The following is a 108,138-nucleotide window of genomic DNA, read 5'->3' on the forward strand; positions in this document are numbered from 1 at the left end:
CTGGGTGAACTTGAACATTTGCTATGCTGTAAACCTATGCTGGTCATTGCAGTTTGTCACACCTACACCCTGCCATGATGATCCCTCCACAATTGATGCTGAGTTCGTGAAATGATTCATTACTTTATCTTGCAGATATATTCAATACTGATGTTACATCCATTGTCATGGAAAAGCACAAGGTGACCATGATGCCTGATAATTGAAAGGGGAAAAGCAATGTCCTAAAAGATAATACAATGTTTGACCTTAAGTCCAGGTAGAACAGCTTCAAGAACATTCGGTTGGAGAAGCTCAACAAATTATATTTAATAAAGCTCACATAACGTTCAGGGCGTTCTGGAAACAGCCATTAAATAGGACAAAGTCTTTGTTATTTTCAAATTCATGCAGGCTTACGCTACAAAGAACAGAACGAGTTTATGTCTCCCTGTGGGATTTTATCTTGAGAGGTAACGAGAGGAAAAGAATAATGAACCTCTGCTGTAGCATAATTATACTGAAGGGGTAGGACACGACCAGTGAAGGGCATCATTCAGCACCAGCTCTCGTCTGTCCTCAAACGTGTCTTGTGACTCTAAGGTTTGGCAGTTAACATTCTGCTGAAAAAGTGAAGATCAGACAGTATCTTTCAACTACCATCTTGTGGATAATGAAAAAAGTGGAGAAAAAAATTTATACTGTTATGCAACTGAAAAATTACTAAAAAACAGAAAAACCACAAAAAAGCTTAAGAATGGAGAAATGTAGATTTCACTCAAGGGGCTTTAACTTAGCAAACCCATAATATTGTAGCAAATCTAATAGGCCAGTTTCCTAGACAGGATTTGAATTGGACCAGAAGCCAATTATATTGACGATAGCTCTAGAAAATAGCTTGCTTGATTTAATTCAACAGCATTATATCCAAATCAGTTCTCCCTCATGAGGATAATATGATACACTAGCATCATCCCAAGGACTGAGTTTGCTCATGTAAATTGAAATTAGTCACACATCCCGTAATACTGCTTAAAATATAACAGTAAACAATGGGAAATTACAAGGTCTAATGGGTCATCGGTGGGTAATGTGGAATCTGGAGTTTTGATTTAAGCCTGGCAGTCTTACATTTTTCAGAACTTGGTTCAAGTAATGTAACAGAATTTTGGACATTTTGTGGATCACATCTGATAAAGCTATAGAAGTTTGTTTGACTGAAAAGACAGAGAGGATCATAATTTAACCTTGTCTGTCTAGGAAACTGTCACTTACTCACAAAAATGTAGCCTAAAGTTTACAATCAGTAAACATAATAAAGTAGTGTCTGGCTTTTGTTAGAGCACTGACATGTCACACTCTTCTCCTCAATATTAAAATATTAAATGGGTATTATGATATTGCATGACAAGACAGGAACGTAAAATAGTATAACAGCTGTATAGAAGCAAAATATCTGTAGCAAGTACTGAGAACTTAGCACCAAAATGTTCACACCGACAGCATTTTGATAGTGATGTAAATTAACAGAAGCTGCTTGTGTCGTGCTTTGTTGTTACTCTGTGGAGTTTTGAGGATGAAGCGCACAAAATCTGTATCTGTGCCTGACAGTGTGTTGCATTACAGGGACTGTTCACGTGTTTGGGAGGATTGCCTTACCCTGCAAAAGCAAGCAATCCCTTCAGTCCACCTAAACAACACATGTTTTGTCTTTCATTCTGATATTTTACAAGGAAATTGTTTGTGTGTATTGAAATCTTTGATTGTACTTTCACTTTCCATCCTTTTTTTTAAGAATACACTGTAGATTTGCCATACATAACAACAAATGAGATCAAGTATAGCACATGCGGAGCGAGGGTGCTGTGTGAAATATTAATTTACAGTAGGACAGTTATTATGAAACAAAAGACCTCACTATGATTCAAATACACTAAATAGTTAAATAAAGATAACATATAAACCATATATAGAAAATATTTAAAAGGGCCACTCTAAATTTAAAAAAAAGTATTTTTGTGAGAAAAACAGTTATAGAAAGCAAAATATAGACCATAAATATAACTGTCTCAGAAATGTCTTTATGTGGACTGAGAGTCAATCTGCGCAGTAATTTTTAACTAAATTTTTCCTCTAATAAATTAAAAGAAACAATTAAGCATTAATTTTGATATATCGCTATTTTTAATTTATTGTATTTCATAAAAGTTGGCCATAATAAAAATAAAAACATTTCACAGTCCTCCATATTCAGTTTGGAAAATATATAAAAAGATAAACTGTGCAAACAGAATTTCATGAGGATTTCATGACTATCAATGCTGGAATATTTTATTTTAGATACTAATATGGAAATATTGGTGAATTTTGTGTTTGGTTTGTCATCTGCCATCCACTTTAGAAGGCAACACCTTGTAAAAAAGATATTCAAGAGGCAAAACACAGATTTGTCATTGTAAAAGTGAATTATTTGTCCTTCAATTGTAAATGCCTGTGTTGCTGTTTATTGGATTATAACTTTGGGAAATGTCTATGCCCTTGAATAAAGATTGTATTTAAATCTGAAATCAGTAACTGCGATATTGTGAAATTCAGACTACACAAAAGACATCATCATCCTATGTCAGAAGGAATACACATAGTGTCAACACTAACAGAAAAGTACTCTGTCCTTTTCTTTAAATGTGCTTCTCATTGAAAATACTAAGGTGTTACGGTCAACAGCCCCAGGATGCCAAGAATTTTGTGAAATTCTATATACTATACAATAATCTTATACATGCGATGTAATTCTAGATCTATATGGCTTTCATGGATAGTCTGGTGCCTCAGAAGAAGTTTAGGGTTAGGCTTAGAATACGACCATCATACATTGTCAGCACCGGCAAGATGTGAGCATTGCAGCTGGTCCTGTTTTGAAGTCACTCAGAGTCACTTAAAATAGATTGGATGAATATTACACACACACACACACACACACACACACACACACACACACACACACACACACACACACACACACACACACACACACACAAAATGAACACATATAAAATACATCCCAAGCAATATTTATTGTTGACACACGCATGTGAATTTCCAAATTAGAAATAAAAATAATAGTGCACATGTATTAAGCGTGTTAAGTTAAGCGGGTTAAATGTGAATTTCAGTAATGATTGAGGGACAATGAGCTGTGTGCTGGCCCTGGTGTGATACCCCTCATTCTACATCTATCAGTGCACCTGACAGCTCTCTGCTAGTTGAAGCTCTATGCTGCTGGAGGGCACATATAACTTAATGAGAGTCTCACTGGTTCCCTCTCATCTCGCTGCTGTTTAGAAATGAAAATGCATGAGACACATGATTAAGAAGTGAATATCAAACTAAATAATTCGGAACTTCTCATTTTAACCACCAGATGTCCTCGTAATTTTGTAAATACTTAAATGAGCTTTAAGTCGTGCGGGCAGCCATGACCTCTGAATCTGATCTTCTAGTGATGGCAGCTCATTGCAGGAAATCAAGACTTCACCCTATCCAACAAGCAGATGTGATTTTGAGTTTCCATGATAGGGATCACAAAGACTACCGTTCCTCCATCTTTTAGATGTCACGAAGTATAAATAGATCAGAACTGACAGCTTATTTCCAAATGTGGAAAATTTTCTGCTTTTTAATCTTAGTTGGAGGATTCAAATGCTCAGGTGGAATTTTTTCTATAGTTATGACATGGTGCCTTGGGGACAAATAAAATTATGATCCTGGAATGAATATTGACTTACAGCTGTTTAGATCTCTTCCTCTCTCAATGAAACAAATCAAGATCCACATAGAATCTGGGTCTACTCCAAGGTTTCTACTTATTGAAAAGCTGTTTTTCCTAGCAGCTGACACCAAGCCCATCTCATGAGACTCAACCTTATTGAAAAAGCCTTGAGATAACATTATTTGGTATGATACAATCTTAACAGACCTATAACGTGTTTAAAATACTACTATACTATATGAAAAATGAAAAAAATGCATGAAATACCTCAATTCAAAATCGAAACCTTTCAGGAATAAAATTAACTAATTTTTATAGCATCAAGTGGTGTCAAATGTTCCAGTGAGGTTCTCTTATCAGGTATTCCTCAAGGAGTAGGGGGGGAGGGGTTGAATCTTGGTGCTGATCCCCTGGAATATTAGTGTCTCTGCAATGCTGCTGCTCCTCCGCTGGTTCTGGCAGACACATTTAACAGCACTATGATCCTGTGGTGTCTTATCTCTCCTCAAACAACCCTAATCCTCCGCAGACAAATGTTACTCCACACACACACACACACACACACACACACACACACACACACACACACACACACACACACACACACACACACACACACACACACACACACACACACACACACACACACACACACACACACACACTGTAGCACTCCACACAGATTTTAGATTGCACACCTGCAAATTCCCTGATGTCATGCAGAGTGGTATTCCTTCGAAGGCTGACACAAAAGGTCTAGTCGTAACATTCCTCCTGATATATTTTTATTTGCCAAGGGAGATAATTAATTCAGGCTAGCCAGGCAATCATGTGTGCAGTATGCTTATATGTAATAAGTTATTTGAAGTCTAAAGAAAGGTTCAAAGAAGGTCTCCACTGGATATCAAGAGAAAAGTCAAAAGCACCACATCAGACATGTTTCCTCCTGCCACGTCTTGAGATTTCTACTCTAAAACAATGGAAAGTCACTTGCAGGCTACAGATAGAAACACCTGTTGTGTGCAGGTGCATCCTGTGTTGTGGCATCAGCTCAGTTAGGCACCTATGAAGTTGGCCTCTACTCTCTAGCAAATTTGATGAGGCCAGGGTGATGAGAGGCCAACGCAGCAAGTTCTTTGTGGCTTCAGGGGCCTCTGTCAGAGGGAGCTGAGATAACACCGGACAGCTCGACCCTGAGGAATGCAACTGGGACAGTGCTTGGTCCTGAGCCAGAGTCTCCACTGAGCTTTTTAACAGAATCAGTCACAGAATCATCCCCGTCAGCTTCAAAACCAAGTAACTGTTCACCAATCAGAATAAACTAAGTGATTGAGTGACTCATCCACAGGTTTACCCCACTGTAGTGCCACACAACTTTTTGAGGGTCCCCACAATGATTCATAGCACTGTTGTTTTCAAGTAGAGAGTAAAATACAGAAAGTCCAGGTCTTTGTTTAAAAGTAAAAATACATCATTTCGTTTTCTATGAATATATGACTCAATTATTTGTGGTGGGGTGGCTATGGTCACACATATTGTAGCAGCGACACCAATACCAATCCTTTCAGCTTTAGCTAGAATAACATTATTCTTCTCTTTTTGTCATTTTCATGTTCCTTCTTCATCCACAGCTACATCACCTTAAATGGTAATAATAATTAAATTTAACTTAAATTAAAGTTTATTGAAAGGTCATTAAAGAGAAATTTATGCAGAAGTACTCACACAAAATAATTATTTCAGCAACAGCCTCAGATTTCCCCTTGTCTTTATATTCATCATCCGTCTGACGGAATGTCTTTGCTTCCACTAAATAAATAATTATTTTGTAACGACCAAGAAAACTGAACATCTTATTTGGGAATTAACTCTCTTGTTGATAGATGATGAATGGGCAAGTCATAGTGAGTGGGAGATTCTGCAGAAAGAGCAGACTAGAGCATATGGTTGGGGCCAGCCAACAACATAGTTTGATGTCCTATGCTCATTTTGGGACTTAAATGAAAACAGATCCTTTTTCCTCACAGAGCCGTCTTTAAAGAAGTCATTATTGTGGTGGAGCATGTCCACATGAGTCCTCTGTTTATTCACTCAGTTCGGCAAGCACACAAACTGTGGTTCCCTCAGTCAATCCAGAACACGCACATACATCCCTGGCTATTTCTGCAACAAACCAAATGACTTACATACCTCCTTAGAAGTGTGTAGTCTACCAAATCTCAAAAAATGAGAATGGTGGAAAAATCTGAGGCTTAGATTTTCAGCTCAAGTTCATGATTTTGTTAAATATGCTCTGAAGAAACCAGGGTGTCTGCAATGGAAGTGATCTTCGTGTGCATGTGTTTACACATCATTTATCAACTCTTCTGGTATTCTCTGTCTGTGCAAAGTCTGTTCGAGCCTGAAGATTTTATTTTTTCTTGGCAGTTTGTCTTATGTGTTGAAAGGGAGACTAACTGTTCCAAACTTGGCCAATGATGTAGAAACTTTTACCTTACATAGAAATATCCTGCCAACTTGATTTTTGTTGCCCCACAGCAAGGATAGGACTGACTCTTGAAGGTAAAGAGCTTTCTAAACAAACAAAAAGTACATTCTGAAGTGTGCCTGGAATCGCTAGACCCACAACCTGAAAAATTGGTCTACCTTGAACAAAACTCTTAGAATATTCCAATATGCTGGAAGTGGAATTTGATGTAGCAAAGAAAAGAAGCTACTGTAAATAGTCATTTCTTTGGAATTTATGTGATTTTAATGTCACATTCAAGGATCATTTCAAGAGAATAGTCAAGATGAGATCAAGTCTTTCATACAGATTCAGATATAAAAATGAGAAGCTTTTCTGTATTCCTGTGCTTTTTTACAGGGTTTGCTTTGGCATTTGAAAAGCATACAGAAAACCAAATTTCACAGTCAGGCCAGGGACCCTCACCCCAATACTAACCTCAGAAAATTAGGCATAACTAAGTTAGGCATAACACTCTTAACTATTACTACCACAAATATACAAGCAAATCAAAGTCATATCATTTTATCCAATGTTGACAGCAATGATGGATCAATTAAAGCACAACTGTGACTGAAGACTTCCCAAAAGGTGAAGACCTCAGCCGATCAAAAATAGTTTTGTCTGTATCTAATCAAAGAATTCTCGCCATTGCGACCAGGATGACATTCAAGATGACATTTTGAACAGAGCTCTTTAGTCCTATTGTTATTTATTCCTTGTTACCGCTGCCCTTTTCAAAGGCAAGAAACTAGCAGCCAAAGCCATAGTCCTTCAGAACAGCAGCCATGCCACCCTAAGTCAGTATTAATTGAATCTGAAGGACCACCACCCTAGCATTTATGTCTGAAAGGCCCGTATATTCTTCTTTCGCCATCCTGCAAAGGCTAATATATTCTGGTGAGAAGCCCTTTTCTTAACCCCTGAATGATTGTGGTCAAAGTAATCTTCAGTTCATTACCTAATACAGTTCTCCACGAGCGAGGCGTCCAGGGGTCAAGTGGTCACTTGCAAAGTGAAAGTGTTCACAGCTCTCTCTTTGAAGTCTGTGCCAGCCACTAACTAACAAAGACAACTGTATCCATGGCCACCAGTAGAGAAAGAGAGAGAATGTGACCGATAGCAACCGATAAAATCTTCCAGTTCACTTCAAGGTCAGTAGACTTTTTAAACTTCCTGAACATTCTCTGCTGGACCTTTTTGAGAAAATGATGTTAGGATTCACAAAGGACACTTTGGCCCCTGAAACAAACTTCAATACAATCTGCTTCCTCTGTTACTCCCTCAGTGCTTTTGTACCAATTTGCAAATATTTCATAGAATGTATGTGGGTGTTGCTTTTCGGTGCCAACTATTCGATTTCCTTGGAAGATATCCAGTCAGTTTTCATAAAGGACACTGTGCCAAAATTCATTCCATGCATTAAATGGTAGGGACTGTGCATAGAATGTAAATATAAGAAAAGAAAGCTTAAAAAAAATAATTAGTAGTTTATTAAAGAGGTCAAAGTTCACTGGGTGGGAGGCAACCCAGTGGTAACTGTGTACAACTCTGTTTCTCTAAACTAGACTCTTAGACAGAGGTTGTGGGAAAGGATAGCAGGAGATCTCCCAAAAGAGAATAAGGGTGAGAAATGACAAACCTAAATGGAGCCTCTGTGGTCAAAGGGCCTGTGGGTGCAGTACACAAGGGCAGCATAAACCAGCCTGTCTTTCATGCACTGAAACTTTCACATAAATCACATCAGCTTTCTCCGACAAAGCCTCTGTCAGACCAAACACCACCAACACGCAGTTCTCCAGCAGCAGATCAGCAGCGTTGTGTACAACACATAGCACTGCTGATGTGTTAAAGTGTGTGTTCCTGGGGGGGGCGGGGGTAGAGGGTCAGTGATGGGTGGTTGGCATTTTCAACTGTTTTTTTCCTAGACAGGAGCAGCTGTTAAAATATTACCCCATCTGCCCAAGTACATAATGTTTCTCAATCGGCTCAGCTGTCTCGTGTTGTTGTTTCACTGTCACCTGTGATCTGCCATTAACTCCTAGAGTCCATTTAGGTGAAACATGATCCGAGCAGGTGAGAACATTATGTGCCCATCCAACCTCTGACAACAAGTTAAGCTGTTGCTTGGCTTAGGGTTGATGTCTCTCATCTATAATTGCCACCACATCTAAGGTGAATAACTTTGAAATAAGTAAATGGTTCTCCATGAGATAAAGACAATTTAAAGGTCCCATTTTAACTCTTCTTAATTAATTTCACACAGCTGCCAGATGTCCAACTACATTATATAATAATAATAAATGTATTGCCCCAAACTGATCAGTGGTCCTTTATCTCAGCCACTAAAAATCACTTTAAATCATCTCTACTAAAAACAGGCTGTTTGTCTGGGCTGGCCATTAAATGTTAATGAGTTCCCTCTGTCAACACCTGTTACACACCCCCGTTGATGTGGTGCACATACACACATACACACACACACACCACTGTGCATATGCACTTATAGGTCAGCTCCAGTTCTTATAATGTTAGTAACTTTGTTATTATGAATTTCTCTCTTATTTCTTAAACACCAGATCAACTGATCAAACTGAGACAAACCGGAAAACATTGTAGATGATTTGTAGAAAAAAAGACAGTGTTTGCAAATGGGAAAAAAATCAGTGGAGGAGAACATGCAAACTTCGCACAGAGCAGAACGTGAACCAGGAACCACTGTGCTGTGCAGCGACAGCGCTACCTACTGTACTGCCGTGCCACCCCGTGAAAAATTAAACAGGAGATTTTTAGACTCTTAGACATTTTTTATACTTTATTGTCTAAAGTTGGAAGGGTTAGGGAGGACCACTACATATATATACAGACCTGGAAAAAAATGTGTATTTCATAGGACGACCCCTTTAAATCACAATCCAAGCCTTAACTAGCTTTTAGGGCCACTTAAATACAGTAGCACCTAAAAAAAAAAAAAGAAGGAAAAAAAATTCCTTTTGATTATGAAGAGATCTGTAGATATTTCTTTTGTTTCAAAAAAATGGAGATGCCACTGAAGGACTATACAAATAAATTAATAGTGTCACTCAAAAGCAAATCAAGTCCTAAACACATCTAGTCCTCTACACATTGCCTGGCTTTAGCCAAAATCCTCCATTCAGCCTCTTTAGCCAGCTCAAAGCCTGATGGATGTCGTCGTTGAGGCTCTGGGACCACCGTGACAGCTACCAACACTCACAGTCTGCTCTCATCAGCTCCCACAAAGCTAGTAAACTCTGTGGCCATTGTGGGTTAGCTCTGCACTGTGTTTTTGTGTCATGTGGACATCATGCGGTGCGCTTTTCAAAAGAACCTGCCATCCTGTATTGCAGCAGAACAGTAGCTCAGCACCCCCCTCCTCTCCTCGCAAAGGATCCAGGAGCTAATGCTCGGTAATTTGAGGGTACATTCGGTCTGGATGAAAAGAAGGGTAAGCTGTGAGTTTGCATTCCAGCTTGCAGTAAGGTGACATCTCACACTTATGTCATCTTGTTTAATGAAGATGTGTTACTGCAAAGACGGCTTGATTTGAGAATGCAACACCATATGTACAAAAAAATTTTCACAAACAAATTTGTTGCCTATATCCTGAGGAAAATCCTGGTCACAATAAATCACTTTCTAAATTACACATCCAGACTAAACAATTGCAGTTTCTCTATTAAATGAACAGAAAGAAGCACAGCTGATCAGTCATCACTTGCTGAAACATTAAGTGAAGCCTGGCCTGCCTCGACCCCAGAGAAGTTTGTGAGCACTCATCTCCTTCAGATACACGATATTAAAACTGGCCTCCTGATGAGCATCCATGAAATAGGTCCACATACAGTACATGCAAGAACTGCCTCTCTGGTTCTAATCAGAGTTGCGTTGCTTGTTTGGCAAGCACCAAGCGCTGAGGACCTGGCCCACCAGTATGAAACTCAATCCAGATGCCTGATATTCTGCAACACCAACATTGTCTCATCCTATATTCACCACTGCCTTCTGCAGAAAACATGGTAAACTTTTTGAGTGCAAGCAGAGCAATTTGTCATGAACACAATTTGTGACAATTCATTTAAATCATCGAGGAAAATTGTACAAAAACACCAGCATGAATCTATTTGGCTCAATAAAGAGAGATATGGTAATATCTTAGTAATTTGTTGTATAAATGGAGAATTTTAAAAGCCTCAATGTGTTCTTTTGTTTATGGTCATTCTGTCGTCTTTCCACATTGGAGAAGAAATTGTGTGCTTCTGATCTATCTTGGCTGTCTGGACACTGCTTCATGTCTTCCAAGATCTGTATTTTACATATTTTATGAAAATCCATGTAGAATTTTGTCATCCTGAGTTACACTGAGATTTTTTTAAATTTACTTTTGAGAGAGGGCTTTTCCCAAATTCAAGGATAGAGGCAATCTTTTTCTCCATTTGCCAAGGAGTTGTCACCAAGGCATCATCACTAATGTTCATTGATTTACTTGCCTGTTAGCAGTTATACTCAAAAACTGCTTGATTTTTTTAGAAAAGGTAATAGCAGGGCTGAGTATCTGTTAAGAACAACTCGATTTATTTGTATCTGCTTATTTGTTGTTGTTTTTTAGTAACTATCCAATTTCTGTGGAAAAATTAACACTTTTTTTTTTAACTTTCTTGTAACAGTGGCTATGGACAGGTAATAAGGTTAATAAGGTGAACTGGGCTTTCAGTTTAATTTAATAAGAGACTACTGGGGCTCTGTGGATGTCCTTCTAGTTTGATATTCTGTCACCAGAAACACAAAATTTGCATCATCCTAAACCCGGACAAGTTTTGTTTTCCACTTTGACTCCTTTGCCACTTCTGTGCAAGGATATGACCCCGACCTTATGCAGAGAATACCACACAAATAATCAATGCGTGAGCAGGCAAACTTGAGAAGATCGAGTCCATTCACCCTCACACACACACACACACACACACACACACACACACACACACACACACACACACACACACACACACACACACACACACACACACACACACACACACACACACACACACACACACACAGACACACACACACACTGTAGCTCTCCACACTCACACACTTTTCACTTGAATCCCAGAAACACCCCATGGTTCTTACACAACAGTAAAATCCAGCTGCTTTCCCCACAATGCACTGCTCTCTTTGAAGTGAGGAGCATTGGGTTTGTGTGTGTCTGTATGTGTGTGTGTGTGTGTGTGTGTGTGTGTGTGTGTGTGTGTGTGTGTGTGTGTGTGTGTGTGTGTGTGTGTATTGTGAATAAGAGAGAGCGAGGGAGAATAAAGAGAGCGAGAGCGAGAACCCTGCTTTGATGTATTATAATAATAATAATAATAATAATAATAATAATAATAATAATAATAATAATAATAATAATAATAATAATAAGCTATGCAATTGCAAAATTATCTGTTATAAACAATAATAATAATAATAATGGATTACATTTATGTAGCGCTTTCTGAACATTCAAAGTCGCTTTACATTGGATCCATTATTCATTCACTCCTCATTCATACTTGGTGATGGTAAACTACATGTGTATGTTGTGCAGTTTCTGAATTGCCATGCAGGATCAAGAGTCAAATATCAAGTCACACCAAAAGAAAACCAGTAAACAAGCTTTTAGACACAATGAAGTATTATTAATCGTCAGCCTAATTTTGGAACAAACAAATGACTGCATAATGACATCAGATAAGAATGGGCTGGAAACACGTATACATGGTTACTTAATTTGTCACTCAACCCCGGTAGTACAATACTGTAGCCGGAAAAATCGTTTTATAGAATCCGAACAGAAATAAACTAATAACTATTGGTTTTAAGAATATTGCAATGAGTTGCAAATATGGCAAAAAAATATGTTTTGGCTAACAGACAGTTTTTTAGAAGCAATATAGATCATTTCCTGTCTATTCAAATGTGAATTAAAATGTAACTGAACATGCCAAAGAAAAGGCCAAACAATTTTACATTTTTGTATTGCTTGCTGGACACTTTCCACACCCTGCAGCAACATTTCATAAAAATGTGTCCCATAGTATTGCTGGACAAACAAAAGAACATATTGAAGAGAATCCTGGATTCATCCTGTCTGGGTCTTCACCAAAATTTAATAGTCTTTCCAAGCCCATGCCATAGTCTTCTACCAAGTTTTGAGGAAATTTGTCAGTTAAGTTCTGTGGCACCAGGTAGTAAAAAGACACAGATGAAACCATAACATCAATGACAGAAGTAATCGTCCTTTTTTTCTCCAAACGGTTTTATTTGTGAAACATAATTGCTCTGCATCCAGGTGCAAGAAGTCAGAAATACCCCATAGACTTACTTACTGACCATGTGTGTCCGAGTAAAGACAATTAACCTCTTATACTGTAAGAGTATTAGAGGTTACCTGTCAGCTGTACCTGTAAGTCTTATACTCATAAGACTTTTAGGTTCTGCTGAATGAAAAATCTAAATTTATTGAGCACCTGAAATTTTATTGTGTTGCAATGCATTCTAACTATATGGGGGATTTTTTCAATTCTGATCCAGTTAAGAACAAGTGACGAAAGGCATCTCCAACTAATAAACAGCATGCATTTTGCATTCCCTCTGGAACAGGGGCCTCAGATATGGAGGGCAGACAAAAGCTGCCTTGTGCTGCAGCAGAGGAATGCTCATAGAAGTCCATGCCTGCTCTCTGGACTTGCTCTTATCTGATTGAAAGCACACGGAGGTCCATGCATTTATTCAAGCTGTTTTATACAAGCTGGTTAACCCTGTGGGCTGGCTGTCCTGCACATCTGCAGCAGAGTAACTCAAATTCAAGATGTGACCAAGACAAACCCAGGGGTTTGTAGTAATGATTTCTCACAGCTTTGTGTTTCTGGACACAAAGCTGCAAGAGGCAAACTCTTTATTTGCATTACAGTCATGTGCTTTCTTGGGTGTGAATGAAATGTGGCTGATGTAAGAAAAACTGTGTAATGACACCCTTGTGGTTCAGTGAACCTACCCAAGGTCTTCCATGTGTTGGCTATAAACATGGAGTCCCACCTCTACATGACCTCACAGTGCTCACATAACATATCCCTCTACCAACTTAAATACACAAATAAGGTGAATGTGATGAACATGAGAGAATGTGTTACGCTCCAACGATGTCCTGATTCCAGTTCTGTGGGTAAAAGGCAGCGGATATCTCCAACAGTCTGCCGTCTGCTTAAATTCTGTGTGGTGAATGCAGACCTCCAATAAAACAAGGTTTTCAGACAAGGGTGGCCACCTCAACTCTACCTCCACACAAACCTCCCACATTGCATTAAAAAAGCTAATAAATAGGGCTGCTGGCAATCCGAGAGTGGGAAATGTCTAGGGAGTAGAGCAAAAATGGTGATATGATGGAAGCAGGAAGACATGGCTCAGTGATTTATCAAACAATTTACTCTAATCAGTTTTCACATCCCACAAAGGGGGATGTATTCTAAATGTCAGTGTTTGTGTGTTTGTCCGTGCGTCCATCCATTAGTTCACCAAATATCTTTGCAACCGTTGCAGATAGAAAGATGAAACAAAAAGCACATTACTTGGGCGGCAATGGGAATGAAAATGAGATGATGACCTTGACCTTGCAAAAAATAGGTCAAGGTCAAATTTCAACTTTTTTACACTCAGGAACTGGATAAAGACAGAAAGACGGGGGAGAAGACCAGTGTGAGTAAGACCATAGATCAAAGCTAGTGCTTTGATCTACCTATGCTTTGATTTACCCTGGCCTATGAAAGTAGGTCAGGGTAAAATTTTGAATTCACGGGTGTTGCGGGATGTTGCAGTCTCTGACTGCCTTGGTTCTTGTCAATATTGCATTTTGTCAGCAGGATGTGGAAATTCAAGGGGAAATGTTAGAGATGTAATAGGAAAGTTGGTGCCCACATTTCTGGTAAGGGGAGGCCTTGAACAAAACACCAAACATAAGAACAATAGAGGAGGAGGGCTTTGGAAAGGATAGGGGCCCAGAATGGGGAAGCTGAAAAGGCCCATAGTGTACAAGAACACAAAGAGGGGGAGGCACATGGCGCCATGCTGACAGCACTGTTCTGAAAACAGCACAACAAACGTGTTTTGCCAACATCTTCCGAAAGTTCAAGATCAGCTGCTCATTTCTGTAATACAGACTTATTGCAACAACAAATTCAAGATCAAAAGGGAATATTTATTTATTTTTATTTTTTTCAAGTTTGTTAACAGTTTCTTTATAGTTAGTAACTAAGTAAGGTGATGAGTACAAGTCTTCTGTAGGGGAGCGTGGAAGGTATGGGAGTTGGTGTGCTATGGAAAAAGGTGCTAGGCAAGCAGTTCTAGAGAAAGCAAAGCTGACTTGACTGACTGGAGAGTTGTTGACGAGGATGGCTAAGTCTCACCTGATGAGGAGCAGAGTGAAGTAGGCAGACAAATTCGTCAAGGTGGTGGTGAACATGAGAGACAGGGAGTCACAAGGTTAAGTAAATCCTAAGCAAACACTAGTACAGATGCAAATTGAAAGTTGGCTGAGTTGCAGCTACCGCACTGGCAGACAGGACTATCTGGAAAAGAATGTAGGGCAGAGTCCTGCTGTACATGTATTAAGAGCTGGATAGAAGATGGACTTCAGATGTGCAGATGAGCTTTCAACATCATTACTACTCTACATATGAATGTAATACTCCCTAAGATTTACCAGAAACATTAACAGGACTTGAAAAAAACATGATCAAATAAAATACAGGTAAAGGGCGTTTCGAGTTGAGTTGTTCTCGATTATACATCGATTTAAAAACAAAAACTACACAGAAACCTGACAATCCAGATTAGTCATTGGACTCATAAAATCACTGAGAAAACCATTAAAAACACATAGTTTCATATACATGTAAATGTCATGTATATGATGTCAGTCATTGTCAGTGAGAGGCGCAGTTGTTATCAGAAAGATTGTCACTACCACTTTCATTAATAGACTTTGATTTATTATCCAAGGTATGAACAGAAACTAACGTCAGTATCATCTGCCACAAATACTGTGGTTCAAGATTCTGTAAAGGTTAGTAATTGCGATCCGAAAGGAATGGTGTTAGGTGAAGGGAGGATCAAACAAAAACAGTACAAACAATGTAAGATTTCCATGAAAGCTCACACAGTTTGAATAGCAAATAGAGTTGTTTGATAAGTATCCACATGGCTCCAGTGCTATTCTGCTGTCTCTTTCTCACCTGGAAACTCTGAAATAGTATGCAATTATGCACAGAATGAAAGCAGAAGACAGAATGCCAGCTCCATCCAAATTTGTATCAGTATGTCTCTTTAACTTAAAGCATAAACAAGCCTTTATGCTTCCTCTATGTAGGGAATTTGACGGCTCCATTCATAACTAGCCTTGCTGTAAACACTTCAGTAGGAGGTTGTGGTAATACATCTAGTAAACACATTACAATAGCAGCAGACAGAAAAGAGTAAGAAATAATGAGGGCAAAAGACCTGCATTAAAGAGCTGCAAGTTGGAATCGAACACAGGCCACCGCAAGGTAAAAAGTACCCAAATACATTTTTAACATAGATGTGGATAGGCCTTGAGATAGGATTCTGACAGATGAACCACAAGATCAAGAGCTTTATTGTTGATTGAGTCATTCATTCATCTTGTAAACCCACTTCATCTGCTTTCGTGGGTTGCGGGATGCTGGAGTCTATCCGAGCTGACTGGATGGGTGAGGCAGACAACACTCCAGGAACCAGTGCATCACGGAGCCATACATATAGACATAAAGATGCATGCATCCGCTCACACCTAAGGTAAATTCGGAACTGGCTAATTAATCTGATGCACATGTTTTTGGAGGTGGAAGGAAGCCAGAGAACCCGGAAAGAACCCACGTAGACATAGAGAGAGCATGCAAACTCTGCACAGAGCGAGAGTCAAATCTGGAACTGCTTTGCTGTGCAGCAACAGCGCTACCCACTGCGCCAGCGTGCTGCCTGATTGAGTCAGCTACCCCTCTAAAATTGTTTTCACAATGACACAAACTTTGTTTCACTATAACGTTTCGTCCCTGCAGAACAGAGTAACGTGTCAGTTGTGAGTGATGATGGTAGCCCACACTGCCAGTTCCCTTTTCCATTTAGCTATGATGTGTTACTTTGCCCAGACATCCATCAATGTGTCAGTAAACATGACATCAACAGATTACTATTGTGGTCAAGATGATGATTCATCTCTCAAACTTCTGCATGACTATAAGCTCTACTCTTTTTAACTTCACTACTTTAAATAGGTAGTATGACCACAGAGACATTGTGACCATGAGAGATTTTTTAATTTCAGCCCTTCGTATACTAAAATGGTCTTCAGTTTTATTCTGTACTGAGAGATTTCTTGTGGCCAGTCAACCATATAATTTGTATTAGAGCAAGAACAACGGACTTCATGCACATGCGTAGTTTCAAACTCTTAACTCTGCACTGTTGCACAGCATAGCCCCAGAGGGAGAAATGTCACGCATTGAACTTAGGAGGAACTTTGAAGCAGGGAAATGGATTACAACTAAGTAGGTTTATAGAAATACAGTGACTGCACACTGCATTTTTTCTAACTTTGGGAGTTTTAGAAAGGTAGATCAGGATATGGAGAATTAAAAATTCTGAATACATTATTCAGAATTAAAAACATCTGTCATGAAGATTAATTGGCATTGTGGTTTTATAAAGTACTATTAATGCTTTTTTAGGCAAGATAGATAGCAAAAAAGATTGTCAGACTGAAATTAATTGGCCTGGGCAGAGCAATCTCCAATCATATTGCAAAAAGTTATTTTAATTGTGATATGAGGTTTTTTTATTTTTATTTTTCAATGAAAAAATGATAATGATGATGATGAATTTGCCATAGGCTGTACTGAATATGTGTTCCTATGCAGCTAGAGAATATGATTGCTAGCATGAGACATCTATGATATAGCACCATGACGCTTCAGTGGAAAGGCCATTGTAAAAAATAAATTATAGCTCCTGCAATTTGAATATGGCTGTTGGGTTTTTAATAATATTTCCATGAATTGTTCAGTTGTCAGAAAAAGTTAAAAGGGAAGGAGCCACAAACACTATAGGGGTTTAAGTAGACAAAGGACAAGGTATTAATTTCAAAATTTCACAGTCAGAGAGGTTTATGACTTTATACCATGGTAACATACTGTATAATAAGAAATAATAACACATGTCTAAAAGGTCACCCACCTATGTCAATTCACCCTGCTTCACCACAACAGCTGCAAAGGTATTTATTGGACACCTGCTAGTCTGTTAGAAGCCAGTATTTTGCTTAGTCTTGATATATTAGCTATAGTACATTTGAGGGTGTTTTATCTGACAGATTTTATGTCTACCAGTGCTGACAGAGAATGATTAAGTACAATAGTTGATATAATTTGTTCAAGCCACTTTGGCACACTTTTTTGAGGTCCTTTTGATGTGTTTTCCAGCGAAAAATCACGACCCGAGTTGTTGCTATTTGAATACTCTTAAGCCAACTTGTACCTTATGTGACTGTGGAACATGTGGTCCTATCCCTGTGGCTTTATTCTCTACAAATGGCTGGTTGAAGCTAGATCCCCTGCTGGCTGCCATTTGGTACACCACAAGTGTGCAGAAAGACAAATCTCTTAGAAATTGTGGTTTTCTTTCAGATCTGGTGGTGAACCTACAACATGAACCATAACCACAACAGGAACGTATGAAGCATTTGATCACAAAACTTGTATTTCATATGTTGTACAACAATGCAAAGTTGTTGCCTAAGAAAAATCCACACTGGCTGATCAAAAGGAACAAGACCACAATAAAAAGCACTTACATTAGATGTCAGCGTCAGAAATCATTTTTGAAGCAATAAGAACCAGGAGGATCACTATACTCTCTTGGAGAGTGTGGGAATTCCAATTTTTTTACTCACTAACACTGAAAACACATGTCTGGAAAAAAAATTTTCTGCCAGGTTTATGAAGTACATAAAGGAAAGAGTGAAACTGTTGGACCAGCTACGAAATACGACAATTGAACCAGAATGCAAAAATCTCTATTGAACTTTCAGTCTATAGTACAACCCTCATCTATTGACAGAAAGGCCAGTGGATGAGCTTCCTCAATAGGGTGACTGAGATAATGTGAGGAACTCTGACATCTGGAAAAAGCTTGGCACGGAGCTTCTGTTCTGTCCTGTTGAAAGGAGTCAGTTTTGATGTGTATAATCCTAGACGATACCCAAAACTCGATGAAGGGATTACATATCTCATCTAGCCTGGGAACACATCAGGATGCTCCAAGACAAGCTGGAAAGTGATTGATGGTGAGTGGGATTTCTGGAATATCCTGCATAGACTGTTACCAATTTGATCCAAGAATGGATAAATGGAAGATGGATGAATGGATGGATGGATGTGTGTGCCCTTTAACTATGAGGTAACAATTGCATATTGCCTCCTCTTTAACATATACCATGAATTCAAAAACCATCCATTTTTAGCCCAGCGAAAGCACCAATAAATTATCTGACCCATACCCTCTTGCATTAACGAAGAAATATTTTACAAGGATTAAGTAAAAAATACGTGATTATGTAAACAATATATAAAGTGTTCATTAGTCAGCTTTACAGTAGATAGACATGGTAGCTCTTTCTGCTGTCTCCGTTCTCTTAGAACACTTTTAATTTTGCATCATATTTATTATACATGACATTAACCTAACTCCCACCAAGCATGCCCAAAATGCTAAACTGTGCATTTGATGCAAATCTTTTAAAACGTGCTACCGTCACTTTCTATGGGTCCATTATCTGAAAAGAACATTTGTTAAAGGAAGGCCTTTCAAAGGGGTGTAGGCAACAGACAAGTTGGTATCAGTTGCAGTGTTATCTGATGAAGGGGCCCTGAAGTCATCTCAACAGGCCCGGTAATGCCTGAAGAAACTCATGGGAGCTGTAGGAGAAAAACAAGGAAGGTGGGGGTGATCTACCCCATTAAATTTTGGAACAGGAGTATGAGAACGTCCACTGTCAATGGCTGCCATCAACACTCCCTTGCCATCCACATCTGTGATGACAAAGTATAGAGCTGTGAATGCAGAACACACACAAAGACACAGGTCAAAGACTGGGAGGCACTGGAAAGATTTATAATGCAATACATATAACACTGACTCATCAATGTTAGTGAGTCACTGAATGTGAGTAAGGAAGAAATTTGAAAGAGCTTTTAGAAACTGGTGAAGTATAAATTTTCTAACTCACAAGAATAACTCACTATGAAATGCTTATACTTGTAGGGGACTCAAGATTCTCTCAAGTTGAGTTTTTTCATTTCATTTAGTGGAACTCCAACACATCAACGTCAAACTTCTCATGACATTCACCCAGATTCCAAAGTGTAAAATCTAAATCACTACAAAGGTCATGTGGGTCTATCAACCTGAAGATATATGTCCTGTTTATTGCCCATAAAATCATTAGCATTTCGTCCCTTCCTGTCATCCATTCCCTTGTTTAAACATTCACACCACTTCAGCTCTTCATACTCAGGGAAACTGGTCTGATTCACAGTGAAAAGCTCAAACAAGACAAAGTCCATGTGCAGATCAACAACCATAAACAGCTTAGTTCATGGGCTCTTTGTTGTCCATTCAAAGAGTTCCTGAATTCCTTTCTCCCAAACAATGCCGTTTTTGTGTGTTTCTGATCCATCCATGGTTGTATGGATGGATGCATGGATGGATGAATGGACGGATGGAACCATCTGTGGACAGCTACGTCTGTAGACTTTTTCTTGTCCACAGACGGTTTTCTGCTTTAAAGATTACTGGTGTTACTGGACCCTATCACAGGTGTACACGGGCGAGAGGTGGGCTACACTCTTGACGCGATGCCAGCGCGGTGCGGAGTCTCTTGAAAGACAAATTGCCACTCATGCATACACTTACACCTACGGTCGATTTAAATTGATCAATTGTATGTTTTTGGAGGTGGGAGGAAACCGGAGAACCCAGAAAGAAACTCACGCAGACACAGGGAGAGCATACAAACTCCACATAGAAACAACTCAAATCTAGAGCCATCTTGCTGTAAGACAACAGTACTACCCACTACGCAATCGTGTTTTCAATTCTGATATTCAGATGTAAAATCCTTGACTTCTCTCAGGCATCATACATGCACAATGGAAAGACCTTAACACAAAATCTTGTTGTAGATCAACTAGGCATATATATGGCAGCAGGGCGTTTACCACACTCAATGAGGTTTCTTTGATTTTTTTTTTAGTTTAATAAATTAAAAACAAAATTGGCATACCTCTTTCAACTGTCTCCGGAGAAAGAACACTGGGGAAAAAAATTGTCAAGTTAGAGTCAATTCATCAGCATTACAGCCCATGAAGCAGAAAATGGGTGCAATCATGAGTGTAAATTCATATCACTGTGGGGGGGTGGGGGCATCAGTTACAGCATCATTGCACACAGAGAATAGTACAAATGTACATACACTCTGAAAAATGATTCAAGGACCTAGTAAATGTGACAGTAATTTATAGTTATGCATGCTCAATAAAAATTCTGAATGTCATCATGATGAGTATTTGATTTGACTACATCAAAATTAATTAGTAAAACTCCAAGAGGAATATTTTTGTGAAATAGAAACATGTAAATTAAGTTTACTTACTTAAAATAAAGTATTATTTGACTCACAGATTACATGGTTTAAATATTTGTAATAATAAGTGTATGTTTCACCAACCTTTTTGAGAATATATTAACAAATATCAGTTAGTTTTAATAAGTGCAATTATTAAACAAGTCAACTCAATTTTATTGGAGACGTAACTAACAACTTAAAAACATCAAGTAAACAGAAGGGAACCGATTCCGGCTCTTTAGGATTTAGGGGCGCTTGTCACTCACTCTGGCTGATGTCTTGAAGACAGATCGCCCAGCCATCAGTGGTTCAAATCCTGCTCCCGCCAGGATATCCCTCGGAATGTGAGCTGATGGTGGGAGGTGTCAGCTCACCTCCCAGCCACTGCCAAGGCACCCTTGAGCAAGGTGCCATCCCCCCTTGTTTTGGTGTGTTGTTTTGATTTTGATTTTTTTCCCCTTAAGTGTATTAATAGGCTTTGGGGCTTACTTCATATACCATATCCGTTATCATGATGAGTGGAGCTGAAAATCATCAGCTGACCGGAGGTTGTTTGTTGTACTGGATTACAGCCAGGGGCTTTTCTTTATGGTTCAACTACCCTTACAGACTAAACAACCTCCTTTTTCACATAAAACAACACACACCGTGCAGCAAAGATAGTTCATAGTGGAATCCATTATACTAGTGTAAAATATGAAATACTGTACAGGCACACACGCGCGCGCGCGCACACACACACACACACACACACACACACACACACACACACACACACACACACATAAATACAGGCAGTAGTTGTAGTGGATGGTAGACCACAGGCTGTAGGCAGACAGCCAGAGAGTCAAAATGAGGCCCAAAGTGACCACTCTGAAATGAATGCTTTAGGGAAAAGCCAAACCACGACATCAAACACACAGACACACACAGAGAGTGAGAGGAAAAGGACACAGCTAGTAATGTTGTGTGTGAACTAAGGCCTCTAGGATAAAAGGCTTGGATGGACAGTATTTTCTCCCAACCACCCCTCTTTCCAATTTATTGGGAAAGTCTTTGAGGAAAAGCGGTTTAAGGGAAAGGAGATGAGAGTGCAGCCTAAGCCTAAAACAAAACTCTGGTCACCAAAAGAATGAAAGCAAACAGCTTTGAACTCGTTTTCTTTCACCTTTGCCAAGGAGGTCAAGTGATCAGTTCCGTTTGTCAGCCTGTCTGTCTATTTGCAGGATTTCATAACAGAGCTGGGTCCATTATATTTCTGGAACTGATTAGGACAAAATAAACAGGATTTTTTAAAATTCCTTTAAGATTGCACTAAATGGCATTTTTGTCATTACAGTGTACATTACTGTACAAATTTCTATGTAATCAGTGGATGAGTAGGCATTGTCCAGATGAGTGAATTTTCCAAGATTTTTTTTATACAGTATACGTATTTCAAGAAGCACAATGGCAGAAATAATAAATAGTGTTATGCAGATAATAGATAAAATTATAACTAATATTATTATTATTATTATTATTAGTATTTCCATAAAGCAATATATTATATTATTGTGTTAATAAGACTCAAAGACTAAGTCTTCCAAAAATAATCCAAAAAATTATTTACATTTCTCATACCATAAATGTGAGATTATTGTTATTGATGTATGAAAATGATGAATGAAAACGATTAATGGCTCCCAGTTATGGCATGAAGTATTGGAATTATGCTGGTTTCCAGCACTTGCAAAGCCCATAATAACTATAACTGAGTGTTTTTAGATATTTCTCTGAGAAAGTATGCTGGGATATTTTTTCCATGAGACATTTATCGTCTGACATATTTTTATTTTCTGTAAATAGAAACTGTCACCAGCCAACAGTGAAGCTGCTGTGGAGCTTGAAATATGACCGTGGTCCCTGAAACCTAACTTGACAACTCCACCTGTACAGAAAATGTTGGCTGTGAACGGTATCAGCAGCTTCAATGTGTTTTTTGTTTGTTTGTTTTGTTTTGTTTTTTGTTTGTGTTTTTTTGGTATTTACCCAGGAAATTACGTACATTCAAAGACTATTTGCTGACAAATGCATAAAGGTGTTTGAGTCCATAAATCCTGACCAACTGAAGCCATTCTAACAAAGGCAACACTTTTAGATGACACAGCGTACCTTCTCTTCCATAATCCTTCAGGGAGAGTCATGTTTCACTGAAACCTTTCATGTTCTTCCAAAACTTTCTGAGGTCCCGCTGTCCACTCTCTGAGAGGTCAGTGGGGGGGGAAAGGTGGTTCAGGGTTGGAGCCAAAGCCAGAGACAGGCCAGGGGCTAAAGTATTATGAAACACACAGCTGTGTGTGGACACCCTCCCACTGTTCTTGCCGATTCACCACAACAGGCAACTAATCCTTCTTAGATGTGCTCACCAGGGCCAGACGGTGCCCATCCAGTGGTGGTGCCGCATCTGGTGGAACCAAACAGCGGAATAATATTGGCTTATAGCCACAACAAAATGGAGCAGAGGTTCCATGACGTGGGAGTCCAGGGGGGCCCCCTCAGGATTTCCTGCTGCTTACCACACCTACATCCCATTGAGAGTAAGAAATCATGTAAACAGGAAAAATGTCTTGAGCTCATATGAACTTCAAACACATTTTGGGTTGTTTTTTCTACTAAGTATAACTGTGTCCATGTTATTTTTATTATTTCATTATAACAAATAGTGAACAAAAGAGTTTCACAAAAAGAACAAGATTATTACATAACAAAGGTAATTAAACTAATACCTTGACTAGATTAGGCACAAGAGGATTTGGCCTGTCCAGGCTCAGCAACTCAAACAAAACTTAATAGCTGAATAGCACCATAACATTTGAATGTTTCTATAGGTTCCATACATTCATGAATCGTCTTTTCGTATCTCATAAATATTTGCTCACTGCACTACTTTTATTAGTGACAATGTTTCATAAATTAGATTGTATATTTCTTTCTTGCAACAGCAGTGACATGTACATATGTACTTTAAGAATACAATGAACAATACAATACAATTCTTTCAGTATGTTAATTTACACGTTTTGGGGATTTTTTCCACACTATTATCATGTATCTCTGTAAAAGCATCAACAAGATAATTCTTTAAATTTCCTTATAGACAATAAAAGAGGTAGAACTTGACTGTGATATCTCCACCAGGAGTATAATTACAGTGATGTTCATTTTGGCTGTGACAGACTAAGAATGTTTTCTGGAGGCTTTCTTGATGATGGTTGCCCAATTTTCTGGATTGTTTGAACACCAAATGGTTCATGCAAACTGACCTGCTCTAGACTCATACTCTGTGACAAAAGGCAACAGAAAAATATCCCTTGAGAGAAAGAGAAACTCCAAGGAACGTGCCGTAAGACTACTGTTAAAGCAGACAGCTGAGGTGGATGTTATTGAAAAGGATACATTACAAGGTTGACCTGAGGTCAGAGCTCATTCCTTTGCTGAGGACAGGTTAAAAGTGGGACTGCAGATAGAAATATCTGCCTGCTTGCTTTTTATCCATCCACTTGAGCACCACCATAGGCACATACAGTAGCTTTTACATTTTACATGCTTGCAGCCAAAACATCAACACCCCTTACTTAAGGAAAAGTTATAGAGCTATGCCGGCTTTTATAAAGCTATGTAGACCCATTGAGGAGACCGTACTTTTATCTACATGTTGATGTAGGCAGACTCAGGGTCGGTTATGATTTATTGATTGATGTGATAACGCTCAACAGTGAACAAGTTAGCAATAAAGATATTTTCAAAGTACTAAACCTTCGTTTAAAGTTTGGTGACAAAACGTCAAAAAACTGACTCAGAATAATATGAATGAAATATTAGAAATTCACATGAAAAATACAGAAATACATCATTGCTATAGTAGCGACAGCCCCTTTTAAAAGAGTAATTTTTCTTTACAAAAAAAACTTTGAATACAGTGAACCAAAAGAAGTCATAACTGAAACACAAGAAACACCACAGGGAAGAGTACCAGCTCTAATCTTCTGAATGTTATTGATTTATAGAATAGACATGCACAAGCTCACTCAGTGGGAAATGATTAAAATCCACTTAACATTGTTCTTTAATACAACATTTCTTGCGTCTCAGAGGTCCAAAATCATCCTACAATTCACTCATGTTTATTCAAGACTAGCATACATAGCTCTAGTGTAGTAGTAAATTTATTTTTTGCCATCTTCTAAAAAGTTCACTGCTTAGGATAAAGCAGTAATCAGTACTGCCTGTGACATTACTGAGCTTTAAAATCCCAAAGGTTAATGAATCTTTTAGGAGGGGAGTGGGATAAACATCTTTCCAAAGAATTATTTGTCCCAGCAGGGAAACACGCTGAGACACCATCTGAGCAGACAGGCTTATGGGGTGTTACATTAATCCAGACCGCGCTGGTGTCTCATTCTTTCTCTGCAGCAACATCATCTTCTGTATGTATGTTCACACATCAAGTTAAGTGTTCAAACATTTTATTGCTTTTTTATGTTAGTACACATGGCCATTACACACATCAACTCCCTCCACAAGCACTTGCATGGAGTGTATAATAAGTGGTAATAAAAATGCATCTTGCTACACAGGAAGCCTTTTTTCCAGGAACCTGTATGACAGGATGTCAGATCTCAGTGTGGTGCTGAATCAGTTATAGTGCCTGGAAAAACAAAAACAAGCTGCAGCATTCATCTTGATGTTTACGTTCTGAACTTGTTTTGCATAAAGAGCCAGAATTATCCAAGCACTCCTGCAGTACATACCACATTTATTTGTTTTTAGTGGCGTGGGTGTGTGTGACACATAATGGATTATTTTTTAAGTGATTAGGAGTAGCTTTTCCACCCTCATTTAGCCACTTCCTCCATGCATTCTGAAAAAGAGGAGACGTCCCAGCCACTGGACGCTGGTGCCGGGTCTACGACACACCATAATCTCCACCACAGACTTAATGAGCTTAATGTGCACTCCGAGGCCTCTGAGCTTAAAGGCATGTACACAGCATGCAACTGCTGTGTTGTACTGTTTGCCTCTGTATAATTCTCCACATAAAAAAGATGTAGAATTTGGGCACTGAAGTGTATCTGCTGTTGTAATATAATGATGATATCTATGGCATCATGTTGCAATTCAGAAGCACATCTTGTGTAGGTGGTAGCTCTTCATGAGAATAGGCACGACCATAATGTAATGAAATATTTCAGACTTTCATTGTGCCAACAGACACTGTGGTATAATCATCATCATTAGATTCACATTACGTGTCTATGGCCATCTGGTGCCAAAGTGACTGTAAACAGCTGACATGGATCCAGGGCTGACTGAGGCTGAGCAAAGACACCCATTTGAAAGCAAGCCATATGTCGTCATGAAGCCTGAAGTCTTTAGGGGAAAGCAAATGAAGACCGGAGCCTTACAGCGGTGCTGAGGCTTCCAAGAATAGGAACAGATTTCAAAGCTTGATTGGGGCTAAACTGTGATTTAGTCCTCTCTACCCTGAACACTAACACTCTCCTGTTTGCGGCTGCTGATAATGACAATAACAGGAACTGCCAAACAAAACAGCATTGGTCAACATTTATTCTCTATTTTGATGTACAGTACTTTTCATTAACAAAAACAACTTCATATTCACTCTTTGCTGCACACAAATATCTAATAAATGTTTAAAAAAAATTTGAGTAAAAACAAAGCGTTCTATTCCTCCCGGTTTCACATTACATCAATTTGATTATATGTCTGGATTCATCTTAGAATAATGTCCTAATTTGACTCATGTGATGTGTGACCATGAGCCATCTGCATGGACAACATCACACAAGAAAAACAACAAGCAATATTAAATGGTTATTTTGTTTGTAGCTTTAAGCAACTGAATCAACTGAAAATCTTGCAGTATTAGTCATAAAGTAAACTTTAGCATGTGTGAGAACACATGCAGTAAAATTTATCTGACCAATGTCATGGAGCTCAAAATAATATATTGTATGTGAATATTTGTACTGATACTCAACCTTCAAACACAAGTGGCAGACTGACACTGTAAGTGATGAGGAGGTTGCTATGGTTAAGGTATTTATTACAGATTTCAGCAAATTTGTTATCTTCTCCTCAAAATTTATCATTGTTATAACATACAAAATATAATGTATACTGTGAATTTTTTCATTAGTATGATCAAGTTACAAATCCTTTTAGGAGATGAATGGCTGCTTTGTGTTCTACTATCAATATGGAAAATTCTGACTGATCTGATAAGAAAACACAGTCAACAGTATAATCACAGGAACAGCTATAATCTCTGTCACCAAGGTGATGCTTTTGCAAAAATCAGGAACCTGTGAGTGTTATTCCACCGACGTGCTTCAATTAGTCAGATAGCAAAGATAAAAGACAGAAATCAAGGCTTCCTGGAGAGGAAAGAGACAGATTTTCCATCTGGTTGTCAAACGGCAGTTCTTTGTTTCTGTTTTGTCTGACTTGAATCTGCAGTCTAGAAGCTACAAAACTGCTATCCTGTGTTTATCCTGGTGGACAGTCAAAGCCTTGCAAATAAATCCACAGTTTTAACTTGCAGACAATTACAGGCACATCTTCATCATAATTGCATTCCATTTTCTATACCCCCTTCTTCCTCCGTCTCGGTCATGGGGTGGTGGAGCCTATCCCAGCTGATTGGGGGCATGAGGCAGGGCACACTCCGGACGTGACACCTGTGCACCATGGCACATTTCTCAAATATAAGATCAGCGTAATATGGTGTTCTTCTTTCAAAGCAGAGAACAGCATGCTCTTACACACACTCAACAAAGATAACTAAGCTGTACATTCTGTGCATTGTAGAGGTCTTTTATTATTGTATTTTATTTTTATTGTTTGTCTCAAACTAATTTGTTAGTTGCTAGAAATGAAGTGGCGTGGAGACATTCCTTTAGACTTTAATGAAATGTGTGCTCCTAGGTTCTTCTAACACTGCAGACCTTCAAGTCTCACTCCGGAGCTTTGTTGCAGTATCCGTCTTTCCCCTCTGGTGCAGAGCAGGAAATTAAGGGATGAATCCCCTCGCAGTGAAGCACTGATTGAGACCTGATGTTACTATGCTGCATGTGCAGTGTTGTCTTAGGCCCGTGGAGAGAGTTAGTCAATTATTTTAAATGAGCTAAGGTTTTGTAGTGACAATCGCTTTAAAAGTCAACATGACATTTCGGCTATGTGCAGTCGCTGCATGAATCATCGGCAATCTCTAAAAGTTAATACTGTACTGGAAAGATTATCACTATGGGGCCTTGAAATAATTGCAGTTGTGGATCATATAATACCTCCCTTTGTTTACAAAGCACAGATTGGAGGCTTTGTAATAAAAACAGCTGACGTATCTACATTGACGTACCCAAATTTGAGTCATTGTAAATGGACTATCAGAGAAGTCAATGAAAGTAATTGAAGTTCAAACAAAGAGGAGACTGTACTGTATACTGTATATCCGCTTCAATAATTTCTACTACAATTCTTAATCTTAATGGCAAACTTCAATTGATTTTTCATTACAAAAAGAAACAACAACACAGACATGTGGAATTCCGTATTCATTGTAGTACTTCATGATATATTATTGATCCCACAGTTACTCTGCCTTTGAGATTTCAAACATACATTTCAAACACATTCTTTCATCCTGAGAGAAAGGGACTTTGTTTGCCCTCCCATAAAATGAACTAAATTGCAAGTAACACCCACCGCTCCAGTGAAGCTTTGTCTGAGGCAGTAGCTTATTTTCCTAAGAATGGCATTAAATATCTTATCTGCTCTGATTGTGAAACTCAGTGACCTTTAACTCCAGATGACTTCCTTGGAACATATTTCACGTCTCACAGGATCCCACGGACTATACAATTTATAATGTTTCAATACAAGACTGTTTTCCATCTTTTCTGATGTTACATCTTGTAGACATAACTTGGTTGGTGAGTTTTGATTGCTCATAATGGCCATCTGAGATATGCAAAGCAGATCCCCTTACTTTGATCTCTTCTGCGCCGAGTTAAGAACAACTATTTATCATTTGGAATAGTGTGTCAATAGTGCCGTCATTGTCAATAGTTGAGTCATTGATTAAAACCTGACTTTCCGTTATGGAAAATTTTAATCCATTCACTGGGACAGGAAATTGCATGATTCCCAGATTTATGGGCAAAGACAGTGCGCTTTTTGTTTTGTTTGTTTGTTTGTTTGTTTTTTTGTTTGTTTGTTTTTGTTTAAATACTGCGGACTGCGGGTTTTGAACGTGTTGCGTCAATGCGTACGCGTTCACCTCTGGTCTCCCTCGCGCCCCACCTTCTTCCTCTCGCTCCAATCAGAGCAGAGACAGCTATTCGGCCTCGCGACCGTAGAGAACAGAGTGAGTAGACGGTGGGGGAGGGTCACGTGTGTACACACTGTAGGACAGAGCAGCGCTCCAGCAGTAGTAAAGTTTAACGGACGGCCCCCTTTTCAGAGCTAGCCTCGTCTCAAAAGTTGAGAACTGAAGTCAGGCTCTACCAACATGCAATTTAACGGTTCTTTTCGTTGTGTTTAGGCTTTAGTGACGCGAGAGAGCCGAAGTTCGTCTCTAGGATGTCTGTTTATCAAAAGGAACGATTCCGAAATGCCAGTGGAAATGCTACAATCAAACCCTATGCCTCCTTAGGTTTGTCACAGACCTAAATCTATATGTTTCTGGTAAGTTTGGCTCTCTGTTATGCTATTCCCAGTAACGCATGAGATGTGTTTACACTTGAATTTCCTGCTTCAAATAATTTATAATTCACAGTTGAAAATGTGAATGTGTAGCTGTGTCAACGATAGCCACAGCGATAGTAGTTAATGGCAGAGCCGTGACAGCTATCCACGCTTAGTCAAGTGTGATGGGGACGCCAGTGTCCTCAATAGTAAATAGAGATGGCGACAGACTGGTTTTGTTCATTTGTAATGGCTCCACAGTTTAACGATGGGTTTCTATTTGCAAAATTGCACCTGAAGATGTTTCTCACGGGATCATTTTTCTTAAGAACTGTCAGAGGGATTCTATCTTAATCAAAAGCTTCTGTGGTTAAAAGCTCATTCACTTGACAAACAAACAAGCAATTTAAAATCTGTGGTAAACTGCTGTATATGAGAGTAAAAGCTTATGTCCTCGTTTGGACTTCTGCCGTATGGAAGTGCAGCCGATGAGATGTCATGTGGGTTTGTCAGTTTACCCTTGTTTCTAAATGGTATACTAGGTCATTAACTATTTTACCCACATTTTACCCCTTGTTTTTTTAAATAGTAAAACTTCATTTTTACTAAGCCAATTATTTTAAATTCACACTTTCATAATAGATTTTAACAGATGTTCCCAGTTACTAAATCATGGAATTATGGGTAAAGCCACCACCTGACCATATTACACATCTAACAATAGGCTGGGTGAATACGACTCTCTGGCAAAGTCGTTCAGCTCAAATAAGCCTTATTGTACACAGAGGTGTTTTAGATTTATAGTTTTTGCCCTTAACTTCATCCATGTGACCAGAGGGTATGCAGGGATGGTGCTATGGCTTAATGACAGTAAGCCTGCTTTGTGCTGACCATGGAGCTCTGATTTTGTTGATTCCGGTGACAGTTAAACATGTGACCTGCGGGCGTAAAGGATGCTGTTAAAGACCTGTGTTTGATCCGACATGCGTACACATCAGGTTCTCTGGAAGAAATACTGTTTTTAATGAGCATAATCTGACATTGAGTACTGTACATTCTATGCAGCAGTTAGTCAGTCAGTCACCTTCAGATTACCACCGCTATATCCAGCCTATCTCGGCGGCATATGGCGATTAGTCAGTATATATGTCAATATTTTGGTTTTTGTAGTTTTTATCTGGTTTTTCAGTCAACCCTTGCAGAATTCTGTATGTAAACTTTACAAGTCCATTCAAAAACAAGTTATCTTGCCTGTAAAAGTCCACTCAAAAACAAGCTATCTTGCTTGTAAAAAATTCCGCCTCTCTGACTTAATTCCGAAGGGACTGATAATGATTTGGGAAAAATGTTATGAATGACGTAACCCCCTTCCACAGAAATTGAGTTAATGGCAAATATTTTAATCACCTCTTACAGCTCAGTAGATTTTAATTTACAAAATTGTATGCAGTATTAGTAAGTACCTGAAGCCAGGTTCCCCATTAATACTCCTGAGTCAATGAGTTGCTTTCCAAGAGTAGCAGGACACTTGCAAACACACTGTAAGGGAACCAGAAAAGATGCTGGACTTTATTAAATTAACAAGTACAGATTCATGGACTCTCATGCTGTAAATATTTTGGTAGTTTTATGGGCACTCACTTTTAATTATACAGCGTTGAGTAGCAGAAAAGTTTGAGTGTGAAATATTGTTTTTTTGTAACTCATTCCTGAATTTCTGTTGCTGCTTCACTGCACTCTGCTGGAGACACAAGTAGCATGTCATTTGACATCACTCTTTCTACATTCTGAGAAGAGCCTGCAAATTCCAGTAAGGATATATGAGGGGTGTGGGCCTAGTATGTCACACTATTCCCATCAGCCTTTGAGATTAGCTTCAAAACACAAGGTCGTCAAGCACGTGGGCGTCACTCTTACAGGATCATGTTTGGTGGGACCAAAGCAAAAGCCCCCCCACCCCTGGGGGAATATTTAATGTAACCACATGAAGTAAGGCTAAAAGTTCAGATGAGGTTTAACCACTTGTCAGACTGCAGTTAAAATCATGCAGTGAAGAACTAAATAAATATAAGGCCAATCCTTATTTGACATGTATTTAATACAAATACTCCTTATGAAGAAGAGCCATTTATAGGCACTATTAGATTTCTATTTACACTTTTGTCTTAAAGCTTTAGTAATGGCTAGGTGTTTTAATTAACCTGCTGCTGGGGATGTTTTTCCAAGTTATAAAATCCAGTTTTATTTGTGGTCCTTGCATATGAAACACATTGCATTCATCAAGTTTTCCCTCTCCTTTTTAATATAACATAGTCAAAATGTCCCCACAGTGTTGTTATGGTGTTAAGCTTTGACACAGAATGATCAGTTGTGTTCTAGTCATTATATGCTCATTAAAAAATAAACACTCAGAGAGTAAGTCTGTTGTGCTAAATGTAATAATTTACTTAAAGAAGAATAATCGAAAACTGATTATTCATTTAAAAAAAACTTCTATCAAGCGAAGTAAGTGAAAACGATGTTAAATACTGAATTAATTTATGGATGACATTTCTATTTCATCCAGCTATTTTTATATGGATGAGTTAAAGCTATTTTACTCACTATCTAAAATGATTGCAATCAGATGATTATGTAATAAGAACCTGCTTTTACAGGAAGGGAATTCGTGAATCCTACTATGGCAGTGTTGTGACCTGCCCCGATCTGCCTCTGATCTGCGTGTTTTTCCTATATGTAGCACTAATATACACAGATGAAACATAAGTGGTTACTTTTTTCAACCCTGGCCTGAACTCCAGTCCCTGGTCTTTGTCCTCAGTTACTCTGACTCACACTGATACGCACAGATTACTTTGGTAAAGGAAGTTATTGCCAGTAATGCAGTCATTGAATGACCAGCCAACTGGCAATGTCATCAACATTAGATGTTTACAATCATATTAAGGTTATTGGCTGACACTTGTGCCCAAAATGAATGGATCGATAAATGGATCAATTCCCATCTACATGTCTTAGAACCTACGAGCAAAATACTGAACTAGAATTTGCGCTCATGGCACTCTAAAGGTTCATTAAATGCAGAACAAGAGTTTTACCCATGGGGGCAGTACTAATATAATACAAAGAATCAGTCAATAAGAAAAAGTATTTGAAATGGTGCGTTTTGGAAGCTTGGTGGCCAAGCGACAAGTTGAATGGATCTACAGCACTACATAGGTCATTCCACCACCAAGGTTCAAATTCAAATTTCATTGTTATCTATCATTTCACAGGGAGTTCAGAGTAGACTTCTCATTTTTAGAGTACTGGATCAGTGGAGAGGTGGGAAGAGAATAGAATCTAATAAATTAGCGGTATTTTTTAACTGCAAGAAAAATTTCCAGAGACAACAGAATAGCAATTTTACATTTCTGTGAGGGGCTACAAAAATCTTATTTCCAGGAAAAGCTAAATCAGAGGCACATTAGATTTGCATATGTGCCACATTAAACACACAATGCTGAAAGTTGTGAATTTTCTTCCAATTACGATACCAGCATGATCAACAGAAATGTCAGTTTTTATTTTTTTTAAAAACCATATACAGTAGTCAAACGTCAACAAGTTTATAACACATCAAAGTTCATACAGATACATTTTTATGACTTTTTATAAGTTGCCTGCCCTGTCATTATTTTGATTACTGAAATAATGTGGGGACAGAGGGGTGGGGTGGGAATCCCAAATAATCAGGCTCACCATTTGAAATGAAATGAAAGGAATTGAAATCAACTTTAATGATCCGAGGAGGGAAATTATTTGTTCACTCTAGTATTAGTCAATCTGTTAGTCGTGTGTGTGTGTGTGTGTGTGTGTGTGTGTGTGTGTGTGTGTGTGTGTGTGTGTGTGTGTGTGTGTGTGTGTGCGTGTGCGTGTGCGTGTGCATGTGCTTTTTGAATCACATGGGCTTTGAACCAGCTACCCTTTGGTCTACAGCCCAAGACTGGAATTTATCTTGAGTTCATAAATTATGAAAGTCATAGAGATAGATTTGTTGTCAAATGTTTCATTGTTAAGCCATTTCCAAAGCTAAGGCTCTATACAGAGCAGTGGTATTAGAAGTTTCAGCCAGTAGCTAACTAGTACACCTCAAACCCATAACCCATGAAATGTTGGTGCACGGCAGTTATCATGAGCTACAAAGTGAGCCAATGTGGTAATGAAAGGGTAGCTAAAATGTCAGTATACTGCAGGTGCCAATGAATAAGGACAGCCAGACAGTGTTCCCTTTAATTATCACCAACTTCTCTAGGTTGTGAGATGTGTGAGGTCATCAAACAACTTTAAATTTATATTCAGCAAAGTGCATACAATCTATAGTAGAGTATAATAGATAATTATGTGCTTTTGCCAAGGTCTGTTTTAGTAAATCAGTCACCTAGCACCTTTTGCAAGCGAACCATGTTTACAAGGCATCTGATCAGTGCTGCTGTCAGTGTAAAGACAGGTTTTGTGTTATAAGTAACTCAACACTGTCTTCCTCCCAATCCAGTTCCAGTCCAGTTCTGAGCCCCAGCCTGCAGTATAGTGTCATTACAGCCAATTGGATTAGTATGGAGGAGGGACTCAGCCCCCATGTGTGTACTGTATGTGTGTCTGTGTCTGAAGCTTAAGGCCAGAGCAGCCCCTCTGTAGTGGTGTTACATAAGTGAAAGGAAGAATGTTTCCCTTTTACTGGCATCATTAGTCATCCTCCCAAAAACAAAACTCCCTCTCTGCGTTTTGTTCCACAATATTATCAAGCTAGAGGTTTCCAGATACTTCTGCTTCGGGAGCAAAGCCAAACATGTGGAAACATGGCAGCCAAATTACCACAGCAGAAACACAATGCAGTGAACTCATCATTGCTGTCCTGTGATGGCCTTGTGATCTTTTTTTTATTCAACCAAAACTATTTTAATCATTTATTTAAAACGATCCATGTTAATTATTTAAGACAGCATTAAATAAACCCTTTGAAACAAACACTCTTGAAATGTGACTGGTCATTTGCTCTGAAGCTGCCCTGAAACTCCAGCCCCTGGTCTTTGTCCTCATTGACCCTTTGCAAGGCTCTGACTCACATATCTCTCTTCATAAATCTACCCCTCACCACCTTCCAAACCCCCCATCAGCTTGATGGTAACCTGAACAGTAGTTTCAGGAGCTGCAGTTGACTCATAGCACCAGTTTGTAAAAAGTAAGGAAAGGCAAGTGTTTTTCTTTATCTACTACCCGCCTCATGACTGAGGCAAACAGGTAAAAATCAATACAGGAAAAGCTTGTTGACACATCAAATGTTCAATGAATTAACCCTACCCAGGAGAAGTAGCAGTACTTCTTAGGTCTTGAAGCTGAGCCAGCAAATGTTGGCAAGGAGCCGATGGCATGTAGTGAAGCGAAATTAATATTGTTATCTTGGGTGTAACAGCTGCACCAGGGTTTGCATGTTTTTACCTCCAACTCACACAGAAACCAAAAAGAGAACAGTTTGTCATGGAGAAATTCCACTTAACATGTAATTCTGTTTTTTTATGTTGAAACTTAACACTCAGACTTATTGCCATCATTCTGTCAGCTCTGGTGTGATGTTTAATCATTTCTTCAATAAAATACATCAGCATGGAAATGATAGACTAGTATGGTGACCATACTAGTCACCATACTATTTTCCTGCGGTAAATAGGAAATCTTAGACCATACTATGGTCTAGGATTTCCTATTTTTATTTTATCTATATTGTCACTGGCTGCAGGGAAGAACAGCTGCTTTCACATAAAAACATGCATAATGCACAATATGTATTTCTCAACTTTCCACTTGGTCATCAAGTGTGTGAGGTGGGGTACGATCATAAACAAGATAGTCAATATATATGGCACAATTTAACTGTGCTTTAGAGATTTTGGAAATTGATATAGAATTACATCTATTTATAAGTATTAGCCAGCTGTAATTCTGGTATGTGATACCAATAATTCTGCAATATGAACCAATAAAACATTGTCACTGTGGTATCTAATTTTTTTCTCTCCAATTTTATTCCTGCAGCTGACTTGTTGAGACACTCACCCGGTGTCACAGCCCAGCAATGTGGATCTGTGTTGTTTACAATGAGACGGACAGCAGCGTGGACTTCAGGCTCTGCCAGGAATATGGCCTCATCCTCTCAGTTTTGTCACTCATCTACCTCCTGGTGTGCTTCCCTTTGGGGTTGTGCTACAATGTGCTGCTGGTTGTGGTCAACCTCTCCAACAAGGTGTCAATGACCATGCCGGATGTTTATTTCGTCAACATGGCCATTGCAGGTCTTGTGCTCAACCTGGTGGCACCTGTGGAGCTACTGAGCTCCACCTTCACTCGCTGGCATGTTTGGGAATACAACAATGAGGTCTACATCACCCTCCTCATTCTCTTTAACATATCCTCGCTGGTCATCATGTATTCCACCACGTTGCTCAGTCTGGACTACTACATAGAGCGTGCGCTGCCTCGTACATACATGTCAAGCGTGTATAACACCAAACATGTATGTGGGTTCATCTGGGGAGGAGCTGTTCTCACCAGCTTCTCCTCACTGCTCTTCTATGTGTGCAATCACATCTCCACTAAGATGGTTGAGTGCTCCAAAATGCAGAACAAGGAGGCAGCAGACGCCATCATGATGTTCATCGGCTACGTGGTTCCAGCTGTGGCTGTTCTTTATGCCTTTGTGCTCATTTTGCGCATCAGGAAGGAGTCTACACCTCTGGATCAGGACTCTGCACGCCTGGACCCTTCTATTCACAGACTGTTGCTAGCCTCAGTCTGTGTGCAGTTTGTCCTGTGGACCCCTTACTACATGATTTTGTTGGTGCACACTGTCGCTGGTGCACCAGGGTACATTAGCAATATGCATTACTTACCCACCTATTACTTTCTAAGATGCGTGTCTAAATTGTTGGCTTTCTCAAGCAGCTTTGCAATGCCTCTTATGTATAGACAAATGAACAAAAACTTCTCCAACAAGCTTCAACGGCTGCTCAGGAGGCTGCACTGCAGAGAACAGTCCTGCCCTCATGAACACTCAACAGTGCAGCAAGTAGTGACGTGAGATCTTCCCCCAAGAGATTACAAATGCCCCTCCCGCACCCTGTTTCCACTTCTTGCCTAGCTGACACTTAATCCCCCGTCCCCTACAGAGCCATATCTAACTGGGCTCCCTCACTGCTCTGGACTGTATTAAGAGCGACACAGCTAACTGTGGAATTTCCTGTCACCTTCCAGAACTCCATTGGATCTATCCAATTCTCTAGTGAGAGGACAAACCAAGCAAAAACCACTAAGTGCTGTTATTTCTGGTCACCCTGTGAAGTTCTCCTCTAAGATACTTAGCCTTCTATTTTGAGGTCGGTAAATTGGCACCATAAGCTGATAACTACCAAACACTTTGCCATTGTTTTCTCTGAGTTTCACACAAAAGACAAACACAGCAAACAACAGTATCCTGTTATCAAGACACGTCTAAGCATGACACCATTGCAGTGGGTGTAGCCTCTTTGATACAGGGGTGTTATGAATGTTCTGATGACAGTGTGCAAGTCTGACCAATGCATGAATGCCTAGAGATCACTGTGGAACCACATTGTGCTACTAGATATAATTTAAGCCACAAGAAGGAGATTATATTGATAAAAACTGGAAAACTGAGATTTTCACATACATATGGCCTCTTTCAGCTTCATCTAACTTCAAAATGTATTTGTTTTTTGCATGACAGTACTAACCTGTAACCAGAGTTAAGGTACTGGTATGAAGCTATATTGCCATTGCTTTGTTTTTACAGATGCAGTTCTATAGTTTTGATACACTCAAAGGCATGAATCTGTTTTTTCATATTTTAGTTCCACAAAATATATCATAATACATAGAATAAAACATACACCCACGCTACTGTCTACACAGCTAAGTGGACATGAAATGTTTATATAAAGCTTGTATTCAGGTTCAAACCAGTATACCTCTTGTGATTTCTCTTGAAATCACATTGTGTTAAACATAAGCGGTTCAAATCAACTCATTCAAAATGTGCTCATTAATTCAACTAGAGAGTCTCAGCCAAGCATATGATTTTGTTAAGCTATGTTTTGTCTCTGTGGAGAATATGCATACAGGGCTTTACACAGGCTCAGTGAAGGCCCTACAGGGCAGCAGAGAGGGCCCGAGGAGGCGTCATGTACATTCACTGAATGAAGTGAACACACACAAACACAAAGGTGTTGTGAGGTTCCATGCAGTAGGAATATAAAGCCTTTGAACTGTGTTGCTCCAGAGGCATTATAAAAAACATTATCAAAGTATAGAAGGCTCGCCAAAGCACATGCAAATAATGTGTTTGTCTAGAGTTGGAACTGTCATGCTGCTCAAATGCATTAGGATAAGCTGCATATTACTGGCAAAGATGCTTTGCTCTCTGTCTGCCACGTAGTGAAATGAGTTGTAATACTGATACACCATGATTATAACATTTAAAAAAAACTTGTTTTTGCATGAGGTCTGACACACCACCACAATATGTTAGTGTAGTAGTCATTTTGAATGAGAAGGTCAGTATAAAAATTTTCCTGTGAACAGATACACCAGCGGGGTGGGGTATGCACATCATTTTGTTACTCGACAGGCACTTTTCACAATAGAGTTGAAATTCAATTCCCATTCACAGTAAACAATTTAGTTTTAGTAATGACTTGCTAAAATGTTCACTTTTTAACAGGGTTGTTTGGCTTTCACTGTAAAATTCAAAGGATAGAAATGTGCACAGCTTTGACATTTATAAATAGGATTATTAACTTATACACGCTAACTGTATTTTAAAAAAGACCTTGCAGCTGGGGATTGTATTTGTCTTCAAATGAACTATGAACCAGTGTTTTTATCTGTCACTGCATCACCCCACCCTCTTCATGCGTATTAGTATTCCATCAGTGGAAAATACAGTACTGTTTATTTTCAGCTTAGGCTGCATGTTTACATTTTGTCTCACAGTATGAGCTGTCCATAAAACAGGGACATATGACATAGTTAATCATTATTCGAAATCAAAGTCCAAATCCTTACTGTTCGTTTGAGTTTGAAAAGCAAATAATAGTGCATGTTGAACTGATAAAAGCTTTTAGCAGTCTAATGATGCAAATGTAAGTCACCTTTATTAAGGTTGTGCTCACTGTCAGCTTGAAATGTACTTTCAGAGATTGCAGTTGCATCTAAATCAAGACTCCAACATCTTTTTAATCAATAAGACAGTGAAATTATAGCTGTGTAATGCCAGTGCTAAGATTATGTCACAATTGAAAATTTAAATGTATCTTTTTTTTAACAGGACATCTGATTTACTTACTTTTAGAAGATGTTATAGATATTACTTCAAACTACACACTGAAAAGTGAACAGAAAAGCTTGTTTTAATTTTTGGAGGAAGATTTCAGGCCCAATGGGGAATACAGTACCAAGATGATATACAGTAACTGCAACCAGGAACCCAGAGCAATGTAAGAGGGAGTCTGGGCTCCTGGGGTCTGAGTGGGGTTTACAGCAGGGTCAGGCTTTGGGGTACAAAAGCCAAGCCTCCAAGAAAACCTCATCAGTACTGTATTACCTGTCATCAGCCTGGCCCACATTGGTCTCAGAGGCTATTATCGTTCCCTGTCCAGTCGTGGTAACTGCTGAGCCTGGTTTGCTTGGCTGCTCACTTGGCACCAGTTCTGTAACCCATTCCAGCTCTGTTCCTCGCCAGCATTCCACAGTGGGTTTCCTCAAACTGGGCCTGAAAAACCTCTTCCTCCTGGTGGTCTGAAAGTCATATTGTAGTGGTCAAAACACCAATACTTACCTGGTGCTCCCATTTTGAGCTGAGTGAACTGTAAGAAAATGATATACGTAGCTGGTTGCACAGCTAATGGAGGTGATTGGTTAGTAGTAGCTACAGCAAGCTGCTGCTGGTAGTTACTTTAAAAATAGTTAATAACCAGGAAACTCCATTTCTCACTAAGATCTAAGTTAGAGAAGCTAGAGAAACTAAGAGTGAAATCTTTAAAATATTTCTCCATTAAATATCATCCAGTTTAAAAAAAATAAAATAAACACTCCATAAAGTAGATCATCTGCTTTAGAGAAGTAAACAATTCTTGCATTTGACATTTATGTTTCCATTTCAGCAGAGGATGTGCCTCCTGCAGAGATCCACCATGGGTGGATATCTGAATTTGGTTGTAATCACACAAAGGTTTCCCTATTATCACTAAATCTAATTAGTTGTCCAAAGTATTTGCCTTGACTTTTAACCCAATTTCATTGAAAGGCTTTAAGTAATATTTGGAAAATCTTCCTCTGTGAGAGACAAAACGAGTCAATAATGGCCAATCATCACAATTTGAAGACACACACAAGCAAAACGAGCTTGAAAACATTTGACTCAAAATCACACCCAACAGATTTCAGCTCAAGTTTGAGTTTATTTTCGTATTCCAGAGGGGCCGAAATCACATGCCGGAGAAAAGTTATTTCGACTGACGCAGAAACAGATGTAAAAACATCCCTGAATTTGTCACATTGAATGTATGCAGATGCATTTTAGCTAATTTAACAGCAAAACCTCAGGAGTGCAGATGAATCCATTTTTTTATGTGATGCCTTTGTGACTGTGTATTCAAGTGTATGTGTATAGTGTATGTGTATATATTGTATTTGAGAGTTTTACAGAAAAATACCATGCTCTTTCAAAAATACAGTATTATTTTTCTGAGAGATATATTTAGATTCTGTAAGTAATCTACTCTATTGTCATTCTGAGTCAAAGACTTCTAAAAACAATAAAGAAACATTGATCTCCCCAAACAAACAAAGTTTGGCTATACTTACGTCAATGGTAGAATGTGTTGAAAAATGTGCATTGTGGCCTGTTGTTGAAAGGCTTTTCAGTAAATTAATACCAAATGTCTATTTGAGCATCACCTTAACCAAACATGACACATTTCGGGGGAGATTTTTGAACTGGTGCGTATTTCTAAAAAATGTATGCTGATTTGGAAAAACACCATATTCCCACTTCTCTCTTTTATTTGAAAAGGCCTGGGTGTTTGCTTCAAGTTCTGCTTTTCCCCTAAAATGTACATGAAAATAACGCGCTGTTAATTGTAGCTCTGCTTCCCTTCATTCCTGTGATCAGGTCAGGATGATGGGCAGGTTGTGGAGGTTCCTTTCTCCTTTTGCTCACCACACTGCTAACAGTAGATTTCTCGTGGTGAGACCTTTTAACCACGCCGCTCAGTCTGGGGAAAATAGCAACATTCCAGGCATTCAGGGAGTTGTTGTGTCTTTTGTGGGTCTGACAGTTCTATACTGCTGCCATTCTGGGTGAAAACAATGTTGTGTAGGCTACATCTGATAACAACTCTGCACACTGACAGCTGTGAACGTGCCTGAATGTAGCTGGGGAAAAAAATAGTTTCGCTGCAGGAAGTGAAGACTATTGCAGTGATGGATCACTGTTACAAAGTTACAATTAGAAAACTATAAAACTGATGTAAAGCACCGTATTGTAGGGAAGTGTACCCATAAGCTCTTGTTACCACTGCTGTGTATATTTTTCAGTCACGCCCAGACACAGTAACAACAGAGAATTGTGTTACAAAGTTACAATTAAAAACTGTCAAACTGATGTAAAGCAACATATTGTAGGGAAGCGTACCCATAAGCTCTTGTTACTACTGCTGTGTTTATTTTTCAGTCACGCCCAGACACAGTAACAACAGTGAATTGCACAATAGTATATGTATTTACAACATCTGCAGCACCAAAATACAGCACAAACGTAAGGCTTTTGATGGGAGAAGGGGGGAGGTCTTGAATTATGTGTGCTACATCTGGAAATGATATGATAATGGAATGAATTGGATACAGTTCCCATTTTCCCTTCAGAGGACTGGATTTTCCTGGAGCTTTCACTTAATTCTGTTCACTCACGTCAGCATGAAAAACATAAGTCGTCAGACAGCGTAGTGACCATCAAGACATACCAGGAAGCTAATGATGCAACAGGATGTCAATTCATCAGAAGTGGGTTGTAAACGTAAAAAAGTATGACATCAGTGTGTGAATGCATTGGCTATGCTGTAATATGCATGGATATGTACTGTATATACAGTATACAGTAATAGGTAAATTATTGACAAATCCCTTAATGTAATGTAAATTGTTTTTTTTAATTTCTACTTCCACCTTTTAATGCACCGACACCGCGTCAAGTTCCTCGTGTGGCAACAAACTATTTTCTGATTCTGATTCTGACAAAACAATCATTAATTGATATACTGTACATTTTCTATTAATACTCCTCATGGATATGTTCAATTTTTGGATGCCATGATGGTGGCCCACTCTTCTGTCAGCTGCCTTGGGTTGCTGCTGTGTCTGGAGGATGTGGATGTTGGGCTCACTCAGTCCACCCCACTGTTTTCTATGACATTTGGGTCAGAGTTCACTGCTGGCCATTCCAGCACTGTCTCCAGCATGCCAATGGCACAGTCCCTGTCATGTTATCACAGCCGTGGTTGCAGATGCTATTTCCGTGTCTTTCTATGTAGGTGGGTTTTGGATCCAATGGATGAAGGCATTATGACTATTTCTCCAAGGTTACTGACAAAAATAAATTGAGAAAAAATTGTTCAGTTTTTAATGTCTAAGCTGCATGAACTGCAGTCAGACCAAACGTATTGAGCTCAGCTTCCGTCAAACATACAGCAACGCAGATCAGACCACCTATGCAGACAGCATTTGGTTTGTGGCTTCACATGTTTTATCTGACTGTCAGCCAGATTCCAAATACACACACCCCAACACCACAGTTGTTTTTGTTAATGTGAGTCAAATTGGGCTGAAGAATGTAAAGACGAGAACAAGACGAGACAGGTTACAAGTATTTTAGGAAAGTTTCTCACACTGAATGACTATCAGAAAAAAAGCAATGAAATAAAATCCCGGATCCTTGACTCAATGGGTGAGGGCACACTGGAAGTAGAGCAGAAGAGGTGATTGAAAGCATGAATCATGATTATACATTATTTTCACGTGTGACGAATGTAATGCTCCTACCATATGAATCATAGCACATAGAGCAGAGGCTCCAAGGAACCCACCACATCCTTTCAGCTCTGGGGAGACGAGTGGACCAGGGCAGATGTTTTAAAAACAATCTACCCTTCCTCTCTGGCCACTCTTGGTCTTTGCGTTTCCTCTTTAGAAACCTGAGCAGAGAATTAAAAAAACACACTCTAACAATAAAATCTCAACATCAGCTAAATATCAAACATTATCCTTCAAGGAGTGCTGAGGAGGTGAACTGTGCATGAAGTTCCATTCAAAGGTTGCGGTTGTGGCTGTGGGAGATGTTAGATGGAGCCAGAAGCACAACAGACTGGTAAGTGGAGGCAGATGAGGGAGTTGTACTCTCCCTCCTGTAGACCTCCCAATTTCATTCCTCCAACCACAAGCAGTTAAACCCCACAACTTCCCATTAACAACACTGTTGTCTTTTTTATTGGATGTCACTGGTTGGGAAGCATTGTTTGTCTTTTTGTGCATGTAAAAGTAAACAAATATAATGTTTGCCAATGAGAGTTGTGGGAGTTCCAATGTGGTCACATGTTTGCTTAATTGTTTGTTTTTCTATAAATGAAATCAGAATTTAGATTTATATTTTTTATATTTTTTTGTGGATTGGACTTATGGACAAAAAAGAGTGGTTTAATATTCAACTGAATCCAGGAATAAATATGTATTCTGGATCACTTTTTCAGTTTTTTCAATATTTTGCAAAATTATAAAATATGATATAATAAAAGGAAATTCAGAACAGAGCCAATTCATTATGTTCCACCACTCTTCACATTTGGATCCAGACAAGGCTCATAATTGGAATTGATTTAATTACATGCATGGAAAGAGGCAACATGCTTCTATTGACATGACCTTCTATAGAGCAGGGCACTGTTCTCTAATAAAAATGTGTTTTCTCAGTTTTATGAGAACTGAGAAGTCCATGTGTCTAAATAACAAGATGTACAACTTTTATTTTTTGCACATCCTATTTTAAATTTAAATGGATGTGTATATGAAGCTCCCCCCTGAACTCCCAACATCGTGTTGGAGGAGTTTGAGTGCCCGAATGATCCTGGGAGCTATGTTGTCAGGGTCTTTATGGCAAAAAGGCCCTAGGTGACGGGACAGACTAAGAACAGTTCAAAAATTCCCTTTCATGACCGAAAGGACAAGATCCTGGGTACAAGCGGCTGAAATGAATTTCCTCCGTAGAGTGGCTGGGTGCACCCTCAGAGACAGGGTGAGGAGCTCAGTCACAAGGACTTCGGAGTAGAGCTGCTGCTCCTCCACGTACAGCAGGACCAGCTGAGGTGGCTTGGGCATCTGTTTCAGATGCCTCCCAGACACCTCCCTGGGGAAGTGTTCCGGACATGTCCTACTATGTCTCTCAGCTGGCCTGGGAACACTTTGGAATTCTCTCCTGAAGAGGTATATAAGGTGTCTGGGGCTCGAGATTAAACGTTTGAAGATGGATGGAAGAATGGATATGAAGTACTGTATATGTTTATCATTAAAGGGACATTTCATCTTGCAGCCCATTGCTACACAATCAATTCCAATTTTTTAAATTACAAAATTCCAGTTGATGCTTTCCTGATTACCTTCATAAACCATGATCACATGAACATTTTTTCTAATGTAGCTAACCTTGTCATGTACTACCGTTCTCGCCGAGACAAAGAGGATTCATTGTTTATGTCAGTGGGCCACCTAGTGGAAGTACAGAGGTAGCGCATTGCAAATGCATCCACTAAGAAATGTCTCACAAAGTGCCAAAGGACAAAATGGAAAGCAAAAAAACAAACAGAAAAAATATTCATTCTAATTGTTTTCTCAATTAATTTGTTTTTAAAATATTTTTCTAACCATTTTTTATAACAGAAAAACAAGAAAAAGAACAAGAAGAATGAATGAATGATTGAAAGAATAAATGAATGAATGAATGAGAGCAATTAATCAATGTTGCCTGCTCTTCTTGAGGGTTGAGTGTGAGGGATACATACTGCATTAACATTTCTGTCATTTCAGATCATCGCAATTCAGAAAAAATATGCACACATTTGCAGATCTTCCTGTCTTCCTCCCATCTTTGCTCATTTCTCTGACAGTGCGCGGCACCTTTCACTGCTGACCTCCCACCTCACCCTTATCTGTGTGAAGTCATGCAAACTGAATAGCTGAGATTTCAGGTAGCTGAGACAAAATTGTTGCAATCTGGTTTGCTATATGACCTCTCAGACTGTCAACTCCCTACTCCCAGATACTATATTGACTCTTCTGGCTCCTTCAGACCATGACTGCTTCTCTCCGGAGCTGTATCCTGACTACTAAAACAAGCTTTTCCATGACATGGGGCTATGTGCCATCTGCACTGAAATCTGCAAAAGGTGCTTCGTTTTTTCCAGGATGAAGCCAGAGCTCGAGCCACCTGTCAAATACTGCCTTTGTGTTTTCATGGCTGAACATATAAATTGTCCCTGATTTTGTTTCCAGGCAGATCCTTGTCACTGAGTCCCTCTGCAAACAACTTTTTGAGTCCTTCCTGCATTCCCTCCTTGTCTTTTTCCCATCTCATGCCCTTGTCCTTACTATTTTAAATCGATAAATGTAAGATTTTTTTCCTCTCTGTCTGTGAGACAGTGGAATTACTAAGATGCAACGAACCCCCAACACAGCTGGACAGCAACACCCAACTTCTAAGCATTAACCCTGTGGGAAGAGATTTCCTTGACCTAGTTCATCTGCTTTAGAGCAGTAAACAATTCCTGCTTTTTGGAACACCAAAACATCTTAAACCAACCTAATTAGACTGTTAACAGACTCATAAAAGGCCACATGACCAGCAGCAGAGCCAACAGTAGTATTGTGCAGATTAAGCAGGCTGCCTAATTTGGTGCATTGGATATAAACAGAATCAGGGGAAATATGTTGTGTCACTGACATGGCCTTATCTCCCCTGTGGTAGCTCGCAGGCATCACTTCATTTATCAATTCAATCTCTACAGAAGCTGGAGGGATGGATGTTGACGTTGCCGTGACCTGTACTGTCTTTAAATTCCTGATGATGGCATCCAGTCCACTGACTGCCTTATGTTGTTTGCATCAAATGTGAAGCCCTGGCACTGGTGCACAGTGCTACCATAGGAGCTGTATCACCATACCTCCAGGCAATGATCCTGCCTTGGCCTTGACTTCTCATTCCATGTAGTAAGTGACTCTTTCACCTTGTGAAGACCGTAAAGTTGCATTCTATCTTTGGGGTGGAGACTAAAAGTAGTGCGTTTCCCCTTGGATTTCCCTTTAATTCTTAATTGGATTTTTATTTGTTGTGATTTCTCCTGCTCTCTAATAATTTGTTTTTTTAATATCTGACAATTGTTGAAAGATTGCTTGAGGTAATTTAAAACAATGTGTAGTATGATGTTCTATCAAAAATACTATATACTGTACCTCTGCTGGAGCAGATGGTTATTATATGTCTACTCTGTGGCATACACTTGTACTTAATGCATCCCATAGCCAACACCAAATAGGTCTCCACATTCATATCATAGACACATAGATTAGTTTAAATTACATTATGTTACTCTCCCCCCGGAGGAGTCTGTTCTCTGTCCCCCTTACTAATAGTGAAGGCTCACAGTTGTTTTAAGCCTTATCTGAATATGATTTTAGTATTTAGACTGAACATTAAACAGGCCGGTGTCAATGTCTTTTTTCATATAAAGAAATCAATAATTGCACAGATCAGATGGCAAAACAAAGTCATATCGATGGAAAAACAAAGGAAGGTCGTGTGCAGTGTGTGTACAAGGCTCTTAAGAATAAGAGCTCAACAACCCAGGTGAGCAAATATTGTAAAAAAATATATATATAAATGGTCTCCATGACAACACAAGCCGCTCAAGGCAAACTCTGTCCCAACTTCCCTTTGTCTTAAAATCACCTCAAAAGCTGTTTAGCCACTAGATCGAATAGAAGAGGCTCAGCGGACACCTGGAATCACAAAGTGGACAAGCAAGGAAAGAGGCAGAGCAAAGGGAAGCTGATGAAGCATGGTGACAAACAATGGATGACATATCATCTCTTGCCTCTCTATATCTCCCACCCTTCTCTCCAGTCCAGACAGGGGTGGGTCAAACAGCAGGTGGTGCAGAAGAGAAGTCCGGACATGGGATTTATAATCTCTGTATCTCTGCACCAGAGAAGCATGGGGAAACATCACACTCCAATTTTTGAAAAGTAAGTTCTGCTTTTGGTTTGTTCATTTTTGTTTGTAGTTATGGGTATATTATAATGCTTGATGTGTTTTATGCCCACTTCAAGTAATATCTTAAAAAACAAGAAAATTATATTCCTTCATTTGCAGTTATTATGGTGTCTTCTAGATTTCACTGCAGATGGATGCATTCCTATATATTGACCCCCATTTTAATCCAGTTGTACAGTGACTTGCATATTATGTCATCAACTTTCTTCTGCTTCTTGTGTAGAATTGTTAATGAGACTTTCACTTTTACAAATTTCAGGTCTTTCTAATTTGTGTCAAAAACTATGCAGATCATGACGAAGTCAGAAAAGCAAAAACTGTCCCTTCATGGCATCACCAAAAACAAAAAAAAACTCAGGGGTCAAATACCTAATAGGTTAAAATAAATTGCTTGGTAACAAGATTGTTTTTTAGATTTATTTTTGTGACAGGAAAGTCTACCTATAGGTGTGCATTCTTTATACTGCATGTAGTTAATTATTGCTGTGGAGATCTCTCTCACTGAGAATGAATTAAAATGAAGACGGTTTACTCTGGTTTAAAGTAAACTCAAATTTTTCAAAGGTCATGGCAACATACGGAAGAAAAAGAATTGTTAAAAAATCTATATTTTGTGCAATATAAAGTGCATTCTAAACTGAATGTGTTCATGTTGACTTGCCAAGTTAAAACTGAGTGGGTCACACAGAGGCTTGCTAAATTTTAATGAAAAATATGTTTTGAACTCAGCAATTAATAGTCATCAAGCCTTGCCAAACAAGTGAGCTTGGATTGGTTGAGGATTTCTAAGGAGGATTTCAATGCATCTGTTTAAGTCTGAAGCTTGAATGTTAATGTGTGTTCTAAATTGTCTGTCAACCATTTTAGAACCTTTCAAACTACTCTCACTAAAGTTAACTGAATGTTCATGCTCGATTGTGAGCTTAAGAATTTTAATGAGTAATGAGTTAAGCAAACATCAATACATGTATTTGAGTTTTTTCTGCACAAAGGATTGCCCACATTAATATTTTTATGTCCCGTTTTCTTTCTCTCTCTTCTCTAAAGCTCAGGTGTCAAGGCAGTAAAAGAAAAAGCTCACTGAATAAAGATGCACGTAGACTTGAGGAGACAAAGCAGTCGTGAAATCAAATTAGTCATAAAGGGACAAAGAAGTCTGCCTCTAATCTCAGGACCACAGTTTGGACCGTCTGGATGATGTGAGTCATCGGGTTACAAAGACAAAAGACAATTTCAAGACATGGAGGAGCTATCCATCGTGTCAGGATTGTATCGGCAGATGAATTTTGCCGTTAACATGAGCTCAAACAAACTGTAACCCAACATAGCATAAATGATTTACCCCTTCAAAAGACTTAATTGGGCGCCAATGACAACTAATGATGTAACAACTACAGGTAACTTACATATGGCCTATGATTCAAAACAGTCCAACTACAGTCATTATGGAAGCGCAGACAACCTCTCTGGTCTGGATATATGCTAACACTACAGAACAAATGAACACCTCACATGAGTACAACGCAACATATTTGATTGAAGGCTCAGACAAACACCAATCTTACATCATTGGGCTCTTCCTGTCTTGTCTGTACACCATTCTTCTCTTTCCCATTGGATTTATTGGCAACATCTTAATCCTGGTGGTGAACCTGAACCACAGAGACAAGATGACTATTCCTGACCTTTACTTTGTTAATCTGGCTGTCGCTGACCTCATCCTTGTGGCGGATTCCCTCATCGAGGTCTTCAACCTGAATGAGAAGTATTACGACTACGCCGTCCTTTGCACTTTCATGTCACTTTTCCTGCAGGTCAATATGTACAGCAGCATCTTCTTCCTCACATGGATGAGCTTTGACCGATATGTTGCCTTGGCTAGCTCTGTGAGTAGCAGCCCACTGAGGACTATGCAGCTTGCGAAGCTGAGCTGTGGCCTCATTTGGATGGCCTCCATCCTGGCCACACTTCTACCTTTCACCATCGTGCAAACCCAGCACAGGGGGGAGGTGCATTTCTGCTTCGCCAATGTCTTTGAGATCCAGTGGCTCGAGGTAACCATTGGCTTTTTAGTGCCTTTCTCCATCATTGGTTTATGCTACTCTTTGATTGGGAGAATCCTCATGAGGTCCCAGAAGCACCGCGGACTGTGGCCTCGGCGGCAGAAGGCCCTGCGCATGATCGTTGTAGTGGTTCTAGTGTTCTTCATCTGCTGGCTGCCGGAGAACGTCTTCATCAGCATCCAGCTGCTACAGGGCACAGCTGATCCATCCCAGAGGACTATTACCACCCTGTGGCATGATTACCCGCTCACAGGCCACATTGTTAACCTGGCAGCTTTCTCCAACAGCTGCCTAAACCCCATTATCTACAGCTTTCTAGGAGAAACTTTCAGGGACAAGCTGCGTCTCTTCATTAAGCAGAAGGCCAGCTGGTCAGTAGTGAACCGTTTCTGCCACCATGGACTCGATCTACACCTTCCTGTCAGGAGTGAAGTCTCAGAGGTGTAACTGTTAAGCAAAGGGACAAATGTTATAAGACAGTATGCATGGCAATGTTACAAATTCTCTGTATCACAGTGTAATATTCTCAGTCGTGAAATAATACCTCATCTTTGCATGTCGCTTAGCACCGCCTCATAGTTATATCAGTTTGTCACTCTGAACAAAACTGAAACGCCAATAATACACTTAAAAAGAAGCCTGAAAATTACGCAATCTGTGCAATCCTTGAAATATTTACTATGCACAAACAGTGCTTGTAGCTATTTTTGCATCCATCTGCAAGTGGGATTGTTTTCCAAGTGATATTTGGTGTGTTATGCCTTCAAAAGCTGAATGGAAAAGCAGGCAACAGCAAATTACATGATAGTAGAGAATAAAATGTTTGCATCTACCTTAGAATACAGCCTAAGGGAAAAGATAACTAATGTGTGATTGACTCTCAGAAGAGAACAGCTTCAGTGTAAAACAGACAACAATAAAACATTCATATTGTGTAACCTATAAAACAACCCTTCCAGGGAATTCTCTTGGTATGTGGAACAACCTGTAGAAATAGCAATGGCTGCTTCGCAGCCAAAACCTACGTGAGGGAAATGCTGTGTCACATCAAATCCAGTCATGTCATCTTTTTCTTACAGAAGAGAGGGCTTATTTCCATTAAAACCACGTGCACCTTCACTTGTTTAATATCAAAAGACAAAGATGAACTTGAAGAAATCTGCTAAATGTCCACAAGCCACATCGACACCACTCGGATAATCCATTAATAAATGACTGCTATTTTCTGTCTCACAACAGGGAGGCAAAAAACAATTTAAGACACACAAGTTGCAGTAACTTGCTTTCTGTATCCCTGTCTAATATAATGCTGCATCCCTTGCTTTGTGCATTTCAGCTAACATTCCCCTACTGTTGAGAGAATGTGGACTTATGTATAATCAGGAATCTGAAAATGTCAACAAATGTTCACAAAATTTGTTTTACACTGTAAGAATAAAGAAAATGTTATACTTTTTCCAAGGTGGAATTCATGAATAAATTCTTTAACAGGAAAGGCTTTCCTCAACTTCATGGAGACAAAAACGGAAACATAAATCAATCTAGATTAATTTTTATCAAAACAAAACATGTTGCTACAAAAACTGAGCTAATTTCTATTGTGGTAAATGTAGGAATCAGTCAGTGTTCAGTTTTAGGATGGCTGAGTTATTGCCCCACATGTCAGTTCTTGTTATCATGATGACAGAAAGAGGCAAGTGTTGTTTTGCCAGCAAGAAATGAGACCAAGTAAACACATCATGTTGGAGATGTGATGCTGCTTCAATCTCTTCTATCTACCTGTCTTTAACATATATTACACTGAAAAACAGTGGCAGTCTGAAATGTAAGTGTAGTAAACCTTTCTTATAAAATAATTACACCACAGATTTTTTTTATTGATGGGCACAGAACCTCGAGTCAAACATCGGACATTTGATACAATGTTTTAAACTGAACAAAGATGCTCATTAGCACATTGTTTTCAGGTTAATGATATGCAGATTATCTGGATGCACAAGAGCAGTTTTAAGATTTTATATTATATGCCATCATTGAGGTGTTGATGATGTCATATATGTTTTTGCGTCTTCTAATCGTAGAGAATAAGTTCTAATTTCTTTCTCTGTCCTGTAATACCGCACTGTTTTCTTAGATTCAGTCTTTTTACAGGTATCTGTATGATAAGATGGCATATAAAAGGTTATAGAATATTCCCTTTATTATTTAGAATTTGAATGCAAACATAACTGCACACAACAAGTGGCTCTGTGCATTAGGAATATGGGTGCACAGCAACTTAACAAAGGGTTTGTGCGGGATATCCTATCACATCTATATTGAGGATTGCGCTTAAAAATATTACGTTTGTGTATCTCGCTAACTTCGGGCTTGAGCTTACATGAGATAGCCGGAGATAATGGCGTGACTGGGAAATGCAGGAGCCCAAACCGCAAACTGTTTTCCCAGCTGTAACAGTCCCAGCAGCCTGGGAAAGGAGCACTGAGAATTGTTTGAGGGATTGTTTATTAGAGGCTTGCAAAAACGCAAAATGTTTTGTGGTAAGTGATATATTTGTGCATGTTTCCAATGCACTATTTTATCACACATCCAAAATATGCAATGAAGTATTCTGTACATTCTACTTTTCGGAAAATTGATTTTACAATCTTGAAAAAGACAGGTTTGAATATGCCTTATGTATTGCATTCTGCATAAGGATTTAGGCATGCATGTAAACCACCCATGGCTCCATCAGGGACACAGAGACAATAAGTGCAGGGTTGCTGATGAGTAAAATGCAAAAAGAGTGTGAAGTTCAGTATACGTCGAACTTCACAGCGTTATACAAAAAACAGCTACACATCGGAGTTGTGTTCATGAGAGAAGCAAAGATCATGTTTAAATCACACTTACACACTTCCAACTTGTATGCAAACACACACATCGGGGGTGCTGAGAGAAGAGGCCAGCAGTGAACTGTGTGTACAGCTGAAACTACTGAATAAGGTTAAAAGTTTGTGATAACTGACGTCATAGAAAGGAAAAAGGGTATGACTTTCCCCTTACTTATATTCAGTACTTCCTCTGGATGAAACTGGACTAAATAACAACTTTTGCAGCAAAAACATGTTTAGTAAAGTCAATAAAGTCAGTCGATTCCAAATTGAAGCAACACCATTAAAATTACAATTCAGTCCAGAGCTTTTGTCATGGATTATATTTTACTACTTGAACATGTTCAATAAATTAGGTCTTTAAATGATATCATTTTAACTCAGTTTCCAATTTTTTTGTTGATTGATACAGGTTTTAACCTTTGATGACATCACAGACAAAAGTTGAAGGTATGTAAGTCTACAGAAAATGCATATACAGTACTGTATTTTACATTGTAAAATTTAGGAATTTTTTTAGTTTCTTAAAAATTAAGCAAAATTTTATTCTACATAAAAAAATTTTCTTATGTAAATAACGCATTGGTCATTGTCCAACTCCAAGCTGGGGGGGGGGGGTATATCAAAGCAATTACAACTGAATAGTCCAGAGTTTATGCATAATTATTAGGCAGTGCACTTGGCGGACCTCAGCAACTGAATAAGGAATTACACTTTAATTGCATTAGTAAATTAAAATTTCCCTTACAGGGAAAAAGAGCTGAATAGAGCAGATTAGCTTCCCAGATACGGAAAGAAAGACAAAGGTCTGGTGTTTGAAAAAGTAATAAAGAGACAGAGCTCATCAAACTAATTACTGCCATATATATATATATAGCTAGGCATTCAAATGATATTTAGAGTTCCAAACTAAATTTAAGATTTAACTAGAACATTCACATAGCAGAATAAGGAGGACTGCTCAATTTAAAATTCTCAAAATTAGATTGTATTGTATTGTATTGTATTTCTTCCATTTTCAGTTATGTTTTATCAATATAAAACTTTTTTAAAATGTTGCTATACTTCTTTGTCTATATGCTGCATGAATTATGTATTATATTGAACAAACAGATGTAGAACACCAAGTCAAAAGAAAAGAAGATGCCTATAATGCAGTATTTTTAGTAAGGTAGTCTCACAGGGAGAATAATTATGCTACAATGTTTTTCCCATATCCCCCTCCACACATACATCACCTTTGTTGGAACTGTAATTTTTAAGAGGCAAGTTGTACAAAACTAAATGCAAAACAAAACCAGACTATGCATTAATAATTTAGTATCTAAAATGTACAAAAAGTATACTTCTGGGGAAATCAGTAACTTTTGTTTGTGTTCTTAATTCACATTGTTGTTTTTTTGTGAGACCCTATTTTATGTTCGTTCTTAATTCAAGCGATAACTGTGAAGCACTTATAGAAAAATGTATCATAAGAGAGTTGTTCACAGTTGCCAATTGTTTCTGGAGAAAATAATTTAAGCATGACTTGAAGAAACTGACAAATTATTATTAAAACGCTTAATGGGGGCGTGGAATTTCTGGAAATTTGCCTGCGAAACGCAGAGGTTAGAGAATTTTCAAATCTATAGTTAAAAACATTAATAAACATTAGATGGAGTAATGTGTGTATAAACATTGACGAGACAATACAACAATAAACCACAAGACAGTCGCTCCCAAAAGTGCTGCACATCGCTGTCTGCTCTTCGCAGCGTCCCCTGCTTTGCAGTGCACTGGTGTGCAGGCGAAAGATCCCCGCGCATGCGCAGTTCATTGTTTTGACTGAAAATGCCGTCGGTTTCGAAAACGGCGGCCAATGCGTCCCCTCAAACCGAGAAACCTACCCACTATACGTGAGTAAACCTGCTTTAAGGAAACAATGGTGTGGCTCGTTTCCGAAAATGTTATTTTCACGTGCACTTGTGCGTATTTGCATTTCTTGCATTCCTCAACTCCAGTGTTAGTTTAAAAACATGGTGCTTTTCCTGGCTTTGTGACTACCTAACGTTACATAGCAAGCGGGACTGCACGCTAGCGACACCAATGCTAATGTAAGAAATGCGGACATGTTAATTCACTTAAGTGGAAAGCTAATCGTTGACGGAATCTTTCATAGTTGTTTTAGTGACTTGGGGGCTTGTTTTATATAATCTGTAATATGCTAAACCGTCAACTTGGTCTGCTAAATGATTAGCCTGGAACTCGCTAACCAGTCTGCTTGTAAATATCTCGGCCTTTATGAGTTCCCTCATACTACGCACATTTATCGACGTACGCTCCGCTATTTCAGCCCAGTGCTACGTCAAAATACATACGTAGTTGCTCTCTGAATAGAGAGCTAATGTGAGTGACCCATAAATGCATACTAGGCTACATCACTTTAGCACAACGTGAAATTCTGCTGTCTTTGAACTTCTTCCTTTTATACGACTGATTAATAAGTTATTTGTCATTTAACTTTCGCTTCCCGATACGTTGTTTTCTTGTTATTTCAGATACCTAAAGGAGTTCAGGACAGAGCAGTGCCCGTTGTTCCTCCAGCACAAGTGTACGCAGCACAGACCCTTTACGTGCTTTAATTGGCATTTTCTCAACCAGCGGCGAAGGCGACCCATAAGAAGAAGAGACGGAACTTTTAACTACAGCCCCGACGTGTACTGCACGAAATATGACGAGACCACAGGCATCTGTCCAGATGGAGACGAGTAAGTCCCCCAAATGCTACGTCTTTGAAGTATTGCAGTACCGATTAATAAGTTTTTTTTGCCGTTTTATTGAATGGTCCTGAATGGGTGGATAGACATCCTCATGCGAAATAATTGTGTTGATATGCGTTCTCTGCTGAATTTTATTCTAAACTGTATAATACGTTTCACAACTGCTAAATCACATTGATTAAATAGGAGCAGCTATGCTTCCTAATTGTTATGCAAGATCATGTTTGAAAGCATGTTATTATGTTGACGGACATAAAGATTGATACTCTTGTAAAGGACAAAATGTTCTGTGTTTAATGGCATATGAATACATCAACTCATGAACTGCACTTATATGAACTGTCACTGTGATCATAAAAGATCATTTGTTGCAGGAGTTGCTTAATTAGAAATGACTTCCAAGAGGCAACTGACTTTTGTAATCTAAAATTTGCAACACTGTAAAGAATACAGTGAAGATCAGATTGATAGTGTGCATTTTTTGAAAATGAAGAGGAGTCCAAAGTGAAGAACATGATTCTGTATTTTCTTCATTTTATTTATTCATGCAGAAAAATGAAATTTGATGGTTTATTATCAGTTTTAGTTTTTTGCTATCTCCTGTCTGATCTTACAGATACAATATTTTAAAAAAACTAATTTAGTTGATTGTATTGTCTGTATTCTCTAAACCAAGTCCAACATTTCTGATTGAATTCACCCCTTATGTAGATCTTTATGTTTGAGGTGAAGTGGCTTGACAGGCCCTTTATTGCATTCTAAACACTAATCCTACTCTTACTTTCTTGTAATGGCATTATACCATTTTGTGCATCAAGCTTTTTAACCAAGCTTAATATGTTCATTTATCATTTCCCTACAATGACATTCAATTTTTGTGTATACATCCGGCTAACACCTGTTGTCCCCACTTTTGGGAGAAATTACAGTACAAAGGTTTTACGAGAGACTTGTGGTTCAAGGTTGTCAGACGTGTTTTATTCTTAAATATTGACTTAACTGTCTAGTTACATTATGTATGCAAATTTTCAACAGGAGTGGTAGTGGTTAAATTTGCAAAGTAAATAAATAGAATCCTCTTTAGTGGTGTAGGAATAAAGAATGCCCGTCCTTAATGGAGCATGTAGAGATCAAGTGAAATTGTTGAAGTAATGGTAAATGCATGACTGTAGTCCTTATAATTCCACCTCATGCGATGGCTGCTATTTTTGCATGACCTTATGTGTTGCTATAGCAACTGTTGCTACTCAAGAAAAGTAAAATTGCTTCATTCACTTGTCTTACTGGCCATATGCTTCTTGTGAAATTGCTGGTGTTTCAGCCCTGCATTCACAATAGAGTGTTTTTCTTGATTGCGCATGTGATAAGTTCTTCATTAAAGTACTATTTACTGTATATTCTTTGTGGCCTTGTAAAGAGTCATTTAGACCATGTTTTAGATGATAGCAGAGTGCAGTGTTCATTCTTTAATCAAATGAAACACTTCAGATATACACAGACATCTTGGTTTAGTATACTACAGTTCTTTCTAGAACATCACATGCAATCACAAATTTTAAAAAAAATTTGTGCTGGAGGGGGTAGATTTTGGTTTGTCCTGCATTATTTTACTGTCATGCTAAATCATGGTTTGTTTGTTTTTAGATCAGCTGATTATGATTTGTCTATCTCTTCCTTGCCTCCTTAGCTGCCCCTATTTACACCGAACCACTGGTGACACAGAGCGCAAGTACCATCTACGCTATTACAAAACTGGCACTTGTATCCATGAGACAGATGCTCGAGGGCATTGTGTGAAGAATGGCCTCCACTGTGCTTTCGCTCACGGACCACATGATCTCCGACCTCCCGTCTATGATATCAGGTGACATTTAAAGCAAATAATGGTCTCTCTCATCCTTGCCACACTTCAAGCTCACGAGTGTCACAGAGTACCCAAACAAGAAGCCAATGTAGTTCAGTACATGACTTGTCTGTGAAACAAAAACAATAGCCACATAAAGGTGTTGTGTAGAGTTGTGAGTTAAAGGATAACCCCTGTGTTTTTTACATCTGCTCTCGGGCTGATACATCTATGACTATTATACAGTTATACAGTTATTATACAGTTATTATACAGATTATACAGTTAAATAATGAATTAATATTTGATTGTTATATTTTAAGTGAGAGGCAAAGGATGCTGTAATTTAACAGTATATTTGATCAAATAAGACAACAAGTATGTTTCACGTATGTCATCACTTTTAATTTTTTTTTTTTTTTTGGAAAACATAAGATGTTTGTATTTTGAGGGATTGAATATTCAAAAAAAATAATTTTACCTTAATAGAGAGATCCAAGCACAAGAGGCTCTTCAAAATGGACAGCTGGGATCTGGAGAGGGTATTCCTGATCTGCAGCCAGGTGTGTTAGCTAGCCAAGCAATGATTGAGAAAACTCTGACAGAAGACCCACGATGGCAAGGTGAGCAAGCCCCATCTTGATGATAATTGACTCTGGCAATACTAAAAAACACTGTTTGATTATGTGCAAAATAAAATGAAAACTCACCCCAGCGTTATTATTTTCAGATACAAACTTTGTTTTAGCAAACTATAAAACAGATCAGTGTACCAAGCCCCCAAGACTATGCAGACAGGGCTACGCTTGCCCCCATTACCACAACAGTAGAGATCGAAGACGAAACCCGAGAAAGTTCAAATATAGGTAAGCTATAACTCATTTCAAGTTAAACTATTTAGTGATTGAAAGTTGTTTGATTGCAATAGGTGAAAGTTTCTGACATCTGAATGCAGGTCAACTCCATGCCCTAATGTTAAACATGGTGATGAATGGGGTGAGCCCTCAAAGTGTGACAGCGGAGACAGTTGCCAGTATTGTCACTCTCGAACTGAACAGCAGTTTCACCCAGAAGTGAGTTGGAGGTTCTTTTTGTTGTTGTTTTTTTATTAGTATCAGGTGATGAATAAACTGCTCAGGTTTGGTCAAGGTATTATTATTATCACTGCTCTGTTTTGATGTATTTTCCTTTTTTAATAACCTCTGTTACACTGCTTGAATGTGTCATGTTTGCTTCTATTTGCTTCTATATTTAAGTTCAAGATGTTATATTCTTGAGCTTTTTATTGTTTTGTCAGTGACATTGTAGCTTTGGTGATGCAACGCGATGGCCTATTATCATTTTGTAACAGAAGTTGTTAGTTTATTTTGACTTACAATGTATTTCTGTTTGCCTAAAAGATCTACAAATCTACCAAATGCAACGATATGCGACAAACTGGATACTGTCCCAGAGGACCGTTTTGTGCATTTGCACATGTAGAAAGTAAGTCAAAGTTTGTTTAAACAGTTTCACTACTCAAGTAGATTATGAATCTAGTTCATTCATAACTGTTTTTGAATTATTGTTTTTGTGCACTGCTAAATTTCTCAGCAATGTACAAACAAGCACAGCGAATGTTAATGTCAATCTGTTTTTTAATCACTGTACCAAGTTTTGATACTTATTTTAATCCTTTCAGGAATTCCCTCTACAGACGAGACCATGAGCTCATTGTTAACAGTGATTCAGTCAAGTTCACAGTCCCAGCTGGGCTCCCAGCAGTATTCAGAGTGTCCAGTTAGTGAATGGAACAGTGGAGGAAACTCTACCAGCAACGCAACCAGTAGCAATGGACAAGTAGGAAGTTTACTTTTTCTTTTTGTTGTATCAGTCTGTTCGTAGGAAATTGATTTGAACAGAATACAAAAAAAAGGCAAAAATTTTATGGATACAAGCTTTCTAAGAGATTATTCAAATTAAAATTATTATCACACCTCCTGGATGATCTGATCACAGGTGGAAATGCCAAGTCCAACCGTTCACATCCAGCATTATCATGTGTCATAGTTAAATTATATTTTGATCTCAGTTCCCTGCCAATAAATCAGCAAGAAAAGTAATTTAATTCCATAATTTACAAATAATGTAGAATTTAAAAAGTTACTGCTGTGTCAACAACTCATGTCTATTTTAGAAGTGTGGGAGTAGTCTGGGTATTAGTTCAGTGGTGAAATCAGCTTTATCAGGTAGCATATTGAAATTCCTTCTGCTAACTGACAGGTAAGAGAGCCCAATCATACACTTTGCATTCTAGTACACCAAAGGGACATTATGGCATGTGTAGGACGTTATGCAAGTTATTGTTAGGACATTTTAGTGTTTTAAGACCAGATGAGTAGATGGTCTTTCATTTGCATTCACACTGCTGAAAAAACTTCATCTCAGAAACATGTATTCAGTGCATGTCAGGTGCATCATGCCTGTGCTTAGCTCTGTCCAATGGGATCAGATCACTCAGGACACACGATGACGGTCTGACACTTCAAACCAAAATTCAGTCAATACAAACTTTTCAGTTTGTTGTTCATAATACTCTCATTTTTCTGTTGGAATTTTTATCTTTTTTTTCTTTTTGTTTTGTTTTTTCACATTGACTTGTCATTATCACTATTTTATTTTTATTTTTCATATTTCAGTGTGACATTGTTTTTATAGAAGAGAGACAAGTTGGTAATTCTTAAAAGCTGTAGGTTTGCGCCTGTTCAAAATTCTGTCAAGGAACGACCACTTATTTGTCATTCCAAATATTGTTATTTATTTGATAAATTTTGGACATCATTTTATTAAGATCATGTCCGCTTCTCTTCTCAGGTATCATGTTCTAATAGCTCAACTGTAACTCCAAGCTCAGGAAGCGACAGTTTGTTATCCCCAGTGGGATCCATCAACAGGCCCAAATCCTTACCTAATAGTAGTTTATGTTCAGAGTCCACCACATCCAGTGTCTCTCCTCTGATGTCTAAGTATCCTAGAGCTCCGGGCTTTGAACGTGAGGATCAGGTACACAGTCCAATTTCTTAAACTTCAAGAACAGTATAAATCAAAGAAAACTTAGGACATCAGCGCTTAATATGTCACTGTTTTCAGTTTGAATCACCATTTTATTTCTTTTCACCTATTATTTGCCATACCACTTTCATTTTAATATTTTTCGCCTGAATTGCACTGGTTTTAAGTCTCAGCTTTCTGTACAATGACTATAAAGTGAATCTAAAGCACCAACCAATTTGATTCCTGATTTTGTGTAATCAAAGCACATTTTCCATAATTCTTAGGCTCATTCAAAGATTGAGCATCAATCTTAAAACACCTAAAATCATCATTTAACACAGCTTCCCTAACAGGACACTGTAATACACACCTCAGTGGCACATGGTAAATTGCTATGCATTTTCTCTTTTGTTCAGTTGAAAAAGTAGAAGGACAACATTTGTTTCACCTTGTGAACCTATTGCACTTAACGTTGTAATTCCAAAAGAATACCGCCCACTAAATAAATTGCCCATCTCTGTCATCACACCAATGCTTTTGAAACTGTCTTCAAGCAGAAAGTGGTAGACAGAGTAGAAGTGTATAATCGATTCACACTTTTTTATTTTCTGGTGGAATAAATTACCACATTAATCTCAACTGTGAAAAGAACTTTTAGAATTGGCTAGACCTTCAAACTGTGACATTACATTTGCCATATTAGACAGAAATTGTTGTGGGTATTTTGTCAGTGTTTAAGCAGTCTCATATCTTCTGTCAGCCCCTGTCTAATTGTGTTTTGAAAATGTGTAATTAAAATGAACTCTGTGGTTGTAAAATAGAGAGTTATGTCAGTGAAATGTCCCATATCGATGTTGTTTGTAAAATTTCATTTTTAGATTAAGAACAAAGGGCCAATGGATCCAAAATTGATGGACCAAGAAAAGCAGGTTTGTTTTTGAATGTTGTGACTTGATTATGTACTGTATATAAATATCAATAGAATGTTAAAATTACAGAGTATTTATTTACTTTGAACACCCAAATTGTAATGAAGGATATGAATTAAACAGATGCCTTCTGTGCTTTTCTTTGTTAAAGACACAAAATGCTGTATTCTCTGTGGTGAACCCTTTGGCTTCAAGCTTTACCTCGAGTATAACATCCAGCTTAGCTTCTAGTATTGGCTCAGAAAGTTCTTCACCAACCACCTTATCAACAATGAATGCAAAGGCCACTCCTTTCTACCCAGGGAGCAACACAGTAGAGTCTGTTATAGGTAGGTATATGTTAAGTCAACATCAGGCCAGTCGAGCTGAAAACTCATTCTGTGTTTTGGTGTCAAATGTCAACTATGTGTGTTTTTCTCCCCCAGGATCCGCCCTGGACCTCAACTTCAGTGACATAAATGTTGCATCTCTTGATAAGGAGTTAGAGGAGCAAGATAATAGTGTAGGCCTGGCGAGTAAGGACACCTATTTTTCTGTTAGCTGTTTGGCCGATTGGCTGTCAATTATTTAATCATCATTTGCTAGCAAAATGTATTAACTGTCATAACTTTGTCCAGGTCAACGCATGCTACGTGGATCTGCTCCTGTTAACATTCCCGGCTCCCTTGCCAGATCGTCCTCATTTAATTCGTCATCATCACTGTCCACTTCCCCGCTCAGCTCCCTCTCCCAGTCTCTGTCACAGTCCCTGCTGTCTGGGGCATTACCACAGCAAAATCAAGCCTCAAACATGTTAGCCAAGCAAGAGCATGCCCTCCTCGGAACACCTACCTCCTCCTCCCAGAACTCTTTGGGTAAGCTGTTAGCAGACATTTACCTCCAAATGACAAGGAAAGCATTTCATTTGTAACGTCACAGTTTAACATAACAGAAATATTTTAGAACTGTCAAGAACTGTTTTTCCTGTTGCACACTATCTACTTTCTGGTTTTACTATTTTAAAACATCACTCATACAGGTTTGAATGGAGGGGCGAGTAACATTTGGGACTTTGTAAGCGGCAACTTTTCCCCAAGTCCATCTCCAGTTTTCAGCAGCCTGACCTCTACAAACAGCAGTGCAGATCTGGCTCGTCTTTTTAGAGAGCTGGATGAAGCCAAGAAGAAGATCAAACAATGGGAGGAGGCCTGGCACCAAGTTAAACAAGTCAGTGTTACAAATGAGCTCTCAGTTCAGTCTATGTTGGCAAGGTTTAGGTCTTTAAATTATGAGCCTCAATTTTGTTCCAGGCCTGTGAAGCTTGCCAGAAAGATGCTCATGAAGCAAAGGAACAAGCAAAAACAGCAGAGGCTGAACGACAACTAGCAGAACAGAAATGGGAAGAAACAGAACGCAAGCTGAAAGAACTCCAAGGGGACTTTGATGTGCTTTGTCGAACCCCTGGAACACCTCTTTTACGAAGCTACGGAGAGCTGGACCAACTCCCCTTGACAAAGCTTCACTCCATCCAGAGTCAGCTGCGTAATGACCTAGACCTTATAGATGGGGTAAGACAGACTAGCTTACACACAGTATTTAATTTGTAGCATGTACACAATTGAAAAAGGCGTTACGAGGCTAGCATTCAGATTGACGTTTTGTCATCAAGCATGCTCATTAAAAGACTGCATGAACTGTTTTTAAGATGCAGCTGATGTTCATTTTTTTCTTCTCCAACAGGTAATATATCAGCTTCAGTCAAAGAAATGTATAGTTTGCCAAAAGCATGATCGTTGCATTGTTCTACAGCCTTGCCAACATTATGTACTCTGTGAGAACTGTGTACCTACTAAAACAGAATGTCCCTACTGTAGAACAAAAATATTGAAGTGGTGATGTACAATTACTCAAGGTACAATTTAAAGATTTAGCCCTTGAAGAACTACTAACCAATCATGCATTTTCTAAATAGTAATGTCTGTTAAATAGAGTGATTGAATAATCTTAGAATTCAGTGATATTTGACTGATAAAACAAATGGTATTATAAATCAGATTGTGTACAAGCTATTCAAAAACATTTTGGTCATTTTATGTAAACATTACCTATGGTCAAGCAAATAGCACTGAAATTAGAATAATAAATTCCCTTGTTGTGCTCTTTCCCCTTTGTTATGAGTACCTTCCATAGCTAAACACGTAGTGCAGTCATGCTTTCTACAAAGTTTTTTTATCCATTGCCATCCTGGCATATTACCAGACCAATAAATGTGGTTAAAGCTGTGTACACAAAGAACTTTATGAGGGCAAGTCTGAATTGCTGGCCCTCCGCTATTGTTCTACTGCAAATACATTACTATGCTTTGCAAATTAGTGTGGATAAAATTTGACCATCGAAAATTGCTTTTTTTTTTTATGCACTGAAAAACCATCCAGGGCCAATTTGAATATATTTCAGCCCCTTATATCAGAAATGACTGCAGAAGTATATTTGAAGTTATTTAAAGTCTTTAGTAAAACTATATACGTACTTACCATTGAAGAACTTGCTCACAGTAATGTTCATACTATATCTTAACTGAAAAAAAAAGATCTATTTTTTAAAATGCGTACAAAAAGAATCATGTCCGTGTTAGCACATTTTTCAGACAAACAGGGGGAGAATTTTTGATAGCGTGTCCTCTGTAATTATGTCAGGGGGATCTGCAAAGTATGGTTTTAACATGAAAAATGAAAAAAGACAACTTTTTTTGATATTTGCCACAGTAGTTTGTGGTATTGCAGGAAGATCACTGTGTAAATTTTTGAATTACAGTAATCTGTTCATGGTACACAATAAAATGGGCAAAACTCAAATATTATTTTTTAATTCAAGTGGAACAAAATAAAAATCAAAAATTAAAAAGAAACCTGAATGTGATTACACTCAATGCATAATGCGTGCAACATTTACAGAGCATGGAGTTCTAAAAATGAGTGAAATGGGATCCTGATTAACTAAGTACCAAAAATGCTTTAATGCTTAGAGGCTCCAAGCTCTTGTGACTGAATACACACTCATTCTCGAATTTCACACATTAAGAGGAATGGATGGGGATGGCCTAAGTATTATCCACCAGTAGAAACCGATCATCCAGACTTGTTAAGTGCTTCACATCAAATGACCTATTGGTGCTGAAGCCACCTGTCTGTAAAGCTAAGCAAGGAAGTATTTTAATAAATTTCTTCAGTGTTCCTCGTTCCTGCTCCAATTTTAATCGCAATTTATTCCAGTACAAACAGTCAAGCATCGTTATTTCGACCAAGAAGTTTGATTTCTTACTAAAGCACTTTGTTGACTTGGGACTTTATTAAAGGGTATATAGAAATTTTGCTTTAAGCTGCTTTTTAGGTATTCTTTTGAGTCTTTTTTAGATTTATTATTTTTTTCTATATAAGCTAATGTCTGAAGCTTTTGTGTGTACTGTGAAACATCATTTAAATATTTCCTGTTTCCTATTGTTAAAACATGGCATGGTTCTACACATTACGATTTCATAGAAAAAATACTTAATAGTTTCTACTTTCATAGTTAGATTTATAAAATTTCAATCAAATTAATGCAAATTTAAATTGCATTATAGGCATAACCAGCAGCTGGAATATTGGTAAGGCACATGCTACATGTTAAGGCTTTTTAATCAATCAGTTAGTTTTGTTTCGTAGAGATCTATATAGCCTAGCCATTAGAGAAGCATGTTTTGTGTTTGCTTAACACCTGAAATGGTGATTTTTGTAGAGATCTAGCCTCTTGACCTTGTCTAGAACATATCGGCCTCTAACTCTAAAGTGCCTTGCCTGAATTGAAAGGTTATGTATAAAATTGTCAGCGCAAATGAAACTTGTTGAAATTTGTCCACAGGTTTCTGCATAATGTGTCTTGTTTAACATTACAAAAACATTGACATGTTTATGACAATGTGTGTGTGTGTGTGTGTGTGTGTATATATTATATATATATATATATATATATATATATATATATATATATATGAATAGATATTTACCAGTGTATTTGGCCCAATCCCAGGAAGTATTTCTGCAGAACTTAATTGAAAACAAACATTGTCAGTGTCCTGACTTCAACTTTAGAAATAACCCTCCATGCTCCCATCCAACTTCACTCAGTCATTCCTTGGTCATGGTGCTCTTTTGGTGCAGCTTCAGTCTTTGAATTTAGGTTATTCAATTTAACATGGGAGAGTCTACAGACGACAGATGAATTTATAACGCAGCATATAAAAATGCTTTTTGAACAGTTATAGAACTTTGAGTTACTGTAACATTTCTGCAGTTATTGGAGTCCACAGTTTACTTGTAATCACTTTTTTGATAGGATTTGTGATTTGGTTCCTGTAATTAAAATGACCTTCTACTGTGTTCAAAACATCTTTTTACCTTTGCTTTAAAAAATTCAATAGAGAATCATGTGTCTTCAGATTCACCTTTTGCTACTTACAGTATAAATATAGAATGACACATTGTTTACATCCATATAAATAAGAATTAATAAACTCAGAGGAGAAATGTAAAAAAATAAATAAATTGATGGTATTTTAGCATTTACATGATTACATTAAAATGTAAACGGCAGCCTAAACACTTTTGGTATTGCATGTTATGCAATAAAATATCCAACTCTGAAATAGATTTAACAAAAAAAGGATGCACTATGTCGCACTGCCAGAGTACTTGTATTAACGTCTTTTTAGTGTAGTAAAGGCTTTAACTTCTGCAAGCTTCGCTGCTACTGGAAAAGATATTTCTTGTTATACATGTAGATGTTTGAATGTTGTTGTGCATCTACAGCTCAGATTTCAGAAACAGTCAAATCTGTCAACTGTATCTTACTTGACTTGATTTATTAATTTCTAAATGCATTTGAGTCAAAGTTTCAGTACTTTTCTATGTCACTAAAAATGATGTCACAGACCTGTACTGCTGTAGATTCCCCCTTATTTTTTAATTTTCTTTTAATAAATTGATTGAACGTATTTTGGTTTGGATGCACTGGGAACAGTGTAGAATCAGATAATTTCACAGAGCCCACTAGTCTATTTTAATTCCCTGTCAGTCTCTGTAAAGTAATGCTTTTAGGTGTGACCATTTAAAAATAAACCAAATATGTTTTCAACAGGAGAAATTTTCCCATTGAACAGAATTCATATAATTACTCTTGGGAAGATCAGCCTTTAGTTATGAAGAAGTGTCATTATTAGCCCAAGGCCATTCAGATGATAGTATGATAAAATTGTGATTGGCAGGAAGTCCCTTTTCGGGTAGTATTTTAATTTATTTGATACGGTAGGACATATTATATACCCTCCTAGTAAGTCAACAACAGGATTACAGTAATGTAATTTTTTTTTTACATTAATGGACTTCAGACCATTTTTTGCAGTTTTACCAAAGACCTGTACTGTTGTTAATTCTTTTTTGCTACATTTCATCATTTCTTTCATTTCAATGAGAAACATAATTTGACTTTAAAAAAAGTAATCACCTAGTACCTTAAATAGATAATGTTCATTAACAGTTATTAATGGCATCTTTTTCTATCTAAAGTTAGGTATAGTGAGTTGATACACAATTGATCAAACATGCATGGGTCAGATCCTTACAAAATGTGTATTTGTATATTTGATTTTGTGTTAAGTATACATTGACGTTTGTGGCAGGTTTGTGCAATACTGGCTAGCACATGCTGACCTTCAGCAAGGATTCAGTATCATTTTAAATGTTGTCTACAGTGAAGGAATGTCAAAGGTGAATGACATTTGTGCTTCTGAAGTGGCCATATAAACTTCACTTCTGAAGTTTCTTTTTTGTTGTTCGATTTTGCTTATTTGAATCTCTTATCACTACGGAAATTGATGGTTATGCATTATATGCTGGTGTTGATAGGCCTGCAGTAACTGCAAGGTGCTTTTTTCTGATTGTTGCTCTATTAAAACTGTGGTCCAAAATAGTTTTTGTTTTTGGTTAAATTGTGGGAAACTGATGATGATTGTTAGAAATAAGAATGGCAGATACAGACATGATTAAAATGATCCTCAATTACTGTTGGCCCTTGGTCTCTGTTGTGGTCACCTGGCCCAAATTTTTCTAAAAAGAAATGAGTTACTCACTTGGTAAGCACAGCTTGCATTTCATTACATTTCTTTAAATTTGCTACACTTTCTAATATATCTGTGCCTTTTTAATAATTGCATAATGTCGATTGGTATTTAGAATAGTATGTTTGAGGTGCGCTATCAGGTGACAAAAAGCAACATGTTTAATTAGAATCAAAATTTCAGTGCCTTACAATATTTTTGTGGACCACAATATGGTTGCTAAATGATCCTGTGCATTGAGGCCACCTGTGTTGAAAGGAAATCAAAACTACTGAGCTTTGCTTCACCTGTTCACAAGGCGAAGCAAAGCTATAATTGACTGATAATCATCTGCTTCAGTCTGTATTTGCCATATCATCAAAAGATAACACAGCAATACTAGACCATTAAATAAAACATTTTGATCCCAATTAGTCATTTGGCACCAAAAACGTGTTTGCAAGGAAAAGCACCAAAAAGGAAGATTCTTGTAAATGAACATTAATAGATGTGTCATTACGCTCTGCATTGGAATAGTTTATCTATTTTGCATTATTGTTAGTTGTTGTGTTGTCTTTTTGTTTTTAATATAATGGAAATGGAGCCTGAAATTTTATGCAATCTTGTACATGTATATGAGTATGATGTATGGAGATGTTCAAATTAAGTAAAATACTAGTACAGCAAAGTGTTGTCAAAGTAAATAATCTGAATGTGGAACCAGTTGTTCCACATTTACTTTAGCGAACTTCATTAGACATGTTATTTTAACTTTAAAGCCCTGAAATATTGAATGTATTGTACTAAATTAGATATTCAATGAATAGGTCACTGGATATTATGGAGCGCAGTAAAGTCATTATGATGTAGCATCTAGTTGTGAACTGCTATTCAATAAAATTTATTAGAACTAACACAGATGCAAGTTTTCAAGTTTCTCTTTGTCAGCAAAATGCAGATTTATAAGGAAATGTTTTTCTCAGGATAATGCATTGATTTGATGTTGGATGTGTTGTATCTGAGGAAACTACATTTCATCAAATTAATCATGTCAATGGGTTTAGACATTATTTATAGATTAAGAAATATGTCCCTTGTTTATGGCAAGCTGTATGGATATGTAGGATGGTCTCTACTGATAACTGTAGAAATTATTCTGTTAGTATATTTATTTTTTGTGTGTTGTAAACACAGAAATAGGTGCAAGGCTTAGAATACTAGATATTTCTTTTCTACATTGAAGATTGTGTATTGCATATTTTCTGTAGTGTATTACTAGTTTGTTAACACTTGTTAAATTGTTACACTAAAGTTATGCAATGGTTGACAGAGTTCACAAAATTATTTTTATCATCTCGAGAATTAAAACAATTTTTCATCTGAAATGTGTGAATGCTCTTTGTCTCAAACACTATACACATTAAGTTTTTAAAACAGCTTGTGCCTTTTAATGTCAAGTGGACATAAGAGGGAGACAGAATTTTAGATGGAGAACATCCATTACATACCAGTGACTTAACCATGTTACTTAAATTTAGAGCCTCATGAGCAATTTAATTTCCAAGTTATATTTTAGACGTAGTCATTGAGAAAATGTTAACTGGTGGATCCGGATCTCGGGAAGTTTTCATGTGAATACAATCCTTTTGGGTTGACGTTTCAAAATGGTGTACGAGAACTCTGGAAACAACCAATCAACAATTAAACACATTCAATGTTTGGCCCGGAGGACAATAAGTTCAAAATAAATGATAGGAAAGGCAGAGGAAAATATTGTACACGCTAGCACAATTGGTGGAAATTTCAAGAATTACATATTACCAGGTCATTTTGCCCTTGCAGTGCCACAAGAAGAGCGGGTACCTTGGAAAAAAGTGCAATCTTTCAAGAAGAAGATAACGGTGAAAGTCATGCTAACTGCTATACTTGTAAGACAGTAAGCAACTTATTTTGAAAATCAAGCCAACCTCGGTGGGTTTGAGTCACGCAGCAACAAAAGTCCTCCACTTCTCTTTCAGTGTGTTCATCCTCCCTGTCAAAAGAGGGCAGTCTGACCTCAGCAGCTGCAGCTGTGATGGCACTCAAGTGGACAGCAAATAAAAAAACAAGAAATTTGGTTTCTGTCTTACAAAGGTCGTTTGGGCCCGAGTCATAAATGTGCATAATTTCAGGGGATCGATCGTCTTTTAATCATGACTGAACCATTCAACATTCTACAATTGGTTTAAGACAAACAGTGGATCTGTTCCTGATTCTATTAAAGCCACCGTACACCAGGGCCACAGTCCTGTTCATTCTCTATTGAGGTGAAAGGATCTGAGTTTATGTTTGGTATTTGAAAGGAAACACCAAGCATAAACATCTGGAAATTATCAATGACAAACTCCATGTACCATTCTCTTAGTATGACATCCAAACTTTCTTTGTTACAGTGGTGAGCTCATTGCTGTAGGGTTTCCACACATCTTGAAATGCTTTCTGATACAATCGTCATTCTAAAATGGTCATTACAGATACATTGTACATTTTTAGAGTCATTTATATTGGTACCGTTACATTTATTGAATGTGTCTACACATGCAACACAGAGTGTTGACCATGCATGTCATTATATTAGTGAGCCATTTCATAACTAGCTATCTGTGAAACAGCATCCTCAGGAGAAGAAGACTCAACATACCTCCCTTTGTGAAGAGAAAGGCTATGTCCTGTATTTGGGGCCTATGAACTCAATAAAATCAGGGAAAGAAGTGTCATTGAGATTTATTTAATTTTAGTTCTGACCATAAAATACTCATCTGGTGAATGAGAATTTCACATAAATTGACTTCTAGCACCGTTGTTATTCATTCACAGATGTCAAACTAAGAAGGTTTACAGTGATTGTTGAAGATGCAGTTTATCCTGAGTTTGCAGTCTCACGAAGCATCTGCATCCACTGATGCACAAAACATTGCGGTAGTAACGTGGAGGCATATTTGGCAGCATCACAAAAAGTGAGTCAACCACATAGGAGAGAAAAAACATTGTAGCTCTATGCTTGCAGAAATCTTTGGTCCTTGCTAAATACAAAATTCTCCTGAAAGGTTGCAGAATCTAAAAACGAGATGTGGACACAAACCAGTTTTCTGTCCTGTATTTTAACCCATTTTTCAGTCACAGGACGCAGAGAGGAAGTGATGTACCTCAATTAAAACTAGGGAGCTCTACCAACTTTGTGAGTCTGGCTGATAATGACAAGGTAGTAATAATTCTAATAATTCATAGTAATAAAACTTTAAGGTTGCTTTCTTATGTGCTTTGTAAGGCATCTGATATCTGTCAGACTAGGGCATTTCTCTTTTTTTTTTTAAATCTGCCCCATATTTGGTCAGAAAATCTTCAAGTAAATTGAGAAAAAAAAATAAAATTGAATGCACAATATAAAAAAGATCATATTACCAAATGTAGTTCTGCATTTTTGAGTTTTGACAATAAATTTATTCAGAAATCTTGTGCTCAAACATTATCAACTTGCAAAGAAAATTATTGTCTTGTGCTTGCAAAACTGTGTGAAGATTAATCTGTGCAACAGAGATAAACATGTTTCACCATATAGGACTTTGGGGGCCTAATATGTGGGATTGCATCAAAAAAACAAATCGTATTTTTAATGGAAGCTTACTGTTTATATGCTGCAGTTTAGGATCATTGGTTTTCATTTGTAGCAGAAGTTTGTGGGGCTAAATGCGTCAAGCGATACATTTTACAGCTGCTAAATCAACCGTGAGAAAGGAAACATTATACACATATTATGTTTGTTAATGCACATATTTGTGTGGTATTATAGTTCTTAGGATGTGAATAACTTCAGAAAAACATTGTATGTCACTAATTGGTTGGTGTTTTGTTGCGTAGTCTGTCCTTGTAAATAAAAAGGTTTTATTGTAGGCACATGCAGCATAAAAAGTCTTACAAATTTTATTTATTACATTTCAGTTGTGTATTAAATACACAACTCAAGTATCAAACATGAATATTTATTGCACAAAATAACACATTTGCAGCACAGTATAACACAATATTTACTGTTGCTTTTTAATTCATTCATCTTCAGTACCCGCTTCTTCCGCTGTTGCAGGTCACAGGGTTGCTGGAGCCTATCCCAGTGGAGTTTGGGCGTGAGATGGTATACTCTGGGCGCAACACCAATGCACCATATTGCTTGTTTGTTTTTTTTCAAAAACTTTTTTTATAGCTTCTGTAAAATTGTCCATTTTTCTACAGTGGGAGTCTTGAAAATTAAAAGATTTCCTGCAATAAGTCTTCAATTCTTGAAGGTTTAAAAAAAAAAAAATTTTTCTAATCATTAAAAAAAAGTTAGCACTTTGAATTTTTTTTTTAACATTATTCAGATTGTAAAAATAAATGTGAAATACTTTTACAAATTAAACCAGAAAGTAATTGAATTTACATTGTTGACCATACCAAAGGTAACACACAAACAATCCCTAAACATCATTGTGCGCTTGTCTAGCAGCTGTGGAAAAATTCACTGTCAATGTCCCGCAGGTCCTGACCAGCCATACGTGGAGGGCTTGAGCATGTAATGTTGTTGTATATAGTTATAGTTGTGTCAGGCTCTTCACCCTCTGCATGTGTCTCCACTTGACGAGGTATCACCAACGGATGCCTCAAGCTGTAGTTTCTGAGTGGGAGGGCACTGCAGTCACATTTCCACCTGTTCCCAGACAGTAACAGTTTCTCCATACTCTCTGGGAAATCAGGGATCATGCTTGTCAAGTCATTAGCTCTCAAGTCTAGGTAACGCAATCTTGGGAGTAGCTGTTTTGTGCCATTCTGCAAAAATTGTCGGCAGTCATTGTTGGACAAGAGCAAATACTCCAGGTTCCTAAGACCAGAGAATGTATGGGTTGTGAGAATCTCTAATTTATTGAAACTCAAGTCTAGTCCCAGTAGTCCCACCAGGTCCACAAAGCTCTGGCGTTCCACCACTGAGATGTTGTTATGCTGCAAGAAAAGCCTCCTTAGGCTAGAGAGTCCTTGAAAAGCCTGAGTTGTGATCCTTGTTAGACAACCTCTATCCAGATGAAGGCTATGTAGCTTTGACAGACCATTGAACACTTGGTTTGGCAGACTATGGAAGCAGCTTCCAGACAAGTTAATGACCGCTACATGAGACAACCCTGTGAAACTACCAACTTGTGCCTCCTGCACCTGGTTGTGCTCAAGTTCTAAGACCTCTAGATGGCCAAGCCCTTCAAAGATCCTTTCCCCAAGACCTCTGATCCTGTTGTAGCTAAGTCTTAGCTCTTCCAAATATTGCAAATCACGGAAAGTCCTGGACCTAATTCCATTGATTGAGTTGTTGGAAAGACGCAGCACATGAAGACTGAGCAGACCAAAGAAAGTGTCCTCATGGAGGGATGTCAGTTTGTTATTGGTGAGATCCAGCCATCTTAAAGACTTCATGCCAGAAAAGGCTCTGGGCACCACTGTCACAATCTGATTCTGAGCCAGGTAAAGCTTTTGCAGCTTAGTGAGTTTAATAAACACATTAGCTTTTATTACCTTAAGGTAATTTCTTGTCAGATCCAACTCTTTTAGCTCAGCAAGATTTTGGAAAAGCTGTGGCTGCAAATAAGCAAGTCTGTTCCCTGCAAGAACAAGCTCCCGTAGGCCATGCAAGTCATGAAAAGCTGTCTCAGGTAAGACTGCTATAGAGTTCCTCCCAAGATTTAGAAGCCACATGTGTGAGAGTCCAGCAAACAGTTTGTCCTCAATACGGGTGAGCTGATTGTTATGCAGGCTAAGTGAAGCTAGGTTAGGTGTATTGTTGAAGATTGTAGCTGGTAGGGTTCGAAGACGATTTCGCTCAAGGTGAACGTGTGCTAATGACCGAAGTCCTTTGAATGCCTGAGCGTCAAGTGTCACCAGCTGTCCATTCTGCAGATTCAAAAAATCCAGGTTCGTGAGATCTTTAAAAGATACTGCTGGAAGTGAGGTGAACAAGTTGCCATCCAGCCAGATCGAATGAGTGGTTAAGGGCATGCCAGATGGGATTTGAGTGAAGTTCCGAGCGCTACAGTACATATTGAGCTCTAAACTGTAGTCATCAAGCAGACAGGTGCATCCCTTAGAACATGGAATAGGCTCTTCCATAACTTTCTCCCCAGCGGTGCTGAGATCTGGCAACACCAGCGATGTTCCCAGTACCCACACCAACAACTGTGCAATTGCTTGCATACCAGCTGTAGAAAGAACGTGAAAAATATACTCAGTAAAACTGCTACAGGAGGCAAAATGCTGTCTGAATATTTTGATGATTGCAGGCCTAAATTACTTTAGTTACCTTTAATCTGAAGCGTCGTAGTGAATGGTGGACAGGCTGTGAAATACTGAATGAGTAAACCTTGTGCAAATGTTTGTATGCAGAATGGAGTCTGCCAAAAACTTTTTTGAAGTAGGGTACACAGAATATGTTCATTAACCCATTCATGTCCAATGGGAGGCTTAATGTTGCTAATATTTTCATGTACTAAATCTAATGTATCTATACTGTACTTACTTTGAGGTTTTCTACAAAGCAACTATATTCTGTACTAATGACACTTAAAAAGCATGTAAAATTTATACTTTTCATTATTTCAATATGACGTGAATCATACTCCATTTGAATTCTAAGAAACACTGTAGTGTATTAATTTTTGTGCCTCAGTTTTACATGAAGTATCTCACACTTACTGTACAGTAAAAATAGAAAGTGATTTAATGTTAGTGTCCTTTGGGGTTTTCTACACTCACAGAGTGCATCCTCTGTATAGAAAAAGTGATAAAGAGATTTTCAAAAATGAACCCAATATAGTATACCACTCCTTACCTCGAACTTTAACTCTAAGTTTAGTCTCCATATATTTACTATGCATTATAATTGACGTAAATTGTATGTACCTATCTGCACTATGAAAACAGCTCTGTAAGAGACTTCAGAAAAACTGACGGGGCAGTTTCTGTTCTATTCAATTATTTGACAATACAGGACAAGGTCAGTTACACAGGTCCATTCCTAATCACATCTATGATTGTAATGACTAACTTTGTGTTTACTCTTTTTCTTGGTATCAAGACAACCATGAACTGGCCATGCTCAAAAGGACAACCAAATCCAGATAACACTTATTGACCTACCTACCATGCTCAGTATTACCTTGCTTGGGATATTCTGCAGTGATTATACAAAATGTTATCAGGCAGCCATTGTATGAAATTACCCTCACCATCTTCAGTTTCATAAAGATTTCTTTTCTTTCTTTCTTTCTTTGCTGATTTTGTATTCAATGAAGCAATAGCCTTTTTTTTTAACAGTCAAATAATAATTGAGATCTATGCCTGAATTCCAACGTGGTTTAATTTTAATTGTACAGTATAGGCAATATTATAACAGTGGCGCAGTGGTTAGCGCTGTCGCCTCACAACACAGTGGTTCCAGGTTCGAGTCCCACTCTGTGCGGAGTTTGCATGTTCTTCCCGTATCTGCGTGGGTTCTCTCCTGGTTCTCTGGCTTCCTCCCACCTCCAAAAGCATGCGCTTCAGGTTGACTGGCCAGTCCCAAAATTGCCCGTAGGAGTGTGTGTGTGTGCGTGTTTGTCTGCCTTTGTGTGTGGCTCCATGGTGCACTGGCATCGTGCCCGGAGAGTCCCCCGCCTCACGCCCTATACCAGCTGAGATAGGCTCCAGCTCCCTGTGACCCACTACGGCGGATGAAGAGACAGAAGATGAATGAATAAATGAATTAATCGTGTTTAATTAACAGAGTCATTTTGAATAAAATGTGGCATTCAAGTATCTGCTTTTCATCCTTACTGTTAGTTTGAATATATACATGTATGTAACATATAAAGAGAAATGCATCATATGAATTGTTCTTTAAGTTTTTATTCATTTAAAGTATGCACAGAAAGTTTTATATCTTTCATGTATAAGCTATACAGAGACATATGATAAACACACATATTTAGAGAAACAAAAATGAATAATTAGCAGTGTAAGCAATACAGCCTTATTATCAGTGTCGCACCAATGGGTGGGTGGATGGATGGATGGATGGATGGATGGATGGATGGATGGATGGGTGGATGATGGATGGTTAGATTTTCTCTTCCCAGTAGAGAGCACTGCTGGTCTACTGTCACATCCTAGCACAAAGGCTTTGTACTGTATGTCTTTTGTCTATACTACGGTTATCTTTATATTCTAAGGGAGCTTGCTTGATTCATTAAGATGAGAGTATTGCCAGAAGTGCTAAGTAGATTATATAAAACTCAAATATTTTAAAACTAGGGTCATTGTTGCCGTCATATTTCCTCATATAAGATTGGGGTAAGATACAGTATATAGACCGCAATCTATAAACTGTTTGGCTGGGCCTCAATCATAGAATGATTGTCAATTAATTCTCACAAACAAGGAAATAAGGCGTTGCAGTGTGGTTCATTCAAAATGACAACAACAGTGATTCGTTTCATAGCGTTTCTTCTCCTGAAAAACACCTCTAATTGGCTTATGCCTGGGAATTATTCAGACCCAAAGGTTTCCAGGTTTGTTGTTTGCTATGTGCTTCCTGAGTGGAGTCTGTCTTTGTGAGGACAGGCCTATGCTTTTCATGCTGTAAATGCTCGTCTTGCTCGTAGATTATATTCTCATATATTTTTGGAGAATCTTTGTGCTTCTTCAACAGTTGAGAACGAGCTTTCGAGATGTGATTTCAAACTATTTGGATGGATACATCCAGATGAGGATTGGGACAACACAATAACACCACTGAGACCTTAAGAACCTTCAGTCAAGATATTATTTTCTGTGTTTTAGAGATTTTGTTGGAGTATGTCCAAGTATGTGTGCACAGTGCTAATTCTCCTTTGAACAAATTTTCCAATTATGTCGTCAGACAAAAAAACACTGTAGGACACCTTTGTACTAAAAATCTCTATTTAGGTATTACCCAGTATATGTTATAAAAGAAATATGGAAGGAAGCAATAACTTCAAAAAACAGTGGCTAAAATACTACAATTTTTAAAAAAATAAAGTACTACATATAGACAAAATGATAACTGTGAAATTATCATGAAGATAATTGTAGCGATGTCAAGAAATTGTAACATTATTTGGTTCAGACTTGAAGTATGTTAACCATCCTAGAATAACAAGTCAACCTTCAACAACTTTTCAAACAAGATAATGAATCTTCTGTCTGCATGTATAAGATTTTGAATCTCGGCTGAACCTGTATGAAGTAGTTGTTTAATCGTCAAAGCCATAAACAACAGATTAGTCCTCCTGCGCTGGTGCATTAGGTGTCTGGTTACACAGTGGAGCCTGCTGTTCATTTCATCTGTTGATCACGGCATGGTACATAGCAGTTGCACACAACAACAACAGGCAGCTAAAGCAATTCATATATCTTCCTTGCTATGTTGTCATTAAGTAAAGAGTCTGGATCTAACTAAATAGTTATTTTTGTCCCTACACCGTTCTAACAGGTTAAATGTAAATTTTATGACACATTTTGTGCACTAACTTGAATTCATTTTGATGACATCAGACTCAGTAAACACCGCCATCCTCTGGCAGATTGTTGGACTGTTATCCCTTCAACATCTTACTTACAACAACAACAACAAAAACATGTCTTGTTCAATGAAGACAGCCCTAAAACAATTTTGTTCAGTGTACTTTCCCTCATCGAAGGGAAGGTGCTTCACTGCTGCTGTGAACTCTGGTGCTCCCTCACCCCTTTGACAGCCAAAGACCCTCAACACCCCTGCAGTTACTATTAATAGCACCAAGCAGTCTACACAGTCTCACAGTCTACGTGATGCTTTCATGGAAGAGAGAGAATCCATTGGCTGTGTCTTGACATCTGGAAGCAACTGTTTCATAATTGATTATGATTATTGTGTCCCGAGAAAACCATTGCAGCTGATGCCCCTGATGATTCTGTCAGTTTGAAGTCAGAGCTGCCTCACTGGCAAATCTTGTTTGGTCCTCAACTTGAAAATAAATCATGAACAATTTTGAAAATGAAATGTGCAGTGTTGCGTGTTGTCAGGATGTTCAAAAGGGTTAATGAATGTGACATTAATTTCTATTTCTTTAGATTTACATCTTAAATCATGCCGTATAATACAGGGTATTTGACAAAAAGATACAGAATTCTAGCTCGAAAAAAAAAACAAGTATTAAGTATATATATGCATACAATACTATATAGATAGATAGATAGATAGATAGATAGATAGATAGATAGATAGATAGATAGATAGATAGATAGATAGATAGATAGATAGATAGATAGATAGATAGATAGATAGATAGATAGATAGATAGATAGATAGATATAGTGTAGGCATACTTGTATTACAATACTTAATTCAATACAAGCACTTGTATGCATTGTATGCATGTGTATTATATATACATATATATATTCAGTATTGTATGCATACTTTAAAAGATGCTGAAGAAAAGGAGCTATACATACACACCATTTGAATGAAGCACAGTATTTCCGATTTATTTTTCATATTCTGCAGCTTCAATGTTACAAATGCCAGTTTTTAGATTGTCAAACACAACGTTTATTCTGATGTAACTTCATTCAACATTAAGTGATACATAAAATTAACAGTAACTTGGCAGACTAACGCTGAGCGCTCCAAGGAAATGTCAGCTTCTCTCAGGTATGAAGGAGGACAGGTGAAAGACACTTTATGCTCCCAAACAAACACTAATGTCTGTCTCCATTAAGTACCAGGCTTTGCAATAATAAAAGAAAATGAGATCGTATTCAGTGTAAGAAAGAAAAGGAAGTGATTAATCCCACGAAGATGTCAGAAAATCTTTATTTTCTTTTGTCTTCATCATTTATTCATATCACATGTGGACCTGTTGAGCATGTTTTTGTAATGTGAGAATGCAGATGCAAATTTGGTCAAAGTTCAAGGCAATATTCCCATGTTAAGATATTTTGTAAAGTGTTAGGGTTAGGGTAAGTTATCCCTTCTACCAAATGCTTTGCATTTCATCTAAGTAACATTTCGACGGGTGCGTATTAAATTTTCCTATGCTGCTGTGTCCAGGTGAAAGGATGCACAAATTGGGGAGTCAATGTTGCAGGTAGCTGACAATGATGTAGGCCATGTTCATGAGTTATTCTAAAATGACCCATTTGTTCTAGTTCAATGGGTTAAAAAAATGTGTCATTGCAAGGTGTTGAAAATAGTTTGGTGTTATCAAATTGTAGCCTCAAGCTGCTGCTCCACATTTTAGGGTAGAAGAGTGAATAAATGTCGCCATAGGTGTAGGTCAATAAGAACAAATGACAGAGTGCTGATGGAATAAGGACAATACTTGCTCTTTTTCTTAGATAGGGACAGTAGCTCACAAATGTCATTTTGACACATTTTGTAGTCTTATACTCCCTGTTTGGTGATTAGATTCTGAAAAGAGTTAAACTTGTTTCAGCTACAAGATACCATTTTGATGATACAGTATTACAGCATGAAATAAAAAGAAATCACAAATTATTTTTTTTCAATATTTATTTCACTACCTTTCCTCTATTCACTTACTTTGCAGTGTTACATTGATTTGATATATTTAGTACATTGGCATCAGTCCAAACGTAAGGGGGACATGTAGAATCTTACCTCACCACCCTTTTAATTTAGAGAGCAGATGGGTGAGTTCAGCTATTTTATTGTGAAAAGTAGGATCTTTGGTCATCTATAGTACATACAATTTAGGTCTGGCTACTGTGCTTCTTGTAATGAATAGACAAAAAATTAAACCAACTTATAAGAAGCCCTTGTAGCATTGAGTATGACAGACAAAAAATAAGACTTTGTTCACTAAGCAGGAAGCGGCATGGTGATGCAGTGGGTAGTGCCGTCACCTCACATCAAGACGGTTCCAGGTTTGAGTCCTGTTCTGTGCGGAGTTTGTATGTTCTCCTCATGTCTGCGTGGGTTCTCTCAGGGTTCTGGAGGTTCCTCTCACCTTTAAAGACATGCACTTCAGTTGAACTGGTCGGTTTGAAATTGTCTGTAGATGTGAGTGGAGGTTTGTGTGTGAGCAGTTGTTTGTCTTTTGTGTGGCTCAGCAATGCCCAGAGTGTCCCCTGAAGGTGCAGTGCATCTCATCATCTGACTACAATGTTTGTCAGCTTTCAATGAATACAAAGAACACATTGCCAGCAGAATAAAGGACATATTTAGTTCATCTGTTATAATGATGGTCCATTGAAGCATCTGTCACCATTAGGTTTTTTTATACAGATAAGAACTAAAGGTTTGCAGATTGCAAAACAGGGAGTAACAATAAGACACAAATAAAATAAATCATATTAATATTTATTGTGCAATTATGCATGCCTCTATATCACTTTTAATGTCAGTGAGATTCCCTGAATAACATTGAATCAACTTTGTGTCCTTTATTAAATCAAGTCTGATTATGCGTTTCATCCACTCACCATCATTCACCCTCTCCATGACACTTCTTAATTAACTGTGGTGACGCTAAAAGCTCTGCTGACAAAATGCCTGTCACTAGACTTGACTGCAATTATTTTCTGTTAGTTAGGCTCCTCATGCAGAATTTTACAGTATCATGTATGTATCATTTTTAATTTTTGCAATATTGTATTGTGTGTACAACTTCCAGCAAGTAGCCTCTACCTGATTCAGTCTTGTGTTAGGATGCTACCAATTGGGAATCATAGCCAAACTGGAGAAAAGGTCTGTCTATGATGTGGTCTTTGTAGATTTAAAACCCATTGGCAAAATTGTGTTATAAACCTCGCTCTTCATTAAAGTTTCGCATAAACAATAAGGACTTAAATAAAGTAGCTAAATGTTCCCTTTTGTAACCAAAACTGATATAAAATCTGTTGTGAGAGTGAGTTTTACAGTGATGATAACATGATAGTCAGGACAGTATTAAATTCTCAACACAGAATAATGAGTGTCCCAGAATCACACAACCTTTCTTCAGGTCTCAAACAGGCATGCAGCCTTTCCAGAGTATTTGTTGGTTTTTGGAGGCATCTGTCTGATGAGCTCCACATTCCTAATCTTGGTTTGCTTCCTTTCAGAAACTTGGATTTAGCTCCAAAGCTGCTTGACTTGCTTTTGTAGTTCACGATGATCTGGGCTATGCTGCCATGCACTAGTGTGAGGAATGGATTAATACGGTACATTCACAGCCCATTCTAGCCCTGCAGGTATATAGTTATGTGCCAGGAATTTCTCCACTATTTCCATTGTGACTTGATGGCAGTATGGTGGAAAATGTGGCCTGCAATGTCTGCTGTGAATGTTCATTTTTCCTCTAATCATAAAACAGTTAACGATTGTATTATTTTTCTCAAATGGTAAAGCTCATGAAAAGATCCTTGTCTTTAAGTCTCACTGCAGCCACAGAGAAAAAAGACAAATAATATCAGATTCCAGGCAACTAAACCTCAGCTCAATCCAAATTAGAATGTAACGTATCTCAAAACGTTTTCTCGCATGATGTGCACCTATCTGTATCTTGTATTGTACAGCAAGACACCTCATAACTGATTTTCCAACAAGATTTTAAATGTCTCTTTGGTAGTTATTGCTTGTTATTTTATTTTTAGAGAAACACTTCTGTAACAGGAACAGCAGGCTGTCACAGTCATTTTCAGGCAAATGACCAAGAAATCTTAATACTGGGCGTCTATTTTTAAATTAGAGAACCCTCATAATTTTTGAACATATGCATGAAAGTTATTTATTATTGTTGGATTTGGAAAATTAAATTAGCTGAGTTTTGTTGACAAAGTGATTTAATCTGAAAAGATCATGGTTTAATTAAAGTACAGTTAAGTATGAGCAGGACTGTTACATGAGAGTTCAGTGTGTGTGTGTGTGTGTGTGTGTGTGTGTGTGTGTGTGTGTGTGTGTGTGTGTGTGTGTGTGTGTGTGTGTGTGTGTGTGTGTGTGTGTGTGAGTGTTTGGGCTTTCTAGTTCTGGTTCTGGTTCTGGTTCTGGGATAGCAGCATTCAGTGATGATCAATAATCAACCTCTGGATGGATATCACTTCCACTTCTAAATTGCCAATTTTTTTATTTTAGCCACATGAACTCGGCCCCCATAATGACCCTTGGATTTTTTCGTTAAAAAAAAAAAATGAATACAACGATGCTACTTTTACAGACTTGAGTCTCTTCACACAGTAGGACTTGGCTGTGACCCCTGTTTCTGACTGATTTAGGTTATTGTACCAATTCAATTTCCAGAGGGAACCATCCTGGTGGAAGGAAACATCATTTGCTAATTATCAAGAATGTCCCTAGGCATTTTCATTTTTTTAAAAAAGGCTGCTCTCTCAGAGGCTTGCTCAGAACAAAGTTCTGATAGAAAGCACAACTGTTTACAGGGTACAATACTCCCTAAGAAAAATCTTAGTTTATCCAGATTTTTCCCTGCCTCAATTTTTTTTCATCCATAGATACCAACCTCCGACATATCCACCCATTAGTCTGGATCCCCACCAAAATTTAATGGAGTCTATTTGTCCTCAGATGTATCCTCCCGATAGCTTTTCATGAAAAGCTATTCTGCAGTTTTTGCATAATCCTGCTGACGAACCAGTCAGCAAAGAAACACGGGTAAAAACACACATTTTCTTGGCACAGGTAGTTTAGCTGTGAGAGATGATTCAACAGGTATTAAAAGCAGCATTACAACAATGAAAACTATAGAAAATTCTGAAGACAAAAGTTGTTAAAAATAATTTTAATATCAGCAATGTAATGACACTTCACTTATTGTAGCTGAAGTACAATAAAACAGGAATTTTAATAAACTGAAAAACTGTAGATAACGTATTCAAGTGAATGGGTGCTTTTAGTGCTTGAGTGCACTTCCATGTTGTTATGATTCCATCTGGGGTGACATTTACTGGTGATAAGAGCGGCTAGAATCAGAATTAACGAAAGAAAATAACACTGGTTATATGAAGCACCAAAATGCTACTGACAGCATTTTTTTTTTCTGTAATTTTAATCATATGCTCTTTTTTGTTTTTGGTGACCATCAACCTGTGGTAAGACAGTGGTAATTTATGTGAACAACTATTACAAAAAGCTAGAAGCTATTGCTTGATCTAATTATTGAACACTCAGTTGACAGTTGAAGACAGTCCATTAACATCGTGCTGTAAGCCAGTGGTTGCACCTAAATGCCAATTTTAATACAGTACTTGAAAATTAGTTGACATTACTTGTTGACAAAAACCTTGGATTGCTGTGGAAGGCAATCGAAGGTTCCCACATCCAGAAAATGTTTCATAAACTTTGACATTTTTCATAATGCATCAAAACTATTTCAAGATAACAAAAAATAAATCAATAGTTTAACTGTAAATTCCATCAACTCAATACAACCAAACAATTTAGAAATAGAAGAGATTGACGTAGTTGCTGCCCATTGGCAACAGATAGATTTACAGTATAAAACATTATGGTGAAAATACCTTAAAGGGCATCTTGAACCAAACTCTGCTCTGTAAATAAAGATGCATTAATATTTGTTGGAACAGTTAGTTAATCAGATAATAATTCAGATAATAATGATAAAACCAAGACTGATCACAGAGGCAGTGTTTTCACAAGTGTATATATATTCACTTTATAGTGCATATATATATATATATATAGTTTTATAGTAGATGTGTTTGTGTAAACAAGTTAAAATGTATCGTGATATCTAAAGTTAATGTCTTCAAGGGGAAAAATCAAACAATTTGCACTCACAGCACAAGAACATTTAGTGGTAGTCATTATATTTTCTGTTGATAAATATCTCCTCTGAATGAGTAAATGACAATAACAGATTTCATAAAATGGTGAAACACGGATGCAGTTGATGTATTAGATACACAGATTTCAGGAGATAACTGGGTTGGAACAACTAAGATTTGGATTTGGATGTATGATATGAGTACATCTTTAACAGTTCCCTTTTCCCATTTGTGTATTAGCTGTGGGTGCAGCCTTGTCCTCAGCTGCTTTAAATAGCAGAAAGCATGAGTAAGACTCACAGGCAGGCATCTTGACTTGGCCTGGATATCAGTGCAACAAATGATTACTTGCACCATTGTGGGCACAAATCCATCACAATATTTATTTGCTCGACATTGAGATACGAAGTGTTGACCAATGGTCTAAACATAATTTTTTTTTATATGTTAAAGCAGCACTGAAAGTTAATATTCTAGCATACTGAATCGAATCCAAATCCTTTACTGATCCCTAGGGGGAAATTACTTGTATTGAGGGTCAGTCAAACAAAAACACTTCATAGTTAACTCATTTATTTATACAAACAGACAAAAAAAATTTTTGCCTCACATTTTACACTTATCCTGACAGAATATTCCTTAACTGGTTACAGCACTGGAAATGTCTATGATATGACTGGTTTCACACTATCCTGACCAGATACACTCAATGAATGTGAGATTTGAACTGTTTTGTATTAAAGCTGTGATTTTAACTATTGGTCCTCTGAACTCTCAGCCACTATCTTCACTCCGACGTAATGGATTACCACGAATTAAACCATATAAATATACCGATATATACCAATACCCATATGTTTATATATATAAACCTTCACAGCTACTTCTCCTAATGAGTCTAGGAGGAACCTTGTATGTGAAGTCAACATGAACATTTAATCTGTCACTTTGAAAAGTGACACCATATTCACAAAACTGAAATTTACTTTTTAATGGATTTTAGGCCAACAGTAAGCCTTTTACAGACCGACTTTATTTCAGAATTACTTAATGATTTTAACTAGTGGATAATTTCCCAAAATGGATGTAAAACATTTTGGAAATTGGAAAACTTTCAGACAACATTTAATGTCTGAAAGTACAGAAATTAAATTAGTGTCATTCTATTTTTCATCACTAATTATCATTACTGTCAAAATTGTGGCAAGCCAAATGAAATAGCTCTTATTTTAAAGTCGGATTTGAATGAAAATATAATTTGTAGCTAAAATGTCACTTACATTGCATTGTGAGCTTTCAGAGTATTAATTACACTTGTCTGAGTGTTCTTTCTCATTCACTTGTGTGCTATATTGAGAACAACCAACTGTTGAGTTGCAAAATAACCAAATATCTATGGCACAATTTTGTCAAATTTACTATCCCGGGACCCTGAAATAGCACCTAGTTGTTTGGCATAGTCATTTTCAAACTGTCTCTACACTGACAGGTAAATCATGTCATTCAAAATCACAGGCTGCTCAACTTCATTCAACAATTATTGAATGATACACCTATATTCTGGGGTCCATTATTATTGCAATATATACTGACAATAGCACTGTATGTGTCACATGCCTCATCGCTGTTTATATCTGAGTTATGCAGCTTTTATTATTGTGTCATTGGATTATATAAATATCTATGACAGCATATTCATCGCGTAGTCCTCATGAGACGTGGTGTTTTAAACATTGCCCATTGTCGCACAGCTGTACACACCTAAGTCCTTTATTATTTCTTACAGTCAACCACAGTCAGCAGACACTGAATCCTCAAATACTTTTGAGCCTGATGTTTCACAGGACCCTCATACAGTCACTTCTGTTTTGCTGTTGGTGACAAAGTAAGGTTGCGGAGGCATGTAGCGACTTGTGTGCACCTCTTTATCCATGATACAGAGTTTCTTTGGGCCACAGCTCTGATGGAGTCCCAGCACATCCTTCCTGTCCCAGGATCTTACCAGTCCTGGACTGACATCAATGTTGGAGCCGTAGAACAATGACTGAGAGCTGTGGTTTCCCAGGCTTTTGTACTTGTGTCCATTCAACTCTCTGGGTGGACTATACGGATTACATGGCTCTGGCTCCATATCTACAGCTTCCATTGGAAGGCTGCCTTTGGTGGCCATCTCAATTGCTTGCCGCCGGTTTCTGTAGAAGCTGTCATTAGCTTTTTCTGCTAACAAAATACATACAACCAACATCATGTTATTATTTTTCCTTTCATTATCCATCACATTACATCCTGAGTGCAGAAGTAGGCATGCTTCTAAAATATTCCCAAAGGAAAAGTTAGTTTCTCAAAACATCCAAGAGACAGACATCAGACGTAGTGACTAATCAAAGACAACTTCACACCTTATTTTAAGCTTTTGAAATAGTAACTTCCTGCGCTCTTACAACTATGCTTTGATTATGTCTACAATCAGTTGCAGATATAATTCAAAACAGTTTCCATTTTTTCACGATAATTGAATCTGAGGACAATAAACACTCCAGCTGTTGTGGCTTTTAGCAAATATTTAATTTACATATTTTTCTAATCAAATCAACAAGACAATCCTAAATGTGATCTCTTCATTAGCAGCATGTTGTCTGCGCTCCAGGAATGACATGTAGCAATACCTATAGCAGCTCCAGCAATAAAACCCACTGAGCTAGGGCATTAAGAGCACATATATTAAGATTGCATTGGATAGCTTTTTTATCTCATCACTACGCCCCATCCTGACTGGGTTTTGTGTGATCCTGATTGTTTCCTGTTCCAAATCCCATCAGCTAAGTTGTGCTCTATTTTTATTTTCTCCAGTGATCGTTTTTTTTGAAAGCACAGGCGGATAGAACCGCTCCTGTGAGCCGTGTTATGTGATTGCATCTCCTGTTTGAATGCTGACACCTGTCTCCCTTTAAGTGATCAGGTCTATTTTTTCAGGTCGATTCTATTAAAAGACACATTATTCATGTCGCCAAATAGCATCAAATGCAAACCCACAAATACATCACTTTGATTCTAAATAGTGTCTGGATGAGACTATGAAAGAATTCTTGTTTTTCATTTCATTAACTGAGACAATATACAAAAACTGAGCTTATATTATTTGGGATATTTTTTTAAAAAGGATCTTTACATTTATGATGGTATGTATTGTACAATGTAGAGTTAGAGCTGTTGTGTATGCATGGCAGACGACACACTCATCAACAGGTGTGGTTTTATTTGGAGAAGATGTGTGTGTGTGTGTGTGTGTGTGTGTAAATACAGTATCTGTGCCTATCAACCTGTTTTAGTCATTTACATACAAACTCAAATATTCTCAACAGTCAAACACATGATTCCCAAATGTAATAAAAGTGTTAACTTTCTTATTTTGTTCTCATCTCATGTTATGATTTTTCATAAGACTGTCTACATATATTTTGGAACCATCTGGCTTAGTGATGCAATTTTCATATTTTGATATTTGCTTCTTCTTTTTTTGTTTTAGATCCATCAAGACAATTCAAAGTCAACACAGTAGAAAAACAACAAACTTGTTTAAACTTTCATTTCTGATCTGATGGACCATGGATTAGGTGACAAAGATTTCTGAAAGCCTGAGATTTGATGACAGTTCAAACTAAAAAGATTCCAATTTAGAGAAGGAATTGGAAGTACATATCTAACAGGTTGTGTTGCATAAACAGAATAATTGAATTATCTGAAAAAGATTGAAATAGAAGCCTCTTTATAACCAAGTATCACAATAACCCCAGAAACCCTCAAATACTACTCTATTTTAAGAGCCACTGAGTTAACAGCTTATGAACAAACTTAATAAACAATTGCAACACATTCCAAATCAAATGTGTCGTCTATTAAATTTATCGTTAAATTGCAGTACATTATGATTTTTTCTTTCCAGTTTATTGCAGAAACGCCGTATCACCCCCTGCTCTCTCATCATATTTCCAAACGCAGCAGTGACTATTTGATCGTACTGTTATAAAGTATTTGTTAGTTCTAGTTTATTTAGAACAGAGGACATTCTATTGATGGTAGTGGTCATTTTTTAGGAAATACAAGAAGCAGAACAGATAGCCATTGAAGATCATCCTCACAGTCCACATATTTGCTTTCTTTATTACTACCGGTATATGCCTTGTAAGGTAAAAAAATGTAGATTCAGTTATTCCTTTCTTGGTGTTCAAAAAAACTATTAGTCTCACCAAAATAATAGGTTTTACACACATTGAACCCCCCACCCACACACCCACATACACCTGCACACACACCCGAAATAAATAGGCTGCATCACAATCAGTGAATTTACTGTCAGATGAGGTGTAATACTTGAAAACTCAACTCTCTCTCTCTCTTTCTCTTTCTTTCTTTCCCCACTCTCTTTCTCTCTCTCCCTTGGCCCCCCCTCTCTTTCTTTCTTGCGCCTCTCTCTTTGCATTTATCTCCAGAGTGTGACATCATCACTAGATGAGAGGGGTGGAGGGATGGGACCTTGTCCACTTGTTAATTGATCGCAGATGGCACTGTCCTCTCAGATGGTTAAAAAATAAATATAGATTTGCTAAATTGGGATGCCAAATATAAGTGGCCTCTACTCATATGCCTGGGCGGTCCGCCGAAGTTAAGTTTCTGTGTGTGTGTGGGGGGGGGGGGGGCTCCAATAGTCAGCAATTACTATTTGGTGCAAAAGGATTATCCTGGTAAGACAATTTGCAAATAGATGATATTATAGGAATCAAAGGGTCTTATACCATGAAATAATGATTTTCCGGCCCCATTAAGGTTAGGGATTCTGCTGCTCAAGGTTCACTCGGGTAAACCTTGATGGTCAGTAATACAAGGAGAGAGTGGTTCATTTAAAAATAGTGGATGTAATGAGCCACTTCAACATCAAATTATAAATACAGTATAAGATGCTCCTATTTCCTCATGTCTCATAATAAACATGTCCTTACCCACAGCCTTGAGCGTGGCGTACTTGTTAAGATCTTTGACTGGCTTCTGTTGATCATAGGGGCTGGTGATCTGTCCCATAAGTGGGTATGGTTGGGCTATCAGCATCGATGTTTGAGCTATGTTGTTCATCTGGTTGCTATCTAAAAACAGGAAAAAACACATTATTCCAGTAATCATGAAGAAGAAGAAGAAGAAGAAGAAGAAGAATCAACTATCAAGCAACTATTTTTCCAATCTAGTTGTTTGTTTATTATTTGTACATATATCACATACCCATACACTTTTGTCATAAATCTACACACATACACGTGTGTGTGTGTGTGTGTGTGTGTGTGTGTGTGTGTGTGTCTGTGTGTGTGTGTGTGTGTGTGTGTGTGTGTGTGTGTGTGTGTGTGTGTGTGTGTGTGTGTGTGTGTGTGTGTGTGTGTGTGTGTGTGTGTGTGTGTGTGTGTGTGTGTGTGTGTGTGTGTGTGTGTGTGCAAGTCCGTAACACATATTAACACACGCACACAAGGAGCAGGTTGATATTCTTTCTATTATTACCTTAAACCACTGAGGTAAGATCTGTAATTATCGAATGCATTTGACAAAAATCATTACAATATGATATTTGTGTATTTTTATTAAGATGCATTGGTTACTTCTGATTGTCTGTTGTGTGACGTAAAATATATATAAATGACTTCAATGGATAGATGTGAATAAAGAGTAATTGTCGCTGTATCTTGGTGGCATCTCTTTCCCTTAAGTAGGTTTTTCTGTGGACCCAGCTGGAGAGTCATGATTGCTCTTTGTAAAACTGTACTAATCCTACAGTAGACAGCTGGTAAATTAAAGGGTGCACAGCAAATAGACTGGCCCCCTGCCTACTTGCATGACAGAACAAACAGATGTTCAGAGTGTCTTCTCCTCGTTTAGATTTGGAGGGGATTGGTAGCGTGTACTAATTCATAGGCAACAGTTTGAAGATTAGAGCAAGTGTTGTGTGTTATAAACAGCATATCTAAGGAGAGACATAAACATGTACACACAATGCATACATTTGATTATTCCCAATAGGTTTTGAGGGCAAAACAAAAAAAACATTGTTGCTGAAACTCCTTTGGCTCAAAGGAATTGAATAAAAATAATCCTCTGAAAATCCAACACCAACAGAAATAAAGACACAAAAAATGTCCATCCATTCATTTTCAGTTGCTAAAGTTTATAAGCTTAAAAAAAAAGGGCATCCACTACAGTTTGGTCTGGATCGTGTATGATAAAAGCAGATCATTAATACAGAAAATAGGTTAATTAGGCTCTTATTCCCTGTTGGTCAGCAAGAAACTTTTTTACTGTGCTAATTAATTTGGTGAGTCTCAAATTGTCAATGCTGTTTCAAGAAACAATTCAGAAAACAGCTCTGACTTCTACCCATTTCAAAGAGGGGGTGGTGGAATGAGTAAGATCAGAGCGTGAGTTTGTTTCAGGTGGCAGCAATCTGTTCTTCTTAGAAACAAACATGTCCTGTATTATCCAGTTTTACTGTAACCATTAAAAGCTTGGGTTGAAAGAAAGACAGGAATTCATTTATTTAAGACAGTGATGGATAAGTTATTAGGTGATTTAGAATTGATCAATAAAAATAAATAAAACATGTACTAGGCTAAGTTGTGTTCTCATACATATTCAAATATATTTTGCCTTTTTTTTTTTTTGTAATTGTAGCTGATTAAAATAACTGCATTATCTCCATCAAATCCCTCTGTAATAAACATCATTCTTCCATTTGTCCACCCCTGGGTATGAAATCTCCTCAGTAAGTAAAGGCTTAATGTTGACTCAGTCCAGCTGGCAGCCTGGCATCACTCCTGTCTGCTATAATGCCTCTGTTATAGCACACATTAATGAATAGTCACACTTGGTCCTGTGCCAATGGTAGTCACTACACTGAAGAGAACAAAACATGACTCCTGTTGTCTTGGTGACAGATATCAACAATTATACCACTTACTACGCTAGTGTAGGATATTCTGTGAATCCAGTTAGAGTTAAAAGTGTAATTTGATTAGTTGTTTCCATTGAATGCAGTGAATTTGCTTCATTTTTGAACTTTTGTGTCAAGATATTAGAACAAACAGCAGATGCAGTTAAACAATGATGAACCCCAGTGTGCTTATCTGGTCCTCTGGTCAAGGTCAGGCTATCCTCTTTAAAGTAATCTATGAATATTAACATAAACAGGTAACAGACTTATTTGGAAAAATTATTTTGTGTATCAATCTTGTCGAAGACTTTGAACCTGTCTGCATCTTTTCAGAATCTCATATCTCTATATAGTTTAAGATATGAAAAGATTTTGCTGTGGAATAAGGACAATGAATTTTGACAGTAATATCTGGTGCCACTATTTTCAAACAGCAAAATCAATTCACACTGGGATGCTTACCTGTCTTTTTTATCTCACTTTGTATTGACTTGGGTGTCGTTTGTGTTGGTCGATTGTGTTTCGACTGTCATCATAGTCACCTCTTTTTTGTCAGCTGCCGGCAGAAAGTAGGACACTTCTGGAGACTTGTAAGATTAAAGACTCCACAGTTGTTGCGGGAAATAAGCAAGTTAACACTCCAGACACACAGGCCTCCCTGGAACTCATAAAAGATTTAAGAGAGTATTTTAGGAGCTGTTTGCCCTGAAATAAATAGTACAAGGAGAAGGGTGGTCTTATTTACAGACAGCCTACTTCCAAGTTAGTGTTGAAAGACCTTATTATTTATAAGTTGCTATGTTGCTGTTTCTGTCAAAAAAAAAGATTATTTTTGTAATCAGATACATTAAATACATGGTGACTCTATGTAAATGAGAACAATCAGATTGGAATTGATCCTGCTTCTTGCATAACCTGGTATTGTACACAAAGGGCTGTCATCAACAACCAATGCCAGAGGCACAGTAAACAAAACGCTCAGAAGGGACTGATGACAGCCAAAATCCAGATTTAAACTATAATCATTTTTTAACAATCCAATTAGAAATAGTTTATCATGAAGTATCCACTTTCACTAAAAAAGATTTCACAGCAGCGAAGCAATATAAAATGTTGTGCCACCTGGGCTTGAGGTCTGCACATCACACTAATTTTAAAAACTAGATTTTAAAAAAGGGCTTTTTTGATTTTATGGTTAAATGGTTCCCCAGACTCTTTTGTTATTGGGTCATATGGAGAAATTTTAAAATGAGAACCTCTGAAACTTTTTTGATAAACTATAAAAAGTGAAAGGAATACTCTCAAAGTTTTCCATGCAATTATTTTTGTCTGTATAGTCAGTTTATAATTACCTGCTCAAAAAACTGGATGATTGAGTTCACAGTTTAGAGTATAGTATATGGCATTCAGGTGGAAAATAGACCCATACTGTAGGTAGACTAAATTTCTCAGCTGCTGTCATAGGTAATGCTGCTGACATACATTTCTATCTAGCTCTAAGGAAATGGACTGTCATGCACCAGTGGAGTGTTAGTAGTGAGTGAAGACTTTGTTCGCTCTGGCTGATTGCCTGGACTAAAAAGAGGCCACACTTCATAATTGCCCCATGTCCACACATGGCCAACAGCACATGAACATGAGCAAGAGCAGCCACTAAAACCCAGCTCACAAAATCTCTATAACTCGTGTCTTGAGACAAATGAGATCTCATAGCCCAGTCTGAAACATTCTTGTTATCTTTGACAGCAACAGATGAGGAAAAGAGGGTTCCCTGCGGAGCTTTTCAATCGCTGCCTTGCACCACTATCCATTATATATAGTGGCTGTTCCAGCTGGGGCATAGTCACACCAAACACTAGAAAGCACAGCTGGAGTGGACAAGTACAGAATAAATCCCTGGGGTAAAAAAATATCGCTACACCCCCTTGTAACTTTACAAGGATTTCTGTGAAGAAAACAGCAATCATCTGTCTGCTGTTCCAGTCTCTGTCACACATAATCTCTTCTATAGATCCTTGTCAGAAACAGTAGCCAGCACACCTGTCTAAACATTTTGGGTACTCCTTGTGTTGATAAATGCAAGTACTGTTTGAATTGCTTTCACTGATAAATAGACATTTCTTCATTTGTATGACTAAAATGTCCACACACTATATTTAAGCTACCTCCATTGCTTAACAGTTAAATGGACACAAATTAGCTTGTAATTTATTGTTATTTTTTTCCAGATTATTACAGACTTCAGCTAAAAAACTGTACATTAAATGATCTCGTGCTATTTCTGAAACAAAGAGTCTTGGTGGTTTAGATTACAATTTCAAAATTTTTTTAGAAATATTTTTGATAAGTGATAAAACCTCTGTATTCTAATACGACCTGCACCTCTGCATTTCAATACTGAAATTGTGTGTTATCTCACTTCCTTGACATTTTTCTTTTCCTTATTTCAAGCATTGGCAAAACTTTGAATTGGGACACAATTTCCTTATGCAGTTATGCTATATATTAGATCTATACTCTTTTATGCTGTAACAGATGTTAGATAACTACAATAGAAAAAAAAAAGCACACGGCATCATTTCGAACTTGAACTTGAACGCTAATCCCGTTTTGACTGTTTTTAATGAACTAATTATTCTCTGAGAATGAAAGGTATGACATGGTATCTTATGGTATCTGATTTTAGAATGATTAAATATTATCGTGTCAGAGTTCACCTTAGCTCATTTTAGAGAATAAGAAGATTACCTCAGCTAAAACGAGACTGATAGGAATGCCTGGAATCTTATTTAAAGTGTAATTGCATTTCTGCAATATAAATATAAATAACATGGAAGTGGGCAGTTGTCTGCCGTGACTGCCAATAGCAGGCTGCTTTTGGTTGTAACGGCCGGTTACACCAGGTGTTTTGTTAAATTAGCAAATGCTCCAGAAGAATCAGCAAAATCACCCACAGCATTTTTCAGCAGTAATGAGACCATGTAAACTCTAATCACTGTCTTTCACTCAAAAGGAAACATATTCACATTGAAAAAACAAGACTAAGAAACATCAATTCATCTCTTATTGTCATTCGCTTTTTGAACATTAGTTATTCAGCTAAAGCAGGTACTTAAAACTGAACAATACATCCATGAAAATCTACTTAACAATGTCAGTAAAACCTTTTTTTATATGAGATGCCATTTGCATTAATTATCCAGCTTACAACGGGAAAGAGAGAGAGAGAGAAAGAGAGAGAGAAACTGAAGAAGGCAGTGACCTTTATTGACTGGAACTGTCAAGGCAGTCAGCAGGCATACAATTAACTCTTAAAACTTCTGTCTGCGTCGGAGTGTGTAGGTGTTCCTGATGATGAAGAGGAGTAGATGGTGTGATAAGATGTATAAATCTCTTCCTTATAGTAAGTTCTGCCTGTCTCTCTGTCTGCCTGTGTGTCTATCCATCCATCTTACTGCCTGTCTCTCTGTTTAGAGATAGATATGGAGAGAGAAAGCCCATGTTGAACAGACTGCTCTCCTCTGTGAGTGTGTATGTCAGTGTGTAGTGTCGTTCTGTGTGCTGCTGATGTCAAAAGACTTACGGAGACTTTCAACTGGGACGCTGGTTTGTCTGTTCTCGTAGTGCTGGCCAAGTCCAATGTCATGCTGTGAGACAGGATGGCGGATAACATGTGCAACAGCTCTGAAAAGATAAAGAACAGTTTCAGAGAGGACATCTGTCAGTAAATCACAAACACAAGTACAGTAGTGTACTCAAGTGTCCCTCCTGCAGCAAATAACAAAGCAAAAGTAAAGCCTTTGTTTGGCCCTCGACGTAAAATCACACCACATATCCAAAAGAAATTGGACTTTTGTTTTTATTTATCACCTCTAACTTTATAGAAATTGCCCGCATTAGGAAAAATTGGTGTCTCGGTGTGGTCCAGATTAAAAATACACAAGTTTGACATAATAATGCTACACAGTAGGGCCCTTCTCTTAGGCCTCTCTGCCTCTTAGATTACCATATTTGTGAAATATCACTTCAGCCTTGACAGAGCTCCCTCCAAAGCTACAGACAATTCTGTTGAACATTCTTCAGTGACCTGACAAATTCAAATGCATGTCAGGGACATCATAAGGTCAGGTTCATCTACTGAGTGTGTGTGCTTTTACTTGGGACATTGTGTGTTTTAAAAAGCAGCTCAGAGGTACTGCAGGTTAGATCACACTGGCAGAATGGAGTCACCTGTCACAGCAGGGCTGTCATGATAATTACATTATAGAACTATCATACACATCTGGTTGTCTTAATGATCTGCACACATGACCTTAAACATTTGTGCTGCTTTCAGTATTTCCTATTGTGTTTCCAAGCATTTCCTAAGATAAATGTCACCAACATTGCAGATTTTTTTTACATTATTTTTTATTTATTATTCAACTACAGTATATCATCCAAAAAAGCCTTTACCATGTGGGACCTGCTCATAAGGCCAAGACACAGCGTGTGACACGACAAGAAACACCCATCTGAAACTACAGTACATTCAACTGAGTGCGCCAACTGAAACTTTTTGTTAGTAACCCCGGTTCTCTGAGTAGCATGAGTGAGATGGTTCACATCGCCTGCATTTATTCTCAGAAGCACATGTGCTATTACATCAGCCCTGACTGACAGGCAGCCATAACTTCTGTGTTGTAGACCTACAGCTAATATGTTGCTGCATCGATGATTGTAAGAAAAAAGAGCAGTGATTACTGTAAAAAGAAAGATGAGAATCCAAACCTCCAATCACATCAGTGTATCATTCATCAGACTACTCTGAGCTCTACTTTTGCAAACTAGGCACTGGTTTGTTTTTTTTCATTGATTTTTGCTTTTTTGTTGTTTTTGTTGTTTATTTACTTATAATAAGTGAATATTTACTTATTATTATAAATATTTATTGATAATAAGTAAAAAAAATACTTTTGTCCACCCAGCTGTTTAGTAGTCCCTGAGCAGAGCAGTTTATTTATAGTTAACATCCAAAAAGGATGTTATGTTTTCTCTAAAGAATGTATTTACAATGTACTTTTAGAGATGAAGGGTGTATGTCTTGCTTATTAAGACTTTTTTTTTAAACCCAAATATGAACTAACGTGGGTTCTACAGTCTGGACGAATTCATGAGCCTGTATTTGCGGTTATCTAATTGTTCAAACGTAAGGGGTGGGGGGTGACTTCCTACAACTCTTGCAATTTAACTGCTGTAGAACGTTGTAAATAACAGATGAATGCAAAGACAGACCACATTAAGTACACATCTAGTGAGCAGCAGACTTAAATTTAAGTCAGCAAAATGAGACTTAAATACTGAATATTTCCAGGTTGCAAAATGATATCTGGGGCAGATCTTTAGCTTTCTTAATTTTTTTTTTCTCGCTAACAATTAAGTGTCTTGTGTCAACACTGCAATAGAGTGAGATGAAGAATTACATTATTACAAATTACCAACTTAGGTTTTCACTCCTGTAATTTTACTGCTATTTTGTTGTCCTGCATTTGAATATGAGCTAATGTACCTGTGTGTCTCAGTTCAAGTTCAGAAATCTCCAGGCAATTATATATCTTTTTCTCCAGGTTTCAACTCAGAGCAAAATGACAAAATTACAGCATTAGAGGAATTATGATGTGCTAAGTCAATTTCAATGCATAAGAAAAATACCAGGTCTATTAAATCAACAATGTCTATCATTGTCATATACTGTATATATTATTTTAGTCTTACTTATTATGTCTTGGAGCCTGGGCTGCTGCTCCATGGCTGCAGCTCTTTCACAGAGCTGCCAGGACATTTTGCATACTAAAGGTAGTGTGTGTGTGTGTGTGTGTGTGTGTGTGTGTGTGTGTGTGTGTGTGTGTGTGTGTGTGTGTGTGTGTGTGTGCGTGCGTGCGTGCGTGTGTGCATGCGTGCGTGCGCGCAAGCGTGCGTCAGGGTGAAGTATAGGAGTGTCTGAAACAGATTAATGCTGTTTTAACACATATTTTAAAAACATTTTCAGGATGTGGTGCATCTTGCAGATTTCTTAGGGATTTTACGAAAATATAACATTGCTTGTAATTCTGTGATTCAAATGTCATATGATTTTATCTCCATATTGCTGAGTAGAAAGAGCAGGCTGAATATCACCAAACTTGTATGTTTGGAGGAAACTTCTTTTACAATATGTTGCACAGCTTTTGTTTATGAAGAACTTGTTGATTTATTACTAAGATTTTTTTTTAAAATGCATTTTTATTTAACACAGGTAACTTAAAACATCTCTTTCTCATTAACAGAGCACGCCAGCTTTCTTCACAGATAAATTAGACAGGAGGTCATCTGAGAGAACATTACAGTGATGACAGGAAAAATAACAAGAAATTTCGAGTTTATTTAGTTAAATCGATTGCCTACCTTGACATATTCTCCCGCTGTGGGCGGTGCGTCTTTTCCAAACCAAGCTTAGTAAAAATTCCTATCAGTGCCATTATGGCCACAACCCCGCATATTACATATACTATGAGATTGGTTTTATCCCTCGCTGTGTCCAACGACACATCCACTTTCGGCGGGGGCCTTCCATTCACCATCCATGGCGGGCTGTCGTAGTTCTTACAGGTGGTCTGGTCCAGCCGGGAGCTTTTAAACTCGCAACAGAACCTGAAGCCACAGGTGCCGCAGCAGAACAGGTAGCTGCCGGTCGTGCATTGGAACGGCGGATCCCACTGACCCATCACGTCGTAGTAGCCTCGGCACCTGTCCTCCATGTATGGACTGTCTGTAACTTCGGTCTCCCCTTCTTTTGAGTAGTTAAACCCGGTCACCATCATGAAGTCTTCGACTGTCTGATCCGGCTCATCCTCCGCTTCGCACACCATAACTTTTACCAGAAAGTAGCCGAGCAGCAGCTCAGTGCCCCGCATTGTTACTCACTTTCCCCTCTGCTCTTTATGCTCCGAAATTATCTCATCAATCCGGACGCATCTTCCGCGCACACAAGACAAAGCCATGCGTAAATGTTATTAGGCGGATTCCAACGTCCATGTGTTGAAGCACAACGCGCGTCTGTACCGTCCTATCCTTACAAAATGTTATTGTTAGGAAATATCAGACTTGGTCACATCACTTCAGTGATGCACCTGTCCGCACTGGAGGGTGACTCCTAAGAGACTGATTTAGTCCAGTAACGATCACAGATACAAAGAGAGAGTTGGACAGTGCAAACTGGATAACTAGAACAAACCCCTTGAGTGAATCAGGAGAGAGAGAGAGAGAGAGAGCGAGAGAGAGAGAGAGAGAGAGAGAGTGTGTGTGTGTGTGTGTGTGTGTGAGAGAGAGAGAGAGAGAGAGAGAGAGAGAGAGAGAGAGAGAGAGAGAGAGAGAGAGAGAGAGAGAGAGAGAATGGTCTAATTACAACCTCTCCAGCCATTGTTATTGCAATTGCCTTTGGAGGTGCAATTTGCGATCTAAATTAAAGTTGCACTTATTTCAAAACTGATCAAAGTTATTAATAATGCTTCCAAACCTCAAGTCATGCATTCGAATGGGAGAAAGCCATTTATTTATTTATTTGTTTGTTTGTTTGTTTGTTTGTTTGTTTGTTTGTTTGTTTATTTATTTATTCATTCATTCATTCATTCATTCATTCATTCATTCATTCTGATCTCCCGGGCATCTTAGAAGGCGTCTAGGTTTTTGAATGCTTCATCATCATGTACAGTGATATTTGAATGTAGCTTTTGCCAAAAACAACCCTGACTACAGTATTTATATTTTTACATCTTCATGTTGCGGTCTGCAGGTGGATTGTGAGTTTCTTTCATGGTGTCAACTTCATTAATTCAAATGCAACAAAAAGAGATTACGCTAAAATCCCTTATTGTGTGTAAATTTAATCATTCTTTCTCCTCATCTAAGCAATATTAAAACTCTAATCTAACCTGTCCCAACCTAAAGCATGTGATAGAACAGAAAATGCCAAAACATTTTTGGCCTTCAAGAGTCAGGTAGTTCACACAGTAATCTTCGCACATAAATTACTGAAATATATGCGTGTGCACATTTGATTGCTCTGGAGCCCTGAAGAAATACAGTATGTCACCTGTTGACATGTCAACAGAAACACTCTTTTCATCACTGTCAGTTTACTGCACCTTTTATTTTTAAATTTGTTACTTATTTACTATGATAAGGAATAAATCTGGGATATCAGTATTATTCATACAGAATTTTAAACTAATCAACATGAACTAGAAATATCACTATAAAAATAATCAGGACATAAATAAAACCAATCACAGCTGCTGTGTAGCAGTGAGTTGGAAGATTTTGAGGAAGAAGATGACGATTGCAGAAAATAAAAAAGAAATAGTCGGAAGACAAATGAGAAATATAGGAGGGCAGCAGATTTGTCTGAACCATCTTTTTTTCATTAAGGCTGAAGTCATGTCTCTAATTCACACAGCTCAATGCCATAGTCCGAACTAAGTTAAATTGCAGGGAGGAACGGTCTGTACACGATAGTTAAGAGTTATTGAATTACTGATTCTTGTTCGTCATGTGTCTACAATCCAGAGGTTCTCAGTTCTAACGACCCTCTTCCCTTAAAGAGTTAGATGTTTATGTGCTCGAACAGACCTGAATCAAATAACTGGACCATTACGAGGCTAGGTTAGATCACACGGGCAGATGATCTTGATCACTGGAATCAGGGATGTGGGAAAAGCATCAACAAGATGATTTCCCCAGCACAGTGGATTTTTAGGTAGATGTTGATTTTGAAACACAAAGTAATCACAAGTTTGAGCTATGATGCTAGGAAGCTTTATATTTACCAAGCTTTTACTGTACATGTGCAGGCAAATGCAAACGAGCTCCAAAGTTTCAGTTGTTCAAACAACCTTATTGGAACTGTACGACATTTAGATGTTGGATTTCATTTTACGGACTCGCTTTCATGAGAAATGCATATTTTAAGAAACGCTATTTTCCACTGAGTAAATTAGTTGAAATGACATATTTCAAACTATTGTCATACATTAATATCTGACCTAAATTGCTGAAATTTTCCGTACATGATATCAAACAATGTTCTTCCCTTACTGAACCTCACAGATTTACTGAGTGATTTTGGACCTTAACTTAGGTATTGTTTATGTGCTACTCGAGTTAATACTACTTCTTCTACTATTACTACTATGCCAACCACTAATGATGATAACATTAAGTATTAATACTTTTTCCTGTGCAAAATATGCTTAGATAGAAACCAATCTTTGCACACAAGTTTAAAAAATGTTTTGTTCCACTTCAAAAGAGCTTTAATGTTCCATTCATGCAGAATATGCAGACTATTTATAGGAACTTTTAAAGTGAAGAAAGAAAAAACATTTTTTATAAAAGAGTGACATTTCTCTCTTGGTGCATAAATAAGACTATGATCGCTGGTTATAATTTTAGATTAAATAGGTTCCTCTAAAAATAAATTGCTTATGAGCTTTTTTGCACAGCAGTGTCTGTCAAGGCCCGTTTACCAGCTATTACTGTTTGTAGATGTCAGTATCCAGGAACTGAAGGTATATGGTTGATATGGCAGTCTGTTGTCTGAAATGAACACTGAACAAAATAAGATTCAAAGAATATTTTTACCAAGATGGTGTGGAATAAGTAATTTTTACAGACTAAACTGTGAGAGCATATGAAATAACATTTTATGACTTTGGTTTTGAATGCCATTGGGTGGCAGTGAAAATGAAAATGACTGTGTATTTGATGCTTTATAAGCTGTAGCTAGGGGATTATCTCAACTAGAAGAATCATGCAAGTACAGTAGTCTTTTTTCATACAACTCCCGTGTTGAGGCCTCTGCTTCAGCTGTATGAAATCTTTTTTCTTTTTTTTGATATGGATTGTTTTTAAAGACACACAGAAGTCTACAACTTTCTGATTTGTTGTTTCTTTTCATCTCCACATTACCTTGACTTTGAGTGAACTCTTCACCATTCATTCCATGGGTAGCTGTGTGTGTGTGTGTGTGTGTGTGTGTGTGTGTGTGTGTGTGTGTGTGTGTGTGTGTGTGTGTGTGTGTGTGTGTGTGTGTGTGAGCGTGCGTGCGTGCGTGCGTGCGTGCGTGTGTGCTCGCTCGATCTCACGTGCATGTGTGCGTGTATGCGTTAAGATAAGTTAAGTTAAGTTAAGTTAAGTTAAGTTAAGGTTTTTGGCTCTTCTTAAGAAACCTGCATTGTCATTGTGTCTGAGTGTTGTTTCAAATCCAAGTCTAAACTTTTACAACTACACCAAAAGTGTAACTGTGAGTTCACACATCATTGTATGATAGGTAAATGAAGGATTTGTGGCTTCTACAAGTCATCCTTAAAAACGTGCCCAGAGTTTCCCATTATGTAGCTAGTTGCATTAATATAGCATGACAGTGAAGGATCAGCTTTTCAGATAAAGTGGCACACACTATCCCATGGCTATAGATAGTGGTGAAGACTGAGACTGAAATTGGTGAAATAAACAACATCTCAAACACATCAAGCTGAGCTTTTAAGTAATTTGCAGTCGAAGAAGGCCTGATCGTGGTGCCTGTTCGTCTGCACCCAATGGCTGCTTCTCAGTGTCTGAAAATATTTCCTTTGTCTTCCTGTGCAATTTCCACACAATCAAGAGGCAGAGGAGTGCAGAGACATGTTGTCATGGTAACAAAAGAATTGCCAGGATGACCGTGAGTGAGACAGACCCCATGGCACACCATACTGTATTCCATGGCCTGGTTCTACAGCTGCAGGGTATTTCTTTGAAATTTCCTACAGATAAGCTTCAAGGTCGTTCCTCTTTATAAAACTGTCTTTTTAAGTTGACTGCCATCAAAATTATGCCGATTAAATTTGGATTTCTAACAAGCTGTTCAATGTTCATTTGGCAAACAGAAAATGCTAGTGTCCTTGTGTCCTATTTCCCAAGTCACCTTTTTTTCTTTTTTTTTTCGAGTGCTGTGGACATTGAAGCTCAACCTATCTGAGATAATTTGCTAATTGTTTTGGGGGGGTTTTGGGCAGTCCAATTCAATCACAAGTTGGACTGGTAGTGTACAACGATCCAAATGATTTGTTAGATTTGTCTTCGAGAGCTTTCTATGTCCAAGACAAATATTTGAAATGGAGCGTTTAGAACATAGTGTCTTTTACAAAATTCTCCTCAAACAGAACCTGATCTAAAAATCTGATTAGGTAATGGTCTAGCTGCGAGTATTTGAGATAAAGCGATGTTTTGTATTAGATATTACTTAATCTTGCCATGAGGAAGGATAACTTTTAGAAAGAAAAAAACTTTTTAAAAAATAGTTGCTCTACACATAGTTTTGAAACATATATTATGAGATCATGATGTTAGAGATGCTGTATTTATGATGCATTAAATGTGTCTTTTCAATCTTGATTTTAATTAAACCCAAAATCTCTTGGTAACTCACACTCCTTGTACCACCAAATAAATCCAGCCAGAAACAGTTAAACTTTTGCTGAAGTGCTGCCATTGACATATCAGCCAGTAAGACAGTCGTTGCAATATTTGATTCTTCTTTTGCTGGAAATAGGCACGGGAAACGCTTTGAACTCTTTCTGAGCTTAAAGCAGGTGTTTAAAAGGTTTTGAGGACATTTTTAGACCTTATAGAAGCAGGCCTTTTGTTCCTTTCTCCTTTATTTTTCTATCTCTGTCTTTTTATCTGTTGTTTTCTTTAAGTAGATGTATTTCTGTTGTGGTCAAGCATAAATGTCTACTTAAGAAAAAAGATAACAAATTAAAAAATTAAATAATATTTCAATGGAGCTTTTTTTTTAGAACACTTTAATGATCCCTGTGCAGAAATTATTTTTTCACTCTTTTATATATGTATTTCAAACACATACAGGCTGGAGCACACACACACACACACACACACACACACACACACACACACACACACACACACACACACACACACACACACACACACACACAGACGCACACACACAAACACACACAAAAGGCATCTAAGTATGCAAGCCCTACGAGCAGCTTGTGGGGGTCAGTGTCTCGCTCGAGGGCATCACGTCAGTGCTCAGGAGGTGAACTGGTTCCTCTCCAGCTACCAGTGCATGCTCCATACTTTGTGGCCCATTTATCACCCCCATACATTGACAGACAGCTGTCCATAAAATATCTACTGATCAGATTTAAAATTATGATTGAACAAAATCTCATACTTAAACATCAGGATCACACAAAAACTTGCAGGAGTCATATAATTTAAAGATGGACTTGTGTGCAAAAGGAAAATACTGAAAATAAATAATAAACCTTAAAAATGAGGATGCTTGCCTCACTCTGGGAAAAGGTGACATGGTTTTTGGTAATCTGACCTATTCTGGTATGCTTAAGTGGTAGCTACAGCACAGAAATTAAATACAAAAACAGACGAAGAAAGAACATAAACTCAAATCCAACAAAGACAGTGTTGAGTAAGAAAAATTCCATCACCCTTTGCCTGATCTTTCTGTCCTTTCAAAAATAAAATTGAGTGGGTAATGGGTGTTTCAAGAAGACAATGACCCCAAACACATCAGTGAGTATGCAAAATCATGGTTCCTTTCAAACAAAATTCAAGTAATGGAGTGGCCAGCAAATACCCAGACCATAATCCCATAGAAAACTTGTGGGCTGCATGAAAAATCCACAATGAATTTGTGTGCATTAAAATAAACTTTAATTTAAAAATGTTTAGGTGTGCTTACCTCTTTAAACACAACGCTATTATTATGAACATAACTGTCTATGATATATGAGGCTTGACTGTTTGAGAAATGCAGTTGCTTCTTGTTTGACTGGGAGCAAAACAAGACAATTCCACTCATGTCTGACTGAGAAATACAGTAGAAAAGCTAAACCCCACATCCAGTTGGCTTAGCTTAGCCTAAGGACTGAAAACAGCCTGACTGCTTCATTTGTAATAAACACAACAAAATCTCATTATCACCTGTAAAGCACCCTAATTATTTTTTGTGCCAAAAAAACCCAAATTGCTCTGTTATAGGGGTTGGAATATGCACTAGAAGAATAATTGGCTTGTAGCAGTTACCAGGCAACCGGCAGCGACTCTATGAAGTTATTGGTTGTCCCCAAGATTAGTCACAGCACATCTCAGATAGTGTTAGATTATTACTGGGTACACCTGTCAAAATATCGAATCATTGTGGCCAAAGAAGTTCACAATAACGATATCACAATATTCGTATAAATTTAAAACCTTATTTTTGTGTGTTTTGACTCCTTTTTCGGGCAAATAACCAAACCTGAAATTAAACAGAGAAATTCTTACAGCATAGAGTTTAAAGCTTATAATTGTGTCTGTCCGTTTGCTTTGACTCGGATTGAGTTGCTTTGTTGACCACCTGGCTTCTTGTTCTCAGCTTTTGTACTGGGCTACTTTAATAGTGTTGCTGCTGTAGCCTCTTTCTTAAGGCACAGATAGCAGAGAAGTTTTGAACGTGTCTTGTAGCCTTTTAGCAGAAAGTTACCAAGCATATTTACCAAAATGGTAAACTATTCCTGGAAATGCTTTGACATGCACAGTCCAAAGATGGAAAACTAAATGTTTAAATGAAGACAGAGGATGACTGAGTTTGTCAGATTCAAACCCATGACCCACAAGCTGCACATTACAAAATGTCAATTACTTGAAACAAAAATATGTATATTTGTTGATTGGCTGCAAAAAAAAAATTTCCACTTGAAGAATCACAGCTGTAGGCAGCCATTTTCAGATGCCATTGACTGTTCGCCTTGCCTTTCAAAACATTGCTGCTGGTGATAGAGTCCTGGATATGTGAGTCTGTTAGGGGGAGGGCTGTAATGCTTTTGGTGAATATTAGCTGACTGGAGGGAGAAAAGTGTGGACCTGCCACAGCAGAGATATCCAGAATTAGGCTGTCAGCCTTGGCACATATCCCAGAGAATTATGAGTCAACAATAGCAATAATGTCTACATGTCCGCCCAGTCCATTCCCAGGTGAGCCGGCCCACTGTGTTTACAGTGCTTGGGGCCTGTTATGTTGTTTTAGCAGCATTCAAAGGAAAGGTGTGAGGCAGTAAAAGTTAAGTCATGCTCAGTTGAATATGTCAAAAAAAATAATTTCACAAATAAAGCAGGTACTCAGCCACTCAAGGGAACAAGATGTGTGTGACTCAAAACTCGGTGAAAATGTACATTAAATGATTTTCATTTGTATATACACAACGTGTGTGTGTGTGTGTGTGTGTGTGTGTGTGTGTGTGTGTGTGTGTGTGTGTGTGTGTGTGTGTGTGTGTGTGTGTGTGTGTGTGTGTGTGTGTGTGTGTGTGTGTGTGTGTGTGTGTGTGTGTGTGTGTGTGTGTACGTGGCACACTGGCATCACACCCTGAGTGTTCCCTGCCTCACATCCCATTGACTGGGATAGGCTCCAGCACTCCCATGACCTGCAACGGCAGATAAGAGCGGATGTAGAAGATGAATGAATAGACACACACACACACACACACACACACACACACATACACACAAACACACACACACATTTATATGTATACATGTATATACTGTATATATACTGTACACAAACTTTTTGTGTGTACATATACAACCATATAAATCAGAAATAAATGCAAAATTATAATATACATTACATATATAAATCATTACTGTTTAAGATCATTGTCAACAATAATGTTAAATCATTAGAAATTTTAATTAACTGTATTTGTATTTGCACTGTCCCTGGCCTCCTCTAGTTTCCTGTGATGTGTCACCTTGACTGGTGTCCTACAGGAGTCTACTCTGTGCTGCCCAAGAGACCTCAGTTCAGAGAAGTGAAGGGGACATCAGTAAGAGCTTTCGCTGCATGGGTCTCTTGTGCAATGTAATATGAAGCACTATTCTTCGATCAGGCCTATTTTCAGCACACGCATTTTACTGGAGAAAAGCTGATCTCCCATCAATGCACTCTGGAAGAAAGTGCCTGGAGTGCGCACATATGCATACACACAAACACATAGTCAGAGTGCAGACAGGGTTAGATTCAATCTGGAGCTACAATTGACCTTTGAGGTCTGCCCAGGCCATCCTCCTCTCTAAATGTGGCAACACTCTGTCCTATTAATACACAATTACCTGCGATGTATTTTCATTTGGGTTAAAAGGGTCTTTCATGTAACAAATAAATTGTATATATTAGGAAGGCATTATTTTAATGCTGAGTTATGTGATGCTACTTTATTGAACTGGGGATTCTGCCACTATGTGAAAGAAGCCAAGTTTGTGACAACATTCTGACAAGATGAAGCTGCCCAGTATGTGTCAGGGCCAGAGAACTTTTCCATTCATGACAGTTTGTGCTTCTATTCACCTGAGCTCAGATGGACAGTTATTTCTCCTGCTGTTGTCTCTCTCTGCAAATGTGCTTTCTCTATATTATATTGCTTCTAACACTGTTCCAGCTGCAATATAGTTTCACAGCTTTATTGCTTAGGGCTGAATTGAAACAGACAACAATTGACTTGTAAGTTTTCAATGAAGCCTTTTTATGGACCTCAGTTTGTGTCAGCCTTGTAATATGTGCAAAACAGAAAAATAACGTGTAAAAAAAATGTGGATCTTGAGAATTTGATTGTGGTTCAACTTTGCAGTTACTGAAATACAGAATAGAAAAAAATATTATTTTGAAGAATGGCACACAGACTGAAAATAACACTGTTGTGGATCATATTAATACATTATGTGTTGAAGATCCTTGTTGCAAGCCAGTGGATTACAGCACCTGCAACAATATTGTAGGTTTAAGTCCAGCTTGTGGTCTTTACTGCCTTTCCATCTGCCCATTCTCTCTCGCCTCTTTCCTGGTCGTGTCCTTGACTGACTGGTTGAAAAGAACATAAAAATAACAATTTCATTATCAACATGCTGCTTCTGAACGATTATGCCTTATGACTCAACTGCTTCAGTATAGAAAAGGTTAGGCTGGTTCAAAAGAAGAAAAAATAGTTTGAGTTTTTAATAAAAAAAATTTAAAAAGTCTACTTTCAAAGTCTACTTTTCTGACAAAAACTGTGCAATATATTATTAATTCAAGTTTAAATGGACAGTTGATTAGATAATCAACTTAATATGACCATAACATATTTTAAAATTCACCATTTCTATGCAAAAAAAATTGTGGTTAAGTTTTTCACTAGATGTTGAAAATTCTATTCGCAAAATCACATACTGTAATACATACAAAAAAATGTTTTAGCGCTTTAACCAATTAACTAATTAACAACCAAATGTGCTATAGATGAAAAAAAAAGACTAATAACAACTTCTGTTACTATCTCCAATGGGATTTCATATCAACCCGTCAGCTTTTCTCTATTCATCTCAAACATCTGCTCAACATGATCTGCTCAGAAGACTGCTCAGAAGACTCAATGCTTTAGTGACGTTTTTTGCTTTTTTACTTTGACATTAACAATTAGTGAGTCAAATCAAGGTATAGTTGTTCCGTAAGCGCTAATCACTCCTGAAGACTGCATCCAAAATAAGATATAACATAATGAATGAACATGGAGTGATTAATATGTATAATCACTTCACTCATTCAACTGAGAGTTTTGCTTGGATTGTTCTTTGGAAGCCATTCAAGCAATGACTTTTGAAACTACGTACAGGTAGTCCTCAGCTTATGAACATTCGAGATATTCACGAACACAAGCTGCCATGTCTGACTATTGTCCTGCAGTTCCGTTTTCTGCCACAAACTCCGCGGGGGCAGCATCGCAGCATTCACACAGCTCCAACACTCCTCTGCCTCTCTTGTTGTTTGTTGTTGTCTCTGTGAGCATCTCAGAGTTTCAGGCTTTACCTTGGACACTTAACTGTTTATTATGAATGACGAAGCAAAGGCTAGTGAAGGTAGCAGTAGTGGTCACCATCTCTCTGATGACAACTGTGACTCTGACTGACAACAATTCCTCCCTCTTCCTCCTCCTCCTCCTCCTCCTCCTCTTTCACTCTACAGGTAAGTTACATGCTACATGCTACATGCTAAAATACCATAGAGTGGCAGGAAAGAGGTAAACAGTGGGGATCCATGTATCTGTATCACAGAAAAACATTAGTGATAAAAATTAAGTTCCCTGACAAGTAGCCCTGCTGTCAGTCACAACCCAACTTCACTGCACAACTGGTGTGATTCAGTGCTTTATAAATGAAGTTGACTTGATGAATTGACTGTTGTTGTTGTTGTTGTTGTTGTTGGATGCTCTTAAAAACTCTTTGAGAGCTCCTTGAATTGTTTTTATTCTTGTCATCCTCAAGATTAAATTGTAAGGAGCAAAATGTTACTGCAAACTAATCTACATTCAAAGACAATCGCATGAATCACAAGTGATGCTTATATTCAGGGAGTATCCTGCTTGCGATCAGGTTTTAATACATTTCTTTAGGGGGGGGGGGGGGTATTTCTCTTTTAGATTAAGAAAGTATAGGGAATGCATAAACATGACAAAGATAGCTGGACACGGTTATGTTGTTTAGAAAAAGTCAGGAGAAAGAAGACTGTAAATAGTTGAAAGGTTTAAGAAACTGTTCGACGAAAAAGTTTTGTATTGGCCTGATGTTTACTTCAAGGGAAAAGGCAAGAAGCTTAGTGTTTGTTTTTCTTGAGAACTCAAGCTGTGCTTCACAAATGACTACATGTTTTTAGTTCTGTTAATTTTTCTCACTGTTTTCAGTTTAAGTTTAAGAAGGAGACTGAGGGTTTCAATACAGACCATTTAGCCACCACGTGTCATCGTGGGCGCCACCTTCATTGGACCTAGTCCCTACTGCAATCTGACCCTCTCAGCGTCCTTCTATTGACTGGTGCTTTGAGATCAATTCTTTGTTCATATCTCCTACATTCATGTAATCCACCTCCTGGGGCCTTTTGTTGAAGTGGCATTACTCTGTGTTACTCTGGGCAACATTTAGACATAGACCACGTAGACTATTTTCTGTAATGCAGATCAATGAGCCTCAACTTGTTTTATTTGTTTTCAAGACACTGAAGACTGTAAAGAGGAAGTGAGCTCCTACCATCTTCATAAAGTCCCCTCTTAAAAAAGAACAACGTTCATTTAAGTGCAGAAAGTAGTTCAGTGAAAATTCTTATCCCTGCCCTTCACACTTCATAACGATAACATTTGGAATGAGGTAAAATAAATGTGAATATAAATTCAAATATTCTTATCCTGATCACTAATACCTCAGTCACCATTAGTTTAATATATCTGAGCTTTTCAGAGCAGATAACATCCTGCAGAATCATGGAGGATTCACTCCAACTTTCCTCTCTGAGGGAGAGAATCACTGACTAATATTATCACACTTTTGTAGCTTCATAATTAGCTCTATATTTGGACAGAGCCGATGGAGGAAATATGGACTGAAAAGATTTTAAAATTATCACCGTGTGGTTGTACAGCAACTGTTCAGATGTAA

At 37.9% G+C, this 108,138-nt stretch overlaps 5 protein-coding genes across 8 annotated transcripts; 3 read left to right on the plus strand and 2 right to left on the minus strand.

Moving 5' to 3' along the window:
• Nucleotides 1–29,452: 29,452 nt before the first annotated feature.
• Nucleotides 29,453–46,049, plus strand: gpr146 (G protein-coupled receptor 146). 2 transcript variants are annotated; one of them, XR_011038344.1, is made up of 3 exons: nt 29,453–29,757; nt 35,830–43,231; nt 45,918–46,049. XR_011038344.1 is itself a non-coding variant. In XM_068336575.1 (2 exons), exon 2 carries the CDS (start codon nt 35,870–35,872, stop codon nt 36,869–36,871), a length of 1,002 nt encoding a protein of 333 aa, XP_068192676.1. In that variant the 5' UTR covers nt 29,453–29,757; nt 35,830–35,869; the 3' UTR covers nt 36,872–43,315. The 2 variants fall into 2 exon arrangements, 1 of the variants encoding a protein (XP_068192676.1); XM_068336575.1 differs by lacking the exon at nt 45,918–46,049 and having other exon boundaries at nt 35,830–43,315.
• gper1 (G protein-coupled estrogen receptor 1) lies at nt 45,980–50,656 on the plus strand. 2 transcript variants are annotated; one of them, XM_068336573.1, is made up of 3 exons: nt 45,980–46,119; nt 46,641–47,154; nt 48,230–50,656. In XM_068336573.1, the coding sequence occupies exon 3, from the start codon at nt 48,598–48,600 to the stop codon at nt 49,690–49,692; it is 1,095 nt and encodes a 364-aa protein (XP_068192674.1). In that variant the 5' UTR covers nt 45,980–46,119; nt 46,641–47,154; nt 48,230–48,597; the 3' UTR covers nt 49,693–50,656. The 2 variants fall into 2 exon arrangements, with proteins under 2 accessions (XP_068192674.1, XP_068192675.1); XM_068336574.1 differs by having other exon boundaries at nt 48,235–50,656.
• Nucleotides 50,657–53,938: 3,282 nt separating this feature from the next.
• unkl (unk like zinc finger) lies at nt 53,939–68,182 on the plus strand. 2 transcript variants are annotated; one of them, XM_068337177.1, is made up of 16 exons: nt 53,939–54,016; nt 54,659–54,868; nt 56,568–56,744; nt 57,213–57,346; nt 57,454–57,589; nt 57,679–57,796; nt 58,124–58,208; nt 58,405–58,562; nt 59,577–59,765; nt 60,635–60,685; nt 60,837–61,014; nt 61,111–61,200; nt 61,303–61,539; nt 61,704–61,891; nt 61,975–62,232; nt 62,405–68,182. In XM_068337177.1, the coding sequence occupies exons 1-16, from the start codon at nt 53,952–53,954 to the stop codon at nt 62,558–62,560; spliced, it is 2,430 nt and encodes an 809-aa protein (XP_068193278.1). In that variant the 5' UTR covers nt 53,939–53,951; the 3' UTR covers nt 62,561–68,182. The 2 variants fall into 2 exon arrangements, with proteins under 2 accessions (XP_068193278.1, XP_068193279.1); XM_068337178.1 differs by lacking the exon at nt 59,577–59,765.
• Nucleotides 68,183–70,734: 2,552 nt separating this feature from the next.
• On the minus strand, nt 70,735–73,200 carry igfals (insulin-like growth factor binding protein, acid labile subunit). Its single transcript, XM_068337292.1, has 2 exons — nt 73,150–73,200; nt 70,735–73,048 (listed from the first exon to the last, which is right to left on the minus strand). The coding sequence occupies exon 2, from the start codon at nt 73,041–73,043 to the stop codon at nt 71,310–71,312; it is 1,734 nt and encodes a 577-aa protein (XP_068193393.1). The 5' UTR covers nt 73,044–73,048; nt 73,150–73,200; the 3' UTR covers nt 70,735–71,309.
• Nucleotides 73,201–83,871: 10,671 nt separating this feature from the next.
• On the minus strand, nt 83,872–96,544 carry shisa9b (shisa family member 9b). Its single transcript, XM_068337640.1, has 4 exons — nt 96,019–96,544; nt 93,179–93,279; nt 87,629–87,769; nt 83,872–84,851 (listed from the first exon to the last, which is right to left on the minus strand). The coding sequence occupies exons 1-4, from the start codon at nt 96,525–96,527 to the stop codon at nt 84,481–84,483; spliced, it is 1,122 nt and encodes a 373-aa protein (XP_068193741.1). The 5' UTR covers nt 96,528–96,544; the 3' UTR covers nt 83,872–84,480.
• Nucleotides 96,545–108,138: the final 11,594 nt, after the last annotated feature.

This window comes from Antennarius striatus, chromosome 16 (genome assembly GCF_040054535.1).
Source record: "Antennarius striatus isolate MH-2024 chromosome 16, ASM4005453v1, whole genome shotgun sequence".
In the NCBI taxonomy this organism is placed as follows: domain Eukaryota; kingdom Metazoa; phylum Chordata; class Actinopteri; order Lophiiformes; family Antennariidae; genus Antennarius; species Antennarius striatus.

Excerpts from the sequence above, each read along its gene's own strand:
- gpr146 (XM_068336575.1), top strand. The coding sequence starts at position 35,870 with ATGTGGATCTGTGTTGTTTACAATGAGACGGACAGCAGCGTGGACTTC.
- igfals (XM_068337292.1), bottom strand. The coding sequence starts at position 73,043 with ATGCAAGCAATTGCACAGTTGTTGGTGTGGGTACTGGGAACATCGCTG.
- unkl (XM_068337177.1), top strand. The coding sequence starts at position 53,952 with ATGCCGTCGGTTTCGAAAACGGCGGCCAATGCGTCCCCTCAAACCGAG. Across the intron at positions 57,797-58,123 it reads AACAGCAGTTTCACCCAGAA|ATCTACAAATCTACCAAATG; the intron begins GTGAGTTGGAGG and ends TTTGCCTAAAAG. Across the intron at positions 61,892-61,974 it reads CCTGGCACCAAGTTAAACAA|GCCTGTGAAGCTTGCCAGAA; the intron begins GTCAGTGTTACA and ends ATTTTGTTCCAG.
- gper1 (XM_068336573.1), top strand. The coding sequence starts at position 48,598 with ATGATTCAAAACAGTCCAACTACAGTCATTATGGAAGCGCAGACAACC.
- shisa9b (XM_068337640.1), bottom strand. The coding sequence starts at position 96,527 with ATGCGGGGCACTGAGCTGCTGCTCGGCTACTTTCTGGTAAAAGTTATG. Across the intron at positions 87,770-93,178 it reads CGTCCCAGTTGAAAGTCTCC|ATAGCAACCAGATGAACAAC; the intron begins GTAAGTCTTTTG and ends TCCTGTTTTTAG. Across the intron at positions 84,852-87,628 it reads CGCCACGCTCAAGGCTGTGG|CAGAAAAAGCTAATGACAGC; the intron begins GTAAGGACATGT and ends GTATTTTGTTAG.